Genomic DNA, 111,436 nt, shown 5'->3' with positions numbered 1-111,436 from the left:
ATAGGAAGCAGTAATTGTGCTTATAAAACACCCCTTCATTTTGGGTGATGAATAATAGCATAATGTAGTAAAAACATAACAAAAACCACCATCTTAAATTTTTAAATAAAATTAGTAGATTCTTTTCTTTAAATGGGTTTTTACTAACGCATTGTACTAAAATTGCAGTCCTATAAAACAGTTCTTGTGCACTTGTTTAAAGTGTTTTTCCCATCCCTTCAAATTTATATTGGAAAAAATTGAAATTTGGGTTTTTTTAATTTTAGGTGCATCTCAGTCTATGCCTAACTCTGACATGACTTATGATCATGCATGCAAACGTACAGTTAAATGCTCCGCTCATTTGTAGACTCAAATGCCCAATTTGCACGCCCATAACTTCTGAAAATCAGGCCCTTAGAGCACTAATACTGTAGTAAGACAAATAAAACTGGCTTTGAACTCCTGAGACTAGGATCAGGGAACTCTGCAAAAAGGAACCAGAGAGAACACCTCGGAGCTTTAACAATGTCTTGGGGTAGGGGGTAGGAGGAAGTAAACTTTTAAGGAATAAAATAAAATCAAGGGGCCTTTATGCTTGGTGGCAAATTACTGAAAGCAGAATTTCTCCTGAAGAATCCATAGTGGCTAGGTAAATCACTAAAGCAACATGGAAATACTAGTTTTAGTTTTTTTAATACCTTGAATAAGATAATAAATCCTCATGCTTTTAGGGCACAAGGCAACCTTTGATAAGGGGTTTCTTCTCTTTTGGACAGGAATAAACCTGCCTACTTCATAGCTTCTTGCTTCTACCTCTTGAATCATCTGGTAGTGGGTATTGTCACAGACAGGATACAGTTCTATCCAAGTTCTTGTATTGCATCCATCTAAGTGCTAATGATGCATAAACAATGCGACTACCAGATGGTATGTGAGGTGCCTCCATTCACTCTCCCAGGAGGAGTATTGCATGTGGGGACGGCTTTTCTTTTTTTTAATTTATTTATATATTTATTTTTGAGGAGCTGTGTGCTTTAATTTGTCAAGTCAAATTTGAAGAGGCATGCTTTGCGCTTAGTACAGAAAATGGTAAATATATTGGAATAGATGGAACACTGATTTGATCGGTTTATCCCTATGTTTCAACAAATCTGAATTAAGTCCACTTCTAGAAGTTTCTAGATTGTCTGATTTGTTTTGTGACTGTTTTTTCCCCTTTTTTTGAGACCTAAGCCAAAAGGGCTGATGCAATCCTTAGAGGCATAAATAGGAATCACAAATTGGAGCAGAGATTATTTTACTTCTGTATTTGGCACTGGTGTTATCACTGCTGGAGTAGTGTGTCCAGTTCTGGGTGTCGACAATTCAAGAAGGATGTTGATAGGCTGGAGAGGGCTCAGAGAAGAGCCACAAGAATTATTACAGGATTGGAAAATGTGCTTTATAGTGACGGACTCAAACAGCTCAATCTATTTATATTAACAAAGAGGAACGTTTAAGGGGTGACAGTTTTAGTCTATAAATACCTACACTGGCAACAAATATTTAATAATGGACTCTTCAATCTAGCAGAGGAATTTATATGATCCAATGGCTGGAAGCTGAAGCTAGACAAATTCAGACAGGAAATAAAGTGTATATTTTTAACTGAGAGTGTAATTAACCATTGGAACAACTTACCAAGGGTTGTGGTGGATTCTCCATCACTGACCGTTTTTAAATCAAGATTGGATATTTTTCTAAAATATATGCCTTAGGAATTATTTTGGGGCAGTTCTATGGCCTATTATGCAGAAGGTCAGACAAGATGATGACAGTGGTCCCTTCTGGCCTTGGAATCTATGAACTTATGAAAGTTATATTGTGTTAAAACCACAATGTGTTTCTGACACTTTGATTGTGTATGGTTTTAAATATTAATGTTTTTACTTCTTTAGCACCTTTCATCCAAAAGTCTCAAATCACTTTACATAACTGATTCTCCATGGCCCCTTTTTTTTTTCCTTCTTCCTCCCCCCCAAAGTTTTCTGCAGAAACTAAGGCAAAGAGATTATGTGACTTGCTCAAGACTAACAGTGAATCTGTAACACAGCTGGGAATAGAACCCAGGTCTCTTCATTTCCCCTCCTGGGCTTTAATCAGAACACTATGCTTCCTTATTATGGCCTGGCAATTAAACAATAACCTGATAAAAGCCAGGGACCATGCATCTTATTCACTTCCAAGCAGTCTATTTTGAATAATCTTATATCAGAAATGGTGCTAGGCAGGTCTTTGATAGATAGTGTAATATATGTAATGCAACAATGTTAATGTAAACTGTGTGAAGCATAATTTGCAAGTTGTTTTTAACTTGCCTGTCTTACCAAACAAACAGTGTACTTGAGGGGTTGTCATTCTTCAATTAACACTTGTACAGAAATTGTTGTTCATTCTCCACATCTGTCCAAAGCTGCATGGTTCAAGCTGAAGTGGCCATGAATTGTGGTTTTCAACCTTTTTTTCATTTGCAGACCCCCAGAAAGTTTCAAATGGAGGTGTGGAACCCTTTGGAAATCTTAGACACCCCTAGGGGTCCGCAGCCCACAGGCTGAAAACTGCTGTTCCATGGTAATGACAACCATTCATGGATTCCTTAGACATAGTCTGTGGACCCTCAGAAGTCCACGGACCACAGGTTGAAAACCACTGTTACAAGAAAATAACCTTAAAATAACTAACTTGCATGGTGCTCTACAAAATAGCTAAACAGGTTCCTCACTTCAAAGATTTTACGATCTCGGGTAAAAGGAGAATCTTATATGGTAGGATGTTTTAAAGTAATTAAGTCAACTTTAATGATGCAGGAAGGATTATCTTTTATAATGTATATAAAAAAGCTTGACTTTCTCCCTCCAAACATTTGTTTTACTTGTTTTTACCTGCAAAATGGCCGGAATACAGGGTTTGTCTCCTCTGCTTTTGCTGCCAGATTCTTTGGATGAGGACAACCAGGAAACAGGTATGTGTGTTTTCTCAGACCTCAGATGAAGGCATGCTGAATCTCTAAGGCCTGGTCTACACTAGTCTGTTATTTCGGAATTAGCCGAGTTAATTCGAAAGAAAAAATTATTCTGTCCACATGACCAAACAGGTTTTTTCGATTTAAAGGGCTCTTTAATCCGATTTCTGTACTCCACCTCGGCAAGTGGAATAGCGCTTAAATCGAGATTGCAATCCTAGGTTAAAGGTATTGTGGACGCAATTTGATGTTATTGGCCTCTGGGAGCTATCCCAGAATGCTCCCTTGTGACCGCTCTGGACAACTCTCTCAACTCCAATGCACTAGACAGGTGGGCAGGAAAAGCCCCAGGAACTTTTCGAATTTCATTTCCTGTTTGGTCACCATCAGCACAGTTCACCATCACAGGCAACCATACAGAGTCCACCATCACAGGAGATCATGCAGTCCCGGATTCGCAGACGAGCTCCAGCATGGTCTGAACGGGAGGTATTGGATCTCATCGCATGTTGGGGAGACAAGTCTCTGCGTTCCAAAAAAAGGAACGCAAATACGTACGCTATAGTCTCCAGGGCCATGATGGAAAGAGGCTACTCCAGGGACACAGCAGTGTTGTACAAAAATCAAGGCGCTCAGGCAAGCATACCAAAAAGCCAGGGAGGCGAATGGGCACTCTGGGTCACAGCCCCATACATTCTGCTTTTACAGTGAGCTGCATGCAATTATGGGGGGGTGATGCCACCACTACCCCACCACTATCTGTGGACACCTGTAAGGGGGGAGTTGCACAGAGCGAGGAGGAAGAGTCATTGGAGGAGGAGGACAGTGCACAGGCAGCAAGTGGAGAATCCGTTTTCCCCCCTAGCCAGGAACTATTCTTAACACTGGAGCCAATAGCCTCCCCCCAGTCCCAAGGCGGCTTCCGGACCGTGACCCTGGAGAAGGTACTTCTGGTGAGTGAGACCCTGATCGGAGCCGGGCAGTGGGGAAACCCAGCTGCACTGGGATGTTCGCATTTAGTTTACAGGGCTCATCCCTGCTTAGAGCCTCATTGGAGTCATGCGGGGGGCGTGTTTTGTGACGCGACCATCCCAGAAAGCCCACAGGCCCTCCTTTTATATGGCAAACCCACCAGGCATTGCATGCTATGGGAAAGGGGGCCCAGCAGTTTGAAAGCATTGAAATGAACATAGAAGAAGCAGAACGCCACGTGCCCCTAGGCTGCCTGCAAGCTGAATTCTGTTGCCCAGCTGTGTGATGTGACTTACTCACACCAAAGTGTCCCCTTTGCTCTCTGAAATGTATCTTTTAAAATACTACCCTCCCTTTTTCTCCTCCCGCAGGCGCAAATGTTTCAACGCGGCCCTTATCTACTCCGTCCCAGAGGCTGATCCAGATTAGAAGGCAGAAAAAACGAACTCAGGACAACATGTTCGCCAAGCTCATGCAGCTGAATGGTGGAGGCAAACAATTGCGGAGTCCTGTAAAGCATTACAGGAACACGAAGAGAGGAGGGACACGCGCGATGAGAGCAGGCAGGACGCTATGGTCAAGCTCATGGGGGAGCAAACTGACATGCTCCACTGTGTGGTGGATCTAATGCGGGAAAGGCAGCAAGACCACAGACTGCCGCTGCAGCCCCTGTATAACAGCCTCCCTCCTCCCCAAGTTCCATAGCCTCCTCACCCAGATGCCCAAGAACACGATGGGGAGGCCATGGCGTCCCACACACTCAACCCCAGAGGATCGCCCAAGCAGCAGAAAGCTGGCATATGCGAACTTTTGATTTGGTTTCTGGACTTGTCCTTCCCTCCCCCTCCCCCGGTTTACCTTCGGATTTCTCTCAGTGTGTTGTGCAACAAATAAGTTTTTAAACAATTTTGACTTTATTTCCTTTCACTCACCCACACACACATATCTATCCATCTATCTAGGGGGCAGGTAACTTCAAGAGAAACAAACACAAGTGTCACACCATACCCTGGCCAGTCATGAAACTGGCTTTCAAAGCTTCTCTGATGCGCAGCGCTCCCTGCTGCACTTTTCTAATTGCCCTGTTGTCTGGCTGTGCAAAATTGGCTGCCAGGCGAGTTGCCTCAACCTCCCACCCCACCATAAATGTCTCTCCCTTACTCTCTCAGATATTGTGGAGCACACAACAAGCAGCAATTACAATTGGAATAGGGGTTGTGCTGAGATATAACTGAGTCAATAAACTGTGCCAGCACGCTTTCAAACGTCCAAAAGCACGTTCTATCACCATTCTGCACTTGCTCAGCCTATAGTTGAACTGCTCCTTACTACTGTCCAGGGTGCCTGTGTATGGCTTCATGAGCAATGGCATTAAGGGGTAAGCTGGGTCCCCGAGGATAACTATAGGCATTTCAACATCCCCAATAGTAATTTTCTGGTCTGGGAAGTAAGTCCCTTCCTGCAGCTGTTCAAATAGACCAGAGTTCCTGAAGACAGGAGCATCATGCACCTTTCCCGGCCATCCCACATTGATGTTGGTGAAATGTCCCTTGTGATCCACCAGTGCTTGCAGCACCATGGAAAAGTACCCCTTGTGGTTTATGTACTGGCCGCCCCGGTGTGCCGGGGCCAAGATAGGGATATGTGTTCCGTCTATTGCCCCGCCGCAGTTAGGGAACCCGAGCGCAGTAAAGCCATCCATAATGGTCTGCACATTTCCCATCTGTGTCCATGTCCTCATCAGGATAGTAATCGCACTGTCGTCGCTTCCTCGCCTGGTTTTGAAGGTACTGCACATACTGCTGGATAACGCGCAAGGTATTTACAATGGTCAAAACTGCAGCGGAGATCTGAGTGGGCTCCATGATTGCCGGGCTATGGCACCTGCATGGGAAATCCTGGAAAAAGGGCGTGAAACGTAGGAGGCCTGTTCGGTTCAAGATGGCCGATAAAAGGTGGTAAATGGTTGTCTGTAGCTTTCATGGAGTTGGGAAGCCCGCTAGAGCTGCAATAGCGGGAGAGCAGAGTTTGCGGCAGAAGCTGTGAGGCTCAGTTCATGGTAGCCAAAAAAAGGTGGGAAATGGTTAGATAAAAGAGTAGATAGAAAGACAAGAGGACATGCGAGGTGGATTCATAGTACCAGGAGACAGGCGGTGCACCATACTGCACCAGGGCCGCCCAGAGGATTCCGGGGGCCCGGGGTCTTCGGCGGTGGGGGGCCCTTCCGTTCCGGGACCCGCCGCCGAAGTGCCCCGAAGAGCCGCGGCGGGGGGCCCCCCCGCCGCTGAATTACCACCGAAGCGGGACCCGCTGCCGAAGTGCAGACTGGTCTTCAGTGGTAATTCGGCGGCGGGGGCCCCCCGCCGCGGCTCTTCGGGGCACTTCGGCGGCGGGTCCTGGAATGGAAGGGCCCCCCACCGCCGAATTACCGCCGAAGACCGGGCTGCACTTCGGCGGCGGGTCCCGCTCCGTCTCCGGCGGTAATTCGCCAGCGGGGGGTCCTTCCGCCCCGGAGCGGAAGGACCCTCCGCCGGCGAAGTCCGGGAGCGAAGAAGCTCCTGCGCCCGGCCCCACAAGAGTTTTCTGGGCCCCCTGGAGCGAGTGAGGGACCCCGCTCCAGGGGCCCCGAAAAACTCATGGGGTCCCCTGTGGGGCTCGGGGCCTGGGGCAAATTGCCCCTCTTGCCCCCCCCTCTGGGCGGCCCTGTACTGTACCGTCTGCTGGCAGTATGGCGTCTGCCATAGCTTTCACGGAGGGAGGAGCAAGTGATGGCACACACCCAGAAACACCCACGAGAATGTTTTTGCCCCATCACGCACTGGGAGCTTAACCCACAATTGCAGTGGGGACTGCGGGAACTGTGGGATAGCTTCCCACAGTGCATCACTCTGACATTCAGTGCTAGCCTTGGTACTGTGGACGCACTCCGCTGAATTCACATGCTTTAGTGGGGGGACACAACACCGAATGTATAAAATTGCTTCCGAAAATTCAGATAGAATAAGTTAGAATTAATTTCGTACTGTAGACGTACCCTAAGATTTTTTTTTCTTTCGAGTAAGTCAGATGTTTGACTTAAGTAGGTGTTAACAAAACCAAAACCAGAACTGTCAGTTCTCAGATTTCAGTCTTGCGATATAATCCTGCAAGTCCTCCCTCATAAAAGATATCCCAGGCCTAATATTTGTAATGGGGGAGAGGTAAAATCTTTTTGAAAAATTCCTTAGCCCAATTATGCAGCAAAAAAGGGAAAAAGTTGTTTTCTTTTAGAGCTTACATTTAATTAAAATCCCTTATGACCAATAAGAATGTCAGTATTACTGTTTACTATAATGCAGGGGACAGTGGAGATGTTCCTAATGCATACTAGCTAAAATAGAAACCATTCTGAAGTTAGTGAGAGCCTGAGATACTGTGCCACTGTTTGAAGTAAATGATTGGACCTTATAAAACCTAAGCTACTGCATGTTTTTAAAATAATGCATAACGGTGGAATGTAAAGTGACATAAGAGAGATGAAAATGTATTACAAGCTACTAATGTGTCAGAAAAACAAGAACAGCCAAAAAAAAAAATGCAGCCAGCAAAGCTTGTTCACATGTTTAACTGCCTGGTGAAAATTATTATTATTCAAATACCATAAGATGAATTGTGCAATCTGATTTTGTTATGTCAGTACTAGACTACTTTGAAGGAAGTATCTAAATAAATGATTGCATGATAAAATTACAACAATACTTTATATGGTAAATTCCAAATGATTGCTTTATGATCTGCCTGAAAATATTGTATTTACTAATGTGATTACAGTACTGTTTCCTTAATACCTCCTTGCAAGGCTATCAAAGTGCTTTATAAGCAATTAACTACTTCTGTGACCTGCAAATGAAAGAAATGGATCTGTGCCCTATTTTTGCTGCTTAATGATGCATAAAGAAGTTGAGTGGTATCTTATAAAGAAATTTTTCTGCTTGCTTTACCTTTCTAGGAATATAATCTTGTATTTACTTGAGGAGTCAAAGCTACTTTAGCCTTCTGTTGAAGAGTTGGGTATCTTAGATATCTGACACGCTCCCATCTCTTGCCTCAGACTTTCAGATTACATAGCTATTTGTTTAAAACTTAATTCAGCTTTTGTAATCTGGCTACACATCCTTTCTCCCCTTCCACATTATTACTTCAGATGTCCATAGTCTTTTGGGGAAAACAATGTAGGTAAGATCTGAATTTCTAATATAAAAATTAACATCCCTCCTATATCATAAACCAGCCTCCTCCACTCCCCAAAAAGTGCACCCAATTGCGTTTTCTTTTGTAGGTCACCTTTAAGCCTCACAATAACTAAGAAATAAGTAAATCTTATAATTTCACCTGAACTGCAACCATCTCTGGGATGGAATACCAAAGATATCTTAACAGCACACAGCAATTACTATACAACAGATCAAGACAAAGGAACTTGTATTTAAATAAACATGGGATGGATGTCTAATATTTAATTTTGGCAAATGATCTTTTAAAAGTCATCTTGTCACTGTACTTAAAGCTGTACAATATATCTTCCTTATGGTTTATTTGGAAAGCATCCTCAGAATAAATATAGAATTGAGTAATGTATGGAAAGCTCCACATCTATTTGTTTTGATGAAGGGCTTGTAATTGAATTATTTATCCCTGTATGCAATCCTTTACACTTTATAACTAAGCTATTTACACATGGTTGAATGATGCAGAATGCCTGCAAGGGTTTTTTCAATTTACCAGCAAAACAGAGGCAAAAATAATTAATTTTAGTTTAGTGAAGGATTTAAATACTACAGGGCCTTAAATGTTACATTGTAACTTTTGAATGTGGGCTTTTTTTACCTGATGTATTAAGAAAGAATAAATATTTCTGAATAGAACATTCCTCCCAACACCTTTCTCTGGCAAAACAGATTGACCTGATCTAGCTGGCATTTTCCCTTCCAGAAAAAGACTATAAGGATTACTTAAGATTATTTTTGGCATCACACCATAATTTTATTATCATTTTATGTTTGTTTTTATTATAAAATTCTGCGGTTTGCTGCTGCTTAATCACCCCCAAAAGACTTACGGATTGAGGAGAGTTTAGCCTCCTGTAGGTATTAGTGATTATGCATAACATTTGGTAGTGATGGTTAAATCTCATGCAGCATTCTGATTGTAAGTTTGATTTTACAGTGGCTTAGGGAAAAAAGCTTCCAGTACAACCCTGCACAATTGGTCCGCTGCACAATGATGCCAGTTTTTTGCCTTCCTTTTGGAACACAGGGTTAGTGGCTATTTTTGGAAGGACAACATTGGATTTAATGGCTCAACATATTATGGCAAATCTAAGGTTATGAAAGGTTGTAGACTCTTGCCATGTTATACAGAAAAGTAAATTTTCAGATAGTGGTGTTCTGCTTGGAATCTGTAAAATCAAAAGACTCGTACTTTGTTTTTGTCTGCCAGAGTACCAGTATTTAATAAGAACATTTACCCCAGGTGTTAATTTCAGAGTCAAGTGGGTACAATTTGTGTTACAAGTATACAAAACAAAACTAAGTGTTAGTGATGGTTATAGGCAGACAGTTCCTGGCGGGGGGGAGGAGGGGCAGAATGGGCTATTAGTGCAAAATGAAAACATATATGCAAATTAAACAAATAGGAAATAGCTGTCTAGGCCACACCCATGCTTCAAACGTGTTGTTTAGGTTCAAAGGGTATAGTTGTGCTTATCTCATTGGGCTCTTGGGCCATTAGTACCGCTTGTGCCATTAAATGGCGGCGGCCCATCTGTTCCCCAAAAGCTGTCAGCACTATGAGTTTTGTGTCCTCTGCACATACTATTCCAGGGGTAGGCAACCTATGGCACAGGTGCAGAAGGCGGCACGCGAGCTGATTTTCAGTGGCACTCACACTGCCTGGGTCCTGGCCACTGGTCCAGAGGGCTCTGCATTTTATTTAATTTTAAATGAAGCTTCTTAAACATTTTAAAAACCTTATTTACTTTACATACAACAATAGTTTAGTTATATATTATAGACTTATAGAAAGAGACCTTCTAAGAATGTTAAAATGTATTACTGGCCCGCGAAACCTTAAATTAGAGTGAATGAATGAAGACTCGGCACACCACGTCTGAAAGGTTGCCAACCCCTGTACTATTCTGTTAATGACACCCCCACGAATTTCGGGTGCGGCACAGATATTTATTAGGCACCGCACTTTGGTTACTTCTAGACTTTCTTGATCTGCAAGTTGGAGTGCATTTAAACTTCATTTAGAAAAAAATTTGAGTTAGGGGTTCTAACCATTTTGACATGGCTTGGAGATTGGAGGCAGATAGAGGCATTGTGGTGTCGGTAGAGTTTGCTCCCCCGGTCTCTTACTTTGGTGGTCGCAGTTTGTTTTATGGCTGTGACGGGGTTTTGAAGTCCTGTCCATTTAGAATTGTTATTCCAAATATTTCCATCCCATACTTCACAGGGATCCCATGGTTTATCCCAGCTAGGGGTGCCATCTTCTGGGCTGTCACCCCATTTTCCTGCCGTTACCACCGCTACTTGGTGGGTTGCAAATTCCAATGTTTGCTTAAGGTGTTTAATAAGGGATTAAGTGCGATTATGATTGGCAGGGGCTCTGCCTTGTTTTTTAAATTAATTTTTAACCATTTCATGTAACAATTATTTTTTTCATCTTTTTTTTTCCAGTCCTGATCTGCTAACTTTTTTCCCCTTTGTTTCTCTTCTCTAAATGTGTCCCGAAGGGAATCTAACTCTGTATTCCTGTTCCCAGTACCTTCCATTTCTTGATCTTTTTTTCTGCTTGGGAAAACTTCTTCTGCAGGGAGGCTTTCTCCTCTTGGCAAGCAGGCAGACGGAGCTATGACTCATTGCTTGCCTCCCATAGTAGCCAAATTGCTGCCGAATCTCTTTCTGCTGAGGTTGAAGGTTTATATACCATTATATATTTGGCAAGTTTATCTTCTAGATATGAAATAATGTGGACACTTGCAAATACCTGTTCGGTCCATGGACTGTGCCTGTATTTTTGCAAGATTTGGTCAAAAGGAGTAATCTCATGAACAAAAGGCAGTGGTGATTCCAGTCCTTCCTTGGAGGTGGTATCTTTAGATTGCTTCCTTTTGAACATTTCTACAAAGGTGCCCATTTACACGCTGTTGCCTTGTGTACCACTATTTGCCCGCACTCCTATATTCTTCAAAGCTGGGTCTTACACAAGGAATGCAGGAAATACCGCCTGAAACTCCTATACCCTTTGGAGTTTACTCCGATGCTTGGGTTGGAGCAAGAAACGTTAAGTTCTCCCCCTATTTACTTGGCTCGCTATGACCGAGGGTGTGCACACCAACTTCTACAATGATTGATCGGTTTTATTTTACTGTAGGCAAAACTTTACAAGAAGTATGGTGCATCACTATGTTCCCCCTACACTATTCTCCACCAAAAATCTTATGCTCATAAGAAGCACACGGAATTTTGATGCTGGCCTTCAACTTCAAGTACTGAATAAGCAGAGAAAAAGAAGTCTCCATAAACTGATAGGCCTTATTTTTTAATATTCTACCATTTGTGTGTGTATAAGACTGTATGCTCTGTGAGGCAGGAGCTCTGTAGTCAGAGAGTGTATAACACACTGGCTGCTATTTCAAAATCAAATTAAAACTCTCCAATCCCTAAAACTCCTCAGCAGAGACCAGTTAAATTCTATATTTTTTCCCTTATTGCAGTTTTTCATTCTCTTGAAGTATACAATAACAGTGTTTAAAAGTTCCTCCTTAGAAAAAAGTTCCTTACTATTTTATTGGTGGGGCGGGCAGGTATAAAGTTCAGCAGGATAGGAACGTGAACACTTAATGTTGAGTTGTTTGGCCTTAGGGCACAGGTTTAACACCCACATAATTACGATGCAACACTTCCTTCCATCTAAGGATCTTAAATGGTTTTAAACTAATTATTTGTATTACCATAGTATAAAGGGTCGCTACTGGTAGACCAGGATGCTGTTGTGGGCTATGTACAACAACAAAACAAACCCAAAATGCTACTTCCTTCTGTGCAGAGTTTACAATCTCATCTCCCCACTCGGGGACCTTGTTGACGCTAAATGGTACAGTGAGTAATTCAAACTAAACAGCTTAAAAATCACTCTGGAGTATGTGAAACTTGGTCTAGAATATAAACTCTCTTCCTAGCTTTGGACTATGGCAGTGGTTCCTAACCAGGGCTACATGTAGCTTTGGAGCTACTCATGTCTTCTGGGGATACATCAACTCATCTAGATACTTGCCTAGTTTTACAACTGGCTATGTAAAAAGCACTAGCAAAGTCAGCACAAACTAAAATTTCATACAGACAATGACTTGTTTATACTTCTCTATACACAGAAATGTAAGCACAATATTTATATTCCAATTAATTTTATAATTATATGGTAAAAATAAGAAATGTAAGTAATTTTTCAGTAATAGTGTACTGTGACACTTCTGTATTTTTATGTCTGATTTTTGTAAGCAACTAGTTTTAAGTCAAGTGAAATTTGGAGGTACATAAAACAAATCAGACTCCTGAAAGGGGTATAGTAGTCTGGAAAGGTTGAGCCACTGGACTACAGCTGTCAAGTATCAGAAGGTAACCATGTTAGTCTGTATCCACAAAAACAACAAGGAGTCGGGGGGCACCTTAAAGACTAACAGATTTATTTGGGCATAAGCTTTCATGGGTAAGAAACCCACTTCTTCAGATGCAGGGAGTGAAAATTACAGATGCAGTAATGTGTAATTTTCACTCCCTGCATCTGAAGTGGTTTTTTTTTTTAACCCACGAAATCTTATGCCCAAATAAATCCGTTAGTCTTGAAGGTGCCCCCGGCCTCCTCGTTGTTTCTGTGGACTACAGTTCTAATCCAGTGAAAGTGAGCACCTACTGTTTCTGGGAACTGCTGGGGGCTTATACCTCACTTGGATTAAATAGAGCAGCTGTCACCTGTGCTGCCTTTATGAGCTAAAAATTGGGGTGGACCAACTACACCACCTACTATGCAATGTTCCATTTAGATTATAGAAGGAGACAACTCCCAGTATACTGCTACATTGGAACTACTTCTCCCTTATGCAGTAGTCAATATTAGCTCCACTGCTGTAGTTGATAGGATGCCTCTGATCTCATCTTCATGTCCAACTTAGCTGTACGGGTCCTGGCTCAGGCAGGAATAGGCAGCAGGTTTAAAACAAACAAAAGGAAGTATTTTTTCACACAATGCACAGTCTCTACCAGTGGAACTCCTTGCCTGAGGATATTGGGAAGGCCAAGACTATAGAGGGCTCAAAAAAGAACTAGATAAGTTCATGAAGGATAGGTACATCAAGAGCTAGTAGCTGACAGGTGCAGCGATGGTGGTCCTAGCCTCTGTTTGGCAGAAGCTGGGAATGGGTAATGGGATGGATTAGTTGATTACCACCTGTTCTGTTCATTCCCTTTCAGGCACCAGGCTTTGGCCACTGTTGGAAGACAGAATACCGGGCTCGACAGACCTTCAGTCTGATTGAGTAAGGCTGTTCTTATGTTCTCAAACAAAATGCACCCCAGGGGCCCCTCTCCCGGCAGTGGGATGCTTTGCCTCGCCAAGCCAAGCGGGGCTGGCTCTCTGGTTTGCCCACAACTGGCACTCAAGTGGGCCTGCTCTTGCTCCACGTTACACACACCCCCCATCTGCTTGTCTTCTCACCTAGCGACAGTGTAGGCGGGGGGTTCCCAGCTACCGGGAGGAAGGGCCTGAACCACTCCAAGCGCCCCAGAAACACTGCAGCAGCGCCTGCCCCCGCCCCTCCCCAATGTAGGATCCTAGCCCCCGACCCCAGAGGCAACCAGAATCTGAGTCAACCTGGAGCGAGGCTTCAGGCCCTGTTTGCTGAATGGTCTCCGGCCTAAAGTCAGCCCGCGGCCCCAGGAACCCCAGCCGAGGTCCGTCTTGGACTGGCTCCTTGGGAAACTTTGACCAAGTTCAAGTACCCTCAACCCCCGCGAAGCCAAGCATGCCGGGAGCTGTAGTCCCCAAGGAGATCTGGCGGTCCGAGAGCGATGCATGCCGGGAGCTGTAGTCCCCTAGGAGATCTGGCTGTCCGAGAGCGATGCATGCCGGGAGCTGTAGTCCCCTAGGAGATCTGGCGGTCTGAGAGCGATGCATGCCGGGACCTGTAGTCCCCTTGGAGGGTGAGACTGTCTGCGTGAGCAGTGCATGCCGGGAGCTGCAGTCCGGGATAAGGGCTGTGCTTCGGACCGGTCCGCTGGCGGATTGGCTGATGGCGCTAAAATGGGCGGGTGCTATATGGTACTATGGCCACTCTGATTGGCTCTCTCTTTACTCAGGCGCGGTGCCGTCACTTCCTCCCCGGCCGGACCTGCCCCCGGCGTTCATTCTCTTTAGTGTTTGCCCTGTGTCCGCCGCCTCCCTCCGCCACTGCGATTCGCCCCCCCTTCCCAGACCCCCTCCCCGCCTCGGGACCCGGCCAATGGACTGAGACGCCCGCCTGCCCGCCCGCAGCACCAGCCGGCCCGGGAGCCGCAGCCCAGGCAGCCAGGTGAGAGGGGGGCGGCTCCGGATTCCCCACGGGGGGGGCGGGCGGCGGCGGCGGCGGGGCCTAACGGGGCAGCGGCGGCTCCGCTGTCTCCATCTGTGGGGTGCGCGAGGCCGGCAGCCGGGCCCTGATCGGCGGGGCTGGGAGTCGGAGCTCGGTAGGTAGCAGGGCCGCCAGCTCGGGCAGGGGCAGGGTTCCCCTCACGGGCAGCGGCAGGCGGGCCCTGGGGGGAGTCGGCCCGGCCCCGGCCGTGTGTGTGTGTGTGTGCGCGCGGGGGGGCGGCTCAGGTTACAGAGCGGGCCCTGGCTGAGGCTTCTGAGGGGGAGCAGGCCGCGCCGAGTGGGAATCGCCGCCCTGTCCGCGAGGGAGGCGGCTTGAGAGGAGCATCCCCGGCCCTGCCCCGTCGGAGGCACCGACCCCCCGGTGCATAGGCAGGTGGCAGCTGAAGCGCCAGGTACCCTCCTTCCCCCTCATCCCCTGTAACACCAGGGCGGGTGACAGCTACTGTATCAGCCACCCCCATTTTCCCGTCCCACATCATTTTTTTGGTAGATGTAACAGCAACAGGTTCCTTTGCGAGCTGTTTCCCTGCTGCCCGTTTTAGAGCCTGTGGGACAGGTGCGTTTGTCTAGTTCATACCCGCTGCCCCATTGTGTTAGAGCCCCGATAGGCGATAGCTTAACTTGATACCCAGATGACAGCCTTACGTTTGTTTTTGCCTGTTAAAGAGGCAGAAGAACATGGTGCACGTCGTCAGTGGGTAGGTTAAGATCACAGTGATACAAACAAATAAAAATGCCAGACCAACAATATAATCCTTTTTCCACTGCTTGGGTAGTAAGTTTATAAAATAGATACACAGTGGTCTTCTGAGTTTTATTTAAAATTCTTATCATTCTCATTTGCAACTACAGTACCTTGTAGCAATATTCCGGAGGGCGGGGGAAGCTATATTTTAAATGTGTTGATGGTGATGTTAACATCATAGCATAGATGAGACAAGTTGTAGTTTTAACATGTGTTAGCTGGTCAAGGTAAACTCTAGGAATTGGCTTAGAAAAACCACAAGCATTTGGGAAGTGTCCAGACTAGCCTTTACAAAGGTGTTAACTATTTTGAGTTAATTGTCCATCAGTTTAAAAACTTTAGTGTAGACATATCCTGTATAGTTGATTTCTCCCACCCCTTACACATACATACACTTTCTGGTCCAAAATCCTCATTGGGTTGTAGAATTTCATTTTAACAAAATAAAGCTCTGTACTGTGTCTATGTGTAAATAAATAAAATAAACCACACTAAAATAAATGGCAACTTCTTGAAAGTCTTTCATATCTTTAAAATTTTTCTTGTGTGGGCATCTGTCAAGCCAATCTGTGTAGAAGTTAATCTATGCATAGGCTTACCTACATCTGTGCAATTGTGCTGATGTAACTACAGGATCAGAGATAAATTGAAAAAATGGGCTGCCAGTATCTCTGTCACTGAATAATATAAATTCTACTCTACAGGTGTCTGGATATTTAGAGCCCCATCTAATAGTCTTTATTGGTAAATCTAGAAATTTTGAAAGTGGTTTGACTATTTTTACACATTTATAAATCCAAAAAGGGGCGTTCATTTTGCCTGTTGTAACAGTACTCTCAACAGTTGCATTGACAACTTCTCTTAGACATGAAGATGTTGATATTTACACTGCATGTATGTGTCTTGATTATTTTAGTGGACTGGACCAATAGAGAAGACCTGTGTGGTATTTTTGATAACTACAATCATTAGCCTTGAGTGTGTATTTTCAAACCATGTAATGTTATAGAAAAATAAATAAAGTTTCATTTAACATATTTTTGTGATAGTGGAAACTGTTAGCATTTAAAGGCGTACATGTTATCTCAGTTCTTTGCCTTAATGACATCTCTCTCTGCTCTTGGTTTTGTGTCTTTAAATCACAGTGTTGCTCCTGCTTCTCCTTCAGATCCCTGTTTAGGCTTTTCATCACCTGCTTCTCTCTTTTTTTTAATCATTAATCCACATCCTCTCTCCTGGAGTGTCTTACTGTATTTGTGAAGCACTATGTAAATTATCCGCTATGTGAATTATTTTGAGCCTCATCTAGTACCACAAATATTAGCTTTGAGTTTTTCCTTGGCTAATCAAGGTCTTGTAAGAGGAATATGTTTGTGGTTTATAGAAAGTTTGTCCAGGAGCACGACCTGGCTCAGCTAGAGTGTTTTTGCATTCTGATCACTCATTTTTTCCTGTAATTGATAGAGTATTAGGGGCTAGTGCCTTTTTTTTTGTGGCATCTATTTAAACCTTTCAATAACAAATATTTGACTATGCTATTTTAACACTACACCGCTACCCCAATATAACATGATGCGATATAACATGAATTCGGATATAACGCGGTAAAGCAGCGCTCTGGGGGAGCGGGGCTGCGCACTCTGGTGGATCAAAGCAAGTTCGATATAACGTGGTTTCACCTATAATGCAGTAAGATTTTTTGGCTCCTGAGGACAGTGTTATATTGAGTTAGAGGTGTAATTATAAAAGTTAAATAATTAGCCACATCAGAGCTGCTTCATACTGTAGGTTATCAAGCCATTGTCACTGAGGTCTAGTTTACATTTAAAACTTGGGTCGAGCTAGCTACATTGCTCAGGGCTGTGAAAAAATTTGACCCAGTTATGTCAGTCCCCTCACTGTAGATGTAGCTAGGCCAACAAAAGAATTCTTCTGTCGACCTAGCTACCACCTCTACAGTGAGAGGAAAAACTCCTCTGTTACTGTAGTAAGTGTCTATGCTACAGCAGCATAGCTGGAGCTGTGCTACTGAAGTGTAGACATACCCTGATATTGGGTTATCATGGAGTATTTTGTAAAATGACCTAACTCTACAAAGCTATTAGAGTTCGTGGAAATTTGGACTTGAAGTTCCAATAATAATTTGGTGTATGGGAAGACTGGAAAGGGAGCAGAGGCAGCTAAGCCATCAGTTCCTGCGGTATTTAACCTTCCGTGTTTAAAAGTGTGTAGTCTTTATGGTAGTGAGGAAAATTCACATTTTGTAGTGTAGTTCTGTCTTCCTGGGTCTGCAGACAGCAGACTTAATCGGTTTCACTGTTACCATGGGATTCTCACTAGCATTCGTGAAACTGATGATGTCTTTGTCACTGCTGCTTGGAAAAGTTATGAACAGGCAGGATGCTGTAACTATTCACAGAGAAGGAGAAAACAGAAGAGGAAGCTGAGTGAAGGATAGAATGACAGTGCCCCTGGTCACTGCAGTGAGGAGTCTGGAGGAGATGTAAAGTAATGGATCCTTCTGTACAGCCAGGGGGCTTGAGATGATGGAGGGGAAGGGGTTTGATATGTATTACCCTTACTAGCCAGAGGCTGATATTGGAGACAATAATATATTTCTTGGTAGCCACCAGCCATCAAGTAAAAATGGGCAATAACGACAAGTGAACGTTGAATAAATTCCCAAACGTCCCACTTCTGCATCTTGGGCACATCTAATATATTGTACAGATCTCTGACAGACCCAAGCGTAGTTTCATACACATTGACAAAACTTGTATAATTTTTCATGGCATTAAGGTATTCATTTAATAAGGGATGGAAGCCCTGAGCAGGATTCAGGAACAGCGCTTTGTATGAATTCCCACACCCTTCCTCGTCTCAGTGCCTTTGTGGGAGATGGTTGTTCTCACTGATTGGGGTAGGCTGGTAGATGTAGTATTCTAGTTATGGGGATGTCAGGTAAATTTTTCAAGACCTCAATTTTGGGGCTTCGGTTAATCACCACTACTATTTCTACTGAGGTTTCAGAAGTGTCCGATTGCAAGTTTCAGTTTTTTATATGGTGAGTGTAGAGTACTAATAATTTATAAAGAATGTGATATGAAAACCATTCCTTCAAAATTGCAGATGTCACCAAAACCCTACTGCACCACAGACTTTCTCTGAGACCTTGGGCAAGTAACTTAGCCTCTCTGTTCCCCATCTATGAAATGAGATAACACTGTATTTCACAGGGACATTGTGAAAGATTGTGAGGCAGGTAGGTACTGTTATAATAGGGGCCATGTAAGTGCCTAAGATAGATAAGAGATTTATTTAAACCTAAGTTCAATATGTCTTTTGTATGAATGGGCAAAATCACCACTATTCCTGATCTTGAACTGAAGTTCTGCATATTTCATTTTATAAAAGCTTCTGTCTTCCCTTTTGTACCCCTGAACAGGAATATGTTGCTGATTAGAAGAAATTATTCTGTCTATAGAATAACTCATACTTTTTAGACTTTAGTTTTAGCTACAGTACAGTAGCACATAAAATAGTTTGCTTTACTGTGCCTTATTAATCAGTTACTATTTTTCCTCCCTCACTTAGTTTCTGAAAACCAATACAGTATTTAAAATTAGAAGAAAAGTAGCTACCCCCTTTAAAGAAAGGACACACATTCAGAAATGGGTTTCTAGAAACATGCCCATTTCAGCTAGCTTCTAGTACAGAGGTGGGCAAACAGTGTGGCCCGTGGGACCATCCTGCGTGGCCCTAGAGCTCCCGGCTGGGGAGGCTAGCCCCCGGCCCCTCCCCTGCAGCCACGCTGCCGCACAGGCAACGCTCTGGGTGGCAGGGTTGTGTGCTCCTGTGGAGCAGCGCGGCAGCGTGGCTGGCTCGAGCCGGGCGGCATGGCTGCCAGACATGCTGCTCTGATCCCCATGGTAAGGGGGGGGAGGTTGGCTAAGGGGTGGGGGGGTCCCAGGCAGCAGTCAGAGGACAGGGAGCAGGGGGCGGTTGGCTGGGGTGGAGGTTCAGGGGGGGCAGTCAGGGGATAGGGAATGGGGAGGTGGAATAAGTGTGGGAGCACTGGGGGACCTGTCAAGGGGCGAGGGTGTGGATGGGGTCAGGGGGGTTGGATGGGTCGGGAGTTCTGAGGGGAGCAGTCAGATGGGGGCGGAGGACAGGCTGTTTGGGGTGTCTCAGCCTTCCTTACCCGGCTCTCCATACAGTTTTGCAATCCCATGCGGCCCTCGGGCCAAAAAGTTTGCCCACCCCTGTTCTAGTAGATTTATGTTCTCTCTAATTGCAAGCTATTTGATTTACAACTATTAGACAAGTATGATAATTGAGAGGATATTTAAACAAACAAAAATCGGAGGACATTTAATAATGTTATCAACATGATGCCATGTTGGTTTTGTGTTAGTCATTTAAAATTAAGAACTAAAAATAGACACACATACCTTTCTATAACCTCTTATTTGTTTAAAAATCATTCTGAAAAATATGTATCAATCAATTAGATGTTAAACTTCATAAACTTGCCCTACTAATTATTCTTCTGGCTTGTGATAGGTTACTCTGAAGATTGTCACTGCACAGGTGACAGATGTTAATAATATATTGGCTTTTATATTTATGGTGATTGAAGAATTCCTTTAGTTTTTAAATATCTCTGGGGAATCTGACTATAACAACTCAATTTAGTGTGATGGGCTCTGTAAGATATTGTATTATTTATATCTAACATTTTTCTGATTAGTTTTTTACAAAATATCCTAAGTGTAGAATAAACTGGATTTTTTCATCTAAAAAAGGTGGCGAGAAATGTTAGTATGTCTTGTACAATTTTTATTTGTGTAAATCGAGCATTCCTTGTCAGTTACTAATTTATTGCACAGCCCTTTTCTCATCTTTTCTTTTTTCAGTCTTCTGTTGTATACTGCTTTGTGGTATAAGTACAGAAGAAATTGTCCCTGTCCCACCTTGTTTACAATTAGACACAGTACAATATACTAAAAACTACACATGGTGCATGGACTGAAGGTCAAACCTTCACGTGGTTGATTATTTTTTACATAACATTTTAAATTTAATACTTGATGTATACCCTTGAACTGCTTCACACAATGCTCTGGGATGGTAGCATTTGGATTTTGAGGAAGGTCACTTATAGAACAGTGAGAAGGGGATTAAAGGACAACAAGTCCAAGCATTTAAGAAATATCCAGCTATTGAAAATGGTTACAATCATCCTGCAAAGTACATTCTCAGAGGCTGTATTGCTGTAACGGAGGGATACTTTTCGCTCTCTTTTTTTTGTACTATCCAGGTGAAAATCCTAGAGAGAGAGAGGAACTTAAACCTCTCTTTGAAGTTTTGGCTCTAGTAAGATAGTTGTAAGACTTGTATGCTAGGGACTGAAATGCTACTTTGGGACTTACTTTCAGTCTTAGCTTATGTCAAAAAGTCATTGCAGTGCCAAGAGACCATCCGCCTTCTCTGATAAAATAGTAGGAAATAACTGAGTAGGAAACAAATTTTAATTTTCAAGACCCCAGAGGCAAAACTGGGGGCATGCTATGTGTAATGTCTGTTTAATAATAATAAAAAAATGTTTTGAGTAGGATTGGTCTAAAATTGACTTGATCTTAGTACTGAAAGCATTTCTTTCTTTAAAAAAAAAAAAAAACAACAACCCTGGCATTTAACTACATAATTTTTAGTTATGAGACATGACCAAGTTTGAACATTGAAATTATTGCTTTAATGTTATTTAAGTTTTAAACCTTTAACAAAATATATAAGACATTAACTCTTTAGGGAAATTTTACTAATCGGTATCTCTGCTTTCTCCTTTTTCTACTTCTACCGCATAATATCAGTATCTAGCACAAGAAGTTAATCAGAAATATTAAGGAGCTTGACCTGGGCCTTGATAGTCAATAGTCATAAAACTCACCTTGTAGTAAGTAAGGGCTGCAGCATTTGATTCATAGTTGTTAAACTTTTTCTATTGAATCAGACTTTATAAAAATTCTGCAACACAATGCCAGAGCCAGCGCTTTAACTGGTAATACTGTCTGCCCAGCTGTTACTGTAATGTTTAAAGATGGTTGCAAAAGTTAATTTTTGAATAAGGCTATCCGATATCTGTTTCTTTGTGTAGTGTATTGCAATGCATTGGTTCTGTGAAGGAGGCATAAATTCTGTTCCCTTATCTGATCTTAGTCCTCCAGTGTTAGATCACATGGCAGTAAGATCAGGCCTTGCTGTGGAGGCGGTACATCGTATTCTTAAGCAATCCTTATGGCCAGGCGAAGAGCAGGATTGATTGACTCCATGATTCCAGTCATTCCTCCAAGTCTAAGGCTTGGTCTGCATTTCAAAGTAGTTTGACATAGCTGTATCAGTCAGGGACGGGGAGGGAACATACCCCTGACCAACATGGGTATTCTGACCTAAACCCCAGCTTAGACGCACATAAGTCGATGGAAGAATGCTTCCATCAGCGTAGCTGCTGTAGCTCATGGAGGTGGTGTTCCTCGTATACCGATGGGAAAACCTCTTCCATTAGTGTAGGCTGCATTTATACTACACAGTTGTGCCAGTATCGCTATGGCAATATAGTCTCCATACAGTAGGCATCCCTAAGGGAGGTTAGTTGGGATTAGGGAAGGGGAGCAGGAAGAGGAGGGTTGTCAAATCAAGCTGTAGTTCTGCATGGTAAAAACTTAAAATATTGTGGAGTTATCATTTTTCTGAAAACCAATTCCAAAATTTTCAAGCAGTCTTCACTCTCGGCTACGCTTTGGACAATTTTTTGCCATCATATTCAGAAGTTTCTTCATTGCTCCTGATCATAATTTTTAGCAATGATCAATTAATTATAGAATACCTTAAAATATGTCGGTAGCTTCACAAAGCAAATGATTAACACTGCATTTTTTTTCTTCCTAGGCTTTCTCCAACATAAATACCCTCCTTGGAACTAAAACCAAAACTTCACTGTCCCTGGATCACCTAAAGGTACAGGAAACATTAAACCTATGATTCAATAACTTTTATCACTTATAGTGTCTACCTTTTGTTAACCTAATATTCAAGGAGGTTATTAACTGGCAATATTCTGCAACACGGTGGAAAAGAGCTCTTTTTCCTCCTGCATATTTTAACTTATCTGAAACACCTCTAATAATTTTGGCATTAAAGAAATTACCCAAAAAAGAAGTTACCTGAAAAAATTACTTTCTTGCGTAACTTTTTCTTACAGAAATCTGACAATTTTTGGCTGAGTGAAATGAGGCCGTAAACTCAACTTGATAGTATTTCTCTGGATGTAACATAACTTTAGGCTACCGTTCCTGACACTTCCAGAATTTCAGGGAATATTATAGGCATCAATAGACAGAATCCTATTGATTTTGGTAAAAATTGGAAAACCACGAGGAGGAAACTGTGTGTGTGGGTGAGTGGGATACAGTCCCTGGCATCTGGTTAGCACACCTATCAACTTTAATAAGCTCTCTAACTGTTTATAGAACAAAGAACTGGTTAATGGAAACTACCAACACCTTCCAGTATAACAACATTCCCCATCTAAACTCTGCCCATCATTCCAATGGAGTTTAAAATGTTCTTTCTGCCTTATCTCCTAGGCAGAAAGAAGAAAACTAATTTAATAAACTACAAATAGTACCACTTAGCTATTTACATATGTCCCTGAACTGAAGGGGAGGTGGGGATGTAAGAGTGGCAAATTGGAACTGTAGGGGTGGGGGAATGGATGATACAGGAAGCCCCTGGTGTGTGCAATGAGGTTGGCATACAGAAGCTATGAAGTATGACTCTCTGATCTAAAAGTGTCTTAATGAGAAAAGGATTGGGATTGGGAGCAAAACCACCTGTGTTCACTTCTGTACTCTGCCTCTATTCGTTGTGACTTTAGGCTTCAGTTTTGCTACCTGTATCTCACAAGGGTCGCCTAAAGTTTGAAAGGTATTTGCCATCAAACAAAAGGTCCTATAGGAGTTCAAAATGTGTTTTAATTAATTTTTGAATGCAGCTAGCAAGCAATTATCTGGTTTTTTTCACCTAATACATGAGTGTTTTCTTAGTTTTCTACTTCAGTTGTAAAATGTCAGTATCAACCTCAGTCTCAAGTTTTCTGTTGTATGTGGCAACCTAAAACAGTCTAAATTTCTGTTACTGGACACGTCACCTTAATAAAGGTTATAGCCTGTATTTTTTTTATAGATGCTAAAATATGGCCTATAATTAAGCTTTTGCTTTGTGGGGAATGTCAGTCACAACAGCTTCATGAGCACCTTGTACAAATCAGTTACAGTAGTTTGGTTACCTGAGTAGTTTAAATTTCACCAATAAATGGACACCTTGCTTTGTGCACTGTTTGGAGTTCTGTCAAAATATTTCTCAAATTTGATTTTACAAAGTGTGTATATGTATGTTATATAGAAGTCATCTGTGGGCCATTCCTATATTTCTTATTGTTTGCAATACCAGAAATGAAATAAATAGAGATGTCTTGAAAAAAACCCTATAGAATTAGTTAAATATCTGCTTCACCAGAAAGGTTAATCATTGAATACAAGTTTCCCTAGACTTTCCCTGCTCTGAGAATAAGTGTTGATGCTGAAATATTTCCAGATTGGTAATGTCTGTGCATCTGGCAAGGTGGTATGCAATTGGACTATAAATATAAATGGGCTCTGCTTGAAGGAGCAAACTAGGAAACAACAATTGCATCAAACAAGTTATATCTATGTACAAACAAACATTGTGTAAGTTGATAGTAACACAGATAAAAAGGTTAGCTTAATTAGAAAAATTTCACCTGCAACACAATTCAGTTTTATCTTGTTTTTTTAAAAAAGTAGCAAATTTATCTTGAGGTATGGAAATAAACAGTGAGTTCGTGTATTCAAGCAGTTGGCTGGCATAGGGTAAATGTTAAGAGATGACTACTGCCACAAGCTGGCAATTTATACTTCAAGTGAAGTTTTAGCTCATTATGGATTCTTTCAAATCTCCAATTTGGGCAGACATTACTGCCACCTAGAAACAGTGATGGGAGAGAGCACTCATGATTTTGTTTGGTGCATTTTTCTTGCCTGCTAAATTGACAACATTGTGTACTGGGGGTCTCCATAATAATGTTCAATACCTATATAGCATTTTTCATCTGTAGATTCAAAGCACTTTACAAAGGAAGATTGGATGGTATTGTCCCCATTTTACAGATATGGAAATTGAGGCACAGAAAAATGCTGTGTGGTTCCATTTAATTTAAATGCTGTTACTTGGTTTCTTCTGAGGCTGGAAATCTCATCTCAGATTCCCAGAGCATAAACAAAGGCTGAACTCTTTCAATTTATTTATTTGAAAGTTGAGAGAGTGGATGTTGGGGTGCACCGAGGGGAGGTAAACTACATAACATTGTTCCAAGCAAAGAGGTAAACTTTCAGCAGCCGTTTCCTAAACCCTGCCAGGCCTTTGTCTAAAACTTGAGCGGTTGGTTCGTAGGCTGAAAAGAAGCAGCAAGTTATGACCCTATTAACATGTCTACAGTGATTTTGTTGTCTGGTTCTGGAATGTGAACAGCTGAAATTTGTTCATGTTTGGATTAGTTTCTAAAATCTTATTGCTTTAAGTCCTAGGTCATGTGCTGGAGTTTCTCTAGAATTTTAGGATAATGGCTGAATTCTCTGTCTTAAGCATTGTTCTCTCTAGGGAAGCTTTTTCAGGCTTAATATTGTTGTCTGACTCTTGATGGAGACTGATCCACGTAGAACTTAGTTTGAGCTATGATTGTATGTGACACTCCATCCCTTTGTCCTCCACAGTAAATATAGAAAATAACTAGTATTCTACTCAGAGACTTGCTTCCCTGCAAAAAATACTAGAGCGGTTTTGGAAGATCTAGGTAGTGAGCACCTTGTGGATGAAAGGAGCAGAAGAAAACAGGAATAAATGTCTGGAGAAGTAGAGCCATAACATTCTAAGCTAAACCACGAAACATGGGGAGAACTCAAACATAATAAGTCAAATGAAAGCTTTGGCTAATCCTGTTGAGTACATGCTGACATTTGAGGCAGTGTGGCTGCTAATGGATGTCCCTGACTATCAAAAGTGTATTGATTGGGGAAGTACTGATCCCAGTAGATCATGATGTACACAGAATTAAAGTAGCATTCTGCTGTGTTTTTATATTGGTTGCACCCAGATGGATCAGCACTTTTAGCATGGCAGTGATTAACAATATTCTGAACCAAGCAGTAATTTAGGAAGTAACAGGCTTGTGTTGCTATTACCCCCAGAGGCTTATACCAAGTAACCTATGCAATTGTTCAAGAATGACCACCTAGAAAAAGAAATCTGGGTGGTATTGAATGGCGCTGTGAATGCATGGCAGGAAGTTGGTACAAATTTCAGCAGCTTTTGTTTAAATATCTCCTATTTCTAGAAAAATTTAACTCTGAGCCATTGGGTTGCTTTGACAGTATAAATGTGATCAATGTACATATTGACGTGATTTAATTTCATTATTTTTTCTAGTCTTAAGTTTGTATAACTAAAAATAAAGTGTCACCAAATTTTAGATTTGGCATCCACAAACCTCTAACAAGCCACATTTGTTACAGAGAGGAATGTGTTAGTGACCTATATTTTAACATTTGTAAAAAGAAAAGTCAAACTTTCTCTTTTGCTACAAGGACTGAGAATCTGTCCAGAAAAGTTGCAATCAGTGTTTGTGCTGGTATGTACGTTCTTTAGGCTGAAAGATGCCATCATTTCTATAAAATATTGTTTCATAATCTGCTTAAAAATAAACTCCATTTTAGTAGCTGCTATAATCTTTGGGGTTACAGCATGTAGTGCATTCTTGCAGTAGTTAATTTCATGGTGTTTTTAAACCAGTAATTTTGGGGACATACAAAACATCTGAATAGGTTAGTTTTTATAGTTGTGGAATTTAGCTAGCCAGTCTCTTTGAAATCTTAAATTATGCTCATTGGTAGATCTTAGTGCTGACTTGAAAACCTATGAAATATTTAATGAGCAGCGTAAAACTTTAGAAATAGGCTTATAAAATTAAACTCTAGTCATCATCCAGTGAGCAAAATAGACTAAATAGCAAGCAATGAGGGGAATTATGGAAGGCAGTCTGCCCTTGATGAAAGCATGGAGTGTGCTTTGGTAACTTCCTAATTAAATTAACTATTGTACCTCATTAGTATTTATGTGCTAACAGTATTTGTTACTGTGACAATGCAAGCTGAAAGGTCTTCGGAACACCAGCATTTCAGTTTGCTTTTTTGAGCATCTAGTGTATTTTCAGTACAATAACCAAGCAGAAAAATCATTAAAGGGGGAAAAAAAACCCAGAGCTTAGTTACATTTTAGATAGTGAAGTACCTGCTACAGGACTCTACTTTACCCTTGAAGACCTTTTTGAAACTACCGCTAGAGATGAATTTGGCGGCTCGCTTAAGCGATGTCTACACTAGCACTTTTGTCAGCATAACTTATGTCACTCGGCATGTGAAAAAATCTCTAGTGTAGATATAGCCTTAGTTAGCAGTTTCCCACAGGAATTAATTTTTTTCTATTTTCTGCACTGCTGCTAGCTTGATTCAAAGTGCAATTTAATGTTTGTTTTGCAGCTTAGCTACCTGAGATTCCCTCTTCCTATTTGGTACCACAGTAGTGAAGTTCAACTGAAAAATAGTGCACTGGTTTAAACATATGGGAGCTGTGGGCAGAGTTTTCAGTGAAGGAACTGCACTTTAGAACTTGGTTTCTGCTTTTGTCTTTTCAGAAAAGTGGTGTAAATTGTTGTTTTAAGGGGCATGATATTACTTCAGGCAGACCAAAGAAAGAGAAGATTCAATAATTTCTATTTGTAAGATGTTACTCTTTAGTTGTGTTAAACTTGGGATCTCATTTCACTCTGCCAATTATTTTTTCATTTAAAGTCAAGACTTTCAGATATACACTCTTTGTAATTAGATGTAAGGGTTATAATGTCATTACTCTGGAGCCACCTTCTAAATTTACTGCATCTTGCCTTCTCTCAACTTCCAGGTCCTTCTTTATAAACACTGACAAGTTATTGACTACAGTTATGGTGTACCAAATGTGAAAATTCTATAAGTTTGATAGGTGCATACAGCGCTTGCTCTCAGATATTTAAGACCATTTGCTGCATATATGAAAAACTAGTTTGTCTGAACTAATTTTCTCTCTTCTGAGAGCTAAAGCATTTAGAATGAATCACTCATGGCATTTTAGAGTTTATGCTGGCAACTTTTAAAGTGAGGTTGAATTAGCAGGAAAATCCTTTTTTAGCCCTCAGAACATGAGGGAGAAGTGCACTTCAGAGATTAAGAATTTAAACTGCTTTGAATATTTGTAAAGTGCCATAAGGTCCCTGTTATGCTTGCTAGTATTTCCATTTTTAAAATAATGGAAATGGGAACCTTTTAATCTTTCACTACGTATATATCTGCAAATATTAAAGAAATGTAACTGTGTACTACTACAAAACAAGGTGAAAATATGCAAGCAAGTAATTTGCATCAGACACAAGCAATCTTGTAGAAAATCCTCAGACACACATGGGGAGTACATAAATCATAACAGGAAAGCTAACTATTAATCCCAGAAAGAAACTCCACACAAGCTTTTTAACAACAGTATGATAGTTTTCAAAGTTCCATTCTTATCAAATATGAAATATATATTAAGTCATTCAGGTGAGACTGAATGTTCCCACTTCAGTAGAAAATAAACAAATATCTTGATACTCAGATCTGAAAAGAGGAAATTTTACTAACATAAGGAAAGATGCATACTTAAGTAAGATGTTACCCCTAGTTGTCTAAACCTAATTCATTCATGATCAATTGTAGATAAGAAAAAATGGCTACCTTTGAGGCATGGAATCAGAATCAAGAGTATTTAAAGGGAACTTATTGGAGATGCAACAAAAAAGTTTAGGAATATGAAGAGGAGCATCAAAATCAGTGAGTTTAGTAGACCAAAAACCTCCAGTTGAGATCCATTTATCAGAAATGCCACCAAATAGGAATATTGAAATATATGACTTTGTCTACTGGATTGGTAATGGAAGTTTGTTTGCAAAATTATCGCTTTGCCTTCTAGAAGTTTCTTTCCTCAATCCTTTTTTTAAAAAAAAAATCAGTGTTTGTATATTCATGAATACAAGTTCTCACTACTGCTCTTCTTAGCCATGTAATGTCTGTCCCACTTCCTCCTCAATGCAGGGAAAGGCTCTGGCAGCTCCCTGCTGCCAAAACCTTTCCCTGCTGCCTCCCCCCACCAGAGTCTCACTGACACGTTTAGCTACATGGATGCTGCAGCACGAATGCAGCTTGCTTTTCACTGTGACATATAGCTACTCAGACAGTACATGCCACCTCCAGTGGTTTGCAGTGTAGACATACCCTTTGAGTCATCCCCCTTTCCTTCCTACATTTGGAAGTCTCTTCACAGGCTCAGAATTTGAAGCCTGCAGAACATGTGGATAGTTGTATTGCTAGTAATAGCACCTTGGTGGATTGTGGATGAGCAGTTTCACTTGTATTCTTCATCTTAAAGTCATACAGACATAAACCTTTGCCAGCAAGCTACGTTTTATAGAAATCTACAGCTGGGAAGTGTGTGTACACAATACATTAGCACTGCTTTACCACGTTATATCTGAATTCGTGTTATATCGGGTCGTGTTATATCAAGGTAGAGGTGTATATGGTTGTGATGGCATGTACTTGCTTTGAGCTACTGTTCTTTTTAAAAGACCACATTATTGCTTATCTTTTTGAGAATAGACTAATTCCAAATACCTCTACCCCGATATAATGTGACCCGATATAACGCAGTAAAGCAGCACTCAGGGAGGCGGCGCACTCTGGCGGATCAAAGCAAGTTTGATATAATGCGGTTTCACCTATAACGCAGTAAGATTTTTTTGGCTCCCAAGGACAGCGTTGTATCTGGGTAGAGATGTAGCAAGAAATCTGAAATGTAATATAATTTTGAAAGTTCTGTTTTGTATACTAGCAACAACTCAGGTAACTGGATTTGCTTTGAAAGTGGATTCAACAATGATGTAGAAAAGAGATGGGCGGTTAGGTAATTTTAAATGAGCAAGAATAAATGCAACTACTGTCCTTTTCTGTTTTGTAAACTAAACCAGTGTGAAACTTATGCACTTTGAAATATTTTGTTAAAATTGTTGGGATGCAGGAGAGTTTTTATGTACAAAATGGAAACAGTGGGGTGCTTGAAGAATGTTTGGACTCCTTTTTAATAATAGAGAAATAAATCTAATAGATACTTTCCAGTTATAAACTTCTTATACATACTGATGTTACAATCATGTTTGTGAATTATTGGAACTTAAATATTTGGTATAATCTTTTTTTTTTCTTCCTTACAACTTTTAGGTAGACCATTAGGCTCCATCACACTGAATTAACCTGCATTCAAAGCTGTCTACCTGCAGTAATTCGCTTTGGTTGCAAGTGAACATGTCTCAAGTTCAAATTCAGAATCCATCTGCTGCTCTCTCAGGGAGCCAAATATTGAATAAGAACCAATCTCTTTCGCAGCCTTTGAGTATTCCTTCTACCGCTAGTTCTCTGCCGTCTGAAAATGCAGGTAGACCTCTTCAAAACTCTGCTTTACCTTCTGCATCTGTTACATCCACCAGTGCAGCTGCAGGTAAGCATGTTAATGAATGTCTGTATTTCTCAGCCTTGTTCTGTGGTCTTATACAGCAGGTTGCAGACATATAGGACCTGTTTTACAAACATTACTCTGAAAACTGTATTTGCCACCTGAGTTGGCTTCCATGTTTTATCCCTGTTTTAAGATCATAGTTTTAAGTGAAATTGTTTTAAACAGATCTAAAAATAGCTTTCACAAGTTTTGAGAGAATGAATTAAAATATCTATTTAAAATTATAATAGCTAGATGATTTTGTTGAAGGAATTGACAGCAACATTTTAATCAGTGTTCTTTACAACAGTTTTTTTCACTTTAAGCACATTTTAAACTGACAGCATGTCTTCAATTCACATATAACAGCAGGAGGATTGGTGTGTGAGAAAAGGCCTGGACCTTAGACCATCCCTGATAGGTGTTTGTTTACTGGAGGTCTTTAAGAACAGATTAATGAGAATTCTACACTCCCCCTTGGAAGACTATTCCAGTGTTTAACTATCCTTATGTTTAGAAAGGTTTCTCCCCCCAAATATCTAACTTGTATCTCCCTTGCTGCAGATTAAGCCCATTACTTCTTGTCTACTTTCAGTAGACATGGAAAAGTATTGATCACCATCCTCTTTATACATGCCCTTAACATGTTTAAAGACTGTTCTCAGGTCCCCACCTTAGTCTTCCTTTCTCAAGACTAAGCATACCCAGTTTTTTTAACCTTTCCTCATAAGTCAGGTTTTCTAAACCTTTGTCCGCATTCTTCCTAAAATGTGGCACCCAGAATTGAACACAAACTTCTGGCTGAGGCCCACCAGTGCTGAGTAGAGTGGGACAATTACTTCCTGTGTCTTACAAACAACACTTCTGTTAATACACCCCAAAATATTAGTGGTTTTTGCAACTGCATTGTAGTATAAATCATTCAATTTGTGATCCCCTATAACTTCCTGATCCTTTTCAGTAGTGCTACTCCCTACCCAGTTATTCCCCATTTTGTAATTGTGCATTTGATTTTTTTTTTCCTTCTTCGTAAATGGAGTACATTGCACTTGGATAATGAATAGCATAATGATCAGACCCCTTTGCATCTCCTTTCAAAAAGGGGAGATACTTAACAAGGGTTTTCCTGAGAAAGTGGGAACAGACCTGAAGTAGAAAGGGTGATATGGCTAGGGAACTAAATTAAATGCTAGAGAACTTATCCTGATTTGGTTTAAATGCATAGCATATGTAGGTTAAAATTAATGTAGAGTTTGCGTGGAGGAAAAATGAATGAATACAGACCAGAGTAACATAGGAAAATAGATTCCGAAGGGCAGAAACAGAAAAGCCCATAATAAGAACTGACCTTTCAAACAAATGAACATGACGATGCACAGTTAGAGAACATCTAATGTATATTGCGTAGGTCAGACTTGAGGACTCAGCCTCCTAAACTTTAAACCACATCGACATGTACCTGGGTAGATATCTGAAAGCAAATTGCCATTTGATCCTTCCTCTTAGTTTCTGCCACAATTATGGCATTTGCTCTTGGATCTTGAATTTAAATGCTTTCCATTCTACACACAGTGGTTAGAGATCTCCACATCCACAGATTCACTGGTTTGAGACATGGTTAGAGGTCTCTATCTCAGAAAATAACTCTGACGTTAAAGTAGCATGTTCCCCCTGAACCAGCGTGGATTGCAAGCTGCTATCAGTACTTCCATAAAGATACAGAAAATTAATTGTTGAATCTTTGGTAACTTTTTAAATTTTGGAATATCAGTCATCTTAATTATGATCTAATAATCTGTGATTTTGCCTTATCATTCAGCTCCTTCTAACATGGCAAACCCCAAAGAGAAAACCCCAATGTGTCTTGTGAATGAGTTAGCCCGTTTCAACAAGATTCAGCCTGAGTATAAGCTTTTGAGTGAGCAAGGTCCAGCTCACTCTAAGGTAAATATCACTCATATCACGTATGCATTTATATTGACAAGTAACTTTGTGAGTGGAAAGGCAAAATGTCTAGCTCTTGTGCAAAATAATCTACAGTAGTAGAGTTATGGGTAGTTTAATGGGACACTGAAAACAATTTAAAGCCTTAAGTGGTTTCCAGTTGCAGTCTAGCTTTTTTAGTACAGCCCAATTGGGTATGGATGAAGCATATTAAGGTTGAGCTGGGGATGTTATCCCAGGGGTTAAAACTTGTCCAATGCTAACGAATTGTTTTTAGAGCTGCTTGTGGTAGTTGTTGCAGGAGATGCATAACATATTGTTTGAGACTTACCCTTAACTGTACACTACTTACTTTTTTTCCATTGTCTGCATTGTGGTCATGGCCTTAACATACAGTGTTTAATGGAGAACGTGTTAGCAATCAGTTTCTATTACAATACCCAACTTTGAATTGTTACAAACATGTTTTTTGTGTTGAAATTTCCCATGCTTTCCCTGCTTGACAGTGATTTTATTTTAAAGTTTGAGCTAAATTCCATTCTGCAAAAAACTATACCGTCAGATGCAGTAAAGATGGCTGAAATGTATTGTCGTCCCCCCCGCCCCCTTTGGAAAAGTAGTCCTTAATGAGAACTCAAGTACATTTGTTTGGTATGGGAATAGTAAGTTAATAGGAAAATCACTTGTGGGACTACTCAGTTGGCTACTTAAAATTTTAGAAGTAAAAACAGTCCCTTTCCCCTTGCATATAACTACACATTTTCATTGACCAGATTGTGCTACTCCTGCTGGAACAGTTTAATCTCGGAGAATTGTCTGAACTGAATCTTTGCAAAGCTTTCCAGAAAATTAGAATTGGAGAGACTCATGGGGAGAGACTCATGGGGTCCCTAGAATTTTTGCTGCATTCTGCAAAGTGTCAATACAGGTCTGTCGCATCTTAGGCGGGGGTTCTGTTCCGCGGTTATCGCATAAAGCGAAAACCGCGTATAGTCAGAACCCTCAAGCCCTTTAAATCCCGCCCGCAGGTCCGGCCGGCGGGACGGGGAGGGCATTTAAAGGGCTCCGCCAGGCTTCCCTCCGCAGTGAGGAGCCTGGTGGAGCCCTTTAAATGCCCCCACCGCCGGAGCTGCGGGTGGGATTTAAAGGGCTCTGCCAGGTTTCCCGCCCTGGTGGGGAGCCCGGAGGAGCCCTTTAAATCCCACCCGCAGCTCCGGCGGCGGGACGGGGGGGCATTTAAAGGTCCTGAAGCTCCACGGTGGCTGGAGCCTCGGGCCCTTTAATTTACCCCAGGGGCTACCAGCCACCTCTGCAGCTGGGAGCCCCCTGAGTGATTTAAAGGCCCTGGGACTCCTAGCCACAGCTGGTGCCCCAGGAGCTTTAAATCTTGAGGCCATGCCCCCTCCAGGACTCCAGGCCTTTCAGCGTAAAGCTAAAATCGCGCATGTTAAATGCGCGTAAGTTGCAAGAGGCCTGTATTCATTTAAAGTAGTGCCTTACCAATGCTTGCTTTCTACAGATAACTTCACCTTTATCACAGGTAATGCAGTGCATTAGAAGTGCTGTGATAGCTTTCAATAGTCTATTCTCAAGCATTAAACAGTCTGAAGTAATGCCTAAAGGCACTTGATGTTCAGATTTGCATTTTTGAGTGGCTCTCCCACATTTCATTTATTTGCAGCTACAGTAACTCCTCGCTTAACGTTGTAGTTATGTCCCTGAAAAATGCTACTTTAAGTGAAACGATGTTAAGCAAATCCAATTTCCCCATAAGAATGAATGTAAATGGGGGGTTACGTTCCAGGGGATTTTTTTGCCAGACAAGACTATATATATCTATATCTATATCTATATATATATATATATATATATATATATCTCTCTCACACACACAAAGTTTTAAACAAACAATGTAATACTGTACACAGCAATGATGATTGTGAAGCTTGGTTGAGGTGGTGAAATAAGAGGGTGGGATATTTCCCATGGAATGCCTTACTACTAAATGATGAACAAGCACTCGGCTGATCCCTCAAGGGTTAACCCATTGTTGTTAATGTAGCCTCACACTCTACAAGGCAGCACAAATGGAGAGAAGGGAGACAGCATGGCACAGAGACACACCGTGTGTGTGACGCACATTGCCCCTTTAAGTAGGCTGATCCCACTCGAAGTACACTGCCTTTGTAAGTAGAGCAGCAAGTTGAAACAGCAGCTGCTGTCAGCAAGCTATCTCTGTCCTGAGCCCTGTTGTGTCCCACTCCCACCCCCTGCTCTGTGGAGGGGGGGTACAGGAGAAGGGGTGGGGGACACCCTGACAGCACCCCTCTTTCCTGCCCCCCCTCCTGCACAGTAAGCAGGAGACTTCCCGGGAGCAGCTCCAAGGTAGAGGGCAGGAGCAGCACATGGCAGTGGGGGGAGGGACAGCTGAACTGTCAAGCAATTGATAGCCTGCTGGGCAGCTGCAGGGAACTTAAGGGAGTGGGGAGCTGATAGGGGGGCTGCTGACCCATCCTGGTTCCAAGCCCCCACCAGCTAGCTCCAACGGGCTGCTCTTCCTGCAAGCTGTGGACAAAGCAGGCAACAGCCAAACAACATTATAAGGTAGCATTGCACAACTTTAAACAAGTATGTTCTCTAATTGATCAGAAACATTTTTAACCAGGAGTAGGTTAAGTGAGGAGTTACTGTACCCTGTTGTAACTGACCATGAAGTGCAATTTACTAGAACCCTGCTGTCTAGAAGGTTGAGAGCAAGATTTTAGTAACTTTCACTTAACTGCAAATACACAATATAGTGAAATCTCATAGGGCATTAATCCACTTTTGAAATAAATTACTTTAGTATTAAAGTCTTCAGTGCCTTATGGAATTAGTGGTGCTTGCATGGACCCATTTGTGTACTTTCTGTGCCATAATATTCTAGTGAAATTTTGTCAGGTTGTAGTAAATACTTTGTTTCTTGAGTGTGTGCTGTTAGCATTCAAATGCCTACCTTAAAAGGTTGTAGAAAATATACAGGAGGCTTCTGATGTTGCAAAGGGAGTGTAAGGAAAGAAGTTAGAAAATTAAACTTTTTTCCTTAGTAAAGCTCTGCATTGCATGGATCCTGAGGCGAAGACCTACAGGGAAAATCTGGTGGAATGTTTTTATCTGTTTAAGGTGCTTCAGGCAAGACGCCTATGCTGTAGTAGTGATTATGAATGTCATATGCACACTAGAACAGTTGTTTTCAACTTGTGGTCCATGGACCCCTAGGCGGTCTGCAAACTGTGTCTTAAGATTTCCAAAGGGGTCTGCATCTCCATTTGAAATTTTTTAGGAATCTGCAAAAGAAAATAGGTTGAAAACCACTGCCCTAGGAGAATATGCTTAGGTTTGATTATTTTAAAAACATATTAAAGTTGATTTTGCTCCAAGATAAAGACAATTCCATTAATTTTTATCTAGTGTCTTAAGCCAAAGGTTCCATGTGCAGAGCAGGAAAGGGTTACATTTTTAAAAAATAGTATTTGGAAGAATAATCAAGGCATATACTCATTTGCATTGTTATTCTGATCAAAATTAAACTTACTTAACCTGCTGTGGATTTGATTCACTTGTGAAAATTAGGCTAATAGGTCTGTCCTTACCCCACTTTACTTACAGTGACGTATTACAAAGTTTCTGTAGTCGTCACACTTGTGTAAAATAACTTATCACCATATGGGTCTGAAAAACTATGCACCTATGACAGTGATTCCCCAAACCTTTTCTGTTCTCCCCCCAGCCCCCCATTACCCATAATGGAACCTGTCCACCTGGGGCTGCAGCTGGGAGCTGAGGCTGGAGCCGGGACTGGGTGGTGCTCCTTCCCCCTCCTCCAGTCAGGGGCTGGCCTGGGCCCCACCATGTGTCACCCCCCAAACATTCCTCCATGTTCCCCCTCGGGGGGCATGCCCCATGCTTTGGGAACCACTGACCTATGACAACAAAGAACTGTTATTCCTTAGTGCCTCTCACATCTTTGTTGTGACCTCTGAAAAATGTAACCAAATTGAAAGTTTAAAGTAACAAGTGAATGATATATGCCAGAGGTTCCCAACGTTTTTTGTTACTGCATATCCCCTTCCAGATTTACCAGCTGCCCGTGTACCCCAAAGTTTCACTGATACTTTGTTCTTCCTAACACTACCTATCTTTAGCCATCTGTCCATATTTCAGTTACATACAGATACAGTTACTGCAGCAAAGAATCCTGTGGCACCTTATAGACTAACAGACGTTTTACAGCATGAACTTTTCGTGGGATGCATCCGAAGAAGTGGGTATTCACCCACGAAAGCTCATGCTGCAAAACGTCTGTTAGTCTATAAGGTGCCACAGGATTCTTTGCTGCTTTTACAGAACCAGACTAACACGGCTACCCCTCTGATACTAGATACAGTTACTGTGACATATACAACCGAACCCCCCCCCCCCAACTCTGAGTAAGTTCTGAGCTCAGTTAGACTAGGCAGTTGCTGGGCAACTGAACCCACACTGTATGGTGATTGGGGGTGAGGGCTCTTTATGTCAGCAACTCTGTGTTCTTATTGGTACATCTTGAAGTCAATTAACTACCGTATTTTATATAACAAATTCCCACACAGAGTTGTAAAGTTTCGTTTGAATAGCTTATTATGAAAATGCAATAAATAAAATCCACCATTACACAATTTTTCCTGCATTCCCGAGAGATGTCTCGTGTACCCCTGGGGGTACATGTACCACACTTTGGGGACCCCTGACTTATCCAATATAAAAATGTAATTCTACATAAGCAGTCTGCGTTTTGAGAAGATTTAGGAGAATCATGTTGACATTATAAACATTAAAATCACACAATAAATTTCTCGCAGTAACAATCCTCTGTGTAGCCATTACTTATCTACATACTTCTGTGCACATCCTTCAATGCAGACTCCCCAAATGTCTTGCAGTGGGGAGCTGTTTGGTTAGTACTGTTATAACAGTTTTTGTTAGTCCCTGCATTCAGTAGCCCAGGAAACCAAAAGCGTAACTTCAGCTACTGTGTTGACAAGGCTTTATTTAAGTTGTACTTAGTAATAAAAAATCTTTCAGATTGTAGCAGAAGGCATATTAAACACATAAGAGGTCCTAACAAATAATGTGAAATGGTGGTGTTGGCTATAATAAAGAACTTGCACTTCTTTGTTTGTAGGTGTTTACAGTGCAGCTGACTCTTGGGGACCAGCACTGGGAAGCTGAAGGAACTAGTATTAAAAAAGCTCAACATGCGGCAGCTGCCAAAGCTTTGGAAGGGACAAAATTTCCTAAACCTACAGCTCGCCCGTCTCGTAGTGAAGGAAAGAATCCAGGTATTTGCCAGGACAGGCTCTTTAAAAATGTGTATAGGATACCCACATCTGAACTTGGTATGTATAAGTTGCTTAAGATTGTGCTTACTTGGTGATCTTGAAGTGACATTCTGTACAGTCAGTGGCAACTGTCAAAATACGTGAGATCTTCATCTTAATCTAAAGGTCACCTGTATGCAATGTGGAATTGTTCAAATGCCTCTGACCACGAGAGACTATTCTGAAGTGTAATTTGTTCCCTACACCTAGATATGCATTGTAGTAAGTTTAAAGAAACTTCAGTTTCAAGTTTACTGTTTTGTGTATTGCCATCGAACACTTCAGTTAGAGTATCCTTGTAAAGATTGACTTGCCCATGGATAGAATTTTTTTACTGTAATAATTGAATTATGGTGAGGGTAAGTAATAAGACTTTTTGCTTGGGCAAATAAATATCTGGTAATCCTGAAAGCCTGATTTTTGCAGCTTCATAAAGTGTTTTTACTTAGTTTTGTTTCTGCTACATTTTCTATCAGGTACATGTTGAAGGATTTTGAGAACTTCCAAATATAATAAAAATACATGCATAAAATTTGTAGTACTGGATGTAAAATTATTGTAGTTGGCATTTCAGTTCAAAGGTTTCAAATTGCCAAGTCAGCATTTAATTGGGACCTGTGTGTTGAAAATAAAAATGTTCTGATTTCAGTAAGCTTCTGTAGTAAGAACTTTTTGTAATTGGTAAAGTGAAGCTGAATAATCTTATCTTTTACTGCATGCTCTTGACTTAGCTTTATTTTCTATATATTCTGTATCCAAGACTTTCCAGTCAGATTAATATATTAGTATAACATCTTGGTAATTAATCAACAACATTAGTACAGATTTTAAAACCACAATACAAAAGATAAAAAAATGTTCAACCCTTCTTTTAAAACACTCTATAAAACAATTAGAACCCTGCGTGGATACAAAATTTATATCTGTGGATATAAAGCGGATATCAGTGGACCTGCAGTGCTGTATCAGGAACTGCAGCGGCAACAGTAGCATGTCGAACCGTCCCTCGCAGGAGCCAATACCCAGCGCGGGCAGCTCTTCCGGCATGACTCCTCTGCCCCCAGCTCTGCCCACTGGGGTGCGCACCAGGCTCACTAGCAGCTGTCGCTGGTCGTGCTGGTGTGCACAAGTGCCTTGCATGCCCCCGGACAGGAGACGCACACCGCTGCATGGAAGGGACTCCTGCCTGGGAACATGCGAGGCACTTGCACACACCAGCATGACCTGGGACAGCTCCAATGAGCCTGCTGGCTGCCTCAGTGGGCAGGGCTTGAGATGGTACAGCCACGCTGCAGCTGCCCGGGCTGGGCGCTGACTCCTGCAAGCGATGGCCCGACATGCTGCGGGTTCCTGGTACAGCACTCAGCAGATATCCGCATCCATGGATATAAATTTTGTATCTGCGCTGGGCTCTTCAAACTATAATGAAATGATAAAACTCATGAATAAGTTGAGTCATTTAGCCCATAAAGAAGGTGAATTTCACACAGCTCTTTCTTTGTATTTGTTACTGCCTAAGCAAATAGGGCAACTGCTCATATAACCAACACGTTATCACTACCTAATAAATATTCTTCCTTGAGTGTTTGTGTATTTCACTGTGGGTACATGTGCCCAAAGCCAGAGAATTTTGAAAGCAGTGTCCATCCACACATGCTTCCCATGCCTTTGACTGAAGAGATAAAGGGTGCAGTGGACCCTGCCTCTACAGTTCCTTGTAACCTCGTACAGTCCAGGTCAGAACCTCCAGTGTCCAAAGCTTTGGTTTAGCCTTAATCTGTGAATATGGATCTGTAAATCGTTTTTGAAGTTACAGAGTTTAAAGTTTTTTATAGCATTTTTTAGTAAGCCTCCCTGACATGGGGAACCCTCCCAACCCCCATGCCCTATTTTGCATACTGGACTATGTGCAGGACTCTGGCTTCAAAATTTGTGCTTCCTGCCCCCACTCCTCCTTGGTCAGCGATGACCACCAATGCTGCTTGTACTGCCTCGGGGAAACCCTCGCAGCAAGGTGTAGTATCTGCCATTCATTTCCCAGTTGTACCCAGGAAGGGCGTCAATTTTGTGTTAAGAAGCACCTCATGGAGAGGGCCCTGAGACCGCAGTTGGACCCAGGCTAGCAAACCCACCAGACATAGTCCCAGTTGAGCAAAGAACATGCCTTCTGCCACAAGGTCTAGCTCAGGAGCCAGGGAGTCTACCCCTACAGCTCCATCATCAGGGTCTGATCAGGAGAGCAGGGAGCATTCTTATAAGCATGAGAGCAAATCCTAAGTGGATTTGGAGGTGAAGTAGGATTCTGCCTAAACCGAGAAAATATCTAAGATCAGTCCAAGAGAAGTTAGGATGTCCTAAGTCTCAGGGGCATGACCAGAAAGTCCACAAGTCCAAGGCTCCATTGGCACTAGATTGTGATTTGGCAGCAATGGTGCCTCCAATATCGCCCAGCACAAACCTGGGGTGTGCTGGCACTGATGAAGAGTGATCACTGAGACCTTTGGCTAGCCATGGTACCAAATTTGTCTTCCATGGCTGTGGCACAAACTGTCCCTACTGCAGCTCTGTTGGTGTGGGTGGACAGGACACCTCACTCCAGGAAAAGCCATGTCCTGCGCTCCTCCTGAGGGCGTCTTTGCTCTCCCAGATCTGATGTCTCCTGCTCCATCAAGTTCCTCTTTCTCAAGAAAGATCCTAATTCCATTCATGAGCCAATTTTTGGGAGGAGTCTGTCTCCCATTCCATGTTTGGGTTATGACTTCCCTCCAGCAGTACCATGGATACTGCCATTGGATCTGGAATTGGCTTTCTCTTCCTCGGGAGATTCTGAACTGCATGATGAAGTGCTATTTCATCCTCCAAGACATCTTCCCAGACAGGAGGCCTAGACCAGCTTGGGATCAGCCTGCACCTCATCACCTGCCTTTGAGCCACTGTTAGCCTATGCCATGGGGACCTCCACAACCCTCATTCAGTCTATCCTATTAGCCGTAGTGGCGGCAGCAGAGTTGGTCCCTTCTGCTAAGGAATCGTCTCATCCCGCCCCTCTGAGAGGTCAACCGGAGTTGCCTCCAGGTCCAATTGAAGAGGAGTAGTACATGCCTGATTCACCAGTTCTTCCGGAATCAATAAGGTTGTATCTTTGTCCCCAGATGAGGCTGTAGCTCTGTCTTCATCCTTTCCTCTCCTCTCCTCCCCCATGAGCATAAGCTGTTGCAAGAACTCCTCAAAAATGCAGAGGAGCTGCATAAACTTCTGGACATCCTGCAGTCTTCAGATTCCAGTTGAATAGCTCTTCCTGTTAATGAAGCCATCCTAGAGCCAGCTAGAGCAGTCTTGCCCTTGTGAGCCTACTCCTAAGAGGGCAGAGAACTGTTACTGTGTCCCAGCCAAAGGGGCAGAATTTGTGTTCTCATCCTGCCCCAAACTATTCAGTGGTCCAGGTCACCACAAAGATCTAGAGAGCAACTCCCTTGAACTACCCCAACTGATAGGAAGGGTAAGCATCTCAACTTTTTGGGAGGGGGAAGGTATTTTCTTCTTCTAGGTTTCTGTTCAAGATAGCCCGCTACTAAGCACGATTTCCTGAATTGGTTAAAAATTGCCAACTTTGCTGACAAGCTACTGCAGCAGGACAGAACTCATTTCCAGGCTCTTGCAAAAGAAGACAAAATGGTTGACAGGACTGCTCCTCAATCAGCGATAGATGCAGCTGATGCATGTTCAAGGACAATGGCTACTGCCATTTTAATATACAGGGAATTGTAGCTTCATGCTTTGGGGTTTCCCAGGGAGGTTTAGAACACCATTGGGGACCTTCCCTATGTTGAGACTCATGTATATGACCGGAAGATAGATGAGAAGGATTCCAGGGCCACCCTCTGCTCCCTGGGAATATATACGCCTGTCCCAAAATGAAAATTTTGTAGGCAGTCATACAAGTCTAGACTGATGGCTCAACAACTCTGACACCAGTGACCTTATGAGCCATCCCATAAGAGGCAGCGGGTTCAAAAGCCGTACTTCCCCACACCTTCCTCAGCAGGTTCTTCCTCCCAATCCTATCCTTTTGAGTATTGTTTTTGATGGGCGCTCAAGAGCTGTAAACCATTAAATCCAACACCTGTTAATCCCCACATACTCTTTGGGGGTTGTCTCTTTTTCCACACCTGGAGTGCAATAATGAACAAATGGGTGCTGAACGTTGTCCATTCTGGCTGAACGATAGTTTGTGTCTACCCTGTGCACCCCATTCCCTACCTCTTTTCAGAAGCCTCTGTCATGAGAAGATTCTCAAACAAGAAGTAGAATTCATCTTAGAGTGAAGAGTGATAGAGCAGGTTCCTCTTCAGTACCACGTTTTTACTGGACGTACTTCCTAGTACCCAAAAAGAAGAGTGATTGGAGACCCATTCTCGATCTTCGCCATCTCAACAGTTTTATTTGCAGACTCAAGAATCGCATGGTCACATTGGCATCTATAATCCCATCCCTGGAAAAGAGACTGTGGCTTTCAGCTCTTGATATGAAGGATGCCTGTTTTCACATAGACATCTACCCTGCTCAAACGTTTTCTCAGATTCACGGTGGACTGCAACCACTTTCTATATGAAGTACTCCCTTTTGTCATTGCTTCTGCCCCCAGGGTCTTTATCAAGGTATTCTCTATAGTAGCAGCCTATATCAGACACAAAGCCTATATGCCAAGAAGCCTGTGCATCGACTTTGGCAATGCTGCATCTCCTCTCCTTATTGGGACTCAGTGTAAACTTTGAAAAGTCCATCACCCCAGTGCAAACTTTAGGCTTTATCAGTGCATCCTTAAACTTGATTGTGGCAAGGGCTTACCTGCCGATGGACAGGTTTCAGATTACAAATGATCTGAGAGACCAGGTCATAAGCAACCCTTTGAGCACTTGTCAAGATTTCTCATTCCTTGGTCACATGACTTGATGTGCTTAGATCATGCTGTTTGCCACACTCTACCTTCATTGCCTGCAGGCTACAAACCGTGTACTCAGCAAACCACCAATCTTAGTTCCATAGTGACTGTTCCCACCAAAATATCATCCCAGCTGTGGTGGAAGAATCCCCTTCAGGTATGTGTGGGTATTTCCTTTCTTGCCTCTCCATTAGACAAGGGCGATCCTTACAAATGCCTTCCTGTTGAGTTGAGGAGCTTAAATGGACAACCATACAGTACAGAGCACCTGGACATTGCGAGCATCCAGGATGCACATCAATGTTCTGGAATTGTGAGCAGTTTGAAAGACTTGCGAAGCCTTTCTCCCATTCATTCAAGATCACCATGCCTTCAGTGTAGGACAACATCATGACTGTCTTGCATCAACAAATGGGGGGAGCAAAATCCTGTCCACCAGCATGCAGAATTGGTTAGTTTGTGGAACTGGTGCATCAGCAGTCCTATCACCCTATGGGCAGTCTACCCCCTGGGAAATCAGAACATGCTAGAGGACTCTTTCAGCAGACATTTTGCTGTTGGCCACAAATTGGTGCCACACAACTGTGTGGTGAACCATATTTTTGCTCTCTACAGGACCCCCACTAGGGGCCTGTCCGCCTACCAAATGAACAGGAAGTATGAAATATACTGCTCCAGAAGCTTAGGTTGCCACTCACAGGGCGACACTCTGCTTCTTCTGAGGTCAGACCATCTGAACTACGCCTTCCCTCCACTACCACTCCTACCTCTGGTCTTACAGGAGATTTGGTAGGACAGGGCATGAGTTATCATCATTGCCCTCAACTGGCCCAGATGGTTTTGGTTTACGAGCCTCCTGTGCATTTCATTTTGGGCACTGATGATTATTACGACATTTTCCAATCTCCTGACCCAAGGAAACAGCAAGAGCAAGCATCCCAACCCCATCCGCTTCACCTTGGTGTAGTTTTTGGATGGGCATCATCCGTAGAATGATCATGTTCTGGAGAAGTACAGAGCATCTTTTCTAGTAGTAGAAAGGAGTTCACTAGAAAATGTCATCTAGCCAAGTGGAGGTGTTTTTCTGTGTGGGCACATTGACAATGTCTGCCCTCAGAAGCAGCAGCTGTTCCTCTTATCTTTGATTATATTCTTTCCTTAAAGACACCAAATGTGTGTCTTAACTCCTTATGGGTCCACTTGGCAGCAGTTAGTGTATACTATCCACCTTCACATGTTACTTGATCATCATGCATCCACTGACTAGCAAACCTTGGAAAGGCATAATTAGTGTGTGTTTTTAAAAAAAAAAGCCTACTTAATCAGATTTAAAACTTGTTCTTTCGTTACTCAAACCATTAGTTTCTTGTTTCCATGTCTCTTCTGTCCGTGAAGGTTGCATTCCTGGTAGCCATCACCTGACCCAAGAGGGTTGGTGAACTTGGAGCACTGATGGTGGAGCTCCTTATGCTATATTCCATAGAGACAAAGTTTCATTACCCTTATGTCCTAAATTAATCCCCAGAGTAGCTTCAGAGTTTCACCTGAGCCAGTCAATTCACTTGTATTCTTTCCAAAACTTGATGCATCCTTAGAGGAAAGGAGGCTCCGTTCCCATTTGGTGAGCCTTGACCTGCAAGGGACAAAAACAATCAGTCTCCCAGACTGTTTGTCGCCATAGTGGAAAACGTTCAGGGTCAGGCTATAGCCTCTCAAAGAATCTCTCAGTGGATCTCAGATTGTATTTTGCTCTCTCAGATGTCTAATTTCTCTCTCCCTCTCTTCATGGGGTAAGGGCTCATTGCACAAGAGCGCAAGTGACATCTGTGGCATCGCTTCAGGAAGTGCCTCTACTTGATACCTGCAAAGCAGTTACGTGGAGTTCTAGCCACACATTTCTGAGACGTTGTGCTTTGGTTCAGGACTCCTCTGATGCATCCTTAGGAGTAGTGCTCCTTTGTTTGGCTCTGCCATCTGCATCTTTAACTGTCCTCTGGCATGTCAATCGCCCACAGTGGAATACGTGTGGGGACCAGCACTTGAAGAGAAATTACCTTGTAGTAGTTGGAGGTTCTTTGATGTGTAGTCCCTGTTTGTATTCTGCTACCTCCTCCCTCCTCTGCTTTGGATCATCTTTTCGTTTGCAATGGAGAATGAATTGGAGAGGGGATAACTGTCTTGACTTTTTATCTCCTTGGTTGGAGGCATAAGGTGAACAAGAGCACATGTGCGGATGAAGGGATGCTGCTTTCAAAATTCTCTGGCTCCAGACATATGGAGTGCATACATTTGCACAGTGGAATAGAGATAGAGACCACGCATCTGGAAAAACCTCCTGTTAGTATAAGGGAATTGTCTTTTGTCTTCTAGTTTTGGCCCAAATGCTTTGTTTCATTGGGTCCAAAATTAGAGAGCCATTTATTTCTTAAATGACAATAAAAGTTGCAAGATAATGTAGCAAATCTTCAACCTGGCCGGACCCACCTGGAGGCAAACAGTTGTGGCTCTTAATGCCATTATATGTCCCTTCCAAATAAACCAATTGCATTGTTTGGAAATGGAGAACTCTAAAGGCTCTCCTTAGCTTATTCATAATTTCCAAATATCTCTTTCCAGTCAAATGCCAAAGGTAAAATTATACAGCTATTTGTTAATATAAAAAGGTACCTCATGGGAAAGAAACCTGCTTTTTTTGTGGGGTTTCCCATACTGTTTGGGAAAAATAAAGGAAGTATCCTAACAATTTATCTCAACCTAGAAAGCTCAATTGATTGCAACAAGACTTGCCAGTCCAATAGCAGTACTAGATTGCTCTGGGGTCCATTTTATATATGTGGTAAACTTTTTGTACATGCTTTCACTCATATTCATATTCACAAATTCACTACTGATTATTTTGATGTGTGCACCAAGAATCTAGTCCCAACCTGTCCTGGTTTGAGAGTTTGCCTGATTTTTCTCTGCCTTGACACTTAGACAGCTATATTCTATATTTCTATTTATCTAGATAGTGTAACCCCCACAGTGGAGCTAAATGCTCTTTGCATGAAGCTGGGAAAGAAACCTATGTACAAACCTATTGACCCTTACACAGGGATGAGATCTACCTACAACTATAATATGAGAGGTGGTGCTTATCCTCCACGGTATGTACTACAGTTTTTCAGTTTTGTAATCAGTCCCATACTCTGAGTTCCTTTCTTTAATGTGCATGCATTGCTGCTGAGACTTTTTAAATAATATCTCTGAAAATAAAACATGCCTTAAAAGGACACTCAACTTTAGCCAGTATGTTATTCAGGAACTCTCCTGCCCCAAGTACCTCTGCAAGTTTGTTCTTTACTATCATATTTTCTTTAAATTTTTTTCTTTACTGTGTGGGAAAAAATCCAGAGCGGGGGGGAAAAGGAGCTAAACAGTGAAATTGTGCAGTTGAGAACATATCATTGTTTCACTAAATAAATTGAAAACATTTCCTCTAAGTTATAATGTTAGGTCTGAGGAAAAATAGGGAAAACATTTTTAGACATGTTTTATTCTGAAGTTGGCTGTATGCCTTTAAGTATTGACTTTGGTCTAAAATACTTGAGTATAAAAATACATTGTTCCTTGCTTAGTAATTTGTCAAGTCTATAAAAACTTAATTTACTATGCTATCATTCTGTGCTTCAAAAGTATTAGAAATGTGTTTAACTTTTCCTTGTCTTACAGTTTAGATTTTGTAAGTTTTACAAATGTAATAAATCCTACATTAAAGTCGTTCAGAGTTAACAGTTAATGTATTCAAATTGGCTCTCTACTATAGGAGTTTATTGTTGAGCTTCAGTTTCTGAGAGACTCATTAATATATAATGTTTAACTCTAAATGTTGACTTTGTAGCTTACCAGCAATTTTTAATCAGGCAAACTTGCCTTTCTAATTTTAGGTACTTTTACCCATTTCCTGTTGGACCCTTACTTTATCAAGTTGAGCTCTCTATTGGAGGACAGCAGTTTCATGGGAAAGGAAGAACAAGACAGGCTGCTAAGCATGATGCAGCTGCTAAAGCACTGAAAATTCTGCAAAATGAGCCCCTGCCTGAGAAACCAGAGGTAGGAATTAACCTGAAAATGTCTGAAGTTAATTGTGGTGCCTTAAAAGTTGAAATGCAGTTTTAAATATTCTTTGCTAGTTTAAAAAGAAACTGCACTTCTTGGAAGACTTAATTTTAATGGCTTAACACTAATAGAACCACTATAGGACAAATAGAACTACATCTACACAATCAGGGTTTCCCTGTGAGGTCATATGCATTGCTTTGTGCTGTCAAAATTCCTGTAGCATTGTCACCAGTAATTGATCCCTGATGGGTGATAGGCAGCAGGAACAGATAAACTGCTAATATTTAACTGACAGTGTGCTTGGTGCTGTACAAACCTATGGCGAGAGATCTCTCTCACAAGCAACTTGCAGCTTAGTTCAGACACCTCTAGTACATAGTATCAGTATGAGTTTAACATGATGTTGGAATTTTGCCAGGAGTGTGGATATACACTGTAGAATTTTGAAAAGGTTTAGAACAGGGGTCGGCAACCTATGGCACATGTGCCAAAGATGGCACGCGAGCCAATTTTTAATGGCATTCTTAAGGGGTTTGAAGTGGACCGCATTGCACTATTGTAGGGGCATGGGTTAAGACCTGAAATGGTCATTCTATGTCCTTTCCTTTTGGTTCTCACACACCATGGTAGACTCAATGTGTGAATCTGAAATCAGAAAAGTGTTAGAACTTGATGTAAAATCCTTTTGACTACTGCTGTTGATCTGAAATGCCAAATGTCTTAACTACATCTTTTCCTGGGGTGTGCACTCCAAGAGATGAACCTTCTTGCACTAGTACTGATACTGCCTAAACAGCTGTCAGATGCTATGGCACACAGTACGTTTCCCAATTCTCTACCAGTTGTGCCATTGTGTGAACCAGGCTTTGCGAACATAGAGTACATACCCGCATGCCTGTATGTAGTTTGGACTTGGAAGACTGGAAGCCAGCATGATGTACGTAGTACTGAGAGAACCAAAAATATTGGATGTTTTTATTATGAAAAGCATGTTGAGATTTACACATCCTTCTGGAGTGTTTGTAACTCAAACACTAAGTATTAGTGAATGAGAGAGAGAGAAAGTAAAACTGACTGAAAACAAGTGAAAATGGTAAGTATTTTAGTGTTTACTCATATTTCACTTGGGATGAGAGGTAGGACCATAAATGGTGAGTAGTAAACTAGATTTCTAAATGCTTAATGTCTTAATCTAAGATGGTAGTAACTCAAGTAAGGAAACTGTTTTTTAATTAGAACTATTTTTAACCTGACAAGGCCTCTTCAGAGTATATTTATTTTCCAATTTAAAAAAACTAACCCATTTTCCATATGGTGTTATGGACTGAAGTGATTTGTAAATTGACACTATTCCTCTCCACCGTGGTCCCTTCCATGTCAGTGCATGACAGCTCAAGTCCTCGAGTTCCTTAGTCATTGATATTCTGCCTATCAAATTCACTTTTGTACCTTGTGCGGAACACGAGTGCAGTAAGGCCATAGAAACTTTTGAAACAGTAATTTGTGATGTGCTCAAGATAGCATTGCTCTCCTAGTGGAAGGTGCATAATCTTAGACTCAGTCATTTGATTTTTAGGCATTTTCCGAATGATGCATTGTAGTGATTTCTTATTTCTCATTAGAAACATCTGCAGAGCAAATGATTAAACAGAAGCATGTGGAGAACATGTTTACTACCCCAGAAACTAATTAACCATCACTCATGAGAGTCCCATACATAATTCAAATTTCTCCTGCCTTTCTCTCATCTAATAGTCTTACAATGTCAAATCAGCTTATGAGACTACAGTGTTTCACAAGTGTACTTCAATTTGGAAGCCAGGTCATTTAACACTTGAGTTTCTTAACACTTCCAAAAATAGTTTTGAAGCTTATTGGCCTTTGTGGTGTATTTTTTTTCCTTCCTTCAGTGAACACTTGTGAATCTTATCAGGCTTTTACATAAAACATATTTTTCATTAAACAAGGTTCTTAAGCTTAAGTGTCTATACTATGTCTGGTGTATTGTACATTCTCATCAAAAGTGACAGTAAAGGTTTAGACAACTTAAAGATTTATGAGTTCCATAAACTGGTTTGCTAACAATTCAATTAGTGGGATCTTTATTTAAGTGATTATGCTTCTTTTAGGTTAATGGAAAAGAACCAGATGATGAAAATCTCAATAAATCTGAAATAAGTCAAGTGTTTGAGATTGCACTTAAAAGGAACTTGCCTGTGAATTTTGAGGTATGTTTATTTTACAAGCTCTAGAGTTATTCTTTAGAATATTAGAGTTAAGATACTAAGCTAAAATTCCAGAAAGTGGCTCTGTTTTAGACAAATACAACAGACCTTTAAAACTTCATGTTAGTTCTGAATATGCTTTTATCTTAATGATTATTTATATTAATCTTTAATAGAATTTAAAAAACAAATTCTGCCACCCCAGAATTGGCACCCTATGCTAATTACATCACATGTGAGCAGTGCTGTTGTGGGATAGGCCCCATATCATGCTTTTTGAAAATGAATTCTGAAACGGTCTTGCACTAAACTTTTTTTAAAATCACATCTATAGTTAGAACAATAAAAGCAGAGTTAAGGGAAAGAGTTTAAAGTTTCCCTTTAAAGGCAGGTTACAGAAGCATTTGCTTATTTGTGCACTGATGTGAACAACAAACAAGGTGGGGGTTCCCATTCCATATTACCCTAATCCTCAAGAATCATCGTGAGTTTACTGTTACTTAAAATTGCCCTCCTGGCTTCAAGAACTGCAGAATCTTTGGCCTCATATGCATAAACTGTCCTGCCGCTTCTCACTGTCTTGGTTACCTCCTTGTCCATCTTTCTCGCAGCTATTTGTTATCTTAAATGAATATCTGCCAGAGGAACATCTTGTTGCATTAAAACTTTAATTTATCGTATTGCTGTGTTGTGCAGAAGACATAGTGATTCTTCACACAAACACCTGAGTTCTTATGAGAGAAAATACAATTGCATATCACTGAATTGCTTTTAATCTGTTGTGTGAAACACTAGATTAGTGACAGATTTGTTACATTTTCAATCCTTTGCTTGTCACACACTTGAGTTTAAATTTATATTTATTTTTGAGCTCTTTACTGTCAATTAATATATGGGCATTTAGTGTCTTTAAAGCGTGAGTGGAAATAGTGTCTGTTCAAAGACCTAGTAAGTTGTAGGCAACAGTACCTCACATTTCTGCAGTATGTTCTGTTTCTTTGAACTAAAATCACAGTAGACTCTAGATCCTAAAAAATTACTTTTTACTGATCAAATTATTATAATATGAGCCATTTAATGGGGTGGTGATAGTTGGGTGGAAGTATACACCGAAAAAAGGAACACTCGTGTTTCCTGTTGAAAGATAAAAACAGTAAATTAAATATGATGTCTGTAGCATGTAAAGTCTACTTACAGCTTGCTGTACATAAACTTTTTCAGATATAAATATCTTAGCAAATTATGGATGGGTGGGTAATATCCATTATACTTAGTGATAATGCATTTAAACAGCCACTACCTGGATTGTTTCAGGAATGCTATTCCATGTGAGTGTTCTGCATTTGAGAGTTTTTGTGAGTGAAGTTTGCTATAACCAGTGTGCCCTACCATTTTTAATAAGTGTTTATCACGCTTTCACTCAGTTTTTCCCTCTGAAACAGGTGACAAAGGAAAGTGGTCCTCCCCATATGAAGAGCTTTGTAACCAAGGTGTTCGTTGGAGAATTTATGGGTGAAGGTGAAGGAAAGAGCAAGAAGATCTCAAAGAAAAATGCTGCAATAGCGGTCCTAGAGGAACTGAAAAAACTGCCACCCCTTCCTATGGTTGAGAAAATGAAGCCACGAATCAAAAAGAAAACAAAATCAATAGTGAAGGTAAAAAAATACTTTATGGTGGACCCAAATTTAACTATTGTAAAATGTCATAGGGTGAGGGATATTCCCAAGCTGATTATAAATCACCTTTTCAAATGCTGCACCTAAACTAGCAGTCCCAAGCTGCAACTGAGATGTTAGTTAAACTGCATCCACTGTTAATGGAGATCTGGCCTCAGTGTTGCACTAACGAGGAATTGTTAGCTTTGAGAGCAATGAGAAAACACATGGAAGAATGTTTACCCTATAAACTACTAGTTTTATCTTATTTTCAAGCTTCTACGGACACTGCAGTTTGTCGATTAGTTTTAGCGATGCCACCTCCCTCAGAGACTGCACTTTCAGCACTAGTCTCCTAACATTCAAAATAAGCTGAACTTGTGACACTTTCTGGTGGCAGGTTATCGAAGAACTAAGTTGGCTACTTCCATTTGGCTATTGGTATTGCTCTTTGTAGTGTTTCATAAAGCAGGTTTTGGTGGTTTTTTAGAGAAGCTAAAGCCTAGAGTTGAATGAATGAATTGGCACACTACATTTGGGATTACTGTACTCAAATATTCACAAGTGTCAGCTTATTTCTTCAACGTTATTTCCACCTTAGCTGCAAACAAGCCCAGAATATGGCCAAGGAATGAATCCTATTAGCAGACTTGCTCAGATACAGCAGGCCAAAAAAGAGAAGGAGCCAGAGTACATGCTCATCACAGAACGTGGTCTTCCAAGGCGCAGGGAGTTTGTTATGCAGGTTTGTATATTGATTTCAGATCTCTGGTTGCCTGGCTTTGATTTTTTTTTTTTATTTTTTTTTTAAGCTTAGGGTTACCAGACTTTACAACAATGATAAATGTAGTTAGCAGGACTGCACCCTTCATTCCACTGAACTCGTTAGGAAATATTTCCTCTGACTCCACTGGAGCAGGATAAGGACTCAAGACAGCAAATCTCTCCTATCTTGAGTCCTGTTAAAACGCCGCATAGGTTGCTGGAAGACTCTCATATACCTACATCATGCTCTAATTTTCTTTTTTAGCAAAAATAAAACTAACGTGAATAACAAAGTGCTGCCGAATATGATAGTAGGTGCTTCATACATCTAAAATGTGGGCTTCATTGAAATATAGCTCTGAGAATCCCTTGACTTTTTTCACTAGTTTCCTTCTCCCATTAAAAGTGCTGTGGTCCAAAATCTCACTTTGCATTTCAAATCCCAGTAATTTGGTAGTATTTGTGATAGTAGGTATTCTACTGATTCGTGGTTGATTAACTACCATCCCTTGGTAGTTAAAGTGCTTAAATGCTTTCCAGCCCTCTGTCTTTTATGCTGAGCAAGGCAGAAAATTACCACTGTGTAGAAGGATGTGAATTCTTACTGCACTTGCATTGCACCAAGAAAGCTGCATAATTCTGAACCAATTACTTGGTGACTTGTTGAATATAAATTTCCTGGCTTGACAGAGCATTTAAGCCAGTGCCAAAGTGAGATAATGAAATACAGCCGATCATTCTATTTGTATGTGGCTTTATGCTGTGGAGCTCATGATCAATTATATCAAAAGGCAAACTTGGTTAGGACAATAAATCAATTCAGCTGATTCTCTGATCACTCAGAACATATTTGAGACAAATGGACCACTAATGAGCATACACTGTTTTTACTTTTATAAGGATTTAGTTGCTTTTTCTTTGTCTCTGTTTCTTCCAGGTGAAAGTTGGCATGCACACAGCTGAAGGAATGGGTACGAACAAGAAAGTGGCTAAACGCAATGCGGCTGAAAACATGCTGGAGCTTTTAGGTTTCAAAGTCCCCCAACCTCAACCCCCAAAGCCAGCACTAAAGACAGAAGAGAAGGTAACACATTTTTAATTTACTACCACTTGGTATTTCAGCAAACGTTGAGTGAAATGATGACTGGCAGGGGGCAAGAGTATACCAAGTTCATACTTCCCACTGCAGCACGCTTGATGAGAGGCAGCAGTGATCCAGCTACAATGCATTGAGTGAAAGGGAGTGCCAGTTAGTACTGCCTGTTGGTATCAAAGCCCCAGTGAGTTTCTGAACAAGGGTATAATCATGGCCCTATGCACTAGCCACTGGGTGCAGAGTAGTGTTGGGGCACATATAATACACATCTTGACAGTACTAGATCTGCTCCTGACTTATGCAAGCATAATGTTGCCGGAGGACCGTCTCTTTACAGAATGGGTCAGAACCTGAGATATTTAAAGTCATTGGTCTGAGGACCTAGGCTTCAGTAGGCTTATATCAGACCTCATGATAACATTATTTTTATGTAGCTTAATAGTGGATACTGTGGAGTACTTAAAACAATTGAACAGTTTTTACCTTGGTTGATACCTTAAAAGTTTGACTTCTACTGACTTAGCATACTTCACAATGAGGCTTGAAATTAACGAGAGATTATTTTTCTCCCTTTGTACTCCAATGTCGTCTGTCATTACTGCTCTAGGAACAGTGATAACTAAGGTTAAAATTTTGTCATGGTTATTTTTAGTAAAGGTCACAGGCAATAAACAAAAATTCACAGAAGCTGTGACCTGTCTGACTTTTGCCGCTGCGACTCTATGGTTTCTCCCGCCTCTGTGGTGGCTGGGAGCTGCAGGTTCTCTCCCTGGTCCCCACCCCCGCAAGGCTGTCCCCAGTCGCTGGAACCCCGAGGAGGGCACCCTGAGGAGGCTGTCACCTGTTGCTGGAAACCTGCAGGGGCCCCGCTGACTGCCAGCTCCAGTCCCGCAAGCCCAGGGGCTGAAGCAGAAAATGTCACGGAGGCCTCTGGAAGTCAGAGTCCATGACCTCTGTGACATAAATGTAGCCTTAGTGATAACTAATGTTCATTTAACTGGCTATATTTCAGTAAGCTGTTTGCATGTAGGCCCTACATAAACAACTTTGGCATTTGATGTCTGGGTGGGAGTGGTGAACTCTTCCAAGATTTGTAAAATGGACGGGGTCAAAACTTGGCTTAACTTGAAACCATGAATTAGTGGATAGCTTTTTAACAAATCCTTCCAGTTACAATTGATACAGTACCATAATATTTCCATTTTAGAAGGCATAGTAATCTCAGGCAACTCTTATGGCTGTGCAGTCAGCTTTAAAGATTCAGACTAAGCTTTATTATCTTCAGCCTAGGTTCACTTTAGCCCACTCAGTTTAACAGTACGAACCCAGAGTATCCAGTTCTGAGCTACAATGATTTTCAGTGGCACTTACTCATAGACTAAATGTAGTCTTGCCTACCTAGTGTGTGTATGATTCACTTAATTTATTTTGTTCTTGCATGGTTATGTAAAGATTAAGTTCTGGGTATGCAACTGGAATCCTTTTTTCTAAAGTTTTATGACAATTGAATCACTTAGATCTTGAAATCTTTAAGGAAAAGTTATTGATGTTTGGGTTTTTTTAGACGCCAGTAAAGAAACCAGGCGATGGAAGAAAAGTAACCTTCTTTGAACCAGGCACTGAAGAAACTTCAGCTAGTAAGTGAAATTACTGAAATTAATTTGGCCCTTTATTTTATTATAGGTGTATGTTTGCAAGACATGTTTGTTTCTTGATTTGATTGCTGCACTTAGCCTGCTGTGTGTATGGAGTACCAGATGAGCTTTCTTTAAGGAGCTGCCTTATTGCAAATGGTTTTGGTTCTGCTAGTGAGGTCTCAGATGAATGAGCATGGATTTATGTGAATTAGTCCTTAAAGTTTATTAATAGAGGGGCTTGATTCTTCCCCAAGTTACACCCATCTTCCAGCTATGAAACCTCATTTGCTTCCAAGATCATTTTCGTGGCTTGTGCTCTGACTTTGTCACCCCTTCCCTCATCCATTTCTAGTGTTCGTACTGCAGTCCTGCCCTACCTAATTTATCTATTCTACCAGGATGCTGACCCCTGCCTTTGATCTGCCACTGTACCTACCCTTCAAATACACCTCCTCACATTCTCCCATGGTACTCCGTATTGGCCTCTGTCAGGGGATAGGGGGACAGAACTCCTGCAAAAGATCACTACCTTATCCTCTTTGAAATCTCTTCTTAAATCTAACTTCTGCTATGGTGCCTACAAATAACTATTGGTTGAAAACAGTTAGGCAGGCGGTGAGCTGTGACTTCTGCTTATTGTATGACACGCCTGCTTACAAACCTCGTGTTCCTCCTCATGTGTTCTCCTCAACCTGCTGTGTCTTGTCATAACCTAGACTGTAAGCTGTCTTGGTCCAGGATTCTTTTTACTGCCTGTACAGTGCTTAGCACAGTGAAGTAAGAACATAAGAAAGGCCGTACCGGGTCAGACCAAAGGTCCATCTAGCCCAGTATCTGTCTACCGACAGTGGCCAATGCCAGGTGTCCCAGAGGGAGTGAACCTAACAGGCAATGATCAAGTGATCTCTCTCCTGCCATCCATCTCCATCCTCTGACGAACAGAGGCTAGGGACACCATTCTTACCCATTCTGGCTAATAGCCATTTATGGACTTAGCCACCATGAATTTATCCAGTCCCCTTTTAAACATCGTTATAGTACTAGCCTTCACAACCTCCTCAGGTAAGGAGTTCCACAAGTTGACTGTGCGCTGCGTGAAGAAGAACTTCCTTTTATTTGTTTTAAACCTGCTGCCTATTAATTTCATTTGGTGACCCCTAGTTCTTGTATTATGGGAATAAGTAAATAACTTTTCCTTATCCACTTTCTCAACATCACTCATGATTTTATATACCTCTATCATGTCCCCCCTTAGTCTTCTCTTTTCCAAGCTGAAGAGTCCTAGCCTCTTTAATCTTTCCTCATATGGGACCCTCTCTAAACCCCTAATCATTTTAGTTGCCCTTTTCTGAACCTTTTCTAGTGCTAGAATATCTTTTTTGAGGTGAGGAGACCACATCTGTACACAGTATTCGAGATGTGGGCGTACCATGGATTTATATAAGGGCAATAATATATTCTCAGTCTTATTCTCTATCCCCTTTTTAATGATACCTAACATCCTGTTTGCTTTTTTGACCGCCTCTGCACACTGTGTGGACATCTTCAGAGAACTATCCGCGATGACGCCAAGATCTTTTTCCTGACTCGTTGTAGCTAAATTAGCCCCCATCATGTTGTATGTATAGTTGAGGTTATTTTTTCCAATGTGCATTACTTTACATTTATCCACATTAAATTTAATTTGCCATTTTGTTGCCCAATCACTTAGTTTTGTGAGATCTTTTTGAAGTTCTTCACAATCTGCTTTGGTCTTAACTATCTTGAGAAGTTTAGTATCATCTGCAAACTTGGCCACCTCACTGTTTACCCCTTTCTCCAGATCATTTATGAATAAATTGAATAGGATTGGTCCTAGGACTGACCCTTGGGGAACACCACTAGTTACCCCTCTCTATTCTGAGAATTTACCATTAATTCCTACCCTTTGTTCCCTGTCCTTTAACCAGTTCTCAATCCATGAAAGGACCTTCCCTTTTATCCCATGACAGCTTAATTTACGTAAGAGCCTTTGGTGAGGGACCTTGTCAAAGGCTTTCTGGAAATCCAAGTACACTATATCCACCGGATTCCCCTTGTCCACATGTATGTTTGACCCCTTCAAAGAACTCTAATAGATTAGTAAGACACGATTTCCCTTTACAGAAACCATGTTGACTATTGCTCAAGAGTTTGTTTTTCTATGTGTCTGACAATTTTATTCTTTACTATTGTTTCAACTAATGTGCCTGGTACCGACGTTAGACTTACCGGTCTGTAATTGCCGGGATCACCCCTAGAGCCCTTTTTAAATATTGGCGTTACATTCGCTAACTTCCAGTCATTGGGTACCGAAGCCGATTTAAAGGACAGGTTACAAACCTTAGTTAATAGTTCCGCAACTTCACATTTGAGTTCTTTCAGAACTCTTGGGTGAATGCCATCTGGTCCCGTTGACTTATTAATGTTGAGTTTATCAATTAATTCCAAAACCTCCTCTAGTGACACTTCAATCTGTGACAGTTCCTCAGATTTGTCACCTACAAAAGCCAGCTCAGGTTTGGGAATCTCCTTAACATCCTCAGCCGTGAAGACTGAAGCAAAGAATCCATTTAGTTTCTCCGCAATTACTTTATCGTCTTTAAGCGCTCCTTTTGTATTTTGATCATCAAGGGGTCCCACTGGTTGTTTAGCAGGCTTCCTGCTTCTGATGTACTTAAAAAACATTTTGTTATTACCTTTGGAGTTTTTGGCTAGCCGTTCTTCAAACTCCTCTTTGGCTTTTCTTATTACACTCTTGCACTTAAGTTGGCAGTGTTTGTGCTCCTTTCTATTTGCCTCACTAGGATTTGACTTCCACTTTTTAAAGGAAGTCTTTTTATCTCTCACTGCTTCTTTTACATGGTTGTTAAGCCATGGTGGCTCTTTTTTAGTTCTTTTACTGTTTTTCTTAATTTGGGGTATACATTGAAGTTGGGCCTCTATTATGGTGTCTTTAAAAAGGGCCCATGCAACTTGCAGGGATTTCACTTTAGTCACTGTACCTTTTAACTTTTGTCTGTTTAACCTCCTCATATTTGTATAGTTCCCCCTTTTGAAATTAAATGCCACAGTGTTGGGCAGTTGTGTTCTTCCCACCACAGGGATGTTGAATGCTATTGTATTATGGTCACTATTTCCAAGTCTGTTCATTGTGTGGTTCCCTATGCTGTTACTGTGATTCAAGTAATGTAGTAAAGTAAGAGACCCTGATGTCAAAGGCCACCTGGAGTCTAGCCTCAGCAATGCAAGATTGCCCCACTGGAGAAGCTGTGGTCAGGGCACTTAGGAATAAAGGGGCACCTTTGGCAGGAACAGCCATTGCATTGAATAATTCATTCAACACAGCATTGCAAATACTACCTGGGGTGCAGTTGCACCCTTCTTAAACAGTGAAGATGAATCAAGCCCAGTAAGTGTGACTACTTTTGGAACACAAGAAAAACTTGTAGATGTTTAGAGATTTATAAATTGTTATATGCATGCTGACAAGGCTCCTTTATAAATGCCTAGAATCTATTTAATGTGTACCTCTGTCTCTTCAGGTAATAAAGATGAGGAGTTTAGGATGCCTTATCTCAGCCATCAGCAGCTTCCTGCTGGAATTCTTCCCATGGTCCCAGAGGTTGCACAAGCTGTAGGAGCCAATCAAGGACACCACACCAAAGAGTTCAACAGGGCAGCCCCTAATCCTGCCATGGCTACAGTAACAGCCATGATTGCTAGAGAGCTGTTATATGGTGGTACATCTCCTACTGCTGAGACCATATTGAAGAATAACAACTCATCAGGCCATGTACCCCACGGACCACTCACTAGGCCCTCTGAACAATTGGACTATCTTTCCAGTGTTCAGGGAATCCAGGTAAATGTTCAATCTGAGGTATATCTGGAAAAATATTACATAGGGTAAACCCTATTAGATTAGACCATTATTTAATAAAATATTCTCTGCCAATTGCTTCTGATTTTGAGAGTACTTAAGTTGCCCTCAGCTTGCTATTAATATTTCTGTTCAGCTGGAAAACCTTTTGAATTTTAGAGTTTTAGTATTTGAAATATGCATTTATTTGATGCATCTTCTACCTTAATTGAGTGCTACTATGATGCATGTTCTACCTTAACTGTGTGCTATTATGAAGTCTATTTTTAAGAAATGGAATTAAGTTCCATTTTGTACAGTATTTCCTTAATGTGAGAATATACAGCCAACTAATATTGGCTGATCCAAATTTAAGTTTCTGAAAAAGCCCTGGGTACTTTGACACTTGCTGTAGGCTACAAATTATTCATCTTCCATATTCTCTTTAATCGGAATTTACATTTTAATTACTGCATTGCATTAATACACAAAGAATTTCATGGATAAATTATATTATGAAGAATTTAAAATGGCAAGTATCAATGGTCGGAGTAAAAGACAGCAATGGTAACTTTTATACAGCACCTTTCATCTAGGAGCTCTTATACGTGTTCAAGAACTATTACAGATTCAAAGTTTTAGGTTTCAGAATAAATGGTTTTACTAGTTTTTATAAGAATCATTGCTCAATTAGAGTGAACATGGTTTCATGGTGAGGGCTAAGACTACATAGTGACTGGAATACATTTACTCTTTTCACAGTTCATTGAGAATAACTGAAGCATTTTTCTTTTTCCTCAGGTGGAATACAAAGACTTTCCAAAAAATAACAAGAACGAGTTTGTATCTCTTATAAACTGTTCCTCTCAGCCACCACTGATCAGCCATGGAATTGGAAAGGATGTAGAATCTTGCCATGATATGGTATGATGACTATCACTGATATACTGTCTTCTTTGGTCTGCATTGAGCTATGTAATTGTCTGGTTAATTTTTGTCTGACATGTTGCAAGCCTCAGAAGCACTTAAATTGATTTACACTATACTGATGATGTACTTCAGGTGTAGAATTGACATTTAAAATGCTAAATACATGCTCACCATTTTGGCCTATAAAAATGTACTTGCTTTCTTATCTTGCTGTGGTTAGTTAGCTTACATGATCATTTAGTAAAGAAAATGTATACAGTGAACTTTCAGAACATAAATGCGTATCAATATTTTCTCATTGGGAACTGAAATACGCTTATATCTGATTCTATAATATTTCTTCAGGCTAGACTTCCTGCTAGGAAGTAAACCAAGATGGAAGCAATGTCATTCCCATTAGATAGCACAAGACACTCTCAAATCTGTTCGGTTTTAAAAGGAGATCTTTGTTAACAATGGTTTTGAACAATGGTTCCTTACAAAAGGATGACTCTCCTAGACTGTAAACTTTGAGGGAGAGACCTCGTCTTTGTACCAGTCTGAAAAGTGCTTATATTGTTGGTAACATGCATCTAGTCCATTACAACTTTGAAAAAGTTTGTCATTCCTGGGCTGTTCAGTGGTGAATTGTGTTCTAACTGACAGCCTCAGACTGTTAGCATGGCAGCTGTTTAACTCTTAAAATATATTTTTGTGTGATTTAAATTATATTTATCTTTATACTTGGATTCTATATAGTGATTTTATAATCTTTTAAATTTTTCTAGAGATTTCTTTTTAACCTGACTTATGTCCTCACTTTGGAGTATTCATAGATATTTACCTATCTTGTTTAAAGAATGTATATAAGATTAGGCATACAAACAGATGTTACAGGAAAAACTGTAAATTTGGGGAAGAAACTGAGACCAGCCTTACGAAATAATTGTACGTCTCTTGCACATGTTCATATATTTCTTTAATTTATGCAAATGACATAACTAACCTTTAAGGTTAATATTAAACCAAAAAATAATTGTTTAAAAAAAGAGAATAGTCCAAGTCTGATCCTAATCAAATTACTGTAAAATCCTTTTCAGTTCAGCCCAGATGACCTGTTTGTCACATAGTGACAAAATACACACAGTCTGTTAAATAGTAATCACACTGTACCTATATTTGTATCCATATTTTCATCCAAATATAACTTAGTAGCTCACTTTTCCCGCAAAGCATTTTCTAATTCTGTTCATTTTAACCATCTGTGCCAAGTGTCAATATGGTTAGAAATAAATAATTGGTAATGACCTCGTTAATGACATGAGTAGCAGGCCGGTGGTGGTGGTCTTGTTTGGCACTGTTGGATCCATTGTCCCATCCCCTAAGAACAAATGCAGTAGGAAATCCAAAGCCACAGCATCCCGCTACTGTATAGTGCTACAAGATGCTTTTAGAAGTTGAAACCTTCATCCTTCCTCACTACTAACTACACTGGAGGAAAAAACTTAGACTTGGTTTTACTTTGATACCTAGTTTCAGGTTGGCTTTTAGTCCTGTTTTCCCCCAAATGAACTAAAAGAAAATGACACATTAAAAACACTAAATGCTCTCTCTTTTCTTTAGGCTGCACTGAATATTTTAAAGTTGCTGTCTGAGTTGGACCAACAAAGTACAGAGATGCCACGACAAGGAAATGGACCAATGTCTGTGTGAGTGGAAGAAATTAATTCTGGCCAATATTTTTCCCTTGCAGTAAAGTAAAAGCAGCTTTGACCTTTTAAGGGCAGTCTTACCCCAGGCAAATAACATGTTGTATGGTTGGTTGGTCGGTCTTTGGTTTTTTTTGGCCAGGAAAGTTTAAAATATCAAACTATATCATCTTGATAAGGGCGAGAGAGCAAGTTTTATGACTAAGCTTGGACATTTTTATGACAGGCTGAAGAAAAGTTATTGGGCTCCATACAAGGGTAATTGGGTGAAATGTCATGGCTCGTGATATATACAGGTAGTCTAACTAGATCATCTGTCTCTTTTTTGGTCTTTTGCGCCATGAATCAATTACTCTTACCCACTTGCTTTAACAAATGTTTAGTAGTTCCTTTTTTCAGAAAGTCTTCTGAATATGTAACCATAAACAGAATATCCAGGTTAGCCAGCTTACTGTCATGTAAATTGTCACCCTTATGGAACTGTAAATGAATTTCCTTTGCTGATCAAAGTAACGTTCTTTTGCAAGAAGTTTGAGCTAATTAAATTGTGGCACTGGCAACACACTTTCTATCAATTTAGAAAAAACATTATGGGAGCCTGTTGGTTCACGTGAATTATTTTTGTGTGTGAATATAAAATCCTCTGTAGAGTCAGTTAATGTTAGTGAAAATAGCATTACAGGAGGATCCTCTGAGTAACATGGTGTTTCTCATTTCTAGATGTGTGAAACAAGAAATGGAAAGTGACCCTCTCCTCAAACCGGCTAACTCAAACACTTTGGGACAAACACTGGACAGCACTGCCTGAAAAGGCTTTTGACTGGACCCAAACTGAAAGCACCAGAGAAAATCAAATGCTTCCTATTAATGTAACCTAACTGTTTTAGAGTGCTACAGTCTTTCCAACCTACTGTAGTATCTAAATCATAACCGTTGCTTTTTCTTCAAAGTGATAAATTTTTAGTTTCATTATACTGTTTTGATTGAAATGACACTATAAATTTTTCATTTAAAAGTTTCTTAATTGTATCTAGAACAATAGCACAGTTTAGAAACTTTGTCTTCTGAGACTGATGTTATCTGTGAACTAACTTGGGAAGATCATATCCATGTATGTGGTTATTTTGTTTTTATTGAAATAGCAAAGTTTCATTGGAAACAAATTGTGTGCCCTCAATTAAAAAAAAAAAAAAAAAAGTCAAGGACTTTGGCAGACTTAACTTAATTCTCCAACGGTTGTATGAATTAAACATTTTAGGAATTTTAAACTTTGTTTGATTTTTGGTTAATTTCTAGTTTTCTTGAGGGGGATGGGGGGACTTGAATGCAACAGGAGTTTAAATAATCTCTGATCTATGTTTTAAAGATTGTGTGTTTGTGTATGTGTATGTATATATATGTGTGTGTGTGTATACATACATATATATATAGTGGCACACAACTCACTACATTACAGGATATGATCTCAATGTAGTGCATATAAAACTGCAGATTGATTTTCCTTGAGTGCTTTATACTGTTTAATTACATCTCCATGTAGGGCTGAAAAAAATTACCTATGTTTATATATAAACTGTGTTGCTTTTGATGTTGTGTTATTGCGCACAATTCTGTGTGCAATAAGTTTTTTGCATATGGTCCAGGTAAAGCACGATAGCCTTGCAAGTTAAGTACTGCTTCAGTTCATTGTTTACGCTGGAATTTTTTCTCCCCATGGAATGTAAGTAAAACGTAGTGTTTGTCTCAAATAAATGGTAATACTAAAAAAATTTTGGTTAATTTATTCTTGAATGCCATTACTGGGGCTCCTTTTTGATAGGATTTGTAATGCTTGTGATATAGTACGGGCTGTAATGTAAAACTATGAAGTAACTGTACAATGGTTAATCAATAACCTATAAATAACTACTTTTTAGTAATGTGGAGGTTGACAAACTGGCTAGGTGAAGGAAATTCAAGAGTAATATGGGTACATTCTGTCTTTGGTGCCACAATGTCTAGCTTAAATACATTAATGGGAGTCTTACAAAATTATAACATGATTTTGAAAAGCAACATGGCATAGCAGGTTGAAATGATATCAATACTTAGATCTCTACTTTTAAGTTTTCTTGCTTGCTTGTAATTTGTGTCATAATCTTAGCTTTGCACAGAGTAATTGTTTGGGGGTACTACTTAAACACCCAAAACCTTCCCTCTAGCAGCAAGAATTGGCACCATAGACTGACACACAACAGTGTAACATTTGGATGTGAATTACCGTAAATGTATATTTAACTGGTAACCTGTAGCAGCTCTTCCTAAATATCTACATGCAGTATGTGAAGTAAATGTTCTTCTGAAAAGCAGTTACTGCACATGCTGTTTATTCAAAGCTAAATGTCTCGGCCATATTAAACCTTATTTTGTTCACATTATTAAGCAATTGGGCCATACTAACTCCTTACCAAATTTTTATTAAATCAAAGTTGTTTTTGATCATTATAAGTGCAAAAAGCATTGTAAAGTTTTTTTACATTTGTAGAACTAAAATGCTGTAAATTTAAAAATTAAAAAAAAAGACTTGCTAGGCTGAGACTCTGTATTGCAAATTCTTACAACCAACTTAGAAATTCCCTGGAAAATCGTTTATAACGGAAAACCTGAATGATGGTGCAGGTGGTCACCGTAAGTCTCTACTATGCAGTTGGTTAACTCTCTTCTCACTAAGCTGAACAGGACAGCCTACAGTTCTGGCTGTCTTGGCTTGTGTAGCTGTTGAGGTATTACAGTGAACTTTTAACACATGAACTTTTAACAAAACTGCATAAAAATATCAAATGTCTATAATATCAAATACCTACTCCATCCCTAGAGGCACTTGCACCATAGTTGTATGTGGTGCATTAGACACAGGATAAGATCCCTGGCCTAAGTAGCCTGGAGTCAAAGCCAGATAACAGGACATCAAATTACTGGGGAGGTGGGTGGTAGGTGGGGCCAAGAATGTGCAAACAGAGCATTTTATTTTTTTCACCTGGAGCTGTACTCACTTGAGATGCTTTGTTACGTTATTGCTTGGGTTTTATGTCTATTTAGTCTACTCTTGATGCAGAGTAGGATAGGACAAGTGTGTAATAAATACCCAGCTTTTATATAATATTTTCCATTAGTAGACCTCAAAGTGCTTTACGAAGGAAGCCATATCATTATCCCCATTTTACAGATGGAGAAACTGAGGTACTTGGCGGTGAAGTGACTTGCCCAACATCACCCAGCAGGCTAGTAGCAGACCTGAAAATAGAACCCAAGTTTTCTGAATCCTTGTCGAGTATCCACTAGGCAACACTGCCTCTGACTTTTCTCTATGCTAAACTCCTATTGCTTTGATCCTCTTAGATCCCTAAAAACGTGCATGCATGTGACTAAAATGTACAGTGTTTACCACTGACCAAACTCCTCCCACTGAAGTCAAAATCCCACTGCAAGTCTATAATTCTGGTAAGTCTTATTTTTGCTAATAAGCCTCATAAGCAGACTGCAAGATTTAAAGTTCTAAAAACATGCCTTTGCATCAGATTCTTGGCTTAATTGGTTTTAGTAATTTTTTCACGCAATGGGAGATTTTGACAAACAGTCGAACCAGTCCAGGGGCCTTTTCTGCTCTCATTAATCAAACAGTCTAGCAAATGGATAATCTTCCTGGGTTTATCTTTTTGTCTAAGTTTAGGGTTACTGACTATAACAATATCAGTGTCCGAGAACCTAACAAACATTCAACAAGGGGATAAGCTTTGCAGACCAAAAAGTCATGCAATTTAGTAATACAGTAGAACCTCCGAGTTACAAACATCTCAGGAATGGAGGTGTTCATAACTCTGAAATGTGTGTAACTCTGAACAAAACCTTATGGTGGTTCTTTCAAAAGTTTACAGCTGAACATTGACTTAATACAGCTTTGAAACTTTACTATGCAGAAGAAAAATGCTGCTTTCCCTTTATTTTTTTAGTACTCTACGTTTAACACAGCACTGTACTGTATTTGCTTTTTTCATCTCTGCTGCTGCCTGATTGTGTACTTCTGGTTCCAAATGAGGTGTGTGCTGACTGGTCAGATCTTAATGTTGGTGTTCATAACAGATTCTATTGTACTGAGTTTGCCTTTCAAATCGTGACTGAGTGTAAGGAAAATCTAACATTTAAAATATCTAATCCTGTTCTACGAATCAGTCTCTTAACAATTACACTAACAGCAGTTGAGACTGATCTTTCTTTTCAGTCTTTGCTTTCTCTCACATAGTAGTAATAGCATTTATACAGCACTTTTACATGTTCTTAGCATTGTATAGACACCAATCCTCACAACATCCCTGTGAGGTAGGTGAGAGTTCAATTTACACCAGCTTTCAGCATCGAAATCAACACACACTCTTAAGGCAAGCTTCACATTGAGTCTTCTAACATTTATAAATGGCATCTGTGTTTCATGCTCGTATCCGCAGCACTGGTTTGCCTCCTGTGCAGTGAAAGTGAGACGACCTATCTGCTCAACCATGTCTCTTCCTCTTGTCACCAAGTGGTCTGCCTCGAGCTGAGGCAAGCACTCCCTCTTCAGCCATTGCCTTTAGGCACAAATCCTACTGGGATGGGAGCAGCTTTAACTTAGGGTCCCTTCCTCCAAACTTCAGAGCAGACCAGTGATATCTGGAACCGTCGGCTCTCCGTCTCACAGCAGCAGGGTGTGGAGCATGTAAACAAATGTCCCATCTGTGAAGTGTCTGTCCAGGCAGCAACTAAAATAGAATTGTCTAGTCTGTTCCCAGGGAAAGGGACTGTCTTGGAGATGGGAGGATCTTCCCCTGGTACAGTATCTATCCACATCACAAAACAAGCATGTGCATAGCATGTATTTACCAGACACCTAGCTTTAACTAACAAGGACTCTGAGTCCCAGTTAGACTAAGGTATTCCTATAAAGTCCTAAAATGGGCATTCAAGCAGCCATCCTGTAAGATTCTCCCAGCGTTCTAATGGAATATCCCCACAACCAAGGGGATACAGCTGATGAAAAACAGGGTGGGGGGAAATCATTTTTTTGAAATTTTTCCTGTTTCTCATAACTTTTAAAATTCAAAAAAAGTCATCCAGCTCCATGAGGGGATTCTATTCCATGCTCTCTAGTCATATCCCCAGCTGAGAACATACAGCATAAAACTTCCCATCCAAAAGCAGCTAAGGGAAGCATGTCTGAAAATACGTGACCCCTCTTTATAATGTGGTGGCCAAGAAGTCTAGAAAATAATAAATTTTAAAAAAAATCCTGGAAAGACTTATTCTCCTCATCTCCTTGCTATCTCCTGGGACTTTGGGTCAAAATACTACTCCAGCTTGTGGAGCAAAGTCAAAGACCTGATCTCTTCCTGCTCTAATGCATAAAGACTAAAGGATGGGATTTTCAGAAGCACCTATGTGCCGTGAAGGAACCAAGCATCAAATGCTGATGCATGTATTTATATCCTTCATCTAGCCGTCCCCTTGTGTGTAGTAGCTGTTACATAAATGCTTGGTGTCATCAGAATTCTCCTGAAAGCCTGTAGACATGGACCAAAAGATAAAGTATGGATCAATGTAAGATGCTACCTTAAGTGTTTCTACATTGAAGTGAGTTTATTCACCAGGTTTTCCCAGCTGAGTTTAGATTAAAAAAGTGTTCCAGAAGCTGTTAATAAATCCATGCAAGTACCAATCTTCATCTTCCTGTTGCTACGAGATGGCGTTTCGCTTCCCTTTGTCTAATGAATGGATGCATGCACTTATCAATACCCAAAAACTTGTGAACAAGAACTTGAACATCCCATGGAAGGAGGCTGAAAATAAATTTTCAGTAATTAGGAAAAGATGTTAATTTTCTCAAATCATTATTCATTTAATTTTTAGGGCCTTGATTGAATCCGTGGATTAGATCTAAATGTATTGAAACGTGAACAAAACTTACCTAAGAGGATATCTATGCTACCTTCTCCATCGAAAGAAAGAAAAAATCTTTTATGTTACTAATACTATTCTAATATATTAAAAATTTATAAGATTAGAGGTGGAAAAGCTATAACAGTGTTAAACAATCCATCTTCTCCCTGTCAGATCTCAGGACGTATTCCGCAAATTGCTAATAGATATGTTGAACATTAAATGTAATGTAGCTGACAATCTGAAGAAGCCTTTGACAGTATCTTACCTCCATTGTCTCTGCTGTTTCAAACATAAGATGTAGGTGCAGCGTCTTGCATATTTAAAACAATCTTTTTGCAGCGGGAAGAACATGGTTTCCGAAGTAGCAGACCCTGGCCCTGTGCTAAGGCCAAGAACCTTCTGATATGCTTTTCTATTAAATCTGAATGTTCTAGCCCTTTTGGGATGGTCGGATAACACTACGGCCAATTATTTCACTTTTAACTGCATCTTGAAACAATACCATCAAAATGAATTAACATAGCTGCAATTCCCTGAGTGGAAATACTTACTGTTTTAAAACTACTGCAAAGTACATTATTCTGGGGATACATATTATGGGCTGATTATTCAGTATTCCTTTCATTGCTGTCTTCACACAGTCATCTGGTTTTAATGGAGAGAGAAGAGCATCCAGCTCTTGCCTAGAAAAACAATTGGTAAATGTTTCATTAAGAAAGAAATAATCAGTAATTTGGGGAAAATTAGATTCTGTATAACCCTTCTGAAACCACCACTGCATAAAGGAAAAGTGTCAACCTTTCCTTTTAAACCATATTAGGTAGATCCAGGGGAGTTCATAAACCAAGGTGTTCATAAACACCTCTCAACCTGTTCTAATTACAGTAAAAGCTGTGTTATCCTGCACTTTAGCAACTGGAAAGCGCTATTAACCGGCATTTCTGATCTCTCCCAATACAAATCTTCAATCTAGTAATACTGCCCAGGAGGTTATGCAATTGCACATTCTGCACTCTATTTTTATGCAAAAGAGGCACAAGACACATAAGCAAGCTGATATCGGGGTTTATTGAAAAAAGCCACTTCCAGGGTGTATCAGAATCATTACAGATTCAGCCCAATCTCCTGCACCACCTACGTCTACGATGATGATTGATGTTGATAATGATGACTGAGGTACTGCAAGATCCTGAAGTGCCTTCTGAATCACCAAAGATTAAATTATGTTAAGTGTATTTTTAGTGATCTGGGTGTATGCCATGTGCTGCCCATAGTGATTTGTAGTGTCATAAGATAACCTATTTTACCTATATACACCTAAGTGCTTTGAGAAACCAACCATTCTGCAGTGCAGTGAATACCTGTACACTATTGGTGAGTACCTGTACACTATTTTATACTTTATTCATTTTATTGTATTCCATTGGTAAGTATAACTCTTAGTTAACTTGAATTTTTGACTAACTTGCACTCCCATTCCCCCAATATGCAGGATAACAATACATTAGCTCAGATATCACCCTTGTTGGTGATGTACAACGTCAGGTGCTCTTGGTTTAAATGAATTTAAACAATTCTGGCTCCTGGTGAGGATTACTAGCAATAATTGCGGAGTTCGTTATATTATGCTAACATCAAAGGTAACTGTCATTTTTAGTGAGCCTTTAAATTTGTGTAGTAATGGTAGTTCCATTCAAAGTGTTGTAGGTGCTGACTCTCAAATAGAACAATGTCATGTGATCTCTCTTTTTTTATGAAGCATTGCTTCTGCAGACCAAATCTGCACTGTTCTGGGAGTCTGGCTTCATTCGGGCAAGAAAGAGAGTTGCCTGATTTACCTAAAGTGATACACCTTGACAAACTGGGCCAAATACAGGAGTTGATTGCAACTCTCTCAATTGCAATGTCATTGATTTTTTTTTAAATGGAATTGCGCTGCATGCTGAATCTGGTCCTTTTATAAGCTGTTTATCCAAAGTCAGTTTTGTTTTAATTTAATGACCAACATTAAGCACAGTGCACATTTGAGAGTAGTGCTTCATAGTCATGAATACAGGTTTACTATCTGAGGTCTGATCTACACCTGAATCTTAGATTGACCTAGCTATGTCGCTCAGGGGGGGTGAGAGTCCACTCCCCTGAGATAGATTCATAGACTTTAAGGTCAGAAGGGACCATTGTGATCATCTAGTCTGATCTCCTGCACATGGCAGGCCACAGAACCTCACCACTCCTGAAATAGACCCCTAACTTCTGGCTGAGTTACTGAAGTCCTCAAATCATGGTTTAAAGACTTCAGGTTACAGAGAAGTCACCATTTACACTACTTTAAACCTGCAAGTGACCCATGAGATGGAATTAGGCTGCCCTAAACCCCGGGATAGACACCACTAGGTTGACAGAAGAATTCTTCCATCACCCTAGCTACTGAATCTTGAGATAGTGGATTTACCACAGCAACGGAAAAAACCCTTCCATCATGGTAACAAGTGTCTTACACGACAGTGGCTTAGCTGCATCTGTACCACTATAGCACTTGTTTTGCAGACAAGCCATACGTGAGAGTTTTGTACCCAAGCTGTAGTTAGTTTTGAACATCTCCACACTAGCTGAGTTCTGGTCTACTGGGAGCTTGTCCTCTTTGGACAGATGAACTGGGAGCTCAGCATTAAAATTCAGTTATACGCGAGCGTGGCTGGAGAAGGGGGGCCAACCTCCAGCCCCAACCCTGCAAAACACACTTAAAAGGTATGTCACCTTTTGGCTTATGACATAACTTCGGGGGGTGGGAAATACTATATACCCTGTAGTGTTTCATCACCTGGAATTTTTTATTCTCATATCCTGCGATATTCAGGCCCAATCCCCTGGTCAGAGAATCATGCACTCTTTGCAAATTCTATACAGGCTACTTCATTCATAAAAATCTTTGCACAGAATTAGCACCTTGCATCCAGGGGCCTCCAGGTGCTTTGCAATTAATGCTCCTGTGATTGTGCAAATAGGTAAACTTGAAGCTAAGTTACTTGTCCAAGATCTCAAAGCGGTAGAGTCAGTAATACAAGAAGGGCATCCTGTCTGTTGCTCCTGTGCTATAATGTGGATCTGATCTTAAAAATGAAGAAATCTATTTCAGTATAGGGTTCCTCCTCTTACACGAACTCTTTATTTTCATGCTAGTGTATCATTATCCAGTAGGTTCATTCTAGTTTGAAGTGTTTTGTTAATGAGGGAACACGTGAATATTGACAGCTCCTGCAATTTGGAATTGCCAGAGTTTGCTACAATTTTCCCCTGGTTTCTTAGTCATGTCCAGTCATTCTAGACGATCCATTTCTAGCCTGATTCTTCTCACCTACGCTCTCATTTGCATCCACCCCTCAGAGAAAGGATGGTTCCTACTTTCATTTTTGTAGGTAAGGATTTTACAAGTTCTCTTTACTTTTACAAGTTTTTACAAGATTTTACAAGTTCTCTTTACTTTTATCAAGAGATGCCAACTTTACCTTCTGATTTTGCTGTCTGCCCTTTCTTAAAAACACGTCAGTGTTCTACACTAGTGATCCAAACTGCTATGATTCAGTAATATTAAGGGACAAGTATGCTAGGCTAATTAAAGGAGAGTTTAATTGCTCCATTATCTGAGCGGCTGAAGCAGGGCAGAGTTGCTGCAAGGCTAAACATTGGGGGTGTCTGCTGATTCTAGTTGTCTACAAAGTCAGCTGGAGATGTTCTTTCAGGTTCCCTAACAACTGAGGAACTGACCCTGGTTGCAGCTGGACAGGTGTGATATGTCTGTGAATGAGTCGAATGTAAATGGTTTTACCTGATTCTACATCCAGTGAACATGCCTGTGTCGACAAGATAGGGGCACACCAGGGTAGTCTTCACTCCATTGATTCGCTTGGCTTTCAGCTGATGGCTAAGAGCTTCATGGAATCCAACTGCTGCGAACTTGCTCGCACAATAATCCTGCAGAAAATGAGAAGCTTTGGCCAGTGGGAGGGGAAGAGGCTTGTTCCTCCTGGAAACACTCCCAGGTATTAGATGGCAATTGCTAGCTTAGCTACAGGAGTGCCGGAGGCTGGCTTCTCTGCACACAGTAGGTTTGCTCAGTGAACCAAAACATTCCCTTGAACATATGCTGAAAATGGAGACTCTTGTGACCTGCTTAGTTTTCCACATGCCACCTTTCAATATTGTTATGGGTTGGGTTAAAATCTTATTGAAACTCTGATGGGTGTGACGCACCCTTAAGAAACAGCTAAGAGGCTCCACCTAAAACAAGGCATAATGGAGTCTGCCCCAAAACTACTGCTACATGGGAAATCAGTAGGTGCTTAGCACCCACCTGCAGCCAGCTCCCTGTAATTCCCCCCAGTGTCTCCCATCTGCTTGCGGCCCTGCCAATGAACTGCTCCCCCCAGCACCACCTGCCCACCACAATCAGCTCTTATGCAGCATGCAGGAGGTGTTGGGGGGAGGGGGAGGAGCAGGGATATGGTGTGCTCAGGGGGAGGGGTGGAACTGGGCAGGAAGAGGCAGGGCGGGAGCTTGGGGGAAGAGGTGGAGTGGGGGCGGGGCCTGGGACTAGGCAGGGTTGAGCCCCCCGCTGGGAAAGGAGGAAGCCAGCACCTGTGGGTGGCGGGGGATTGACAGGGTAACGTTTAAACATGGGCGGGTGGGACAAACTGAAGTGTAGACAGAAACAGAACCCAGAGACCGAAGCACAGAAACTGAAGCAAGACATGCTGGGAGAGAGCGAGAGCCTGGACAAGCAGGGTGTATGACCCTGGACTTCTGGGTCTGGTGCTGGATAAAGAAGCTTGAGGCTGTAAACCAAGAAGCTATCCCGTTTTTCGGTTCCTCTTGTGTTAGGAGCAACAGGACTTTATACACTCCTTGATTATTATTTTTTTAAAAGCATCAAAGAAAGTACCAGACTCCAACATCAATTTCTGCTCACAGCTGGAACATCCTCTGGGCCTGAGCTTTGGCTAGTTACTCAGGTCAAAAAGAGGTAACAATATTCTGAGCCAAATGATGGTCCCAAGTAAATGGGACACAAGGAGGCTGTCTCATGTTTCAGTGAGTTTGGCTGTACTCAAACCATTTTTCCTTTTTACCTCAGATTTAAACTCCTTTCTGAGTCACCATATTGTTCTATAATCTCCTTCATCTCTTTGATCCAGGATAATGTCTTTACTTTGCCCCTGGATAAATGCCTTTTACTAGCAATGCCTGCTGATAAACTGCAGGTGCCAATGAACTAAGGATGTGATCTAAAACCCAATGGGAGTCTTTCCATTGGCTTGGATCCAACTCAGAGCCAGGTTTTCATAGTGCTTAGACGGGCAGTTTTGCTTGCAAAAAGTGTGCACAGTTGTGAGCCTCACTTCCCCGTACAAATCAGGTCAGTGCAGACCTGAGAAGTGAGGTGCATTTACACCATCGTTCTAGCTTTTTAAAATCCAGCCTCTGCATTAATACTGCTCCTGTAACACTCTGCAAATGCCTAATAAACATTGTCATTGCACTTAAAACGGATGCATAAAAACCCCATAATGAAGAAAAATCACCTGTTTTTTCTTAATTTCAGGGACCTCATTTTTCCATCCTTTACATTGTTTGGGCTGTCAGATTGCTTCCGACAGCCTTTCCATTAGCATCTAATCTCTTATTTTAACTGTACATTCCAGGTAATTTTCTCTCACTTGACTTGCCCCCTCCTCAGAGCCTAAGAACATGTTTAGAGGTTTTAGCACCAATAAGCTATTCTGATAAGCAGATCTCTCAATAACCCCCCCACGTTTTTAATATGGATAATAGACTGACCTCCACAACACACCCATTTGAAACATCCTGGGGAAATAATCGGGGTGCTTGCCAAAGCTGACAATTGCTGACACTGAATTTTCATATGCATGCCAGCTCTTTAACAAAGATCATCCCATTCTCAGGAAAACAATGCAGCAAACTATGGCTGAGGTTTTCAAAGGAGACCAATAGAGCGAGGTGCCCAAATGCTACTAAATTTCAATGGGCTTTGGGTGCCTTAGGTTATAACATTTGCATTTCATTCTGACTGTTCCAAAGTGCTTTAACAGGTAGATACGCATTGTTATCTCCATCTTAAAGAAGGGGAAAAATGAGGTGCTGAGATTTGGGAATACAGGACCATACATCTAGAAATCCACAAGAAACTCCATACTGACATAGCACTTCCCACGTGCCTGTGATGGAGGTAATGATCACTTTCTGCCTTTTAGCTATAAGGAAACTGAGGCTGGAAAGGATTAAGTAGCTTGCCCAAGGCCCCCCAGTATCAGTGTCAGAGGTGGTATTAGAACTCAGGAGTGCTGTGCTTGGGCCACTAACCTACATTCCTCCTGAGTGATGCCTTCTGTTTTATCAACCACATTTGGGGGGGAGGAACACCCATGAAATTAATTACAACTGAAAAGTAAGGCTACGATTTAATCACGGTTATTTTTAGTAAAAGTCATGGACAGGTCATGGGCAAGAAACAAAAAATGACAGTACTTGACCTTTTCATGACTTATACCATAAATACCCCTGATTGAATCTGGGGGGGGGGCCTGCAGCACCAGCGGCCGGGGGGAGAAGGGGGTGAAAGGAAAGCACACACTTTGGTGATCCATAGCTACTGACCGCCATGCAAGCTGTTGCAAAGAGGCCCAGGGATCCTGCTATCGTCACAATGTGACCATGGTCCATCTCCATCATTTTGGGAAGGAAAGCCTTGACAGTCTGTATGGACAGAAGGAAGAAAGCTTATTCATGTGCACCATTCGCCTATTACACTTGCACATCTAAGAGTGGGTACAAAGCTCCAAGGTCTGTTTTGCTGATGTGCTGCTAGGACACACATTTATTTCTATTCTTAGCTTCAGCTTAAAAGACTCATGGCTCAACTATTACTGCAGAGAAGCAGCTTCTTTTACTCGCCCTTATTCCATTATGTGGAGTAGATGATTTTTAGGCATTTGCAATTTCCTTATTCCGAATGATCAATGTTTCTGATTTGGCAGCTGCCTGGAGATTTTCCCAACGTGCAGTAAAGATGCTGACGGGTGTATTTTTATGAACATTCCACGCAGCCCCTTAGCAACACTGCTGCTTTCAGATGAGAGATTTTTCATGGCTTTCAAGTCAACGATGCATGTGATTTAACGTGAGGCAGCTAGGAGAGATGGGCTTGAGCTGTAAAATTACAACCTGGATTGGAACTTGCCCAATGTTTGGGGGTGTTTGGTTCTGTGGTTTTGGTTTAGCTTCTTGTATTACATAGAGGCCAAACCTGCTGTTTTGATCTCAACTCCATCCAAGCTTGGGATAGTTCAGATCCAAGGTTCTGGTTCAAACCCATATCTAGCCGTTGGCCATTTACATGCTAAACACTTAAGAATCCCGCAGAAACCAATGTGGTCAGTTTTGGCAACTCAGACGTTGCTCTTGTTGTATTAACTTTTATTTGGGCACTTGAGCAAAAGAATGACAGTCTGCCAGTACAGGGCGTTCACATTTAGCGGTTGTTGAAAACGCATCCCTTTAATGTTCAGCAGCAAATGAAGATTTTCCAGATTGTAGAGCAGTGGCTCTCAACCTTTCCGGACTACTGTACCCCCTTTCAGGAGTCGGATTTGTCTTGTGTACCCCCAAGTTTCATCTCACTTAACTACTTGCTTTACAAAATCGGACATAAAAATACAAAAGTGTCACAACTACTGTTACTGACAAATTGCTTTCTCCTTGTTACCATATAATTATAAAATAAATCGATTGGAATATAAATACTGTACTTACATTTCAGTGTATAGTATATTAGAGCAGTATAAAGTCATAGTATGAAATTTTAGTTTGTACTGACTTTGCTAGTGCTTTTTTATGTAGCCTGTTGTAAAACAAGGCAAATATCTAGATGAGTTGATGCGCACCCCCTGGAAGACCTCAGCGTTGTAGAACCACTGTTGTAGAGCACTGAGAGCATCAGTGTAATTTAGGTCGCCAGCAGCCTTGTAACCGTCCCGCTGGCTAGAGCCGCACTGTGCAGGCTTAGACAATAGAGTGGTTCCAATGTCAGCAGCCACTCCTATCATTGCTCCCACTGGTGGAGACACACTGGCAGGAGAACAACCACCTCTAATGTAGATAAAGCTAAAATGCAGACGCAGCCCAGAAGCATCTTTACCTTGAGTGAGCACTCTGACAACCGTGCCGCTGTCACTTGGGAGATGTGTTCTGTTGGGTAATGCACTGGTAAATGGCTGGAATCCAGCAAAGCTTTCATAAGCTGGCTGGAAGCCAGTGAATCTCTCAGAGAGGAGCTCTGTCTGCATCCAAAAGTGAAAAACAATGGGAGCTGAGGTGGGTTCTGACCATTTATCATGCACTTACAAACTTTACTCTGCCTTCATAAGGGCCCTGCTACAATCAACCCAAAGTGAGTTAAGAAACCATATTTAAACACTGCTCCAGCCAAAGAGATTTCTATGAAAATATTTGAATGTTACCCAGGGAGATCAAGTAAATCCAGCCAACGTAGCTGTGTCTCATGTGTTTGATTATCCTAGCCCCTCCCACTTTCCCTATCCTGCCAATTTTGGAAACACTGATGCCCATTTAAAGTTCCTTTTCGGTTGCACATGTGAGATGGTTTTGCCGTGTAACAAGATTAGTTTTCACTGCAATCCTCTTAAAATGTCCTTCCTCTGATTGTCTTTTCATCTTTCAGTGCTGTGAAACCAGGATTAATGGGATCCAGACTTCATTCCCCAAGTCCTGGCTGATAAGCTACTTTCCAGAATTAGCTGCCTACAAACAGAAGTCATACTGAACAATAATTGTTACCAGAATTTAAATGGGCATTTTTATAATATAACGTTTTGCATAATGGCTATTTGCACTCAGCACTTTATCTCCATGTGATCCCCTAGATAAGGAGATGGGTGAAACCACATAAGTTAGGTTGTGTCTGAGGGAGTGAGCACAGAATACCTCATGTGGGTTTCTCTGGCTAGCTCTGTAGAGAGAATTGGTATATTTTCATATCCTAGTTCACACATTTGCAGGATGTCTTCTTGCACTCTTGTCAGATTTTAAATAACATCCTTAAACCATCCTCTCCATCCACTAGGCTTTCGGGACATACTTTTCTTCAGATTGGTTTTGATTTGGCTGCTGTCACGAGAATCTCAATTATGAAACATAGGCTGATTGGTTGGTTGAAAAACCAGTGTGGCAAGTCAAATTGTGCTAAAGCTTCCTGTAACTTGGTAGATCTGAGCATCCAAATGGCTATATTTGGTTACTCAGCAGAACCAATGTTCATTTTACACAGAGAGAAACTGAGGCACAGAGTGGTTACATAAGTAAGAGTTATAGAGGGAGTCATCAGCACAATGGGATGTGAAACCCAGGACTGCTCCCTTCCTCATCCTTTGTTTGTTCCAGTAGATCACTCTGCTTCTCAAAGCTCATAGACGTGAAGCCAAAACATGAATGGGGAGGGTTCCTCAGCTTTCCCCCTTGCTGTGCTGTGTTGCACTATCCCTTCAACACCACCTCTTTTGTTGTTGATCTTAGCCTGGCCACCAGAGGAGGTTTCATTCACCAGGGAAATTCTGGGAAGCAGCTCACAGGTCTACCTTGGAAACCACCCTGTCATGTATGTGTTATCACAGAGATGGGAACACTCTGCTTGGCTGACCTTTCTAAACACGAACAGCTGCGCTTGCACTGCCCAAGCAATGCAGCCTGAGAAATACCTTCAGTGTATTTTCACAGATGCCATGTGGCCCTCTCTGTCAAAGTACTTCTGCAACAGAGGGATGACCATTCAGTTCTCATGGCTAAGGTGACTCTATGGATATCAAATCACTGATGCAGCCATGTCTGAGTGTGCCATTTCTGAGACAGATTGTTCTCATTCGAGACGGATGCCTTTCTCTTTGGAAGAGTCGTTACTTAGTGGAGAAATATTTAAAGGGATCATATCAAGACTTCAAAGCCTGGGAAATTCAATCTGACTTAATCTTTGGCCATAAATTAATACTTTTATGTTGAGTAAAACTAATTCAAAATTTTGGTTTTATAGATTTGGAAAACTGGAATATTATTTATTTATTTATTTTTGCCTGGACTCTGCTTAGGGTGAGTTCGAAATGAATGAATCAGGGACTGTATTTTTTTTTTATTCTGTTTGTCCAGCAGCTAAGGGGCTCCTGGTCCAAGACTGGACTTCCTACATGTTACTATAACACAAATAATTAATAACAATCCTTGGCGAGAACCCAAAATAGAAAAATCAATCTGCTCCTGAACTGTGTCCCGTGGGACCCTGAGGTTCTGCATAGTGTAAACTGTAAAATATTTGATCATAAATGATTACAGAGTCTATTCTCACATGTAGGAAGGGTTGTGATAATTTACTGAGTTTGGATCCAATGCTCTGATTTTCTAATGTTTTGGTTCAGAAAATATGAGCATGAGAAGCTTGCCGCATTGTATCTGCGCTCTCTCTCTCTCTCTCTCTCAATAACCAGGGCAGGATGCTTCAGAGGAAGGTATAAACCCACCACAGTAGGTACCAAACTAGTAATACTAATCAATGGGGGTTATCTCTGTTCTCTGTTGGTGACCTTATCAAGCCTTGGACTACAATGACTGATTGCATTGCTTTTAATTTTAGCTAGGGGATAGCTGCTCCAAATGTAATTGTTATGCTAAATTTCATCTTGTACTAATAAAATGACAAATTGTATAACCACCTAGTCTAAAAATGAGACAATAATATACAGACCTGAAGGAATACAGTTGCTAGTGTGATCTAGATTGGATCAGGTACAGGACTCGAATACCTGGATTCTGGTCCCAGTTTTTTCACTGCATTTGTATGCCCTTGCACAAATCACTTAACTTCTCTGAACCTTACATTTTCCCTTCTGTAACAGAGATAATGATGCTCATCCAACTTTGCAAAGTGCTTTGAGATCTATTGATAATCTTGACTCATATATTTGGAATTTCTTGTACTGCAAAATATTGAACTCTAGCAGTGAGTAGAGGGGTCTTCCCAATGAAAAGGGAATCTCAACCTGTCTTCAAAAAGGTTAAGAAGGAACTAATATTTCAAATGTTAAACTGCCCATGTGATGCCAGGACCCATTTAGAAGGCAGAGATTGTGGTAAATATCCCCCTTCTGATGCTTGCTCAACAGGATGTGTCCACTTCAAGGTCTAACTGGATGCTATGAGTTATAGAGCCCTGCAAATCCATGGATATCCACGGACCATTTTTGCAGATAATGGATCGGATGCGGATACAACCATACAGGGCTCTAATCACCAGCGTGCCTGGCCTGTGGCTCGGGACCAGCGGTCAGTGGCTGGGGGCCACCTACTTGCCGCACCACTTCCTGTCAGGCAGCTCGGGTCTCTTGGACAATGACAGCATCCCCACCATGGGGATTGGAGTGGGCGGGCTCCAGCGCCCCACCCTTCCGCCCCACTGTCATGCAATGCTCTCCTGCTGCCATTGCTCACGAACCCCTGGGAGCAGCACGCAATGTGCTGCCCCTTCCCCTCAGCCCACCACCCTGGGCCACCCCTTCTCCTTGAGACATCCCACTCTACAAAGTCAGCACCCAAATACAGGGAACCCACCCTGTCCCAAATCCCTGAACAAATGGATGGGTTCTGCTCCAGCGTGTCCTGAAGGGCAAGACTTTGGCCTTCAGGGATAAAGGGGTGGGTGAATTCCCAAGTAGAGGGGCCCTGCTGCATCTCCCTCCACTCTGCACTCTAATTCACTTCTGCCGTTGGTCTAAAATCGGCCAAATCGCTTGCCTTCAGGACGTGCTGGAGGGTGAGAAATAAGAGTCAGTCCTAGTTACAAAGAGCAGACCCAAGGAAGAGCTTGTCTCTTTCACTAACAGAAGTTGATCCAATAAAAAACATTCTCACCCACCCTGTCTCTAATAACGAGCATAAATAGATAAGCGAAAGAGGCACACTGAGGTAAAGTGGCTTCTCTAGGGTCAGACAGCAGATCAGAGGCAGAGTAAGGAACTGAAACCAGGGCTTGCTTCCAAGCCTGTGCCCGATGCACAAGGGCACCCTGCATCTCAATCATCTCATACTTGGTTTTCTGCACTAAATGACACTTACCCAGAAATGTGCATGGCAGTTAGTCTTCATGGTCCTTTCCAGAATTTCATCTGAGCACTGCAAGATTGGTTTCCCTGCTACAACCCCAGCATTATTTATCAGGATGGTGACATCTCCCACCTCCCGACGCACTCTCTCTGCAGTGTTATAGACGTCCTCTCGCTGGCTCACGTCACAGGTGTAAGCGTAAGCCTTGGCACCCAGCTCCCTCACCTGCACCACAGTCTTTTCATTACCATCTGTGTCTGTATCCCACAGGACAAGCGTCGCACCTCTTTGGGCGAGTTCTAAAGCAAAACGCCGACCCAGTCCTCTTGCACTGGCCGTACCTGTTATTAAACATATTTCATTGGTGACTCTCTTCTCTGTGGGCCTCTTTATCCACCGCACAAGGGACTGGATTATATAGCCCACAACTTTAGCTGTGAGGAGCAGAAAATCTATAAGCACACCCATTGTTTCTTTTCTTTTAAAATAGGAGCAGCCTGTGGAACGCCAATGTAGTGAAGCCTCCAACAGCACAGTCCAGAAAGGATATCTAGGGAAATGCAGGATTAAGAGATTATACTGGCCGGCCTGCCACCGCTACCAATAAGTGAGAGGGATCTGTACTACAATGGAGGCATTAGGAGCAGGGGCGGCTCCAGGCACCAGCGCAGCAAGCGCGTGCCTGGGGTGGCAAGCCAGGGGGGCCTGCTGGTCGTAGTGAGGGCAGGAGTCAGGGAGCCTTTGGTGGTGTTTCTGCGGGAGATCCGCCGGTCCCGCAGCTTTGGCGGCAATTTGGCAGCGGGTTCGCCAAAGCCGTGGGACTAGCAGATCACCCGCAGAACTGCCGCTGAATCCGCATTACTGGGGCAGACCTCCCACAGAACCACTGCCGAATCTGTATTACCAGCGGACCTCCCGCAGAAACGTCCCCGAAGGCTCCCTGACTGCCGTGCTTGGGGCAGCAAAAAACATAAGAGCCGCCCCTGATTAGGAGCCTGATCCTGCAAGGTGCAAACTGCCCTCGATTCTCATTGACTTCACCAGGAATTGAGAGTACGCAGCAGCTTGCAGCAGGATCAGGCCTTGGATTTGCAGCTCAGGGATTTACTGAATGTGTAACAGTTGGGGAACGTTTCATTTATGAAACGTGGCACAAGCTTGAACTGTTGAGTGCCACAGTTGCTGCCCAGAAACCACTGATGTGCTAAATGTCAGAGTCCTGCCTGCTTTTGACGGGAAAACTGCCATTAGTGCAAAGCACTGGCCTGGAATGAAACAGGCACGCTGCTTTCTCTTTGCTGTCTTTGCCCAGACTCCCGCCCGGTGGTCTCAGGCCCACCTTGGCACAGGACCTGCTTGATGGGGCTTTAGCAACCCAGACCCCTCCTGGTGTCTGGCTGCAGTAGAGAAGGGACAAACCAGACCCTTTAACCCCAGGCCCATCTCCTGCTCCTACAAACCGTGGGCAGGCGGTCGTGGGTTGCACAGCCGCTCAGCCTTTCTGTGTCTGGCTGGCCAGCGGAGAGGGAGCGCCCAGACACGTGAGCCCCGGCGTGGTGAAACGAGCATGGCCCGACACAGACAGCTCCTCTGGGACTACGTTTCCCAGGTACCCGTGCGTGGAGCATGCGCAGTCAGGCACTGTCCGCTATATAAGGGCGCGCTGCAAGCAGACGTGCCCTTTTCCGTTCCCTTCGCTGAGAGTAACGGTGAGTGGCTTGTGGGGGATGCGTACAATCCAATGCCATCCGCGGCCATCCGCGCCGGTGGCTTCCCCCTGTCCAGCTCCAGCAGTGCCTCGCAGCCCCTACTGCTGTCCTCGGCCTGTATTGAGGGGTGTCCCCTCTGGAGGGGCGGCGGGGAGCCGGCTGCCCCTCGGGGTGCGCGTCTGCCCTCCAGGCCGCTCCCGCGTTCCCCAGCGTACTGTCGCTCCCCCTGGAAGAGGGCCCGGGAGCGTGTGGCCGCTGCCCGGGTTGGCCGCTCTCCGCTCCCCAGCCCGGGGGCTCGCTGGTGCACGTGATGACTAAAGCTTTTTTCCCCATCAGAGCGACAGTGTTGATTTCGCTGCTCTAAGCCAGATTGTGTCTGATGCGCCAGCCCGGGGAGGCGGCCTTTGCTTCGCTCCCGCCGGCTGGTCAGCGAGGCTGACTCTCTTTCGCCTTTTCGCTCTTCTGCTTCTCAGGTCCGGCAAGCAGGAGCGAGCAACATGTGCTGGAGATCCGGCCTGGTAGAGCGATGCCAGGCGCGGCCCCAGGAGAGAGCCAGCGGGAAGCACCGCTGCTCCGGTTATGAACCCACTGTGTCCATTGCCCCTTGTGACCCTCGTGGAGGAGGCAGCGGTAAGTCCGTCTAGCAATAAATACCCTTCGCTGCTGTTTTACGAGTTCGTTTCTTGGTGCCTGCATGTAAATACTGTGTGAAGCTTTGCTTAGGGCAGCCCAGGTGGGGGTGGCTGTAGTGTGCTAACTTGGTGGACTAAGCAGTCATGGTACAGAGAGAATAAAAATGGTTTTGCCCCCAAAGAGTTTACAGTCTAAGTAGCTTAATGCTCTGTATGGCCCCCTCCATGGTAAATTGTCACACCCCAAACCACCATTGCCCCAGCCAGCAGATGTAAGCCACTCTTATTTTGCGTCCTTTTTGCCACTTTCTCGGTCCAATATCCTAGTCTCCCTTTGCTATCTTAGGCTTAAAGTGCTGCTCTTTCACCAACCTTATCTGCTCCTATAATGCTGCCGTTTCATTTCTTCCCCCTGTTTCTCAGCATGTTTTTTCCCTTCCCCGCATGTGACCAAACAACTGGCTCCTCTAAAGCTTGCATAGCACCTACCCCTGTAACATCTAAGGTGCTGCAGTCTCTAATTTAGATGGATGCTAGATGCTCACAGTTTTCTGGCTGAAACATGTAACTGGTGCACTTTTTTTAACAAGTCACCCTAAGGAGTATTTGCACAGTTGTATGCCAACCTAATGTGCAGATAACCAGTCAGCTACATAGGTCACATGTGTCTGTCTTGCTGAAACTGCATGCAAACTAGGGTGTCATTTGCATGCTGCCCTGGTACTTCCTCCTCTAGCTCATTCGAGATCTCGCTGGTGTACATGATGACTAAACTTTTTTCCCCATCAGAGCGACGGTGTTGATTTTTCATTGCTTTAGCCAGATTCAGTCTGATACACCATCAGGGAATGGCCCCTTCTCCTTCCCTCCCTCCCTCCTCTTTCTTCTCCTCCTCCTCCTCCTCTCCCCGCCCCATTAATCCCACCCCATGGCTTTGAACTTTTTAGGTCCATGGCAGCAAGGTGGAGCAGCATGAGCCTGGGAGACCTGGCTCACTGAGAGAAAGGTGACATGGTGACCTGAAGCAGACTTGGAAAGAGAGGCCACTGCCCTGGTTAACAAGCCATTTGTGAGCCATTAATAGGGGAGAGTGGTAAGTTTCTGAATAAACATCTTTCAGTATCGGACAGCAATCTCAAATAACTTCTCCCTACAAGGGAGAGACTGGCTTTAAACCCAGTCGTGTATCCCACTTACTTATTATTAATTATGGTAGTGCATAAGGGCCAATTGAGAATGGGGCCCCATTATGCTAGTCCCTGTACAAACAATAGTAGACAGATGCTGCCCTGAAGAGTTTACGCTCTAATAGTCAAGACAGACATTTAATCCATCCGCCTCTCAGGCTAGAAGTTGGTGCATAGTGCCTCCCAAGTAGGAGTGACTGCAGCCTTTGCTTTTAAACATTCTATTTAGGTATCATTTAAAAAAAAAAGCCCTTTTGCTTTGGATGCGTCCTTTCTGCAGAAATATCGTGTCCCTCCATTTCCCCCAGTTGTCTGTTGCTGACCAAGTCTGCCAGCCTTAGGTGGCAAATACTGCGAGTAAACAGCAGTGCATGTCCAGTGGTGAGGAACACAAAAAGCCAGGGCCCAGCCAATCCACCATTGCTCAGGTTGCTGGATGGCAGTGGGCACATAATTGATTGGGGGGTCATTAAGCTTTGCAAATGGTCCATGAGTGAGGAACATTTGTGGAAGTCGGGGAGCATTGAGAAATGTCTGCAAATGCACGACCCATGAAATGCAGGCCAGTCAAGGGTGGAAGGAAAGGGTTTGCTGCTGGTGTGTGTTGTCTTCTGTGGAGACCTGAGGAGCTCTGTGAAGCTTGGAAGCTTGTCTGTCCCACCAACAGAAGTTGGTTCAATAAAAGATACTACCTCACCCACCTTGTCTCTCTTGCATCTTGTTAGGCAGATCCATTGTGATAGCTTAATGGTTTGTCATGGAATGGGATGGGTAAATGATAGAATGAGCAGGGGACCAGAAGTAATATCAGAGATAGTCCTGTTAATCTGTATCCATAAAAATGAGTCCAGTGGCACCTTAAAGACAGATTTATTTGGGCATAAGCTATCATGGGTAAACTCCACTTCTTCAGATCCATGCACCTGAAGAGGGTTTTTTTACCTATGAAAGCTTATGCCCAAATAGCTCCATAGTGGCTCTGTCCAAGTCTATAAATAAAAGTGAACAGCAAAGCCAATGTGAGTTTCCCAGGTTTAGAGTAACCTGTGTGGCCTAGTTACCAGCATTGCGTAACAGTTTACGGAACCAGACTTATGATGATGGTGGTGCCAGGTACAGAACTTTCAGGGCCATTATGGCTGTGCAGACAGCCAGGGCATGTGATAGCTAGTGCAGCTGTATATAGCGTAAAGGCAAATTTTGCAGCATGGAAGTGTGCTGTGTGCATAAAGATGTACTCTGTAGTGTTCACATTTGTGATCTCAAGTCCTAATAGAAAGGTTTTGTTCAGATAATGACTAGATAATTCATTGCGTGGATTTATTGATGGCATAAAGCAGTAAGTCTTTTCTCCTGTATTGCTGTTAAAATTGTTTCATAATTTGATACTTGTAATCTAACTGAATTGCTAAGAACTAGTGGCACTCAATGTGGACTATAAAATCCTTTGTCATTCAAAGCACCCACTTGCTGCTCTGTAGATCATAACCTTTATAAGATGCAGACTGAATATTTTAAATGCCAGCAGCCCTTGAAAGTCAATTAATTCTCCTGTACAATATCTCTCTCCTGCAGGGACTATTACGTTGTCCATAGACATAGACTTGAGAATCTTCTTAAGGTAAACTGGGCTTTAATTTTTTTTGGGGGGGAAAAAGTGTTTGACAATCTGAAAGGCATGTCATTCTGTGGAATGTGATGACTTCAAACTTTTTTCCCCATCAGATCGGCAATGCTGACCAAAACTTGCATTTTAGCCAGGCTGTCTGATTCCACAGATGCAGAGATGCTTTCCCTGTTCATGTTGCTGTGTAAATACATATATATCGTGCTCCATGCCCAAAATGATTGCACATAAATGTAGACTACTTTTGAAGGCAGGCAGCAATTGAGGGTGCTCTTTGCACACATCTCCATAACGCTTGAAGATAGTTTATATATAGTCACCAACATGTGTAACAATCATGATTTTTAGTAAGGCTGTTGACAGTCTCACATGACAGTCTTGTAAGCAAATTAGGGAAATGTATTCTAGGTGACAGTATAAATTGGATGCGAAACTGGTTGAAAGACTGTACTCAGAATAGTTATCAATGGTTTGCTATCAAACTGGGAGGAGATATCTAGTGGATCCTGTGGGTAACAGTCCTGGGTCTAGTAGTAGTCAACGTTTTTATGGATGACTTGGATAACGGCGTGGAGGTTATGCTTATAAAATTTGTGGATGACACCAAACTGGGAAGGGTTGCTAGCACTTTGGAGGACAGGTTTAGAATTCAAAACAACTTTGACAAATTGGAGAATTGGTGCAAATCAAACAAGATGAAACTTAGTAAAGACAAGCACAAAGTACTACACTTAAGGAAAAAATCAGCTGCACAACTACAAAATGGGGAATAACTGGCTAGGCAGGGGGGTCTAGGGGATCACAAATGGCATATGAGGCCGCTATTGCGGTTGTGTGTGTAAAATAAATAAATAAATAAATAAAGGCTAATATCATTTTGTCCAAAGAGATGGACAAATTGGAGAGAGTCCAGAGGAGAGCAACAAAAATGATAAAAAGTTTTGAAAACCTGATATCTGAAGAAAGGTTTTGGGGGGGGGGGGGACCAAAACCTGGACATGTTGGGGATTGGTCCTGCTTTGAGCAGGGGGTTGGACTAGATGACCTCCTGAGGTCCCTTCCAATCCTGAGATTCTATGATTCTAACTGATCAATATTGACCACAATCCATGTTTTTATGGGCCCTGCAGAGACGACTGTACCAGTCTAAAACAAAATGTAGGTCATTGGCATAGCTGACTGTAAAAATAGCTTGTGTGCTATTACTGCTGTGTTAAGTGACTGAATTTATTTTGGGGGGAGGGGTATGGCTGGGGTTTCTGCTCTTTTCACTTGTTTATGATGTGTTTGTGGGTGGGTCATCAGCAGACTTGTTAGTACTTAAGGTCCCATCCAGCCTGAAAGACTGAAGATGGGTCAGGTTTTAAAAAGTTATTAGATCCCTAAAGATGCAGAGAGGTGCCTAGTGAGATTTTCCAAAGCACTTACCATTTAATTCTCATTGAAATCGATGGGAATTAGACATCTCGATTTAAATCCCCTTTAGTGATTAGTGCTCATGTCACAGGACTTGTGGGTGGAAAGCTCAATTAAGAGGGGAAAAGGATGATATTTAGTCAAAATTACCTTGAAACTGATCTTAACAGCAAATTTAACTTTAGTGAGTAAAAAGAGCTTTTGTTGAAGATCATTATTGTGTGCCTCAACTCTTCATTCAAGGTGTTTGCCTCCTTTATACGCTTCCCTTCATCAAGCCCAGAAAATGGCCCTGGTTTTCTTGTTTGTTTTATCTTGGGAAACAACAATATCTTAAAACAGGGGACTGAAAAGTTCAATCTGTTGTGAAGAAGCAAACGGTTGTGTCTTAATTTTTCCAAAAGCTTTAAACATAATGAACTGAAAAAGCAGATTTATGTGAGTGTCTTGCTGTACTAAGTTTGCATTTACTGCTGTAGCTGCATTGGGTCTTAAAATGCTCTGATAGGGAGAGAGAAGTAGCTGTTCCTTATTCTAGCTTGTGGAGAACACAAACACACAAGGTTGAGTCCTGGCTTAGACTCCCATGTGTCACTCTAGAAGTGCAAAGCGACAAGAACTGCTTTTAATGGTCTGTAAAATAGGCAGAGTTCATATGACTAAATCTTGACTTTCCCTTGACAGGTGAAGGAGTTGTCAATGTCAGCACGGAGCAGAAGTTGCACTGTGAAGTAGCAGCAAGTTCTGTTAATATTGCGAACATTTGCCAAAGTGACAGCAAAATATCCCGAGTCTAAGCTGTTGTCCACATTGCTCTGCAATGACTTCATGGTCAAGCTTCCCTCTTTCTGTGTGGAGTAAGAAATACTGCATGTCCTGCCTCCTTAAGATGCCTAGGGGCTTTAGTAATTTATTGCCTCAAAACTCATGAGCTATTTCATTGGAAGGGATTGACCATCTATGGATCTTGATGTCTTTTTATGCAGTAACATACTATGTGAAATGTTTTTGTGTCCATAATAGCTGTTCACCTCCATGCAAGCTGGGTTCAACCCACTGCTGTAATGTGGAAGATAATGTACTAAAAATCATTAAAATTACTGAGGTAACTTCTTAAATGGATTGAAGTGTGTGCTTCTGTATATGAATGGGAAGGTCGTGTGGTTAAGCAGAGCCTGGGTCTCTAGACATCAGGGTTCAAATCTGAGCTGTGCTAAGCAGATTTCCTGTTGGATCTTAGCCAAGTCATTTGATCTCCTGGCCTCAGCACCCCATGTGTAAAATAGGGATTATGCTTCCCTATGTTGTGAAGAAAAATCCATTAGTGTTTGAGGTGTTCAATACCACAGTTGTGGAGATGACAAAATACCTTGATAGCCTGTTCTAGACATGGTTGAATGCAGACCCCAGGCATAAGGTGATGCCAGTATCTTGAGAAGCTTTTAAATGGTTTAAATTGGGGAAAATACCCAACTCTCAGGTTGTTTTCAGACAAATAAAACTACCCCTCAATCATCCTCCTTGGAGAGGCCTTTCTTAAAACCTACTTTGCATGAGATTCTGACACGGTGGTGGGGTGCTCTAAAAGCTATTTAGGTTTTGTTGGGCTATTTACTTTACAGATCTGGATGGTCATCAGATACATGCACTTGGGAAGGTAGGTGTTGCTTACTGGCAACTTAGGAGAGCCAGAGCCAGAGCCTCAGTTGCCGTAAAAAAACCCTAAAGAACAAGGTTCTGGGGCCTAGTCAGTATGTACTGCCTTAGAGCTGGTAATTCATCCTGCACCGGTATCGGGGGGTAGCCGTGTTAGTCTGTATCCACAAAAACGAGTCTGGGGGCACCTTAAAGATTAACAGATGCCTCTGAAGTGAGGTTTTTAAACCCACAAATGCTTATGCCCAAATAAATCTTAGTCTTTAAGGTGCCACCGGACTCCTTGTTTTTATCCAGCACCAGGTGGTTTGCATGCTTTGGGGCTGCTGTTGTAGCCAGACTTGTGGTGAAGCCTTGTGTTCTTAGTGTCTTGGTTCCCTCATCTCCCTGCTTCTGACACATGGTATTGGTTAAGGGTATGTAATTATGCTGGCAAAGGGTTTTTCTGTTGCTGTAGCAACCTCCCTGAATGTGGGGAGCTATAACATCTCTGATGTAGTTTTTTCACTCCCCTGACCAATGCAGCTACGCTGATAGAACTTCCATGTGTAGACTAAGCCTCAGAGCAGATAGCGCTTAGTAAGGGCGGGCATACTGCAGAGCACCAGTTGCCGGCTTTTCCTTTCCAGTTGAATGGGGAGAAAGACCAGTGTGGAGTGTCTCAGAAGAGAACAGTGCCATGGGGGTGGTAGTCTCCCTTTTTTAGCTGGATCTGTTTGTATCTCTACCCCTTGAGTTGGAGTGGAGAAGCTAGCCTGAAGGCATTCTAAGCAGTTGCTGCACTCTTCCCTCATTTCTTTTGACTTGCACAGAAATAAAACTAGGTCCCTTCAAGGCTAATTGCTGCTATAAATTACAAAACAAAATTAAACCTACACAACTCTGCCTAAATCTCATTCCCCCTTAAGAGCTCTGTTCTGTAAATGCAGCCAGGTGACTTCAGAACTGAGAGAAAAACTTGTTCTGAAATCCAAGGCCCTTCAGAGAGAGGTCTAGGGTCAGTCCCCTCATAAATCAAGGGGAATCTAGCTCTGTTGCCTCTGCTCATCCTGTCAGTCTGTCAGGAGGAAGGTGACAACATACAGGGAAGCCCCACTATAACAAGTCCCGAAATAACAAACTCGGCTATAACGTGATCATAAGGTGGCTCCGGTAGCCCCAAGCAAAAAAAAAAGTGTCCGGAGCAATGCAGAAGCGCAAAAAAGGAAAAATAGGCTGGAGCACTGCTGAAGGAGTGGGGGGGGGGGGGGGGAATGGAATGGAATGTGCCTTCCCCACTGCCTCTTCTCCCCTACCCCCACTTCTTCTTTTGGTGAGAAGAGCCATTCTCCTCCCCAGCTGCTCCTTGCTCTTCCTCTGCCCCTTGCATGTCTCCCCTACTCTCCCCAAGTATTTCCCTCTCTCGCTGCATGGCTGAGAGCCCCCACTGCGCTGGACCTTTTCAGTTACTGTTATGGGCAGTTCGCAAACGCAAGTCATTTTCTGCCTAAGAGAAATTGACTGGCTTGAAATGGTGAACTTTGCTATACCGTGACCCTGCATTTATCACGATCAAATTTTTGGACCCCAATCATTGTGTTATAGCAGGGTTTCACTGTATTTAGTGACTGCATTTGCCAGTTCTGGCTTGTAGAACCATTTCTTTAGTGAAATGGAGGCATTTAAATGCTGCAGCTTTCTACCTCCATCTTGCTGACATTTTGTCTCAGACCTCCCAGGCTACCTTTAATACAGATGCATATAGTGCTTACTAACAGGAAATCACTAAAGCAGGAAAAAGTCACAGTCAGGGTGGCAGTTAGAGCCATGGGATATCTGGCAGCTCTCCTGTACATCTAATTTACATATTCTGATACCATTGATTATATTAAGCAGTAGTAGTAAAAATCTGTTTTGTTTCCCCTCTTAACTGCTGTCAGCCTGTTCTAGTGTGCAGTGATTTACCACAAGATACAAAAATCCTAACTACTTTGTCCTGTGTGATGAAGCGGAGTCTCAGGTGAGGCTGCTGTGTTGTTCCTTTAGGAAGATGACAGCTATTCTCCCTCTGGCATGATTGCTATGTGCCACACAATAATCCTGGCTGAGTGATGTTTAGCTGCAAGCCAGAAGCAGCTGGGTTAGGGTAGCTGGGGTCAGCCCTGGCATTGTTTGGCATTGGTTGAACTGATGACTCCACCAGGGTCTGGCTATGTGTGGATAAATAAGCTGGTAGCACTTCTGTATTCCTGCCGCAATGCACATGCATTCTTCAGAGCTGATACTAAGACCTGGAATATGTTCATTAACTAGCTGTGTCTAGAGTGGTAGGACTCCATTCAAACTGCAGGCTTGGGGAAAATAGCTGCTATTGATGTGCTAGTGTAGGGGAGTAATGCAGCAGGTGTGAACATTAGAGGTGAGTGTTTCTAAAAACAATTCTCATGCCATATTCATTAGAACCCAGAGGAGCAGGCTTACCTTTCCACAGCTGTAAGGTAACATGTCTGCAATGTCCTGGCCAATGCAGACCTGTAACTAGTTCATTGTATTAAGCATGTATGAACTATTAAGTGAGCTGTATTGGCCAGGGGGCAAATAGTACTCCTGGAGGAATTCTGTGCTAAAAAATTAAAAATTCTGCAAATTGTATGTCAAAATAACTAAATTGCATCAGTGTCAATTATTTTATTAATTTATTTCAAAATACCTGTCAGCAAGTACTGGTATGTCTGTAACAATACAGATCCATAAAAAAAATCCCCCTAGAGTAGAGAGTTAAAGAAACCCCATCAGCAGTCCAGTTCCTGTGTGCCCCCAGCCCAGCCAGGTGCTCAGACACTCTTCTGACCCTACCCCCTGAGTTCAGCCATGGGACCCTCCCCGTCCCAGACACTCACTCCCTACCAGAGGTGAAAGTAAGCCGGTCTGGTATGGCATACTGGTAAGAATGTGGCCGCCGGTACACAACCGACCATACAAGCAGAGCTCCTGGCAGCAGCCCCAGCCCTGGTCCCTTTAAATTGCCAACGGAGCCCTGGGCAGTATAGGCCAGGCAGTGCTGAAGGAATGGCTCGGGGAGTCTGGCCCCAGCCCTGCCCCTTCAGTGCTGCCCCCCACACCTTGCCAGGACCCCGGCTGCCCTGCGTACTAGTAAGTCCCTTTAAGTTACTTTCACCCCTACCCACCTAGAGCTCAGGGATCCTGGGGGAGAAATGCCTGGTTCTGGGCTTCCATGGGATTTCCTGTATGCCACCACCGCCACCACCTTCCTTCAGGGTGTGCTGGGAACCCTCCACTTCCTTCCCCCTGGCCTTGTTTTCTATTTCTGAGCTGGGTCCAGCTGCCCCTAGTGGCAGCCAATATCTCTGCAGCCTATTTGTGGGGATAAAAGGAAATTCTGTGCACACATTAACTTCTGCAAAATCCTGCATTGTGCAGTGGTGCAGAATTCCCTCAGGAGTAAAATAGTTTCAGCTCTTAATCACTGCTTCAAGCTAGTTAGTGGCAAGAGCAGCAATTCCTCATGCTTCTTCAGCAAATAGCAGTCAACTAGGCAGAGGAAATATTTAAGCAATAATTTCCTGCAGCATTTAAAATATGGCTTTGTTAGTTCAATGCCCAATAGCAAGAGCCTAATTAATACTCTAACATTACCATAAATCATTACCAGGTTGGGAGGGCATTGCATGCTTGTAGAGCATTACTGCTATTTAGAACCATAAATGACAGTTTCTGTGGTGAAGGGAGGAGAGGGTGGCTGAGCTAACAGCTGCCTTTAGCATATATAGTCACAAGACAGTGAGGGTGGAAAATTGACTCTCATAATTTAAAGCAGTTTTTCATTAATCTGGGTAGCGATTTTGCTTATTTAGCTACTCCAATCAGAATAATCTCTTGAACTAGAGCATATTGATGCAGGAGCTAAAATGCTTCTACTATAGACAATGTTAATAATGTAAGTCTGTTTAGCAGACACATCCTTTATAATAGGGATTGAAGGCAGCTGAGCCCTGCTGGTTCCACGGGAGTCCAATAGGAAACTGGTTAGCCAGTCTGAGAGGGACCAGCTGGGATGGAATTTTCTCTTTGCCTTTTTTTCTCAGTTTCTTCTCTCCAAGAATAATGGGTCCAGATTTCTGCTCTGTCTCACAGGGTTGCTCTGCATGCGTATGGGAATACAGCTTAAAATCTACCCCTGGCTACTGCTGATTTGCTCATAATGGATTGGACATCCCTGTGAATGCCAGCAATTCTGGATGTGAGTGTCTGCTGTGCAGGAGTAGAATAGATGTGGGTGGGGAAATCACATACAAATTGTTGAGAACTAAATCCAGAGATTTGCAGGTAATTATGGATCTGCAGGGGGTGCTGTGTGCATACATTTGCCAAGGTTTTGTATGGGTCAGGTGGAATTCTCTGTCTAATACTCCCATCTGTTTGTTACAGACAGTAGTTTTATCTGCCAAGTCATCACCTCTTTGTGTTCCTGTATTTTGGTGCTTTCTCCTTGTCACTCGATTAGTGTTGTAATAAATAAATTGGGAGCCTCTAGCTCAAAGAAGTCCTTGTCTTTTTTTTTTTTTTTCCCCCTGCAACAGAGAAGTGAAACAGATTTGACACACAGCCCTCTCAGAAACAGCTCCTAAGTAAATCTGAACTTGTCAGGACCTCATGCTGGGAGAGATGGTGAGATGAGGTTTTTTTTGCGCTGTTGCTGAGACGCACAAAGCCCAGACAGAATGCAGTTTTCCTATGCTGTAGCAAAAGCCTGGTTTAGTAAGTATCTTACAAAGTTTTGTGTTAGCCAATTTTGGTCAGTTTCCTGAGATTTGCTTCTGTTGGAGTTCCTGGCACTTATTCAAATACACAGAAGTGTAAGGACAAGATTTTCAAAAAGAGGTGTTCAAAAATGGGGCTTCTAAGTAAATGGGAGCTGCTGAATTCTCAGCCCTTGAAAAATCTGTCTCCGAAAGCCCAGATTGCTGAAGCACAGCAACACCTAAATACTTTTAGCTATGTCAATGGCTCCCAAGCACCTAAATCGCTTTAAAAATTAAGTAGAGGCTTCTAAATCAGTTCGGCATTGTGATGCTGAGCACAGCAATGCCTAAATACTTTTAAAAATCTGGGCCTAAATAACTATCTAAGGTACCTAGATGCCCCCCAGCAGAATTGTATCTAAATACTTCACAATCCTTTAATGCATTTAGTCTTACAACACCCCTGTGAGGTGGGGAATTTATGCTCATCCCTGTTTTACAGGGGGAGAACAGAGGCATAGACAGTTTATGGCCCAGATCCTCAAAGGGATTGAGGCCCCCAACTCCCATTGTGATCTCAATGAGAGTTAGGTACCAAGATACCTTTTAGGACCTGGACCAAAGTGACCTGCCTGAGGTCACCCAGGGAATCTGGCAGAGCTGGGAGTTGAACCCATGCCCCAGGCTAATGATTGAAACATTGGCCCAGCTTTCCTCTCCAGGCTAGGGAAGGATGTAGGAGCACCCGTATTTGAAAATCGTGGCCTTAACCTATTCCTTTAATAAATGGGGGAGGGGAATTACCTCAGCTCTAACGCTCAGCAAGTGAAATCTGAATTCTTCCCCTGGCTGGGTCTGAGCTGTGCTTCATGTTACTGAAACATCTGTCAGCTTCTAGCGGGCACCAGCCAATTCCTTGGTATAACCACCATAGGCGCTGACTCCCTGGGCGCTCCAGGGCTGGGGAGTGAGGTGTGCTCAGGGGACAAGGGGGAACTGGGTGGGAGGAGGTGGGGCGGGGTAAAGCGGGGGCGGGACGAGGGTGGAGGCTTGGGGGAAGGGGTGGGGGAGCAGGGTCTGGGGCAGAAAGGGGATATGGAATACCCCCGGGGCCCAGAAGAAGCCAGCGCTTGTGATAACCACTGCGTGTTTTTTGGAGCACCAGCTGATGGCAGAAATAACATTTTTGGAATGAAGTTGACCAGGGGTTTATTCAAATTCCCCTTTTAAACTGAGAGCCTCAACTCAGGCAGTTTAAGGAAGGTTCCAGTGGGTTAGTGCTGCATCCAGCCCTGTGACCGTGTGAAGTAGCCGGAGAAGAGAATGAATGCTGGGAACTGAGTGGATTTTCTCTCTGCTTTGCCTTATCAGTTACTGCAGGAACAGACAATTCCATACATATTTACATAACTTAAAAAAAAGAAAATCTGGAGTCTCTCACTTGGTTCCTATTTTTAAACAAATGTTTACTTTTCTCAAACAGGTCTGTTTCTTGGTGCCTTTAGGGGATAGGGTCTGCGGGGCCAGAAATAAGCACAGATTATTTCTCTGTCTGATGTTGCTTTTAATAGTTTTACTTTTTCCCCCATACACCATGAGTAGTTTAACATTTATTTTCCCAAAGACCCAGTAATCTTTCTGGCCATATGCTGATTATATTATTATTTTTAGAGCCTATCCTAGCTCTGCTGTGCAGCAGCATTAGCTGATGGGTTAGCACGAACTATTTATTCATTGCTGTTTCTCCCCCCCTCCCCCCCCCGCTCCATCTCTAATCTGAGAGTGATAAATTGAATAGTTATCAGCTTCTGATACATCAGTTGTGTTGACAGGCCAGACTGTATTCGAGGCAATAATAGTTTGTGATTGCTCTAGGAGAGATCTAGGGCTTCTGACTGTGGAGCACAGTGCAATCAACAAATGCTTTTGACTGTCATAACATCTTGTTGGTTTTCGGCTGATCAACTGATTAATTACCTGATGGTGATGACTTGCTTCCTTTCCTTGCTGCTCAGTTGATTCTTTTAAACTGAAAAATGGTTAGATGGCTGCTCTGGAGGCTGTGCGTGGTAAGTTTAATTTTCCCTTTGCCATGGAAATGTGTTAATATTGGTTTTGTGTCAACCGTTTATCCATACAATGAAGAACTGTAAATGCTTTCTTGTGGGCTACTGGCATCAGGATCCTTTTAAAATACATCTTTGGGGCTGAATTGTCTGATGTCTTTGCTTTTAAACACAATTTTGGGCCTATGTTTTTATTACGAGTTTGAGTAGCACTTAAGGGTTCCCAAATAGGGACTGAGGCTCCATCGTGCGAGGTGCTGTACAAACATTTGTGCCCCATGTCCACTTTCCATTTTTCCCGTCCTTCACACCAGCTGCCGATTGCATCATGCGATTTTACACCTGCAAACACTTCTGTGCACAACACCTGTATGTGCACCTTTGGCAGATTCAAACAGTGGTAAATGCGTGTGTTAGTGTTTCCCATGCATCATCCCCTCATTGGGAGAAATGGGCCTTGCATGTGAAATCATCTGTGCGTGCAAGTGCTCGTGTCTCAGAGTGCAGGTGTGGAGGGAGCAAAGTTGAGGGGCCATTGTAAACTGGGGCCTTTGTCAGGTGTTTGTTTTAAAATAATAAGGCAGGGCCTGACAATGATGCCATTGTGCACATATGGATAAGCATGTTCTAAAAAGCATGCACTGTCTTTTGTCACTGCTTGCCATGGGGAAAAATCATGACAGCTTCCCCCGCTATTTGCTGTGAATTCTGGTGCTAGCACTTGATGGCTGCTGCCCAGGTTTGCTGTATGCAGCTGCTGACACCATCGTGGATGGATGGGTGGGTGGAAGGTAGAGGTGCCCAAAGTATTTTGTAGCTTTCTGCTGGTGTTTACAACCCAGCCTGTACCACTGTGAGAAGACTCTCCCTTTTAGCACAGGATGCACATCAAGCCCCAGTGCCAGTGTCTTTTAAAATGCTTTATAGGGAATGAAACACTGGTGAGAAGTGCCAGCTAGATGGCCAGGAGACTGTTACGCTCACTTTATTCACAGAGCCCAGGCAACAAAAATTAAAGCTTCTCTGCATCCACCTCTTTGCTGAAGCGACCAACAAGGGGCCAGTCAGGGCCTGATACAACTCCCATTAGTCTTTCCATTGATTGGAGTGGGCCCTAATTGCATATTGTGATGTGGAGACTGAGAACAGGGCTGAGTCCACTACCCTAATGTCACATGCCATAGAGCAATGGCTCTAAACCTTTCCAGACCCCTTTCAGGAGTCGGATTTGTCTTGCATACCCCAAGTTTCACTTCACTTAAAAACTACTTGCTTACAAATATCAGACATAAAAATACAAAAGTGTCACACAGCCACTGTTACTGACAAATTGCCGACTTTCTCATTTTTACCATATAAATCAACTGGAATATAAATATTGTGTTTACATTTCAGTGTATGTGTATAGAGCAGTATAAACAAGTCATTGTATGAAATTTTAGTTTGTACTGACTTTGCTAGTGCTTTTTCTGTAGCCCGTTGTAAAACTTGGTAAATATCTGGATGAGTTGATGTACCAACCCCCTGAAAGACCTCTGCGTACCCCCAGGGGTAAGCATACCTGTTGTGTATTTGGTTGTCATGGTTTTTGTTGCTATGGCAACTGAGTTAGATTATTATGGGTTAGCTCAGCCAGCTTCAGCAGGCTGAGTGAGCTCTCTGTGTCTGTAAATAAAATGGTGGTTTTGTTAGCTGTCTGCAGTCTGGCCTCAAGTGATTTCTTCCTAAACCGGCTGCCCCCAAGGATATAACAATACCCCTGCCTGAAAATGACCTCCATAGGCCGTTCAGCAACTATCAGATTGTAGCAGTTGCTGATCACTTCTGAACAGGGCTGGATTTGCTCCAGTGACACAAGTGAAAGGATCCACAGACCGTTACCATCCTTCTTAGACAAAGACTTGATTCTCTTCATTTTGAACAGTGATAAGCTGGGTTTTGAAAGGAAAATGTAAAGGGATTCTCACCAATAGGCCCTAGATCAGTGGCTCTCAAACTGTGGGTTGGAACCCCAAAGTGGGTCTGACCCTGTTTTAATGGGGTCACCAAGGCTAGCTTAGACTTGCTGAAGCCCAAGGGGCAGCGAGGCTCAGGCTACAGGCCTCCCGCCCGGGGCTGCTTGGGACAGTGGGGCTTGGGAGGGCTCAGGCTTCGGTCCTCCCTCCTTGGGGTTGTGTAGTAATTTTTGTTGTAATAAGGGGGTCGTGATGCAATGAAGTTTGAGACCCCCTGCCCTAGATCTACCAGCAAGAAAAAATACATCCTTTATCTCCAAACATCCATCAGGGGAAGAGATTCTCAGTTCCTGAAAAGAGGGCTGCAATGGCCTTGACTTTTAGTATCTCTTTGTACATAATGCACAGATCCTAAGCTATAGGGACCACACCCACCCCCCCCTCCAGCCCAGGTAAATGGTGATAGAGAGATGCTAAGAGAGGGGAGTCATTCCTCAGGGACATAGACCACCTACTGACCGGAGAGCTGCTGCAAAGGGCTGATCACCTGGTCCCCACAGAACTGATTTTTCAAAAACTGATTCATAGGCTGTCTCTGTTTCACTGGAATTTTGCTTCAATGGCGGTAATTAAAAAAACCACCTTATGAGCCAGACTCTGATCTTGGTGTAAATCTGGAGTAACTCCATTAGCTTCATTGAGGTCACTTTGGAATAACCGAGATCAGGCTCTGGGCCTGAATTGTTCTCCACCTGCCTGAATCATTTGTTCTTTCTTTCCTGTTCTATTTCAGTGTCCTCTGGGGGCGTCTGGCCTTTTCACTGTGCTTGTCATTCAACCTTGTTCTGCATAATTCCAAACACTCCTATTGGGTCACCTTGAAGTCTTCCCTGAACTGCTGAGAATAAGCTCAATGTCTTGAGTCTTTTCTCCAAACACGTATTATTAAAGCCAGGAGTTGTCCTCATTTCCTTACTTTGCACCTGCTTTCCCAGGGGTGACTGTGCAAAGATTTCTAGACCAGGGGTTCTCAACCGTTTTCTTTCTGAGGCCCACCCCCCACCAACATGCTATAAACACTGCGTGGCCCACCTGCGTCACAACTGCTTTTCTGCATATAAAAGCCAGTGCTGGTATTAGTGGGTAGCAAGCAGAGCAATTGCCCAGAGCTCCACGCCACAGGGGCCCCCAGGAAGCTGCATTTCTTAGACTTAGACCCTCAGAGCCCCGGGCTTCAGCCCCATGCAGTGGGGCTTCGGCTTTCTGCCCTAGGCCCCAGTGTGTCTAATGCTGGCCCTGCTTGGCGGGCGCCCTGCGACCTGCTTGCAGCCCCCCCGGGGTCCCAGAACTTGGGTTGAGAACCACTGTTCTAGACTCTCAGTGCTGCTGCATTTGGCAGGCGGGTCACTTTTTTTTATTGTGTAAGTAGGCACAATAATACTTAGCTGTAGTGTGGGGTAGAGGCTTAAGGAGTGTGACGGATGGACTTTGAGATCCATGGATGAAGGGCAAGAGCTATTCTCATTCCACTCAGCCAGGGTGGTGGTGATGTACAATGCGTGAGTTTTGCCTGGTGGTCCTGATTGACTGTATGGAGTTTTTTTGCAACTCATTTCATGGTAGCTATTCTACAGAATAGATGCTGCCCATTGGTACCCACTAGGTAGCCTACAGCAAGTACATTATATACATTTGGCTTAGCGTATATGATCATATTTCCCTGGTGTGGCTGGCCCCGACGTTAACAGCCTGCTACATACGTACTTTCAAAGGTGGTGGAAGCTTGTGATTTTGGTCCTGAGCTCCCCCAGTGATGATGGGAGGCTTGCACTTAAAGAGGAGAGAGCATGACCCTTAGATATAAGGAAACTTTATTAGAATCACTCAGTGAGAAAAACAGTCCCAGGCATTTTCAGGGTCTCTGCCCTTTGTTTATTCGGCTGTGGGCACATGCAGTTGCCTGATTTGTGCACACAATGGCGACAAATGCATAAACAGCTGCACAGCTAAATGATAGGAAAACTTGGCTTTTGTGATAGACTTAAGAGTCATCCCCCTGTTGAGGTAAAGACGTAGCTGACATCTCTCTTACAGATGTTATTTCAGGCCATCTGTAGATGCAAGATGGTTACACTTGATTTGCAGACAGTTCACATTTCAAAGGTTTTCTGTTCACCCAGAAGAGCTAGAAATCAACTACTACTATTTTATTTTATTACAGGAAAGTTTGCCTTCTGGGAAATCTGCCTTTGGGCTGAGTAAATGCCTCGGGCAGGTGTGGTTCGGGCCTCTGGGGCGGGGTACCTGACGCTAGTGTTAGAAAATGTTTGCTTTCAGAGCATTGGTTGTGGTGACAGTTGCTTTTTACAGCGATTTATTTATAGCTCTGATTTTCCTGGAGATCTAGAGAGGAATCCGTCTGAGCAGTTTCGTTAGTCAGCGATTTATGTTGCCATGGCAACATTTTATGTTGCGGTAAGGACTAAGGGAAAGCGCATAGAGACAAAAGCTGTCAAGCAGGCCAGGAGCAATTATTGCCTCACTGGTTTCGAACTCACTTGTTAGACCATAAAAAGAGGCCGGTGGTACACAAGGGCTGCCATTAGCTTATTTAGGGGCAATGATTTGAGACCTGTCTCTTCCTGCTGCTGACTTTGGCCCGGCTCTGTGAAGCAGATTCCCTGCCAGCCTTTCCACTGATCCGTTTACTCCGCTTGGGGCCAGAGTAATTTTCGTGCATAGCATGCAGTCCCCACATGTGAGGTTCCTGGCTTTAAGTCAAAGACACGGAGATGTTGGCATGGAAGATCGTTAGTGCTCGCTAATCGGAATGAGAAGTTATGTGCAGTCCGGGCTACAGCCCAAGCAGCTAATGAATGTGTTTGCACTCAAACAGACCTGGGTTTTTGTCCAGCAGATCTCACTATGCATGCTCTGTTCTGTTTTGGACTCTCTGTGGAAGCTGGATGCCCACTGAGATAAGGGCAGTGCTGAGATCAGCCTGCATGTTTATGCAGCAAACACAAATAAATCCCCTTTCTGCTCTTTACCCTAAAAGGACATCATGTGCTGACTTTCACTGGGGCTAATCCTGCCCAAAGTATGCAGAGAGGCATGGCAGTGAGGAGAAGAGGAGGCAGCTGGCAAGTGCCCAAATTGTCATGGAGCAGACAGAGCCAGGCTATCAATTATTTAACATTTATGCTTCTGAATGCTTCACAAATAGGATTTGCCAGGCACAAAGGATGGTGGGGACTGTTCCCTGTGAGATGCGATGCAGCCTTTTCTCCGCAAGCGGGCGTCTCTCTCTCTCTCTCTCTCTCTCTCCATGTATTGTGTGCAGGTGTGTGAAGTTACCAGTAAGTTTCTTGCAGTGTCTTGTTGAGATGCACTGTAGCCCTCTCTGCAATAGGAGGAAGGTGGAGAGCATCCGGGGAGCTGCATCCTGGTCTTCCACATGGCTCATTCCTTACAGCAAAGCTGAAAACACAGATCCCTTCCAGGGAAGCGGTTGTGCTCTTGAAGTGTCAGTTTCTCAAGGAAAGGTGTAATGGCGAGATGTGAGGGAAAGCTAGTTCTTTGCTGTAATAAAACCCATACTCGGTTCTGATTCAAGCCAAACTCTTATTGGAGTCCTGGGGAGTTTGCTGGACTGAAGAAGAACTGAGTGTTTAAATCACATTCCCACCCCCAGGATCCTTATACTGAGGGGATCTCCCTCATTCATTCCCTTCAGAATGGGGCTCGGCTGACTTCATCGCAATATTCTCCTCCCTTTTCATCAAACCTTGATCCATGGCTCCTGGGATCCGTGTGGAGGGCCACTGTGGTCTGGGAGAGGAGGGTACAGGTTGATAGAGGACAGGTACAGATCATCTTCTCACCCGCCCTTTGGAACTAGCAGCAGGAATCTGCCTTTTGGGGGTGTCCCTCAGGGAAGTGTCAGAGGCCTTGTCTACACTACAAGACTATTTCGAATCTACTTAAGTCGAATTTGTGGATTCGACCTTATGAAGTCGAATTTGTGTATCCACAGTAAATACACTAATTCGAATTTCTGAGTCCACAGTAACGGGGCTGGCGTCGACTTTGGAAGCGGTGCACTGAGGGAAGCTATCCCACAGTTCCCGCAGTCCCCGCTGCCCATTGGAATGCTGGGTAGAGCTCCCAATGCCTCCTGGGGGAAAAATGTGTCGAGGGTGGTTTTGGGTAACTGTTGTCATTGAACCGTCAATCACGCCCTCCCTCCCTGAAAGCGCTGGCGGGAAATCTGTTCGCGCCCTTCTCTGGTCGGTTACAGCTCGGACGCCACAGCACTGCGAGCATGGAGCCCGCTGCGATCATCGCTGCACTTATGGCCGTTGTCAACTCCTCGCACCTTATCGTCCACCTCTTCCACAGTCAGCTGCTGAGAAATCGGGCGAGGAGGCTCCGGCAGCACGGTGAGGACAGGAATTCACAGAGTGGCGCAGACCTCTCACAAAGCAGGGTACGCCGTGCCGTGGAGATCATGGTGGCAATGGGTCAAGTTCATGGTGTGGAACGGCGATTCTGGGCCCGGGAAACAAGCACGGACTGGTGGGACCGCATAGTGCTGCAGGTCTGGGATGAATCACAGTGGCTGCGAAACTTCAGGATGCGTAAGGGCACTTTCCTTGAACTCTGTGACTTGCTGTCCCCTGCCCTGAAGCGCCAGGACACCCGGATGCGAGCAGCCCTGAGTGTGCAGAAGCGAGTGGCCATAGCCCTCTGGAAACTTGCAACGCCAGACAGCTACCAGTCAGTAGCGAACCACTTTGGCGTGGGCAAATCTACTGTGGGGGTTGCTGTGATTGAAGTAGCCCACGCAATCGTTGAGCAACTTCTCTCAAAGGTAGTGACTCTCGGAAACGTCCAGGACATCATAGATGGCTTCGCCGCGATGGGATTCCCAAACTGCGGTGGGGCTATAGATGGGACTCACATCCCTATCCTGGCACCAGGCCAGCGAGTACATTAACCGAAAGGGCTACTTTTCAATGGTGCTGCAAGCACTGGTAGACCATAGGGGACGTTTTACCAACATCTTCGTTGGGTGGGCGGGCAAGGTTCATGACGCGCGTGTGTTCAGGAACTCTGGTCTGTTTAAACGCCTCCAGGCAGGTACTTTCTTCCCGGACCACAAAATAACGGTTGGGGATGTGCAGATGCCTACAGTGATCCTCGGGGACCCAGCCTACCCGCTAATGCCCTGGCTCATGAAGCCCTATACAGGCGCCTTGGACAGAGAGAAGGAACTCTTCAACTACTGGCTGAGCAAGTGCAGAATGGTGGTGGAGTGTGCTTTCGGACGTCTCAAGGGGAGATGGCGGAGCTTACTGACTCGCTCGGACATCAGCGAAAAGAATATCCCCGTAGTTATTGCTGCTTGCTGTGTGCTACACAATCTCTGTGAGAGCAAGGGCGAGACCTTTTTGTCCGGATGGGAGGTTGAGGCAAATCGCCTGGCTGCAGTTTACGCTCAGCCAGACACCCGTGCCGAGAGAATATCCCAGCCGTGTATCCGGGAGGCTTTGAAAGCAAGTTTCCTCGGAGAGCAGGTTAACCTATGACTCTCCACTTGCTTTCAAGAGAAACTGACCCTGGGCCTGTGTCTGTATGTGTCGATTTCGATCTGCGGTTACATACCCCGTTCTCCAAGTTTCCCCCACTTCCAAAGCACGTTTTAAAGCAAATTTATTGTAACACTCATTATTAATAAATCTTTGTTTTACTTTGCATTTCTGTTCAGGTGTTGAAACATGGACGCATACTGTGCTGGGCACGGTGTGCACTGATGTACAGACCGCTTGTTCCATAGAGGAATGACATCCTCCTGCTCCTACATAGGTCTCTGGGGTGGGGGCTGGTTGCAAGTGGTTGTGCATCAAGGGGAGGGATTGCAGGAAGGGGTGGGTTTGCAGGAAGGGGCGAGTGGTGCCTTCTTGGGATAGGGGTTTGGATGACGGCAGTGGGCTGCGGGTTTGGGCGTAGGAAGGGGTGAGGGGTGTGGGGGAAGGGTGAGTATCTGTCCGTGGATGAGGGCTCTTGCTGGGGCTCAGGGCAGCAGAGAGGCTCGTTGCTACGGTGGAAGTGCATGGTAAGGGCAGCGTGCCTTAACATTAAGGGGGTGGCAGGCGCTAGGACCCTGGACAAGCATACACATCACAGAATGACCCGGGGCAGCATACACCACACAGAGTGACCCTGGTGCCTACTGACTGCAATGTGTGTGTGCCCTGCAGTTGATCATGCCCCCAAGTCTGTACCCTGGTAATGTAGGCTATACCGTGCAATTATAAATCCCCTCCCCCCCCCCCCCATACACAAAAAAATCCTCTGACACGAAAGATGTGACCGAAACAGTGAATAACAGCAAACAGCTTTTAATAATCTAATACACAGTGGGGGGATGAAACTTGGATTTGGGACTGGGTGAGCCTGTAAGGGAAGCACTTCTACAAATTTATAGCGTGAGAGGTGTGTGGTACATTAGCGCTATGCAGTGGTGCAGTGACAGTTCTCACGGCCCCTACCGCCCCTCCGTCTTGTACTTTTGGGTGAGGGGGGGGCAGGACTTCTTGGCGGAGGAGGGCGGTTGCAGATACACTGCAGGGGGGCTCTGTCCTCCTGCCTGCGGTCCTGCAGAACATCAACAAGGCGCCGGAGCGTGTCCGTTTGCTCCCTCATTAGCCCAAGCAGCGTTTGAGTCGCCTGCTGGTCTTCCTGCCGCCACCTATCCTCCCGTTCGATGTGTGTGCGATGCTGTTGACATAGGGTCTCCCTCCACTGTCTCTGCTCTGCCGCCTCGGCTCTGGAGCAGGCCATCAGTTCCGCGAACATCTCGTCCCTAGTCTTTTTCTTTCGCCGCCTAATCTGCGCCAGCCTCTGCGAGGGGGATGCCGGGGCAGTCCGGGAAAGAGCCGAAGCTGTGTGATGGGAAAAGTAAGTGATTTCCTTGAACAGATACATGTTTGCGAACAGTGAACACAGTCTAGTCAGTTTCTCTGAACAAGACCATACAGGGCAACAAGTCTCACGAGATCTCAGGACAAGTTCGAGATTTCGGAATACGCTCTCATTGGCTGCGGCATTGCACAGGAGAGCGGACAAGTGGAGAGAGACAGCTGAATCCGTCTAGCAGACAGTCCTGGTAAGCCTTACAGTACATTCTGCTTATCAGTTAATGGATAGCTGTGCCCTCCCGCTAAAGGCAATGTGGAAATCATATACTCTGACCCTTTTCCAGCCACTCCCGCCAGTGCACGGGAAAGATCAATGTATGCTTTTCCTATGTGGCCTACAACACGTGGTTGTTAAGCGAGGGTCATTGTTATGCAAAGTAAAAGTCAACCATTCACAACAGTAACAATACACTAATTGCCCTAATTAGATGCAGCATTTCATGAACGAGATCACCCTGAGGCGGGTCCCTCGGAGTCACAAAGAGCGGATGCTAAGGGAAGCCCTGCAGAGACCAGGACCATATGCGGCCATGCTTGTGGAGGCAATGATTCCCATGTACATAAGGATGTCCTGGCGCGGAATAGTGTGCTTCCACGGAGCACCCAACAAGGCACCTCTCCCCAGGAACCTCCTGCGGAGGCTTTTCGAGGACCTCTATGAGACCTTTGTTGAATTGTCCCTGGAGGATTATTGTTCAATCCCTATATGTGTGGACCTACTTTTCATATAGTTTTTCATTGCAAATTTTATATATAGTATTTCTATTTTTTTATACCTGTTTTATAAAAAATAAATGTTTACAGCACTTTCCGCCTGATCCTTCCCCTGATTCAGAGTCCGGGTTAATGGCCGGGGAGGGTTGGTAGGGGATCTTTGTGAGGGTGATGAAGAGATCCTGGCTGTCAGGGAAAGCGGTATTGTGTTCGCTGTCGCCTGCGCCGTCCTCCACAGACCCTTCCTCATCTTCCCCATCGGCGAACATCGAGGAGGAACTGTCCAGGTTCACTATGCCATCCACTGAGTCCACGGTCATTGGTGGGGCAGTGGTGGCAGACCCACCTAGAATGGCATGCAGTGCCTCGTAGAAGCGGCATGTCTGGGGCTGGGCTCCGGAGCGTCCGTTTGCCGCTCTGACTTTTTGGTAGCCTTGTCTCAGGTCCTTGATTTTCACGCAGCACTGCATTGCATCCCGGCTGTATCCTTTCTCTATCATTGCTTTAGAGACCTTCTCGAAGGTCTTTGCTTTCCGCTTGTTGGAGCGCAGCTCCGACAGCACAGACTCCTCGCCCCACACACCGATCAGATCCAGGACTTCCCGGTCTGTCCATGCTGGGGACCTCTTTCTATTCTTGGATTGGCCGGACTCCTCTGCTGGAGAGCTCTGCATCGTTGCAGGTGCTGCGGAGCTCGCCCCGATGTCCAGCCAGGACGTCAGATTCAAAGTGCCCAGACAGGAAAAGGAATTCAAATTTTCCCGGGTCATTTCCTGTGTGGCTGGTCAGAGAATCCAAGCTCGGACTGCTGTCCAGAGCGTCAACAGAGTGGTGCACTGTGGGATAGCTCCCGGAGCTACTAAGTTCGATTTGCATCCACACCTAGCCTAATTCGAGCTAGCCATGTCGAATTTAGCGTTACTCCACCTGTCGGGGTGGAGTACCGAATTCGAACTAAAGAGCCCTCTAGTTCGAATTAAATGGCTTCCTGGTGTGGACGGTTGAGCGGTTAGTTCGAATTAACGCTGCTAAATTCGATTTAAAGTCCTAGTGTAGACCAGGCCAGAGACAAGAGCCCTGTTAGCACTGTTCCATTAGAGCTACGCTACAGAGTTGGGCCACCAGAGACCCAGAACAACCAGGGTGGAGGCTTGAGGCCTCCTCACAGAGAGTCATGGCCTCCTGCAGGTCCCCCTCTCCCTGGGATCGGTATGGATCTGGAGAGATTGTGGGGGCTGGCCTGTGGAGAGAACCCTCTGGCAGAAGGATTGATGAGCAGCTTCCATGAGGAGCAACTTGTGGTGGTTTCTTTGTGTTTAGCCCTCTCCCACCAGCTGTTTGGGCCTCAGGAGTTGGAGCAATGTGAATAATCGTGAGGTTGTGTCAGATGTGTTAATGCCTGCCATGCCTCGGTTCTCAGCCATGCTGATAGAGTTGTGACTCGGTTCAGGGCAGCCTTAGAGATGTGGTGTTACGTGGGGCCCTCTGTCCATGAGACCTAAAGTAGGTAGAGGATGGTAAAGCGCCGTTTGTGGTCAAGCCTTTTCTAACGTTAGTGCCTGCTGTAGAAATGGGGTGGCTCAGAAGTCTTATGGCCAAAAAGCTATTCAGAAAAATAATGTGCGTAACACTGCAGTGCGGGAAATAAATGTCATCGGGCCAGAGCTTTTATATACCGGCTCATGCTGCTGTTACGGAGAGCAGAACCTGACAGGAAAATGTGCAAGCTGGGTCTACAAGGAGCTCACTAGCTATGTAGAGAGTTCCAAATCAGAGGAGGAACTGAATAAAATGTTCCTTGATGTAATAGTAGATCTGGCCTCTTAGTAACAGCCTTGTAATCGTCATGTCATCTTGCTCAGAGCACTATTATTAACAGAGCACTGAGCATGTGAAGGAGGAAAAACCCTAGGGGGAAAACTTCCTTGTTTTGTTTTTGTCTTGTTTCGTTAAAAATAATAACAACCACCAACTCTGTGATTTCCCAGCATATGAACTTTCACAGGGAGTTCGGTTAAAATGGGTAAGTTGAGCTGGGAGTGGATGGTTACATGCTGAAGGCTGAGAGTGAATGCATAGTGCTGTGCAAATGTAGGGTGACCAGACAGCAAGCGTAAAAAAATCGGGACGGGGGTGATAGGTGCCTATATAAGAAAAAGCCCCCAAAATCGAGATTGTCCCTATAAAATTGGGACATCTGGTCACCCTATGCAAATGTAACCAGCTGGTCAGTGTTGGGTATGTGTCTGCCTTCCAAACCACAGATGATGTGAATCTGTTACAGCTCCCAACTACAGTGCCTGGCTCTTTAGCTTCAGCTCGAGAGATCTCTAGTTCATTCCCTGGTTTCAGTCAAGATAGTGGCCATTTCACAAATATAACTAGAGGATGTCGTCCCTGCTCCAAGGAACTTTCAATTGAAATTGGATACAAACCATATCATTCAGATGCACAAAACAAGCTGAAACACTAAACTAAGCCAGGCAGGTGTTTCTTTATTTTATAAATTGACCAGAATATTCCAAATTTTCCCCATGCAAAAAGATGTCTACCCAGTTCTGCAGCTAATTTGCTTTGGCACTCATTTCCCTCATTGCATGGAAGACTTTAATTGAACATGCAAATGGCCAGTTATGGTAATTTACATGTACAATTGTCTGATTTGCATGCAGATTAGGTGTGTGAGTGTGCATGCATTTTTGCATGGGCAATATTGATGCTATGGGTTGTGTTCTGTGCTTGGCAGGTAAAACTGAGAGAGCTGGCAGGAGAAGTGCATTTAAGGAGCGCTTTGGAGGTGGAGAGGGAAGTGATTAGCTGCACAGGCAGCAGAAATCATTGTTCAGTTCACCAAGCCTATCTGAGTGACTTGCCCACTACAGCTGTTCCCTTTCCACCTCCGTGGAAAGCAGAGGCCCAAATAGAGGAGATGACCAGTAATCTCCAAAGATGTGATCCAAATGAATTGTGTGCACGTGTATGTGGAGGGGGAGGGCAGTGTTAGTGAATCTTAGTGCTCGTAAAAGGTGCTGAGCTGATAGCCCTGGAGACTGAAGTCCTCCATTTGTCCAGTACAGAAACTGCTCACTTAAAGTCGTCCTGGTTAACGTTGTTACGTTGCTGATCAATTAGGGAACATGCTCGGTTAAAGTTGTGTAATGCTCCCTTCTAACATCGTTTGGCAGCTGCCTGCTTTGTCCACTGCTTGCAGTAAGAGCAGCCCGTTGGAGCTAGCTGGTGGGGGCTTGGAACCAGGGTGGACCGGCAGCCCCCCTATCAGCTCCCCTAAGTTCCCGGTGCAGCAGCTACCTGCAGTTCAGCTGTGTCCCTCCCCCCACTGCCATGTGCTGCTCCTGCCCTCTGCCTTGGAGCTGCTCCCTGAGACTCCTGCTTGCTGTGCGGGATGGGGGGGAAGGAAGAGGGGGGCTAATGTCAGGGTGTCCCTCTCCCTCCTGCTCCTGCACCCCACTTACCCCTTCTTCCATAGAACAGGGAGGACACACCAGGGCTCAGGATGGAGGGAGCTTGCAGCAGCTGCCTTCTCAGCAAGCTGATCTAATTAACAAGGCAGTGTACTTAAGGGAAATGCGCATCTCTCCCTCCATTCCTGCTGCCTTGTGTAGAGAGAGAGTTAACACTTGAGGGCTCAGGCAATTGCTAGTCCATCATTTAACAGTAAGGGAAATATCCCACCTTCTAACTCCTCCACCTCAACCAAGCTTCACAATCATCATCACTGTGTACCAGTATTAAATTGTTTATTTAAAACTTATACTGTGTGTGGGTGTGGGTGTATAATATAGTCTTGTCTGGTGAAAAAAATTTCCCTAGAACCTAACTCCCTCATTTACATTAATTCTTATGGAGAAATTGGATTTGCTTAACATCATTTTGCTTAAAGTCACATTTTTCAGGGACATAACTACAACGTTAACTGAGGAGTTACTGTACAAGCAGTGGCAGAGCTAGGTGTGCCTTCACACTGGCCCTCCAGTGTGCCTCCACCTATCCTGGAGCGATCACTAGAGTCCTTTGGTTTCCCGGTCTAGGCTGCTTACGACAAGGGGGAGAGTTAAGCCCAGATCCTCAACAGTATTTAGGGGCCTAACTCCTCTTGATATCAATTTCAAGGGGAGTTAAGCCCCTAAATACCACGGATTTGGGCCTCAGTGCCTATTGTGGTGGTGATTCTTGTGACATGGACACACATCTGATATGAACTGGGCTGAAACCACCAATTCATTTCTGGCAAACAGCTGTCAGATTTTCAGTCATTTTGTGAATTCAAATTCTTGAGGCGGTCTTGGCTACTCAGCCACTGAAATCTGTGCCGTGAGTCTTAGCATTTCATCCTCCCCAGGCCCTCAGTCATAGGAAGTGATGGTTGAATGATGTCAAATGGCTGCAAACATCATAGTCTTTGTCTCATGGAAACAAGAATTGGAAAAGTCTTAAGTCACATCTCCTTCATCTAACTTCCACCGAAGGTTTGTTCCTTACCCTGTATTCTGCAGGGCTTGTACTATAGCATTTAAAGCAAAATTACAAATATGATTTTAAAAACTCTGCTTGGATTTCACACACAGATTTCTCTTGTTTCTGCCACATGGTGCTCGTGAATTCCTCCTCTGGCTTTCCCCACCCCCTTTTCCCATTGACAATATGAGATGCTATTCAGCAGTATTTCCATTATCTGTAGAGATTAGAAGGGAGAGTTACAGCCAGCCAGTGATACCGTTAATGTGATTTTTGGGTTATAAGGCCAATTTCTTGGGCTCATTTAGTATGTTATTAAAAGCTCTTAGTTCTTTTAAAATGTAATTATTTAAAGTCTAGTGACCCCTTTTCTTATTCAGATCTGTCCTCTGACTGTTTTCTTTAAGGCTCTCTGCTCCAGGCAGTGTTAGGCTCATATTGTGCTGAAGTTAGCAATAAAAACGTACAGTATGTTTGCATTTAGAAAAGGACGAGGGAGGGTTTGGGGAGGTTGCCTAGAATCTAACTCTATGGAAAAAGAGAGACAATAAAAACGTATGTGACTTTTCTTTGACATGATGCTGTGGGATATAAAGCTACATCAATCCACTGAGCTATTACTTGAAACTTAGTGTAGGGCATTTAAAACTGGATTCTTCCCTGGCAGGACTCCAGCCGATGAGCAAGTCGTGGTAAATACAGTTATTTATTTGTATTGCAGTAGTGCCTAGGAGCTATGGACCAAGGCCCCATTGGGGTAGGTGCTTTACCAACACAGCACAAACAGATGGTCCCTGCCCCAAAGAGCTTACGATCAGCTATAGGACTGGAGACAACAGATGGATACAGACAGAGCATCATCGGTGAGTTCATTGCTATAGAAAACACATAGGAAACTCGTGGTCCTTGTCCCAAAGATATTAAAATCTACGGGAAGGATCCTGCAACTGGCTTTGTGTGGGTGGGCCTCTGCACCCCCACACATTGACTTCCTGGGGCTCGGTACAAGATCAAGGGCCTAAAATGGCTGCCAAAAGCTGTTCAGCAGTATTGCTCTGGCTGATCAGCAGGAGAGATTGGCTTAGGTCATAGCATTCTGCCCCCTCACCCAAAGCCTAGTATCTTCTGCTTGTGAACTTGTAATCTCCACAGCAACTAAGTGTCACCACCAGAATGCTGCACCTTCAGTTATCCTTAATAATCACAACTAAAGGACACCCCATGCCCCCACCCTACCCCTACGAATGCAAACCCCAGAAAATATCCATCCGCAGAATTGTTTGTAGAGCTAAAGTTTTCTCTTGTTACATCTTTCCAGGAAGCACTAGGAGGCCTTTCATATGCTGCCTGCTATGATAACTGTAAGAAATAATAAAAACCAATTATATGTGTGTTTGAATAAAACACACGGCTATAGTGGGGGGGAGGGAGCTATTTACCATACACTTAATTTTCTATCTCGTTCTTTTTATTTACAAGGTTTTTTTGCTTCCTGCTATAATTTTACTGTTATTTTTCATGAGTCCAAGAAGGAGCCCAAGCTGTGAAATTGTTCTGTGGTGAAGGAGGTGAAATAGATAAATAAAGCTTTGATTTGGACCCCATAATTTAAACCTGGAACCAACTGAACAGCATTGAAATGATCAAAGTTTAATATAATTTTGGAGGAGAGAGAAAAATTCAGGTTTCCCCCCCAGCATGAAAAACCACAACTAAAGTAATTAAGCTTTTTCTTTTGCCTAAACTGCAAAGTATAGAAAATCGCATATACTGATGGCTTACATGGCAACTTTGCTTATTCTAAGAAAATGCAAAATCTAACCAAACACCTGACCTGTTGTGTATTTGGTTGTCATGGTTTTTGTTGCTATGGCAACTGAGTTAGATTATTATGGGTTAGCTCAGCCGGTTTCAACCAGCTGAGTGAGCTCTCTGTATATCTGAAAATAAAATGGAGGTTTTGGTTAGCTGCCTGCTCTCTGGCCTCAAGTGATTGCTTCCTACACCGGCTGCCCCAAGGATATAACATGACCGAATAACAAACTCTTGATTCCATGGTTGCTTCTGCTTTCATTTTAGAAAATAAGCACGGCTATTTCTGCCAGTGTAGTAAGTTGTATCAGCTGAGAAAAATATTATATAGTAGATTAGTTTGTACAGGTGGTTATTCATTGCTCCCATCTGCATTATTATTACATATTATTTATATTGCAATAGCACCTAAAGGCCCTGGCCAAGATGAGGGCCTCATAAGGCAGAAAGATACAATCTCTTATTTCATTACAGTTCCCTGATGCAGTGATGGTTGGAGAATACATGGCCCTTTGCTGGCATAGTCTGTAGATGAGCTCCTGTGAGTTCTTTCCCACCCTCCCCTCTTCCCACCACCACCATATGGACATGCTCCAAAGCCCCATGGAGTCAATGAGAGTCTTTCTGTTGACTTCAGTAGGGTTTGGAGCAAGGCCTATTTTTTATTTTATTTTTTTTAAACTCTACAATCTGGTGTAATTTTATGCTGCTACTCAAGGTTCTGCAGATTGCATAGATGGCATCTGCGGATACTGAATGTACCATGAGGAGCTGCACTTGAACTTCTCCCAGCTACTAGGATTTGAAGACAGGGTGTTCTGTACGCAAGTGGAAAGGTAAATTTCACCTCGATGAGCTCACAGGTTGAATCAACTCAGTGTCACAGCCATCACTGATCTTCATGCAAGCTGTGTCCTGGCTGACAAATAAGCTCTGCTACACTTTTATTGATTTATAAGAGTCTGTTGCAGTTCAGGGCAATTGCCTCTGCATTCCCTCTCTGTGGTCCACCCCAGGACACCCACGTTAGGTTCCCAGCCTTCATCTCTCCTGGGTGAAGACCTGTGTCTCACACTGTCCTGACTGGGTTCTTGAAGGCCGCACAATCCCTGCCTACACTGTGATTTCCCCAGTAACCCAGACTGCCTAAAAGGTCAATGTCTGCACTTTGCTTTCTCTCCAGAGACTATTTCCAGGATATGACCTGCAGTTATATGTTACCACACAGCTTTTTCTAAGCAAGCACATTTATTCTTAAGGTGACTGTATTACAGAGAAAACTCATAAAACCCCATCAAAGTTCCGATATGCATGCTAATAAGCTTACCAGAGTCACCCAAAAGTCTTCTCCAGCCCTGGTAGGTCAATCCTTGCAGAAGAGTTAGAAGGACTTGGGGACCTCTGTCTGGACAGAAAGATCCTATGCATTTGCTGGATCAGAAAGCAGCCCCTGAGTTAGTTTAACCTCAGACCATTTATCCAAAAGTTCGTTTTTTGTCCGTTGGTGTCAGGGTAATCCAGTTGGGCAAGCTGCAGCAGAACGTGGTGCCTCTCTGGAGGGGCTGCTGCATCCTGGCTGATTTGCCATCACCACCACCACCCAGGGCCAGGGCCAGCTTTAGGCCAATTCACCCGATTCCCTGGAATCGGGCCCTGTGCCTTAGGCCTTAGGCCCTGTGGTCAGCTCCGCCGGGGTCTTCAGCGGCCCCGCTCCCCTGGCCAGAGCGCCGTCCGGAGCACAGCAAGCCCCGCAGCCCCGGCCGGAGTTCCGGCTGGAGCGCGGCAGCCCCGCGACCCCAGACGGAGCTCCGGCTGGAGCGCGGCAGCCCTGTGGCCCTGCTTTCCCGACCGGAGCTTCGGCCGGAGCGCGGCGGCCCTGCTCTCCCGGCCGGCAATCCGAAGTGCTGCTGAAGACTGCGAGTGCCGCCTGGTGAATACAAGCCCCGCCGCCCCA

At 43.0% G+C, this 111,436-nt stretch overlaps 2 protein-coding genes, 1 long non-coding RNA gene and 3 other non-coding genes across 12 annotated transcripts; 5 read left to right on the top strand and 1 right to left on the bottom strand.

The window, feature by feature from the left end:
- Window positions 1-14,388: 14,388 nt before the first annotated feature.
- Window positions 14,389-62,942, top strand: STAU1 (staufen double-stranded RNA binding protein 1). 6 transcript variants are annotated; one of them, XM_044985300.1, is made up of 17 exons: window positions 14,391-14,564; window positions 22,317-22,385; window positions 28,289-28,402; window positions 29,846-30,122; window positions 31,939-32,063; window positions 37,267-37,480; window positions 45,412-45,550; window positions 46,331-46,496; window positions 48,635-48,733; window positions 50,155-50,385; window positions 50,987-51,130; window positions 52,088-52,234; window positions 53,811-53,883; window positions 57,447-57,766; window positions 58,565-58,687; window positions 60,296-60,381; window positions 61,102-62,940. In XM_044985300.1, the coding sequence occupies exons 4-17, from the start codon at window positions 29,930-29,932 to the stop codon at window positions 61,187-61,189; spliced, it is 2,148 nt and encodes a 715-aa protein (XP_044841235.1). In that variant the 5' UTR covers window positions 14,391-14,564; window positions 22,317-22,385; window positions 28,289-28,402; window positions 29,846-29,929; the 3' UTR covers window positions 61,190-62,940. The 6 variants fall into 6 exon arrangements, with proteins under 6 accessions (XP_044841240.1, XP_044841235.1, XP_044841234.1 ...); XM_044985299.1 differs by lacking the exon at window positions 28,289-28,402; XM_044985301.1 differs by lacking the exon at window positions 28,289-28,402 and having other exon boundaries at window positions 50,173-50,385; window positions 61,102-62,939.
- A 1,962-nt stretch (window positions 62,943-64,904) lies between these two features.
- Window positions 64,905-78,975, bottom strand: LOC123348931 (retinol dehydrogenase 10-like). Of its 2 annotated transcripts, none has more exons than XM_044986633.1 (5): window positions 78,520-78,975; window positions 73,003-73,101; window positions 70,157-70,302; window positions 66,882-67,013; window positions 64,905-65,153 (listed from the first exon to the last, which is right to left on the bottom strand). In XM_044986633.1, the coding sequence occupies exons 1-5, from the start codon at window positions 78,973-78,975 to the stop codon at window positions 65,087-65,089; spliced, it is 900 nt and encodes a 299-aa protein (XP_044842568.1). In that variant the 3' UTR covers window positions 64,905-65,086. The 2 variants fall into 2 exon arrangements, with proteins under 2 accessions (XP_044842568.1, XP_044842567.1); XM_044986632.1 differs by lacking the exon at window positions 64,905-65,153 and adding an exon at window positions 65,804-66,227.
- A 1,131-nt stretch (window positions 78,976-80,106) lies between these two features.
- Window positions 80,107-86,196, top strand: LOC123348932. Its single transcript, XR_006573284.1, has 5 exons — window positions 80,107-80,216; window positions 80,690-80,846; window positions 81,796-81,941; window positions 83,611-83,656; window positions 85,763-86,196. It is a non-coding gene; the product is annotated as an uncharacterized LOC123348932 (long non-coding RNA).
- LOC123348987 lies at window positions 80,514-80,605 on the top strand. Its single transcript, XR_006573302.1, has one exon. It is a non-coding gene; the product is annotated as a small nucleolar SNORD12/SNORD106 (small nucleolar RNA).
- Window positions 81,600-81,691, top strand: LOC123348986. Its single transcript, XR_006573301.1, has one exon. It is a non-coding gene; the product is annotated as a small nucleolar SNORD12/SNORD106 (small nucleolar RNA).
- Window positions 83,721-83,814, top strand: LOC123348981. Its single transcript, XR_006573296.1, has one exon. It is a non-coding gene; the product is annotated as a small nucleolar SNORD12/SNORD106 (small nucleolar RNA).
- Window positions 86,197-111,436: the final 25,240 nt, after the last annotated feature.

The sequence above is a fragment of the Mauremys mutica genome, chromosome 13, assembly GCF_020497125.1.
Source record: "Mauremys mutica isolate MM-2020 ecotype Southern chromosome 13, ASM2049712v1, whole genome shotgun sequence".
Taxonomy (NCBI): domain Eukaryota; kingdom Metazoa; phylum Chordata; order Testudines; family Geoemydidae; genus Mauremys; species Mauremys mutica.
Note: the sequence above shows the minus strand (reverse complement) of the source record. Positions and strands in the feature narration are given on the sequence as shown.

Excerpts from the sequence above, each read along its gene's own strand:
- STAU1 (XM_044985299.1), top strand. The coding sequence starts at position 29,930 with ATGTCTCAAGTTCAAATTCAGAATCCATCTGCTGCTCTCTCAGGGAGC. Across the intron at positions 52,235-53,810 it reads CACTAAAGACAGAAGAGAAG|ACGCCAGTAAAGAAACCAGG; the intron begins GTAACACATTTT and ends GGGTTTTTTTAG. Across the intron at positions 58,688-60,295 it reads TAGAATCTTGCCATGATATG|GCTGCACTGAATATTTTAAA; the intron begins GTATGATGACTA and ends TCTTTTCTTTAG.
- LOC123348931 (XM_044986632.1), bottom strand. The coding sequence starts at position 78,975 with ATGGGTGTGCTTATAGATTTTCTGCTCCTCACAGCTAAAGTTGTGGGC. Across the intron at positions 73,102-78,519 it reads ACTGCCATGCACATTTCTGG|ACTGTCAAGGCTTTCCTTCC; the intron begins GTAAGTGTCATT and ends CTGTCCATACAG. Across the intron at positions 66,228-66,881 it reads TTTGCAGTAGTTTTAAAACA|CCTCCTTCCATGGGATGTTC; the intron begins GTAAGTATTTCC and ends ATTTATTTTCAG.